The 144,179-nt window shown below is 39.6% G+C and overlaps 2 pseudogenes and 2 gene segments (V, D, J or C); 1 reads left to right on the top strand and 3 right to left on the bottom strand.

Moving 5' to 3' along the window:
• Positions 1-58,126: 58,126 nt before the first annotated feature.
• On the bottom strand, positions 58,127-83,586 carry LOC122114140. The segment is given in 3 exon segments: positions 58,127-58,462; positions 67,755-67,768; positions 83,502-83,586. Coding segments are annotated over 3 exon segments (378 nt in total).
• Positions 76,292-76,659, top strand: LOC122114141 (annotated as a pseudogene).
• Positions 83,587-110,218: 26,632 nt separating the features above from the next.
• On the bottom strand, positions 110,219-110,634 carry LOC122114150. The segment is given in 2 exon segments: positions 110,219-110,476; positions 110,567-110,634. Coding segments are annotated over 2 exon segments (264 nt in total).
• Positions 110,635-111,354: 720 nt separating this feature from the next.
• Positions 111,355-114,106, bottom strand: LOC122114165 (annotated as a pseudogene).
• Positions 114,107-144,179: the final 30,073 nt, after the last annotated feature.

Here is a 144,179-nt window from a genome sequence, read left to right as displayed (position 1 = left end):
TTTTTCCGCTTGACTCATACCTATACTAGATATTGCAAATAAGGGAAACCATGGGACCTGTGTTTCTTTGGGCCTGGCTTACTTCACTTAATATAATTTTTTCCAAGCCTTTCCATTTCCTAACAAATGGGGAAATGTCATTCTTTCTGATGGAGGCATAGAGTTCCATTGTGTATATATACCACATCTTCTTGATCCATTCATCCACTGAGGGGCATCTGGGTTGGTTCCATGTCTTAGCTATGGTAAATAATGCTGCAATAAACATAGTTGTGCTGGTAGCTTTAGTGTGGCCTTGCTTGTGATCATTTGGGTAAATGCCCAAAAGTGGGATTGCTGGGTCATTGGGGAGCTCTATGTGGAGTCTTTTGAGGAACCTCCATACTGCTTTCCAAAGTGGTTGAACAAGTTTACATTCCCACCAACAATGAGGTAAGGTTCCTTTCTGTCCACATCCCCTCCAGCATCTGTTGTTGTTAGAGTTCTTGACTTTTGCTGTTCTAACTGGAGTGAGGTGATATCTCAATGTTGTTTTGATTTGCATTTCTTTTATGGCTAGGGATGTTGAACATTTCTTCATGTGTCTATTGGCCATCCTTCTTTCTTCTTCAGAGAAGCTTCTCTTTAAGTCTTTTGCCCACTTACTTATTGGGCAGTTGTTTCTTTGAGGATTTGTTGTTGGGGGGTTTAATTTTTTGAGTTCCAAGTATATTTTAGATATGAGACCCTTGTCCGTTGTATGGCTAGTAAAGATCTTCTCCCAGTCCGTGGGCTTTCTATTGATCTTGCTAGCTATGTCATTTGCCCTGCAGAAGCTCTGCAAACTTATACAATCCCATTTGTCCAGCCTTTCTTTGATTTGTTGTGTTTCCGGGTCTCTATTCAGAAAATTTCGGCCTGTGCCAAGGAGGCCCAGGGTTTCTCCTATTCCATCCTGTAATGTTTTCAGAGTGTCTGCTTTGAGTTCAAGGTCTTTGATCCATTTGGAGTTGATTCTGGTGCAGGGTGATATATAAGGATCTAGCTTTAGTTTTCTACATGTAGTTAACCAGTTTTGCCAGCACCATTTACTGAAGAGGCTGTCTGTCTTCCATTCTATTGTTTTAGCTCCCTTATCGAAGATTAGATGGCTATAGGTCTGTAGGTTCATTTCTGGGTTTTCAATTCTATTCCATTGGTCCTGAGGTCTGTTCTTATGCCAATACCAAGCTGTTTTGATTACTATGGCTTTATAGTAGAGTTTGAAATTTGGTATTGATATTCCTCCAGCCGTGTTCTTTCCGTTGAGGAGCGTTTTTGCTATTCGGGGTCTTTTATTGTTCCATATGAATTTTTGGATTGCCTCTTCTATTTCCTTGAAGAATGAGGGTGGAATTTTGATAGGTATTGCATTGAATTTGTAGATAGCCTTGGGAAGTATTGCCATTTTCACGATGTTAATCTTTCCAATCCAGGAGCATGGGAGGTTTTGCCATTTTTTAAGTTCTGTGTTGATTTCCTTTTTCAAGATTTTAAAGTTTTCATCATAGAGGTCCTTCAATTCTTTAGTTAAGTTAATTCCTAGGTATTTTATTTTTTGTGGGGCTATTACAAATGGAGTTGCTTTCCTAACTTCAGCCACACTTTTCTCATTGTTGGCATACAGAAAAGCCATTGATTTTTGGGGGTTAATTTTATAACCTGCTACTTTGCCAAAGTTTTGAATCAGCTTGAGTAATTTGGGAGTGGAGTCTATGGGATTCTTTAAATACAAGATCATGTCATCTGCAAAGAGGGAGAGTTTTATTTCTTCTTTCCCTATTTGGATCCCCTTTATGTCAATAGCAGCATTCTTTATATTTCTCTCTCCTATAAGACAGTAGGAACAAGAACACCAGTTACATTCAGTTAGGTAGTAAGACCATTGCAACATCTATTTTTAATTTTTCTACAGAATCTGCTCCTGGAAAAGTTATTAACTCTGTATTAGACCCTCCTTGTCCTGCCTGCATTCCATGTGGGCAGCCGCAGCCAGGATTCTACAACTCATAGCAGGACCCAGCAAGAGCTGTGTTCATGTCTCAGTATAACAAACACTCAAGATTAAGTCTTCCCTTAAGGTTCATCAGAATCTACTTAGTAACTGAATGCTGGTTCAGAGTTGTACAGAGGAATTCATACTCCACTTACCCCATCGAGAGCCTGAAGAACATACATATCTGTTGCAATTGGCCACTGATTGTGACATTTTCTTATGGGTTACACAAAAAGTTTCGTCTATTAAGATTATTATAGGAATTTTTATTGCGATTAAGTGATTACATAAATTTCACAAATTTCACAGGATTGTTATAGTCACAAAGTAAGTGATACTTATAGTCACAAACCCATTCTAACCTTCATGGGGCAAATTATCTTTATTGTGGCTTATAAAGTTTGTTAATTCTATGGGCTTTGACAATACAGTTATTTCTTCCACATGGGGTGATATATACATTTCTTTCCTTTTGCTTAGTGTCAGCTGTTCCCTCTTTCCTGCTCATTCCCTCCATTGCTGCCATTGAGTTGCTTAGTTTGTTATGATCAATGTCCAGTGCAGCTGATAGGTCCCACTGTTGTATGTTGTCCCCTGTTTGCCTCTGTCCCTCTGTCCTCCTCCTGGTTTCCCGCTGATGTGCACATATACACCATATATGTGGTATACATTATTTTTTAAATAAGTTTATTGGGAAAATACCATACATTTCTTATCAAGCATTATTGCCTCCTCCTTTGTTTTCCCTTCCCATTCCTTCCCATCTTCCCCCCACGTTTTCCCATCCTCCCTACCCCCAAAATCCCCAGCACCAATGTTGTAAACTTCATTTTTCGACATAATGTTTTGTACATCTCATTATTGCAATGTGTCCACCTATATCCCTATTTAAACAATTCCTTTTTTTCCTCTCTTTTTTTATTGTGAAAATACTGTACAGAGGGATTACAATTACATGGGCAAGATAATGAGTACATTTCTTATCAAGCATTGTAGCCTCCTCCTTCATTTCCCCTTCCCATCCCTTCCCATCCTCCCCCCATCCCACCACCCCATCCTCCTCCCTCCGCTCCCCCAAAGGTGTAAAGTTTGTTTTCTACATAACGACTTGTACATCTCATTGTTGAAATGGGTCCACTTGTATCCTTATTTAAATGATTTGTTTTTTCCCTTTCCCTCCCCAAATTATACCAACATCAAATACAGTGAAACCAGGGGTTATACCATGGGGGAGGGACATACAAAGCAACAAAGATATCATCTTAAAATTATGTTATTTGTAAATTATTTCTTTTATTCTTTTGGTGCTTGCTTATGCAAAAAAAATGAGCAAACTCTTTGAGATACCATTACTGGAAGAATGTTCCAAACTGAAATTAAATGCCAGTTACATGGAAGGGGAGATGACTAACACAGGTAAATTCCCAATTGGTTGTAACTTCAATCCTGTATATGAGTTACAAATGATACAGCTCAAAAAAATACTGAAATCTTATGCTTTGATTTCCCCTTACCCCCGGCACCTAAGGATGTGCAACCATAAGAAGACTCATATATGACTAAATTTTTGTGCATTGTTATACTTTGTGTGTGTTTGTGTGTGTGTGTGTGTGTGTGTGTGAGTCTTTGGACTTTGACTCAGTGTCTGATCTATGGCCCTGAGCTTTAGTACTCAAGGTCAGCACTCTTCCACCTGAGCCACATCTCCATTTCTGCACTTTTGTTAGTTAACTGGAGGAAAGAGTCTCTTGCACTTTCCTTTCCTGGGCTGCCTTTGAACTGGGATCAGCAGATCTCAGCCTCCTGTGTAGGTAGATTTTCAGGCATGAGCCACCTGCACTGGCCACTTGTAGATACATAAGCCTTGTAGAACACCGGGATTTGAATTAATATCTCCCAAAACAGGACAAAGTGTAGCTTCAGGAACCACAGTCCCATGACACACAACGGGCATGGAAGGGTTTCATTCTCAGGATTGGAACATTGTGAAGTTGCTGATCAGTCTTGCTGGCCATTTGTCCTCAACTACATACCAGGTGATGGTCTGCTCTTCTCAGGTGTGTGCAGTTGTAGAGGCTCAGTAGTGGTCATTGCTCTTGGCAATTTGGATACAGAGAAGCACCAAAAAATATAAAAAGATAATAAGTTTAAATGTTGCCATGGATTAGAGAAAAGTGATTGTTAAAAATCTCTCAAGTGGCTATGGATAGAAAAAAATTATCTCAACCCAATAAAAGATATGTGGCAAAACTATTGTCAACATCATACTAAATGGGGAAAACTGAAATTATAAAATTATTTCCTCAAAAAAAGAATATATAAGTGTAACCAAGGACATGAAGCATCTCTACAATCAAATGCACAAATGTATACATACATATAGTTCTTTGTTTTACCTACATGGACTTCTCTTTGCTTTGTGAATCCAAAGTAATGGCAAAACCCTGACTCCCAGAATATGTAGATATGTCATTTACAAGTCAGGAGAGGCATTAAAAGTCTGTGCTGAGGGCAATGTACAGAAAAGAATGTTAGGATAAATAAGTTCTTCTCAGTGCCTTACAGAAGAAAAAAATACATGTACATCTACAAACAATACCAGTAATGCATCTCATTTAGTTGATGTTTTTCTGATTCTGATCCAAAAACTAAGCAGGCTTAAACCTTCAACTGCTAGGAAACTTTCTTGAATTCAAGCTCACTGAGAATGGAACCTGAGTCCTGCTTCCTCACCATGGTTGCAGCAGCAGGAAGAAGAGAAGCAAGTCTGCAACTACATGTCCAAACTACATGTCAATTCCTAAGACTGATCCTGCTCAGGAAGAGCTGGTTTGGTGACTTAATTTCCCTGCACTGCCATGGAGAACACAGATACCTTGAGCTGGTAGACAAATTTATGGAATAGTTTTAAAATCAAAGTTCTGGAAGCCGGGAAGTCTAGAGTGTCATCTGTTTTAGACTCTCTTCCTGACTGTTCACTTTCTTGTAATGTCCTCACAAAGACTTTGATGTCTGTGACAGAGACAGACAGAGTCATCTAGTGCCACATCTCCTCAAGACACTAGCACTACAGGACTTGCTACAGTCTCAGGGACCTCACATCACCTCACTCACTTGTTACAGACTTCTCCAAGGACACATATCTCAGGGGACATGAATCAATCCTTGAAAGGTGGCCTTTCTTGATAAATGAGGCAGGAAATAGAGGCAAAGCCAAGCTTCCAGTCTCTAAATTCCCAAGACAGAAGACTTTCCCCCACAATTCAGCCTGCTGACAGCTCCTTCTGAGTGTCCCTGGTCCTAGTCAAATACCCAAGCCTGGAGACTCTTTGTTGATGATAAAACACTAACACTAACATAGTTTACTAAGCTAGATAGGTTTTTCATATATATTATAGGATTTCGCTACCATCTAGTGGTATTATTCTAACATTACATATTTTGAAAACAGGATTCTATTTTTTTTTGTTAATTAAGTTTTTATTTTACTTCATTGCAAAGATGCTGTCCGAAGGGTTACACTTACATGAGTAAGGTAATGAGTACATTTCTTGTCAAGCATTCTTACTCCCGCCTTTGTTGTTCTCCCACTATTCCTTACTTTCCCTACCTGGTTCTCCTCCCCCTCAAAGTAGTATAGTTCATTTCCAATGTAGAATCTTGTGGGTATCATCGTTGCAATGGGTCATCCTGTGTCCTTGTTTCAGCATTTTGTTATTCCCTTTCCCCTCCCCAAATTAGAAAAATGTATATACAAGATTCTATACAAGGGCTGGGAAAGTGGCTCAATGGTAGAGCGCTTGCCTTGCATGAATGAGGCCCTGGGTTCGATTCCTCAGCACCACATAAACAAAAAGAAAAAAGCCGGAATTGGAGCTGTGGCTCAAGTGGTAGAGTGCTGGCCTTGAGCTGAAGAGCTGAGGGACAGCACCCAGGCCGAGAGTTCAGGCCCCACAACTGGACCCCTCCCCCCAAAAAAAGGGAAAAAAAAGAAAGTTCCCATACAATAATTTTTTTTTTTTTTTTGGGTCCAGTCGTGGGGCCTGAACTCTGGGACTGGGCGCTGTCCCTCAGCTCTTCAGCTCAAGGCTAGCACTCTACCACTTGAGCCACAGCACCACTTCCGGCTTTTTTCTTTTTTTTGCTTATGTGGTGCTGAGGAATCGAACCCAGGGCCTCATGCATGCAAGGCAAGCACTCTACCACTGAGCCACCTTCCCAGCCCCCATACAATAATTTTGACAAATTTTTACCGTTCTGCTATTTTGAACAGGACAGAATTATTTTAGGGTCACAAGCAGGGAATTCCCCTGTGACTTGTCTCCTCTACAGGCATGGAACCCCTATTTGCAATCTGTTGATCATACTGGAAGCAAATTTTTGCTTGTTAGGGCTATCAAATTTTTGGCCGATGTACTGAGGATGTTTTTCCAGAAAACATAAATTCACACATAGAAATTAGATAGTCACAGCTGTTTGAATTGGCATTAGTAATAATATTTTTATTCTTGATGTGAAATAGCTCTATATAAAACAGAATGAAAAACAGTTTGTAACAGAAGAGACATGAGTATATCACCTAGAATCTGGATATCATTAGTAAACTCTAGGGGATTTTCTCATAGCTTTCAGACTTTTCATAAACATAAATAATAGAAACCAAATGACATGGTTTATACCTATCATCCTAGCTACTCTGAAAATGGACATGTGGATAGTGGGAGTTCAAGGTCAAACTGGAAAACATATGAGACCTCCATATCAATCAATAAAAGCTGGGTGTGCCAATGTGTGGCTTGTCATCCTACCTGTGTTGGACATCCAACTAGGAAGTTCACTATCCAGGTACTCTAGGAATAAACAAATGCAAGACTCTATCTCAAAAACAACCAAAGCATGCTGGATGTGGCATGATTCAAGGGGTAAGGTGCCTGCCTGGCAAATGCAAGACTTTGAATTCAAACCCAAGTACCTACCAAAAAATTAAAAGTAAATAATATGAAATAATTCTCTAGATAACTACTCAGTGTAATTATCTTATGTATTCTCCAAATAATCTCGTAGTGAAGGCAGAGAATTGAATAAGCCAGATCAATATAATACTGCAAAATCATAGAGTGGCCCAGAGGTCAGCTTTAAGATCATTCAATGTCTGGATCATACTGTTCTTAGATCCACAATCTTATGGGGGGGGGGGGGGAAACGAAAGTATAAGTACAATGCATATATTTACACGCTTCATCCAGTTTCACTTGTTGAAATCCTATCTCAAATGTAATGTTATAGAACTTTTTTGTGTGTATGTGGATGGTAATTAAGTCATGGAGGCAAGCCTTCATGAATGGGATTTAAATAAACAAACCAAATAGATTTCACTCCTGATCTTTAATACAGAACATTACTCAGAAAAAAAAATCCTGACTATGCTGGCATTGCAATCTTGGACCTCCAGGCTCCAGAATGTATAAATAAATTTAGTATTTATAACAAATGCAGTGTCTGGTAAGTTGCCATCATAGGTCAAAAGGATGAACAGTAAGCCAGCTGAAAAGCACTGTTGTGGTTTCTCTATATTTTATTCTTCCATCTTTCCAGAGTCCCTGTGATGTTGAAAAATGTTAAGGCTCCATAAGGAAAAGTTTTAAAACTGCCTGCTTGTCCAACTCTGACCTCAAAAATTTTGGAATATAAGGAATGACATCAAGTAGTCAAGAGACCTAAGACAGGACAGTTGATCTTCGTCTGCTTTGCTCTTCAGCACCTGGTGCAAATTTACACCATATAAACAAGTCAACTAAAGGTAGTTATAATAAATTTTAAAATGCATAGCCAGAAAACACTTTATTAACACTCTCTCACTATAGTCTCATTGGCTCCCATGTCCAAAATAGGAAACTAAGACTTAAAGAGAGGTAGGCAATTTACCAAAGTTTGCAAAATTGGTATATTTGTACATTTAAATGCAGACTTAGGCTCACATACCACGTGCATTTACTTTCCTGCAGAAATAAAAGGCTCACGAACTTTTTTCCATATTCTACACTCATATGCACTACCGTGATATCTCTATCCTGTCTGCCTCCAAGTCATATCAGCTGAAGTTGATACATCTGTACCCACTCACATACAAATGGCTGAGACTTGGGCAACTGTACTTTTAACTCTCCCATGCAGTAATAATGTGTAATTAACAGTATGAAATCCTGGGCTAGAGAATAAAACTTCTATGAGAGTGCTAGGCCCACTTCACAAATCTTTCTTTGTCTCTTTCTTCCTTCCTTTTTAGTGCTGGGGATTGAAGCCAGGGCCTTGTGCATATTAAGCAAGTGCAACAACACTAAGCTACATAGTCATTTCCATCTCTCCCTGCTACCCTGTTCCTGATACTTTGCATTCCTTGGTCATAATATTTGGGGACTACGGAATTTCATAAGCTTTTCATTTTTTTCTCCCTTCCCATGTATCAAGACACTGTGTAAGAAGGATTTTCCTGACTTCCCAAGACAGAGTTCATGGCTCATCATCAGGTTTTATTTTACCATGCATATCACTCTATTATTACATTTATAATAACAACTCACTTAAATAATTGTTATCGTCTTCAGACTATTGTTAGACTATTGTTCAATCCTATTTTTTATATAACCAGGAATAGAATTTTTCTTGTCTTGTTTTCCTCTTTTTGACTTGGTAAAATTCTCCTGATTTTGTAGAACTGTTTATTCTCCATGATTATTGTTTCAGGACATATCTGCATAATGTCTATAACAAAATTAAGAGATTTCCAGCCAAATAAGATAACTCAGCATTCTAGAGGTTAATGACTGTACTCTGGGATCCTGTGCGCTGGGCACTGCATTTGGCATCTCGGTTTTACAACAATGGACAATCTATATTGAAAGTTGCTTTCTTTTTGGTTTCCTATTTTGAGCCATATGAAGTATTTAAGGTGTATAGCAAGTTAATTGTGGAAGTATGAGTTGGTAATCTTTTTTTAAAAAATATTATTTATTGTAAAGATACTGTATAGAGTTGTTACAGGTACATGAGTAAGGTAATGAGTACATGTCCTATTGACCATTGTTACCCCCTCCTGTGTTTTCCCCCTACATTCCCTTCACTCTCTACTTCCCCAACTCCTCCTTCCCCCTACTCCCAAAGTTGTGAAGTTCGTTTTCATCTTAGTGTCTTGTACATTGCATTGTTTCAATGGGGCATCCTGAATCCTTGTTTCAGCATTTTTTATTTCCATGCCCCTTTCCAAATTAGAAAAATGTATATACAAGATGCAGGGCACTGGAATCAGTGTTATATGAGCTGGCAATCTTTAGCCTTCAAATCTTAAAACAAAAATAAGCAATGCATGATACAATTTGTTCATGAGGGTACTCTCAACCTCCTGATTGATGCTCTGATTCTTCCATTAAAGTATAATCTTGTTAGAATCAAGTTTTGATCTAGGCTAAAATGCAAATACCCATGGAAATGATGACATTAAGTTGGTATTAGTTAATTATGCCTTCCTATTAATGAATTAACTTGGAAAAGGTTTTTACAAAAACTGGATGATAGCAAGAGGGATTTTAGAAAAAGGCATTATAGTGGGAAAGGTGTATAAAATTGTACAAAAATGGAACTGCATGCTGGGAAAAGAATAACTTCACAGGGAGGAGTAACTTACTTTTTTAGATGAGCCAAGTTAAGATGGATTATTATGTAAGAAGAAAGTTTGTATTTGGTTCTTTCTAAAAACTAGCAGATACTTATCTATTTATAAAAAACAAATACTAGAATGAAAAATTCAAAACAACTTTGATGATGCATTTAATATTTTGGAGACAACAACGATTTTCAGTGTAGACACAGTTCAATAAACTATGGTATTTATAAGCACTGGACTCCCATGTAATCATTATAAGTGATGTTCTTAGAACAGTGCAGTTTCTTAGGATGTTATTAGATGGGAAATATATGCATGATATAATGCGATGAAAAGTCAAGTTATAAAGTACACTCACACCTGTAGTCCTACCTACTCATAAGGGTGAGATTTGAGGATCATGGTTCAAAGCCAGCCCCCACAGGAAAATCCATTTAACCACCAAAATGCCAGAAGTGGAGCTGTGGCTAGCCTTGAGAAAAAAAAAAAAGCTGAGAACAATGCGCAGACCCTGAATTCAAGCTCCAATTTTGGCAATAAACAAATGAATAATCAAACAAATATATGACCCCAAAGTTGTAGGAAAATATGTATATGCATATATGCATGGCAGAAAGGTCTAACCGTGGTGGTAAAACTCTAAAACAGTTCTAACAGAAAATCTGTGATAATGGAAATATTCTATATATGTATTGTCTAACAGATTAGCCACTGGCTACGTGCAGCTACTGAATCTCAAATGTGAATAGTGTCTGAGTAATTAATTTTTCCAATTTTAGTTAAGTTAAATGAAATTTTAAATAATGAGATTCATCTACTCACTGTGAGCTGGACAACTCAGTTTCCAAATAAGGAAGCTGAAGTTCTCCAAAAATAGTGATAAAATAATATCCAATCCGGGTGCAGGTGGCTCACACCTGTAATCTTAAGTTACTCAGGAGGTTGAGATCTGAGGATCATGGTTCAAAGCCAGCCCAGGCAGGAGAAAGTCAGTGAGACTCTTATTTCCAATAAACCACTAGAAAACCATAAGCAGGGCTATGACTTAAGTGGTAGAGTGCTCACCGTGAGCTGAAGAGTGCAGTGACAGTGCCCAAGTCCAGAGTTCAAGCCCCACAATCAACCAAATATATATATATATATATATATATGTATATATACATATATATATATATATATATATATAAATAATCCAAGTGAAGAAGGTTCCATTGGATGCTAACTGCATGTCTGTGAATTATCTGAGTTTTCTGTCGTATAGAATTCAGTCATCACTTACCTAGATTGACAGTTGGGAGGAAAAGGGTGGGGATAAACACAAGCTACTTGAGACACTGAGAACTGCTTCTTGAAGGTGAGGGTTGTGCATGAATCTTTTTTATGTTTGTAGACAGCAAAGTGTCTAGAATGCTGTAGGTAGAAAAAAGTATTTCAAAGTGTAAAACAGGAGCTCTGTTTATCAAAATAGTAGAAAAATCACACAGATGAATTCTATAAATATACAAGCAATATATAGAAAATTTGCTACATTGTATTCCATGATAGGCTCTGGAATAAACTTTGGTTTTCTGTATTCTGTAAATATTCACACACTAAAAAACAGAAATGTTAAAATACATAGAGTACCTTCATAAAATATATTTGTGGACCTATTTTTTCCTTAATTTCTTCCATACCTGCATTAAAAAATGGCTCTAAAAGTTTCTAGATGTGTAAAATATGAACTCCATCTATTTCTTTTGTTGAATTTGTACTCTAGATTGGATTTAAGTCTCTATTTCATCTTAAGGCTTAGGGCTAAGAAAAGAATAATCTCAACAAATTGTCATGCCTCATTTTTAAGGAGAGCTATGTACTTATTAGGAGAAATATGTATTGGTCTAGGTAGCTAGGAACCTTCAAGAAACAAAAGAAAAGAACAATTCCACAGCTGTCTCAAGTATTAGCATATCTCCAAGTGAACACTAGCTGCTCTTTATTCTATAGTATACTTACAAAGATATTTTTACAAGCTATTTCTAAGCTATTGTCATCTTCCAGAGTAAAGTTCAGGCATATCTATTGCTCATTATATAGATCGCAGTTGCTCAAACTCAGAATATATTCTTTGTACAGGTTTCACCTTATCTTTACCTCACTCACTAGCACTGAGGGCTGGGAGATTTACTTCAAATATATAAATAGACACACACACACACACACACACACACACACACACACACACACACACACACACACACACCACTAACTTTCACTATTGCTGTAAAAATTAAGTCCCTTTTGTCTCTGACCCAAGAGTATCACAAATCATCTAGCATCCATGAAAATGTTATTAACTTGCAAGTAGGTTAAATTTCTAGCTTCATACAATTCTAAATAGTCATATGAAGAAAAATATATACCTAGAGTTTTGGTGTGCTTCTACTTTACAAAGCTCTCAATTTTCATCTTCTTTAAAATACATTTTTAATTGTAAAAATACTGTACAGAGGGGTTACAGTTATATGAGCAAGGTAATGAGTACATTTCCTATCAAGCATTGGAAGGCAGCTCAGTGGTAGAGTGCTTGCCTTGCATGCATGAGGCCCTCGGTTCAATTCCTCAGTGCCACATACACAGAAAAGGCCAGAAGTAGCGCTGTAGCTCAAATGGTAGAGCACTAGCCTTGAGCTGAAGAGCTGAGGAATAGCACCCAGGCCCAGAGTTCAGGCCCTATGACTGGCAATTAAAAAAAAAATCTGTATGAATTTTCATCTTATTTGCCCTATTTTAGACATTGGAAGTCACATATTTCCATCAGAACTAACTAAATTTAATGGCTGCAACTTTCTACAGTGTTTTTAGGACCTAATAAGTTGTAAATATGCCCCAGGGCTTTTTACTAAAAGCTGAGGGAAAGAGATCCAAAAATGGAAGCCGATAGGCAACCAGAGCATTATTATGTAGCTTTAGTTCATTGTTACAAAAACAGGAGTGCAAATCAATATGATGGTTCATAGTTACAGGACCAGAAGACATACTGGAAACTGACATCAGAGAAGGGTCAGTCACTGTAGGAAAACACAAACCAGGATGTACCAAAGGGTGCAATCATCAGTGTCCAAAGAAGCAACACAGAATGGGATAAAGCCATTGCAAGCATATATTTGATGAGTGGTTCACATCAAGAATATACAAAGAACATCATCCTAACAACAACAAACAACCTGATTTTACAATGTGCAAAGAACTCAGATGTTTCTCCAGAGAAGACAATTAAAGTGTTAATAAGCACATGAAGAAGGTGTTTAACATCACTAATCACCAGGACAGTGTAAGTCAAAACAATGAAGAATATGACCACTTCATATGAATTAGGATAACTACAAAAAACAAAGTAACAATACTGACAAAAGTGTGGTAAAATTGGAACCTTTCTATGGGAAACAGTATGGCATCTTTTCAAACAATTAAAAACAGGATTATTCATGCCCATAATCCTAACCACTCAGGACAGGAAGCTGAAATCCAAGGATGGAGGTTCAAAGCTAGCCTGGGTAGAAAACAGGAAGTGGACCTGTGGTTTAAAGTAGTAGAACACTAGCCTTGAGGAAAAGTTCAGAGACAGTGACCTGGCCCTGAGTTCCAGCCATGACATTAAAAAAAAGAAAGAAAAGAGAATTGTCATATGATACAATGACTCCACTTCTGGGCATATACTCTAAAGATCTAAAAGCAAGATCTTGAAGATAACTGTGAACACTCATATTCATTTTGTACAATACTAAAACATGGAGGCAATATAAATGGTCATCAACAAATGAATAGATAAAATAAATGTGGTTTATACACACAGTGGTATATTACTTCAACTTTAAAAAGAATTATGTTGTGACAGATGCTATATTATGGATGAATCTTAGGGACACTGCTAAATGAGATAAGCTGTAAAACCGAATGTGGGAATTCTTACCTTAAAGACCATCAGAGACCGTCACCAATGTAAAAGCAAAGGAGTCTTTATTGCAAGATCCAGCTTGGTCCTCTGCATACCAGGTAACTGGTGATGCTAAGAGACCCCAGCCCAGGGATATAGTACTTTTTATACACTTTTAGAGGGAAGGCAGGGACTTTGTATACATCATAGCATCTTACAACAAGTTATTACATGTAGGGGGAAAATCATAATAAAATTCTATAGTATGATTGGCACACTACAAAGCAGAAACATGTTGTTGGTTAGATCAGAGCTTTGAAGTACCTTAAACTGGTTGGCTTGCACCACAGGGAGTCTCAAGGAGATGCATGCTAAACTGCAGGGTTCCTTTCTTAAACACACAACAACTGTGGCCTCACTGCGGGGGGGGGGGGGGGGGGGGGGTCGGAGTCACCATGCCCTCCAACACCTGCCTGCCTGAATTTCTCAAGGATTGTTTATGTTCCTAGGGCCCATGAATTGCTTCTGTTCATTCCCAGTCTGGGCTCATGGTCAGCTACATAACTCATACTTCAGAAGATGACAGCTAGCTCAAGTTGGAGTCACTCAGGCCTCAGGCTCCTCAAAGGCAGTCATAGAAAGATCAAATATTGCATAATTCTACTTGTATCAGTTATATAGAAAGTCAAATTGATAGAGACAGGAAGCAAAAATATTCTTGATGGAGACCTTGAAGCAGAGGAGAGTGGAAAATTATTTTAATGAATATAGAATTTTAATCTTGAAGGATGAAAAGAGTGTGGACATTGAACTTGTACAATAGTGTAAATATACTTACTACTACTATGCTGTATTCTTAAAATAATTAAGATAAGAAAACCTGGGAGAGGAGAAGGAGAATAATGAAGGGGTAGATATAATCAGGGTACATTGTATTCCTATGTGGATATATCAAAATGAAATCCACCTATAACTAGGTAATGCTAATACAAAGTTTAAAAAGATGATAAATTTTGAGTTGTTTGCATTTGACCACAATTACTGAAAAAAAGAAAAAAACAACAACCACAGGTTGGAAAAACAATTTAAATTGCCAGTAAGCAATAAACCTGGGTACAAAACTATATCTTACTTAAGTGTGTGAAGCTGTTTTTTTAATGTAATGAGAGAAGGCTCAGGGAAATCACCCCTTTTGTACAAAATACATACTCAATTTGCCGTAATTTGGATGTTATTGTACACATATTAAAAATACAATAGCATATGTAGCATCTGAGATATGTTTCCTCTTTTTCTTACCCTTAAAAATAGTTTCTAGTTGTACACAAAATGCAGGATCTATTCTGCTTACACAACAGTAAAACATTACAGGTGAGATCTATAGCCCTTGATATACATAGCAAAACATCTCACGTGCCTACCATAATATCCACCCTTCCTTTCTGAATCAATAGAGACACCTGTCCTTTTAACCAAACTCAAGGCTAAGTAAAATAGTGATAACATTTCCCAATAATGATAATATTTAGATAACAATACAGAGAAAAATGTTACCTGATAGCTTCTAGAATGTTGTCTTAAAGGACAGTCCGCACATGTTCTGTATTTCTTTATTTCCTTCTTTCTGTTCCTTCACCTCACTTCCTGGAACTTGGAAGTGATGGCATTTTAGCCATCACCTTGGGCCAAGTCAGTGAGGGCTAAATCCTAACGTTGGGGTATGCCTCCATCTTCTTGGAATCTTCATACCTTTACTGTCTTCCCCTGGGGTTTTGACAGATAAGAGACTAAACCATTACTAGTTGCATTGTTATGATCCATTTGAGTCTCCTTTCCTTAAGATACCTACATTGTGGATATGCACACACAGAAAATACATAGTATTGCTTTTATATATATGTATATATATATATATGTATATACATATTATCCTTTAAGTAGTTGTACAAAGGGTCATCACTCAACAAGTCAGTTATCGGTCCTTTTATGATTTTTCTTTCATTTGTTCACCAAAATAACATTACCGGTTATATATTGAACACACTGTTCTGCTACTAAGAACTTGCCTCATTTGCAGTTTAGATTCCTAAGTATATGTTTACAGATGCACAAATACCATCTTCGGCTTGAATTCAGCTCAGAATGTACTTTCAGGAGAAATTACTTCCCACAACAAAATACAGGACTATGAAGACAATACAAGCACTCCGGAATGGTGGCTTCTACTACACCTGACTTTAGAAATACAGTCCAGTTATTTCTCTGCCCTAGATTTTACCATGCTGGCTCAAAGCAGAACTGAATCAGCCTTCTGTATGTAGAAATCAAGTGACATTCAAAGTAAGTGTGCAAGTTTAAGAAAGAGGACTTTGCTGCTTCAAAACAGAGATTTAGACATTCAATCTCTCTGTCAACATAGTATTTCATGGGAAACCAGCGCCCTGTGAGTAACAAGTGTTGATGTGCCACTCGGAGGGAGTTAAACCACTTCAGCTGGGTAGTTATGGATAACAGGTGATGGTTGGAATTGGCTCCAACATGGCGGGGATGAATGACTCAGCAAAAAATACACACCTTGTTCCCATCAGGCTTCAGGTGTTAACACATTAGCTGTTTCTGACTATGGTCTGGGGTGTGTCCCTCTATCTCCCATCCAATCAAAAGTGTTTTCCCCACTTGTGCTCTGAGATGTGGCATCCAATAAGGAAACTTCTTACTCATGCTCTGAGACTGGGAAACCAATCAGGAGATGCCATGCAGCACAAGCCCGCCTCTTGACCAATCAATCCAGGAACACGCCCTACAGGGCAGAGTCAAAGGCTCTATATATACACATCAGGGATGTGGGCTTCTTAAGATCAGCTTTTGGCTTCTCCTTTGGCTGAGGGGTCTCTTTCACTGCGCTCTTTTCACTTTGAAGAACAGCTGCTTTAGGGGGGAGTTGGAAGGGATGAAAAAAAAAATCAAGAGAACATGCTTTAAGGGGGAACTGGGAAGGGATGAAAAAAATCAAAGCAACAAAAAAAGCCCTGCTTTAGAAACTTTTTTCTAATGTGTTTATGAGGTGATTATTTTTTTTGCTTTGTCCTTCCCCCAAGGTATAACCCCCGTTTTCACTGTATTTGATGTTGGTATAATTTGGGGAGAGGAAGGGAAAAACACATTGTGTAAATAGGGATACAGTGAGATGAGATGTACAAGACTACCGTCGAAAAACAAACTTTACAACTTTGGAAGGGGGAGATGAAATGGGGTGGAGGGGAGGTGGGGGGTGAAGTGGGGAGGTGGGGGGTGAAGTGGGGGGAGGTGGGGTGGGGTGGGGGAGTGTAGTGGTGGAGATGGGAGGGCAGAGACGGTAGGGGAAAAACAAAGGAGGAGGCAACAATGCTCATGTCATTGTAACCCCTCTGTCTGGTATTTTCACAAGTAAAAACTTATTTTTTAAAAAAATTTCTGCTCTCGAATTCTTTAAAGAAAACAAACCCGAGACATAGACAATACTGCCATTCTGAAGATGTTGGGGGGAGGGAAGCCTTGGCCTTGAGGCCATGGGGAGGGCTTGGGGGGTGGCTGGCCAAGGCTGCAGGGCCAAGGGCTGCCTGGGCAATGCTGGAGGGGCAGGGGGCCCCCGCCGGCTGGGCGGGCAACAGCCGGAGGGAGGGCGGGGCAGCATCATGGGCGCCCGACCCGATGCTCCACCGGTTGTCCCTCTGGACAGCAGACGGGACACCCCTCAGTGGCGACCTGGCGCCAAGCCAGGCGCCCTGCGCGGTTGGATGCTGGGCAGCCATCGAGGTGGGACGTTGGGCTGTGGCAGGGTCCTGGCCACGCCCGCAGCCACCCCGCAGCGCAGGCTGGTGGAAGGGCAGCCAGGAGCAGCTCCAGCAATGCCCCAGCCCGCTAACCGCGGACTTGCTTCCCGGCAGACCTTTTGCATGGCGCCCACAAACGTTTGGTGTGGGAACACAAGTTTCAGCGTTGCATTGTTCCAGAACAATCGCCTCGGCCTTGGATGCATCTGAGGCGAACAGCAGGGACCCAGCGCCACTGAATGAATAGGCTGCCGGTGGACAGGCCTGAGGCAAGGCTGTGGCAGCCGGTCACAGAGCTCTAGTGACAGCAGCGGACGGCGGTCACTGGGGCAGGGTGTGGACTCAGAGCAGCCGGGCCGCAGCTCCCACCTTGTGCCCCGAGCTCTGGGCGCAGGGCCGCCCATGGGCACTTCAGGCTGACCTCGGCCCGCGGTCTCCTGGTGCGGTGTGCCGGGTCTGTGATTGGAAGTGGGCAGTTTAAAATTCACTAAATGAGGCACTGTGGTTGAAGATTAATCCTAACCAGGCTAATGTCTGCATGTTCTCAATTCTTCTCACTAGAATCTCTAAAGAATTAGGAAAAAACAACAAGCACCCAGTTCTAGGCTAGCAAAGGGCCCAGGAGTTCTCAGCTTTTATTTTCCTGTATGAATCTAACAATGAAAAAATAATGCAGCAATCCAGTATCTTTAAGGTGTTAAGTTCTGTAGAATGTTATTTATTTTCTTCCTCTTGTTCTGAGATAGAAGTTGATCTAAAGCCAGAGGATATGCTTTCTTACCAGATAGCTCAGATTCGCTGACTCTTGCTTTCTCCAAATGGTCTCATACTGAAGGAACCTCGAAGATGTTAATTTTGTGAATTACTCAGTCCAAGAATTAAGAGTTTAAACTAATAGAATCTCTCAGCAATTTGCTGAATAATTTTTATTATTTTTTTAAACCAAAGACAATCTATATAACACCTGTGTATATAAATTAAAGCTGGCTCTTAAAAAAAAAAACTGCTTTCAATACCTAGATCCACTCTGCTCTCCTTCACTGGTTGGCTACCACACACTACCTCTCCTTTGCTTTACAGGCAAGGATTAATGACAACATCTCTTGCTTTGCCCTCATTACTTTCTTTATCCTATCTTATTCATGGGGCTTGTCTGAGGCAGAATCTCCACTCATTCCTTTGGAGATTCAATGTGGGTAAAATTGCTCTATAAACTACTGGGTATTAAATTTTTCTTGAAGGTACAGTTTTTCTATATAAAATGGGGGTATAGAAGTACAATAATGAAGACCAACCTTATAGATTGATAAAAGGTGATAGTTCAAAGAAAACAAATACCCCTCGGTAGCATGTAGTAAACTATTCACAAAGTTCATCATTGCTATAATGCTCTCCATTATACAGAATAAAAATTTAGGGTCAGACAAGTTATTTTGATTAAGATTAAGCCTTGTAAGTAGCAGAGCCACAAGTGAAATGCTTCAAACAAGAATCTAGTGCTACATTGTTTCAATAAGAATGTGTTACCGTTTTTTTTTTTTTAAACCCAATAGAATGTAATGAGCACCCTATAAGACTTCTTAAAAACTGCTTACCTCCTGTAAGAGGGAATAGAAGACTGCCAGGCAGGCAGGATTGACTGAGATGTGGGAAGTGTTCTCATACTCTTCATCTAGAGGGCTAGAAAACATGTTGATCTGCTAGCTGCCTCAAGCAATTCAGAAAGTGGCTTGCATTTTCTAAAACCTAAATCCAAACTTTCACATTTTCCTTCTCACCAAGAATTCTCCTTCAGGCCTCTTCCTACCATAGTATCTTGGCAGCTTGGAAATGCTCTGCCTAAGAAATGTGGCATCAAGAGTGTGCCCTGTGGTCAGCCAAGCAGCTAGGATCTGACTGATTCATCTATAGCTCTGAAAATGCTGCAGCCCACTCTGTGCTCTTTGCTCTGTGCTCAATATGTGTGCTTAAGTCCACAGCTACGTGCCTCCTCTTTCTAGTAGCCATAGGAGCAGAAGTACAAGGCAGGTTCTTTATATGAAGCAGCCACACACAGCTGTTGGTTTCATAACCACCCGCTGAGGTGAGTTTGCCTAAGGGAACCAAGGCAATATATGAATAAGCTGTTTTCACCTCCAAGCTCATAAGCCTCCATTCCAAAGAGGGAGCTGCTGACAATAAAGTCTGTCTGGGAATGGACTCTGTAGGAGTTAGAATCTTTTTCTCTCAAAGTGATTGCTTGAAGTAAAGCAACTAAGAGAGGCCATCATCTTACAAAAAGCTATTTTAACTAAAGTATATCCTGTTTCTAGAATCGTGCTAGGGACTTGAGGCATGGATTAACTCATAGAGCACAAGATGAGTAAGCTTTGTCTAAAAATTTCTGGCCTGGTTGTCCTGGTTTAGTTGGTTGCTCTGAAACTGTTAACCCCTTTGAAAATAGCCATCTGAGCTTCAAAATAGACAATTGAGAAAGACTGTGAACACAACTTCTGATCAAGACAAGTAGTAACTCATTAAGGGTAAAACCTGGGCAGATTCCTACTCAGACTGGTTGCTTAATTGGCTTCCTGTCAGTAACATGCCCTTTGACAGAACTAAACTTTGCCAGGCAAAGTTCTTTGAAGTCGATTGTCTTTCTTCGGATATTGGGGTACACTATGGGAGTATTCCCAACAATTTGGGGACTTGTCCAGGATCCTTGTTACTCAAGGGGATCCTGGGAACCCCTCAGGAGGAGACACTTCTACTTTGGTGAGGTAGCTCAAGCTTGGGTTAAACACCATCCCTTGTGGTTAATGATGAACCGAAGATGGAAAGTATATCAGCAATGTCAGGAAAGGGCCCAAGGAAGCACCCCAATAAAAAGTAACCTCATGCATTGACCATGAGAAGAAAAATTGGACTAGAGCATATTACCTTGTTGGTTGGGAATTTTCATGGGCTGAGTGTGTCTTAGGCACAAAGACAATTTGAGATTTGACCTGCGTTTTCATTCCCTGTCACAAGAAAAAAATGTGGGAGCTGGAGGAAGACATCTTTGACAAATCCCCAGTAAGGGGAGAGTTGAATATGAAGGGGGTGCACAAGAAACTTACAATAGGGAGGATTAAGTGCACCAAAAACTGAAATCACAAGAGACCTGCTAAAATGGGGAATAAGAATTGTAGACCTAAAGGAACCCAAGAAAAATGGATCCATAGACGTGCTCCTCCTGATAATCCAGTAGGAGAATATTGAAAAAGATCTGAGAACAGTATAAATGATTTTCATTTTTGAGCTCTATAATGTGCACTAGTCCAAACAAAAATGTGTATATGTACTTGCATGTGTGTGTTAAATCCTGTATCCGGAAGGGAGAACTGAAAAGTCCTACTCACTAAACTCCTTCAGCTGACACACCTTGACTCTGAGGCCTGGATGGATCCTCTATCTGATCCACAGATGTATGGCATTGGAAACTGTTTCAGAAGCAGACTTTCAGGGTAGACTTAAAATTTAAGTTAAAAGCCCAGTGCCGATGGCTTGCATCTGTAATCCTAGCTATTCAGGATATGAAGGTTGGGTTTCAAAGCCAGCTCAGGCAGGAAAGCTCTTGAGGCCCTTGTCTCCAATTAACCACCAGAAAACTGGAAGTGGTGCTGTGGATCAAGTGGTAGAGCATTTGCATTGAGCTAAAGAGCTCAGGGACAGCACACAGGCCCAGAGTTCAAGTCCCACAACCAACAACAACAAAACCAATGCTTGGGTGAAATGGATTAAATATTCTGTCCACCATTACTATTAAGATTGTGTGGCACAGAGGCCAGAAAAACAAGTGGTCCAACTCCCACTATGATGAACATCTGGCCCCCAAGGGCATGGAGTCCATGATCTATCATCGGTCAAGCACGGCCTGGGGAAACTTGTAAGACTCTGCTGTTGCTGTTCGCGAGAGTAAGGATCTAAGACAAAAACCCCATCTTCCCAAGGTCAACTATACTCCTTGCCTCTCTCATTTGGGAGGACAATTGGCATTTCTGGGAAACTTATCAGGATGAGTGAAGGCCAATCCTGTGGAGAGATGAGCAGTAAGCACTAACCATAGCCAAGTGAAATGTCTGATGGTATTGTGGAGGACCAGTGTTGGAGACCTTCTGGCCAACTAGAGAAGAACCTGTGCTTTGGTTCAGTTGGCCATCCCTTTCACCCTAGCTTTTCACCCACCTGTACATTCTCAAACATTTTATACTAGGTAAGGAGAGACCCCTTTCCTAGAGGGTCATTCATATCTCATATTTACATTCAGGATTCCCCAAAAGTTTCCAAAAAGTTCAAAGCCAGAAACCAAATAGCAGCTTATGAATCAGTTTTATTCTGATGGTTACTATAAATAAAAATGTAGTTTGGGGACTGGAAAGTGTTTAACTATCATTCATGAAGCCCTGGGTTTTATTCCTAAGCACCACATAAACAGAAGAGCCTGGAAGTGGCACTGTGGGTCAACTGGTAGGGTGCTAGCCTTCAGCAAAAGAAGCTCAGGAACAGTGCCCAGACCCCGAGTTCAAGCGATATGACTGGCAAAAAGAAAAAAACAGGTTTGTTAAGTGTTTTTTTTTTTTTGTTTTTTTTTTTTTTTTTACCCATAAACTAAATGCTCTAGTAGGATGGCATGGGAAAATTAGTTCTGGAAACGTTATCCCAAAAGGGAAGAGTTTATGTGTTGATTGGAGGCCAAAGCTGCACAAGGCTTAGAAGAATTGAACATTGGCAAGTAAGTTAACTAAAAACTCAGATGAAGGGCTGGGAAGTTGGCCCAGTGGTAGAGTTTTGCCTTGCAGGCATGAGAACCTGGGTTCGATTCCTCAACACCATGTAAGCAGAAAAAGCCAAAAGTGGCACTGTGGTTCAAGTGGTAGAGTGCTAGCCTTGAGCTGAAGAGCTGAATGACAATGCCCAGGCCCAGAGTTCAGGCCTCACAACTGACAAAAAAGAGAAAATATTAAAAATCAGGTGTTGGTGGCTCACACCTATAATACTAGCTACTCAGGAGGCTAAGATCTGAGGTTCATGGTTCAAAGCCAAGCTGGGCAGGAAAAGTCCATGAGATTCTTATTGCCAATAAACCACTCAGAAAACCAGAAGTGGTGCTGTGGCTCTAGCCTTGAGCTGAGGGACAGCAGCCAAGCCCAGAGTTCAGCCCCAAGACTTACCAAAAAAAAAAAAAAAAAAAAAAAGCTACACCTAAAGCGTTTCCTACCAAGAGGGAAGGAGTGTTTCTTATCAAGTGCGAGGGAGTCTTGGGGGTTTCTGTTTAGCAGGAAAGCAGGTTTCCCTTCTACTTGGGAGGGGGATTGCCTTCTAGTAAGGAGGGGGCTTCTGATCAAATTGATTCAGTTTCATAATGCCCAAATAAGTGTCTAATGTTTGTCAGGTATTGACTTGTGAAAACATCCTGCATGGGGAACTCCAGTCTTACTGACCTTATGGTGACCATGCTTGGCTCCAGGGTCTCAATCCACCCTCTAGTTAATCCTACGGTATGGTTGCAACTTCAGTCTTGAAGCAGACACTCTGTGTATGACTTCCAATTTTGAGTCTACCAGGACTGAAATTGAGACTGGATAAGCAAGGTAAATACTGTGGTGATTCTGTCCACATTCTAAGTACTGCTATGACTGTGTGGCAGAGAGGCCACACAAGTAGTCCTATTTGTGCTGTCATGGATCTCAGACCCCAATGGGCATGAAATGCATGATAGGTCAGTAAGACAACTTGGAACACCCTGTTGCTATTCTCAAAAGCAAGAGTCTATTTCAAAAACCCCTGAAACTGACCAGTTCCATTCTTTCAAGGCCAACTACCTGGGGAAAATTTGACATTTCAGGGAAACTTAACTGGATGTAGTGAAGGCCAACCCTTTGAGATGAGCAATTAGCACTAATCATAGCCAGGCAAACTATGTGGTGGTATTGCAGAAGACCACTGTTGAAGATATTACTGGCCAACTGGAGTGGAATCTGAGCTTTGGTTCAATTAGCCAACCCATACCTGACCATTCTCAAACACCTTAAATTAGATAAGGAGAGACTTCATACTAAGTCATTCAAGAATCATATTTACAAATAGGCTATTTAGGAGCCCCTAAAAATTTCCCAAAGAGCTTAAAGCTAGAAACCAGAAATAGCAGTTCAAATTAGTCTTATTCTGTTGATCTCCACAAGCAATTATCCCAATATGTGCTTTTATTTATCCTCAGGTTTTGTTAATTGGAAATGATGCCAAGCGAGGAAAAAACTAGCAGCCACTGGTAGGATTGAATGGGAGAAATTAGCTCTAAGTATAATACTTGAAAGGGAATCTGTGTGGTGGTTGGAGGTCAATGCTGCAGAAAGACTTACAAGAATTGAACACTGGCAAACAAGTTACCTAAAAACTCAGATGAAGCTGAGTATAATCCTTGATGCTCAAGTGGCTGAGTTTGAGGATCTGTGCTTAAAGTCAACCGAGGCAGGTACGATGAGATTTTCCAAGTAACCTGCAAAAAGATAAACTACTGGAGTTGTGGCTAAAGTGGTAGCCTTGAGCAAAAAAGATGAGATCAAACGCAGGACCAGCTTACAGTCCGTTTAAAAAAAAAAAGGAGATGTGAAAAACTTTAAAGTCTTGAAAAAGGAAATCAACACAGAACTTAAAAAATGGCAAAACCTCCCATGCTCCTGGATTGGAAAGATTAACATCATTAAAATGGCAATACTTCCCAAGGCTATCTACAAACTCAACGCGATACCTATCAAAATTCCACCCTCATTCTTCAAGGAAATAGAAGAGGCAATACAAAAATTCATATGGAACAATAAAAGACCCCGAATAGCAAAAACGCTCCTCAATGGAAAGAACACTGCTGGAGGAATATCAATACCAAATTTCAAACTCTACTATAAAGCCATAGTAATCAAAACAGCTTGGTATTGGCATAAGAACATACCTCAGGACCAATGGAATAGAATTGAAAACCCAGAAATGAACATACAGACCTATAGCCATCTAATCTTCGATAAGGGAGCCAAAACAATACAATGGAAGAAAGACAGCTTCTTCAGTAAATGGTGCTGGCAAAATTGGTTAACTACATTTAGAAACCTAAAGCTAGATCCTTATATATCACCCTGCACTAGAATCAACTCCAAATGGATCAAAGACCTTGAACTCAAAGCAGACACTCTGAAAACATTACAGGATGGAATAGGAGAAACCCCTAGGTCTCCTTGGCTCAGGCCGAAATTTTCTGAATAGAGACCCGGAAACACAACAAATCAAAGAAAGGTTGGAGAAATGGGATTGCATAAAGTTGCAGAGCTTCTGCAGGGCAAATGACATAGCTAGCAAGATCAATAGAAAGCCCACGGATTGGGAGAAGATCTTTACTAGCCATACAACGGACAAGGGTCTCATATCTAAAATATACTTGGAACTCAAAAAATTAAACCCTCAAACAACTGCCGAATAAATAAGTGGGCGAAAGACTTAAAGAGAAACTTCTCTGAAGAAGAAAGAAGGATGGCCAATAGACACATGTAGAAATGTTCAACATCCCTAGCAATAAAAGAAATGCAAATCAAAACAACATTGAGATATCACCTCACTCCAGTTAGAACGGCAAAAATCAAGAACTCTAACAACAACAGATGCTGGAGGGGATGTGGACAGAAAGGAACCTTACTTCATTGTTGGTGGGAATGTAAACTTGTTCAACCACTTTGGAAAGCAGTATGGAGGTTCCTCAAAAGACTTCACATAGAACTCCCCTATGACCCAGCAATCCCACTTTTGGGCATTTACCCAAATGTTTACAAACAATACCACACTAAAGCTACCAGCACAACTATGTTTATTGCAGCATTATTTACCATAGCTAAGATATGGAACCAACCCAGATGCCCCTCAGTAGATGAATGGATCAAGAAAATGTGGTATATATACACAATGGAATTCTATGCCTCCATCAGAAAGAATGACATTTCCCCATTTGTTAGGAAATGGAAAGGCTTGGAAAAAATTATATTAAGTGAACTAAGCCAGGCCCAAAGAAACATAGGTCCCATGGTTTCCCTTATATGCAATATCTAGTATATGTATGAGTCAAGCGGAAAAGGTCAGATAATGTGATGTTAGGAAAACGATCCCTTAAATATGTATTTTAATGTTTTTTTTCTTTCATGCATGTGTTTCTAACGCATTTATAAGATTATTTCTTTGTTGCTTTGTATGTCCCTCCCCCACAGTGTAACCCCCGCTTTCACTATATTTGATGTCAGTATAACTTGTGGAGGAGATGGGGACAAACAAGTCGTTTAAGGATTCAGGTGGACCTGTTGCAACAATGAGAAGTACAAAATGTCATGTCAAAAAGGAGCTTTACAATGTCGGTTTGGGGGGGGAGGGGCGGAAGGATTGGGATTGGGGGGAAGGGGGGAGGCTGGGAAGGGAGGTGAAGGGTAAACAAAGGAGGAGGCTGCAATGCTTGTTAAGAAATGTATGCATTATCCTGCACATGTATTTGTAACTCCTCTGTACAGTATGTTCTCAAATAAAATAAAATAAAATTAATTTAAAAAAAATAAAATAAAGACAAAAGCCATAGGATTAGCATAAGACCCCAGGTTTCCCAGGATTGGCTCAGTTTACTACAAGGGGAAGTTTATAACACTCTTTGTAATAAAATAATTGGTGTGGATGATCAAACGGAGATAGTCACTCTGGGAGATAAGGGTTAGGGAGTTTATGGAGTTACAGACTTGTGATTAATTAACATTTGGCCTAATTTGTTGAGCTCACCAAATGGTCCTTATCTTGAGCCCTCTAAACAGAGAATTTTTACACAGGAACGCAGAGGAACATACTCTTTGTTCCTAATCTTGGGTCCCATTTGACCACCTGGGGAATTTACTTGTTAGTTCTTTATTTGCGACTACAGACATCTAGACTCCGAAACTTTTTATTTATTTCGAGGGAGGGGATGGGTCAGTGCTAGCACAAGCAAGTTTACAGAAGCAAAACCAGCAGTTAGCAATTGTAAAATGTAGCTCTAATTTTTAATCTTTCAAGGCTGAGATGAAGAAATACAGTTAAGATTGAGAGGATTGTCACTGACAACTCTGACCAAATCCCCAACTGAACTTCAGAGCCTGGCTGTAGCTGCAAAGCATCAGCAGCAGGTGAAACCACAAGGAGAAGCAGCTGGGACAGCCCAGCCTGTCACTTCTGCTTCCCTTGGAGGTTTATGTTATGGCTTGTGCCACTGTGGGAGGGTAACTATTACTCTATTGACAGTAATAAGTTGCAAAGTCTTCAGGCTGAAGGCTGCTGATTGTGAGAGTGAACTCTGTCCCAGATTGGCTCCCACTGAACCTGGATGGCACCCCAGATACCAAATTGTTTGCCCAGTAAATCAAGAGTTTAGGAGCTTTCCCTGATTTCTGCTGATACAATTGTAAATCATCACTAATACGCTGACTGGCCCTGCAGGTGATGGAGACTCTGTCTCTTACTGATGCAGACAGAGAGGATGGAGACTGGGTCATCAGAATGTCACAACTGGTACCTGATATTGGAAACAAAAGACAAATATCCACCCAATTAGTTATACTGTGAGACCTTCCATGAAGACTCAGGCTTCTAGACCTAGACTTCTCCCACAGAGTGGAAGAAGTGCTATCCTTCCTTACCTGGGAGACAGAGCAGCAGGAGCCCCAGGAGCTGGGCAGGGTTCCTCATGTCCATGGTATGTGCTGACTGGAACTGACTGATACACAGAATTTGAGCAGCCTTAAAGAAGTTCTCAAGCCAAGTGGGCTGTGCTCTGGGTGCATGCAAATCCTCAACTGCTAGGCAAAGGAACAGAGCTAGCACAGATGCAGGGTGGCTGAAAGCAATATCAAAGCCCAGAACTAAAGTTACCATGTGTTCCAATGAAACCTGCACATCACAAACTTGTCCTTGAAAAATGTTTTTCCAAAGACAGATCGACTGCCTTAGGCTTTTTAAAAAAGTATACTTTTATGGGATGGGAAGGTAGCTCAGTGGTAGAGTGCTTGCCTCACATGCATGAGGCCCTGTGTTAGATTCCTCAGCACCTCGTAAGCAGAAAAAGCTGGAAGTGGCACTGTGGCTCAAGTGGTAGAGTGCTAGCTTTGAGCTGAAGAGCTGAGGGACAGCAACTAGGCCCAGAATTCAGGTCCCATGACCAAACAAAAAAAATTAAAAACTATATTTTGATTTCAACATGAGCTATATTAGGGTATTCACGATAGCTTTTTACATGTTAGTCAGAAAAAAATTAGAATGAAAATAATTATAGAACACTGCTGCCTTGGCACCAGATATTATGAAAGTAAATTCCTGAGTTTCTTGTTTTGCTGCTCTACCCAAAGTGTAGTTAATCATAATCAGCATTACCCAGAAATTGATAAGCGATAACACTGATCATAGGTAGGTTGGTAGTTGGCTAGGAAGAAGTAGATAGGTAGGAATGTATGAAGTTAGGGAAGTAGAAAAAAATTAAAAAAGAAATTTAAGATAGATTAAAGCAAAGACGCAAGGAAACAAGGAAGGAAAATCTAGATAGCTACCTAGGTAGCAGGATGGACTTAAAAATTTTAAAAATGCCATGTTAAAACAAAGCAAGTGCAACCAAAAATCATGATCTGCAATGTAGAGACCAGCCCATAGTGTTTGCATTGCTACCCTGTGCACTCCTGATGAATGGTTGCTTTTCTTCTCTTGTGAATGTTCTATCCCAAAGTCTCCCTCCAAGACATTTCTCATAAGATTTTTTTTTTTTAGTTTTTCCCTCATATGAAGGAAAGAACTTGGTTCTATTTCTTACTTTGTAACCATTATTCTTTTCAGCACCAATCATTTTATAAGCTTTTCACTGCAGTGTGTCTCCTAACTTTATTATCTGAAAATGTGGCCCCTCAGAAGCTAAGTTTTCCAATAACCCATGGGCTCAGAATTACTTTATTCTACTACATTCCATACATGTGAACATCCCTATATCCCCCTCCAGTTTCTCTAGTGTGTAAGTGATGGTGTCTTCAATGAATGAGACACAAGCAGGCAAAAAAATGGGGTGAAATGCAACATGACCAAGATTGGGGATGAGGAACTGGAGCCACACAGTATGCAGAGGACATCTCCAGGCAGTGAGGACAAAGACCACAGGCAGTGAAGTTAGATTGATGTGAGGAGGGTTCCCACATGGAGTTTATTCATTACTATGTCCAAACAAGAACACAAACTTGATGGCCATTTGGAAAACTTTTACTTACACTTGGCTATAAACTATGGCAATGTATGAAATGGGTGAGAACTAGAAAAAGAAATATGTCTCCTAAATGTGGGGGAAGCACAGGTAATATGCCCCGTGAGGATAGATAACCACATGGCATTGCCTCCTAAGACATGTTTTCTCTGCAAGTCCAGTTATTGAGACTGAACCTAATCTATGAAATGTCATGAGAATCAACATCGTCAAAACTGAACAGCACACCAAATGATAACTGAGAATTAAGAAAGCAAAATCAATGTTTTAAAGAAGCAAGTGTCCACTTTACAATTAGGGACCAATGCTGTGAGTTAATCAGAGAAGGAAAAGGTTAGTCATAACACTAAAAGGGGTTATTGTGAATCTTGGGGATATAAGAGACTAAGGTTTCTTTTTCTTTTTTACCCTTATATGCTTCCCTTAAAATAAATGGACAGGCTACTTTTTTATTGACATGCTTGATGATTATAGTAAAAATACACACTCTGCTAAAAATAGGTCTGAGTTGGTTTATATAGATTTCATCAGACAGTAATTATCCTCACTGACCAGTGTGTACTGCTTCAAGCTGTGAACATATGATGGATTAGAAGACCTCTGCCTTTGGATAACTGGCCACTAGTGAGCACACTGTTGAGTTTAATTTCTATGTTTAACTGTTCAACTTCTTGTCTATTTCTCTGTTCACTATGATAAATTAGAAGAAGCCCAATACCATGTGCCCTGATTAAGGACATTGCTGAAGGTGGGACAATATGACTCGGGACCAGTGACTCAAACCCGTAATTCTAGCTACTCAGGAAAGTGAGCTGTGCTCACACAAAAAATCTGTGAGACACTTACCTCCAATTAACCACTAAAAACCAATAGTGAAACTGTGGATCAAGCAGTTCAGTGCTATCTTTGAGCAGAAAACCTCAGCCACAGCATCCAGGCCTTAAATTCAAAAGCCACAACAACATTGAAAATGGGGATGAGAATCCCAAAGGAGTAAGTTAGGAGCAGCCATAGAAACAGCATTATATTAAGTGAAGTAAGCCAGGCCCAAAGAAACATAGGTCCCATGGTTTCCCTTATTTGCAATAACTAGTATATGTCTGAGTCAAGCAGAAAAGGTCAGATAAGTTGATGGTAGGGAAATGAACCCCAAGATAAGTATTCAAATGTGTTTTTTTCTTTCATGTGATTATTCTAACATATTTATAAGATGATTTCTTTGTTGCTTTGTATGTCCCTCCCCCACGGTATAACCCCTGCTTTCACTGTATTTGATGTTGGTTTAATTTGTGGATGGGAAGGGCAAAAGCAAATAATTTAAATAGGGATACAGGTGGACCCATTGCAACAATGAGATGTACAAGTTGTTATGTCGAAAAATGAACTTTACAACGTTGGGTGGGGGGGAGGATCGGTTGGGCTTGTGGGGGGAAGATGGGAAGGGATGGGAAGGGGAAAAGGAGGAGGCAACAGTGCTTGATAAGAAATGTACTTATTACCTTGACCATATCATTGTAACCCCTCTGTACAGTTTTCTCACCATAAAAAAATAAAAAAGAAACAAGAAAAAAAGAAACAGTATTTGTTCATTTGATTTCTGTCAGTCTCATTAAAATGAAAATTCTGTGAGATCACTGATTTTCTTAGATGTACTCAAGACTTCACTGTTGGTGAATGTTCGTAATAACTATCAGTATATAACAGTAAATAATTCCTTTGTGTTGATGATAGGAATAAATGAACAGCTGTACAACTTGAGACCTGCTGCTGTTTCACCTTTTACCACCAGGGGGAGGAGTGGAACCTTAGACATGTCAGTAACAGGCATAGGGAGGACTTGAACTAGGACAGGATTGTCTGGCTGACCTGAGTAGCAGTGATAAAGGTGGCCCCTGAGCATGTGGTAACTTAGGTTCTGCAGTGGTGCTTGTACTGAGAGAGATATCAGGAGTCTGCTCTGATGTCTGGAACTGATATGTACTGAAGAAGAGGAACTTAAACATGACTTTAAAACTCAAACAAGGAGCTAAGACAAAGCCATAAATGCTGCACTCTGTTCTCATCCTGTCCAATGACTTAAATATTTTGCATGAGGTAACACAAGAAGTAATGCTTCCCTTATTTTTGTAATCAACTATTCTGGTACCAACCATATCATGTTTCACATGGTGTATCAGTTGGAAGAGTTAGTTAATGTTTAATGTATTTAACTACTGAAAATGTTGGTGAATATTAGTGAGAATCTTGAACTTACTATGCCAATCCTTTCCATTCACAGTCTCACAGTCACAATTCTTGGGAAAACTCCATTTTTGTCTCCCTTTCCAAGATGTACCACACTTGTACTTTTCTTCCACATCATCTCAGGATTTGCATAGTACCCTTGGGTCCAAGCCAGGATGCAGTGTTCTGTTTGCGATTAGCTTGTGGCTCACATTTTCCTGGGCTTCACTTAACAATGATAACTGCCCACAGGTGTAAGAACCTCACACCACTAATCATTTCAATAGGGAAACAATGTGATAATGCTCCACTTCTCACTAATGCATTTGAGGGTAGAATGACCACCTTCTAGAAAATATTGCTTCCCTTAGTCCACTTCAGAACAAAGCTCACACAACTGAACATAAATACTGGAACAATGGGAATCATAGATTAATACTGGGAGGCAGAGATCAGCCTTGTAGCCCTAGCTGCTTAGGAGGTTGAGATCTGAAGGATCCTGACTGAAGGCCAGTCTAAGAAAAACCTGGTCACAAGACTTATCTCTAAAATGACCTCTAAAAGATTTTTGGGTGCATGGCCTAAGTAATCAAGGAGCATTCTAGTAAATGAGAGGCCATATGTTTAACCTCAGCTCTTTAAAAGATCTACATTTTATTAGTGCTTATTTTTAAGTCATTCTTAACTGAAAAGCAACACCAACAAACAAATCTAACTCTAGGTGGCGTTCTGCAAGAAAGCTAAACTTGAAATCTCTTTTGAGAAATTTAGCTAAACATGACATTTTAACAAGCTGACAAGTGATAATTGCATCAAAACTATTTTGGCTTTGTATGTCAAAATTATTGGCAATGATGTATGTGAAAGAGAACAAATCATGATGAGGACACCAAATTACAATTACTTAAAGATAAAATAAAAAATATTAAAAAGGAGTTAATCCATAGGTAATTGGGAAAATGCTAACAAAAAAAGTATATGTGCAATTATGTTTCATAATCTGAGGTGTATAGACTATCTGCTGGTGTTTGGGTTGGTGCCTGTACATTACTAATAAATAAGTGTTTTCCTTTTCTTCTGAAGGCTCTTAATCATCACCTCCCTCTAGGTCAGGACAGCTCACATTAGACATTTCCCACTTATTCTTAGGAATATACATAGTATCCTAGCTAGCTTGGTGTGTATATGCAATTTTGTGCTAGATATTTAATAAGTTTTTAGAGGATGTTTATGTCTGTTATCTTAATGGAAATTGTCCCTCTAAGACGCTGAGGTGTTCTCTAAATCAAGGGCTCAACTACTTTAAATTCCCTGTGTTCCTTTAGCCTGAAAATCTTTCAAGTTACATTTTTTAGGTCCTAAGAAAAAGCAAATATATATATACATACATATATATATATATATATATATATATATATGTATGTATTTGTTGGTCATAGAACTCTGGGCTTGGGCGCTGTCCCTCAACTCTTCAGCTCAAGTTGAGTACTCTACCACTTGAGCCACAGTGCCACTTCCTGTTTTCTGGTGACTTATTGGAAAAAAGAGATTCATGGCCTTTCCTGCCAGGGCTGGCTTTGAACCAGGATCCTCAGATATCAGCCTCCTGAGTAGGTAGGATTACAGGCATGAGCCACCTGTGCCTGGCTACTAAAGCAATATTTTGCATGCTAGGACTGGAGATTTAACTTCAGGTCTAAGAGGTTTCCTGAACTTTTGTGCTCATGGCTGGCACATTCCCACTTGAGCCACAGCATCACTTCCAGATTTGAAGGTAACATAATTATGGACTTTTGTACCAAGGCTGGCTTCCAGCCAAGCGCGTCAGATCTCAAGTTCTTGTGTAGCTGGTGGTACGGGCATAAACTACCACCAACAGACAGTAAAGCAGTTTTTAATGATTGTTTAGGGCCATATGACCCAAGAAGAATCAGAAGGTATAAAATACACTGTTGTCAAGGGTGAGGACAATTAACTGAAGCCACACAGGATGGAGAGGACATCTTCAGCCTGGGAACAACTGATCAGAGGCAGTGAAACCCCCACCCACATGGAGATCAGCATAAGGGGCACATCACCCCATACTGCAGGATCTCTCTTCAATATCATTCACTATATAATTTGCATCTAGGTTGTTTATTGATCATCCTTAGCTTCTACAACATTGCTGCTCTCTGCAGTACATATTAACATAGCTGATCCAAGAAGTACTTTGCAATGATAATTTTATCCTACCTTAACGTTTTACCCATCCCTTTCACTCCTCTGATACTTCACTTCTGATCTTATCACATGGCTCCCCAAGTAGCTGCTATTGACTTTAGCTCTACCATGCACTTCAAGACAAAGTGCTTACTCAAAAAACAAGAAGAAGACAGCTGGCTGCTGGGTAAGAGTGAAGGCCACCTGGTAAATTATAAGGGACATATTAATAGGATGAGGAAGGGAGATCCCAAGAACATATATTTCTGTGGGCTTGAAAGAAGACAAGCTCTAAAATCTCGAGAGCCGTGTAAAATTGCTTGATAGGAAATATTCATTACCTTACTTGGGTAACTGTCACCCCTTTGTACAGTATCTTTACAATAATATATATTACATTATATAGTATATATATACATAAATATGTTTATATAAAATCTGAAGAGCGGTGCTCCAGGGCTGGTTTAGCAAGTGTGGACTTCTGGCTGGTGAATTTCAAGTCCACACAGACTTCAGGTACTGGAATACATGGAATAGTGGTCTCAAACCAGAATCGTAGTTTGGCTTACCCTGATGTTGGTTGTGAGGGAAGGAGCTCCTGGTTGAGAAGCCAGGGTAAGGATGCGGGAACAGAAGGAGACCAAGACTACTTTCTATGAGCCAAGAAGGAAGTGCTTATAGGCTGAGCCATGAACCTGAATAAGGTCTGGGACCTTGGTGAAAGTCTGAGAGTCCCAGACTTCAGAGAAGGGCTGACTCTGTAGGAAAGATGCTGGGGGGCAGGGAGGGTAGCTGGGATACAGTGGAGAGTCTTCAGTGTCTTCAGGAAGATCCAAAATCCACGGAAGCCGATAATCTTTTTTTTTTGAGTTTTTTTTTAAATGTGAAAATATCCTACAGAGGGGTTACAACTACATGAGCAAGGTGATGAGAACATTTCTTATCAAGCATTGTTGCCTCTTCCTTTGTTTCCCCTTACCATCCCTTCCTATCTCCACTGCCCCCTACCGGCCCCCGCAATGCCACAGTTGTAAAGTTAGTTTTTCGACATAGCTTTTTTTACTCTCATGGTTGCAATGGGTCCACCTGTATCCCTATTTAAACTGTTTGTTTTTTCCCTTCCCCTCCACAAATTATACCATTATCAAATACAGTGAAAGCAGGGTTTATACCGTGAGGGAGGGACATAACAAAGCAACAAAGAAATCATCTTATAAATATGCTAGAAACAATAGCAAGAAAGAAAACTATTTGAGTCTTTATCTTGGGGTTCATTTTGCCTAACATGAACTTGTCTGACCATTTTGCTTGTCTCAGACATGTACTAGTTATTGCAAATAAGGGAAACTAAGGGACCTATGTTTCTTTGGGCCTGGCTTATTCACTTAATATAACTTCTAACCGAATAGAAAGGAGGACTATTGTTTAAATAGGGATAAAGGTGGAACGATTGCAGCAATGATATGTACAAGATTCTCTATTGAAAAACTTTACAATTTCGTGGCTAGGGGATATGGGAGGGCAGGGATGGGAAGGGGAAACAAAGGAAGAGGCAATTATGCTTGATAAGAAATTTACTCATGGGTTCCGGGAAGATGGCGGAGGAGAAGCTGGAATCTGAACAAGCTCTTGCATAGAAAACAGTTTCAGAGTTCCAGTGAACAGTCCCAAGCCAGAGAATCACACCAAGTGTGCCATCACAGGACAGAGAGTTAGTCAAGAGAGGGGAAGCCAAGCAGACACATCTGAGCGCCTGCCAGCAGCTGCTGCAGCGGCAGCAGGGTCGCGGTAGCGACCACCGCCGCGGGGGCACACCTGAGACACAGTCCAGGACGAAGGTGCCAGACGCAGCGGACGAGCGGATTCTACTCAACACCAGCAAAAACCGACAAGGAGCTGACAACTTCATCCTGCAGTTTGCAGACCAGAGACGACCCGGGATCCAAGACTCGGCGTGAGTAGAAGCCCGACTTCCTCACTCCTTCTCTGGGAGCAGAGGAGGGAAGGCCACCCCTCCCCCCCCCAGCACCGGTGATCTCCATCTTGGATACCAACAAAGCTCGGAGGAGCGGCTAGCTCCAGCTCAGGCCTTGGAATAAAACGAGTCATTTAGAAGGTCACAAGAACTTAACGGCGAAGTGACCTCACAGACTCAGTTCCATCCAGGGAAAAGTCACCCAGCTCAGGCGCCAGCCATTGCAGTGGCTCTCCTCACCGGGTAACCAGAGCCAGAGGCTGCCCCTCCCTAGCAGCCACCACAATCAATTGAAAAACAGAAACCCTGAGAATGGCTCCAGGCTGGGTGCTGTGAGTTTTTTTTTCACAAAATAGCCCCAGGGAAAAGCTACTGTTTGTAGAAAGGCCTCAACTCTACCCAGAACCTAGCCTCATCACTGCATTCCCCCCTCTTTTGTGATTCTCAAAGCAGATCACCCTCCCAGTAAACTAACCTGGGAGGGGGATCTCAAAATCTTGGGTAAAGCAGAGCATTTTTCTGCCTGTTCCAACAAACTGACTTAAGAAACCAATCAAGCCACAGGACCTCAAGCTGACCAGAGACTCCAACCAGACTCTGGTTACAGACAAAAGGGAGTTATAGGACTCTTCCCACCCCTCCCAAAAAAAAAAAAAATCGAAGAACTTTTTTTTTTTCTTCTTCTTTTCTTTTTTCTTTTTTTTGTTTTGTTTTTTTTTCGTCTTATGTTACCTTATATATATAAAAAAATTTTTTTTTGCTTTTCTAAAACTTTTATTAATCTTTAATTTTTGCCTCTTCTGAAAAAATAATTGTTTTCCATTAACTTTTTTTTTTTCTTTCTCCTCTTATAATTTTTATTTTAGGAATACGTGAATGTGTGTTTTCCTTTCTTTTCTTGTCTTCTTTCTCTTTTTCTTTCATTCTTAATTATCTTTTTGTTTTTTGTCTAGCTCTACTGAATTTCTGATCTTTTCTTCTCACTCTCCTATCCTTTCCATCTTTTCCTCTTTGTTCTTCTTTATATGATTTAACTCTTGTCCTGCACATCCTCAGATAAACCCGTAGTTAACCAGTAGACCCTATCCCCCATTGTGTACACAATTAATCCACAAACTTATTACTCAATTCAAAACCTCTGAGACTTAAATTCAGTAATAGCAGTACTACCTCTTTATACCTATATAATATTTTAAGCATTTTTTTAAAGTTTTTCACCTCTCCTCTATGTCCCTCCCTTTCTCTCAACATATTCATATTCCTCTATAAATAGATGGTACTTTAATCTCTAAAATAACATTAATTTTTACGTTTCTTTTTTTTTTTTCTGGTCTCTTTTCATTCCCCTTTCCCTTTCTTCTTTTTTTCTCTCTCTCTCTCCTTGCATCCTACCCAACCTATTTCCTGCATTGTGATTAGGACATAGTTAACTCTCCCTGTGCCTCCCCACACCAATCTATTCCTATTTTTTACCCACATCTCTCCCTAACCCTAATAATTTCTGGTTTTCCAAATTCTTCTCTGCGGTTCGAAGCCCTTTAACATATAGTTGTTTGATGTCGAATAGATGTATCTGTTGAACTAGATTGTATCTCTAGACTATTGACTGTACAAATGCAAACTTTGGTTGATGGTTGCCTTAAGATAGTGTTCTAGCACAAAACTGATGCTATCTTCATCTCAAATGGGCAGAGTAAGCCGGAAAAACACAAGAAAAATGGCAAATTTGGGTATCTCAATTCCCAATCCTGATAATCAGGGGTTAGAAGAGATAATGAATAATCCAGAGGAGAGTTCCCAAACAGCTCTACAAACACTGGTGGCGAACATGATAAATGAAAAGTTTGACAACGTACAAAGGACTCTGTATGAGCGTGATAGGGAGAGAGAGGAGTCATCCCAGAAGTTTATACAGGAATATCATAAGCGTGAGGAAGCTACTCAAAAACTGATACAGGATTTGCGTGAACAACTTGAGAATACTCAAAGAGAAAGGGAGGAATGGCGTGAGCAGGCTGAGAACACTCAAAGAGATCTGCAGGAATCCCACGAGCGGGAGGAAGCTAATCAAAGAGTAATACAGGAATTGAGAGACCAGGTAGAGAACACACAAAGATCACTAAAGGCATTCATGGAATCCATTAACAAAGAGCTGAAGGAAGTCAGGGAGACCACAAAGGGAATGCTGAATGGAACCCAACAGAAGGAATGGGAGCCCAAAGAAACCATAACCAATCAACTAAGCGATTTGAGGACAAACACTGAACACCAAATTAAGGAAGTAAAGAAATTCATACAAGACCTAAAACAGAGCTTCAACAAAGAACTTGAAGCCATCAAAGCTGACCAACTAGAAGGAAAAGAGATAAAAAACAAAGTAGAAAGTCTTGACAGCAGGTTAGACCATGCAGAAGATCGAATCTCAGGGATTGAAGACAGCCTAGATATTATAGAGAAAGAACATACAACCATCCAAGACAAGTCCAAAAATATGAAAAATCTATCCAACACCTGGAAGACACCATCAGAAGGCCTAATCTAAGGATAATGGGTGTAGAGGAGCACCTAGAAACAGAAGTGAATGGTCTAGGAAATTTGTTTAACAGGATCCTAGCAGAGAACTTCCCAAACATGCATAAAGATAGGCCTGTCCAGATATAAGAAGCCTTTAGAACCCCAAATAGACCAGACCAGAATAGGACGTCCCACCGCCACATTATAATCCACACAGGATCAACTCAGAACAAGGAAAAGATCCTTAAAGCTGTCAGAGAGAAAAGGGTAATCACTTATAAAGGGAAACCAATTAGAATCACCTCAGATTTCTCAGCAGAGACAATCAAAGCAAGAAGAGCCTGGAATGATGTATGCCATGCCCTAAAAACAAACAACTATCAACCAAGAATACTGTACCCAGCTAAACTCTCCTTCATAACTGAAGGCCAAATAAAAACCTTCCATAGCAAAGAAAAATTGAAACAATACATCTCCACCAAACCAGCCCTACAAAAGATTCTTAAAGATGTCCTACACATAGAAAACCAACAAGACTGCAATAAAGGTCAAGAAACTGCACCCAAACTGAGAATCCAAGAACCATAGGAAGAACCCAGTTTTTGCAGCCCCCAAGAAGGTAGATAACATGGCAGGAACTCCCAAATACCTCTCAGTCCTATCTCTTAATGTTAACGGACTGAACTCTCCAATTAAGCGACATAGACTGTCTAGTTGGATTAAAAAACAAGACCCTTCTATCTGCTGCCTGCAGGAGTCACATCTTGCCCGTAAAAACAAACACATTTTCAATGTTAAAGGCTGGAACAAAATCTACCAAGCAAACGGACCGCATAAACAGGCGGGAGTTGCAATCCTAATATCAGATAAAATAGACTTCAAATTAAAATTTGTGAAAAGAGATAAAGAAGGTCGCTACATACTAATTAAAGGATTTCTCCTTCAGGAGGATATTACAATTCTAAATATCTATTCGCCAAACAATGGAGCACCCAAATTTATCAAAGAAACACTACTTTCCCTCAAATCCCATATAGATCCAAAGACATTAATTGTTGGGGATTTTAACACAACACTCTCCCCACGAGATAGATCAACTCGGCAAAAACTCAACAGAGAAACCGAAGATTTAACAGCTGCATAGATCAACTAGACTTAACAGACATCTACCAAACATTTCACCCAGCAGCATCAGAATACACGTTTTTCTCAGCAGCACATGGAACGTTTTCTAAAATAGACCACATTTTAGGCCACAAAGCAAACTTGTCTAAATTCAGAAACATTGAAGTTATACCTTGCATCCTCTCTGACCACAATGGAATAAATTTAGAACTCAACACCAAAAGCCACCAAAGAAAGTCGGGTATCACATGGAGGCTGAACAACACACTGCTGAATCATGAGTGGGTCCTGGAAGAGATTAGAAAGGAAATTCAAATGTTCATGCTATTCAACAAAAATGAACACACAAAATACCAGCTCCTCTGGGACACAGCAAAGGCAGTACTCAGAGGCAAGTTTATAGCTCTGAGCTACATCAACAAATTGGAGAGATCCGAAACTAACAATTTAATGACACATCTAAACCTCCTTGAAAAAGAGCAGCAAGATAAACGCCAATCCAGTAGACGGAAAGAAATAATCAAAATTAAATCAGAATTAAATGAATTAGAATGCAAAAAAACTATAGAAAGAATCAACAAAACAAAGAGTGGTTCTTTGAAAAACTTAACAAAATTGACAGACCCTTAGCAAATCTTATCAGAAAAAGAAGAGAACACACCCAAATTAATAAACTCAGAGATGAGAATGGAAACATCACCACGGAAACAACCAAGATTCAGAACATTATAAGGGAATACTTCTCAAAACTTTATGCTAATAAGTTTGAGAACTTGACAGAAATGGACCTCTTCCTAGCAAATATTGACATGCCAAAACTAAACCAAGATGAGGTAAACTATCTTAACAGGCCCATATCAAGCATTGAAATAGAAACAGCAATAAGAGACCTCCCAGCTAAGAAAAGTCCAGGACCAGATGGTTTTACAGCGGAATTTTACAAGGCCTTCAAAGCAGAGCTCACACCAATTCTCCTCCAACTCTTCAATGAAATTGAAAGAGAAAGCTCACTACCGAACACATTCTATGAAGCCATCATAACCCTCATCCCAAAACCAGGCAGGGACTCATCAAAGAAAGAGAACTATAGACCCATTTCTTTGATGAACATCGATGCAAAACTTCTCAACAAAATTTTGGCCAACCGACTTCAACAATTCATCCAAAAAATCATACACCACGATCAAACAGGATTCATTTCAGGGATGCAAAGCTGGTTCAATATACGCAAATCAATTAATATTATTCATCACATCAACAGGAGCAAGAATAAGAACCACATGGTTATCTCAATAGACGCAGAAAAAGCATTCGACAAGATCCAACACCCCTTTATGATGAAGGTTTTGGAAAAATTAGGAATCCATGGAACATTCCTCAATACAATAAAGGCTGTATATGACAAACCTACAGCCAGCATTATACTCAATGGTGAAAATCTAAAGCCATTTCCTCTTAACTCAGGAACAAGACAAGGATGCCCACTCTCTCCACTTCTCTTCAATCTAGTATTAGAATGCCTAGCTACAGCAATAAGACAAGATGCAGACATAAAGGGGATCTAAATAGGGAAAGAAGAAATAAAACTCTCCCTCTTTGCTGATGACATGATCTTGTATTTAAAGAATCCCATAGACTCCACTCCCAAATTACTCAAGCTGATTCAAAACTTTGGCAAAGTAGCAGGTTATAAAATTAACCCCCAAAAATAAATGGCTTTTCTGTATGTCAACAATCAGAAAAGTGTGGCTGAAATTACGAAAGCAACTCCATTTGTAATAGCCCCACAAAAAATAAAATACCTAGGAATTAACTAAAGAAGTGAAGGATCTCTATGATGAAAACTTTAAAATCTTGAAAAAGGAAATCAACACAGAACTTAAAAAATGGCAAAACCACCCATGCTCCTGGATTGGAAAGATTAACATCGTGAAAATGGCAATACTTCCCAAGACTATCTACAAATTCAATGCAATACCTATCAAAATTCCACCCTCATTCTTCAAGGAAATAGAAGAGGCAATACAAAAATTCATATGGAACAATAAAAGACCCCGAATAGCAAAAACGCTCCTCAACGGAAAGAACACTGCTGGAGGAATATCAATACCAAATTTCAAACTCTACTATAAAGCCATAGTAATCAAAACAGCTTGGTATTGGCATAAGAACAGACCTCAGGACCAATGGAATAGAATTGAAAACCCAGAAATGAACCTACAGACCTATAGCCATCTAATCTTCGATAAGGGAGCTAAAACAATAGAATGGAAGACAGACAGCCTCTTCAGTAAATGGTGCTGGCAAAACTGGTTAACTACATGTAGAAAACTAAAGCTAGATCCTTATATATCACCCTGCACCAGAATCAACTCCAAATGGATCAAAGACCTTGAACTCAAACAGACACTCTGAAAACATTACAGGATGGAATAGGAGAAACCCTGGGTCTCCTTGGCCCAGGCCGAAATTTTCTGAATAGAGACCCGGAAACACAACAAATCAAAGAAAGGTTGGACACATGGGATTGTATAAGTTTGCAGAGCTTCTGCAGGGCAAATGACATAGCTAGCAAGATCAATAGAAAGCCCACGGACTGGGAGAAGATCTTTACTAGCCATACAACGGACAAGGGTCTCATATCTAAAATATACTTGGAACTCAAAAAATTAAACCCCCCAACAACAAATCCTCAAAGAAACAACTGCCCAATAAGTAAGTGGGCAAAAGACTTAAAGAGAAGCTTCTCTGAAGAAGAAAGAAGGATGGCCAATAGACACATGAAGAAATGTTCAACATCCCTAGCCATAAAAGAAATGCAAATCAAAACAACATTGAGATATCACCTCACTCCAGTTAGAACAGCAAAAATCAAGAACTCTAACAACAACAGATGCTGGAGGGGATGTGGACAGAAAGGAACCTTACTTCATTGTTGGTGGGAATGTAAACTTGTTCAACCACTTTGGAAAGCAGTATGGCAGTTCCTCAAAAGACTTCACATAGAACTCCCCTATGACCCAGCAATCCCACTTTTGGGCATTTACCCAAATGTTTACAAAAAAGACCACACTAAAGCTACCAGCACAACTATGTTTATTGCAGCATTATTTACCATAGCTAAGATATGGAACCAACCCAGATGCCCCTCAGTAGATGAATGGATCAAGAAAATGTGGTATATATACACAATGGAATTCTATGCCTCTATCAGAAAGAATGACATTGCCCCATTTGTTAGGAAATGGAAAGGCTTGGAAAAAATTATATTAAGTGAAGTAAGCCAGGCCCAAAGAAACATAGGTTCCATGGTTTCCCTTATTTGCAATATCTAGTATAGGTATGAGTCAAGCGGAAAAAGTCAGAGAATGTGATGTTAGGAAAACGAACCCTCAAATATGTATTTTAATGTTTTTGTTTCTTTCATGCATGTGTTTCTAATGCATTTATAAGATTATTTCTTGGTTGCTTTGTATGTCCCTCCCCCACAGTGTAACCCCTGCTTTCACTATATTTGATGTCAGTATAACATGTGGAGGAGATGGGGACAAACAAGTCGTTTAAGGATTCAGGTGTACCTGTTGCAACAATGAGAAGTACAAAATGTTATGTCAAAACCAGCTTTACAATGTCGAAGGGGGGGGAGGGGGGTATGATTGGGTGGGGGGGACGGGGGAGGCTGGGAAGGGAGGTGAAGGGTAAACAAAGGAGGAGGCTGCAATGCTTGGTAAGAAATGTATGCATTATCCTGACCATGTAATTGTAACCCCTCTGTACAGTATGTTCTCAAATAAAATAAAATTAAATTAAAAAAAAAAAAAAGAAATTTACTCATTAACTTGCTCATGTAATTGTAATCCCTCTGTACGGTATTTTCACAATAAAAATTATTAATAATGAATAGGAAAGGAAGACTTTACTTAGAAATGAACACAGAAGCTATATGATTTTTTATATGTAATAAAGTAGTTATTAACATATTAATAATAGAATTTTTAATTGTATAACTGGTCATTTTAAATTTTGTTGTGAGAAAACCCACTAGGGAACAGTGGATAGTCACCACCACATGGCCTTTCCTCACTCTTATCCTGAACATCATGAAGATCAGGATGCAATCTGTGTCCTTGGGGACAAGCAGTGACCTGCTCACTGCAGCGGACTCTGGGAACCCACTAGGGTCAGCACTGACACTGCAGCGTCTTCTCATCTCCCACAACTGAGCATGGTGTGTGCATATGTTCTCATGAGAGCTGCATGTCTGCAAAGTCCACCCTCCTTCCCTCACCTTGCTGACCTGTATGTAATGAGTTCCATATAAGAACCATGGTGGAAGTGTCAGCCTTGTAAAGTGATTACACTTTACAAACTAAAATATGGAATAGTCAGCAACCTGTACATTAGGAAACATGACACCCGCTCCCTGTAATTATAGTCCCAGTTGCCATGATTGTTATGAAAGCATGGCAGAATGCTCCCCAGCTTCAAACTCCTTTTTACATGGGGGCAGAGTCACCCATGTTTTTCCAGGGTTTCTAAAGTCAGGGATCAGTTTTGTTTTCTCTTTGTGGGGTTTCTTTTCCCACTAGTGACATTACACCTGGCAAGATTTTCATTTGAAGTTCTGGTTTTGTTTTGTTAGGTTAAATGTTTATCTCAACAGAATTATACAAGAGTCTCAGTAATTTTATATGCAAAATTATGCCATTTTATTTATATTACATTTAGATTAAAGCAAACAGAAGTTTTTCTTGATGTCTGCTGATTCCAGCTTAAGTAACTACCAGTGACCTGACTTCCTGAAAGTGATGACTCTGTCTCCTAGAGATGCAGACAAGGATAGAGAGTGGATCAGCAGGATGTCACATCTAACACTTGGCATTGAAAACAATAAAAAACAAACCTATAATTATGCATTACTTAGAGAACTTCCTTGAAGCAGTGTTAGTTACAATGAGCTAGATGAATCTATGCATTTTCTTTCCTTACATGTGAGTCAGAGGAGCAGGAGACCCAGGACCTGAGCAGATGCCTTCCTGACCATGCTGTATGCTGATTGGGAGGATTGATTTCTGCATAAGGTGTGAGCTGCCTTACAAGAAGTGCTCCACGTAGTGGGCTGTGCTATGGGCATGTGCAAATCATGGTCTGGGAGGTAGGAGCACAGATGCAAGGCTAATTGACTTTAGTATCTCAGCACAGACCTGTATTCTTCAAGGTGCCCTAGACTTGACCAGGGTAGCACAGCTATGCTTGCAGAAGATGTTTTTCCATGGAGTCCAGAGAACCAACTGAATTCATATCCTATAAATAGAGTGAATTGTAATTTAATTGTTGTTCATGACAGACATGCTTTACATACTAACTTTTTATCTAAGCCAATCTTTTCAGGGAAAAATAGATCCAGAAACGTATAATTCATCATTTTGATTAGATTTCCTATTTAAATTATTTCTATAAACTTTTTATTTTTTTTTATTATTTTTTGGGTGGGGCCGGTCGTGGGGCCTGAACTCTGGGCCTGAGCGCTATCCCTCAGCTCTTCAGCTCAAGGCTAAAGCTCTACCACTTGAGCCACAGTGCCACTTTCGGCTTTTTTCTTTTTGTTTATGTGGTGCTGAGGAATCGAACCCAGGGCCTCAGGCAGGCAAGGCAAGCACTCTACCACTGAGCCTACTTGCCAGCCCTCTGTAATTTTTTAATTTTTAACTATGAACACAATTATACCTTTGCCCAGAGATGTAACAATGTTTAAGACTGATGATAGCTAGCAAGCTAGATAGATTAAAAGATGATGATAGAAACCTAATCAGACTAAATTGAATAACAATGTAAACTAACAATATAGTTTGTGAGCTATAGTGTCTGCAATTTACAATTTACCCAGTGTGTATCTGCTATCAACTCCATATAATTAATTGCTGTCTTCCACTCCTGAATGTGCTTTCCCACCAACAAGCTCTAGGACAGTTAACATTAGATATTTGCTATGTTAGCCCAGAAGCCTCCTCTCTCCTGGCTTGGCATGCTTTTTCCCTAGGTAACACTAGGCTCAGGTCGTAAAGGCAGTAAATGATTAGCTTCAACCCACTTTCCCTGAGAAAGCGCTCCTTTGGAATAGATATAACCACAGAAGACAGCAAGATCTCCTAGACCTCATAGGTTATATGGTCACCTGAGAACACTTTTTTGGTAGCTTTTTACCTAAGCCAATCTTCCAGGAATAGACAGCTCCAGAGATATACAAGTAATTTTTTTTTTTACCAGATTCATTGACCCATTAGCTTGTTTTTTTTTAAACAAACTTTATTGTTTAGTGCTCATGAATAGAATTACCCAATTACCCAGAGATAGAATGAGACTTAAGACTGAAGATAGATGGAGAGATAGAGAGATAATTAAAGGGAAACCTAAAATATTTCAGTGAATGATGAAGACATATGTGAAAATACACTCTGTGAAATATATTGTTACGTTCTCAAAGTACAGTCTACGTATTGGGTAGACATAAGACATTTGTTGTCCTCCACTCCTGAATGAACTTTTCAATAACCAGGATTTAGAATAGTTAACATCAGACTGTGGGTCTCTGTATTCAGAAAGGACATAGATTCATGAACAGCTTTGTGATCATACCACATGCCTGAGGTAGAAGTCTCCTACACCTTTGGATGACATTGTTCCCGTTCAGAAACTGAGATATTCTCTATCCTATAAATTGAAGTCTATTCAGATTACTCTGCTCTATAAACATGTGCATTACTATGTTACCCATCTCTTTTACTTTCAAAATGAAGAAAACTTTAGTGATTGAACTAATGTCTGGCTTGTGACCCAGACACACATAACCCAAAAACCCTTCTTGAAAAAAATGACCTAAAGCAAAAAGATCTGGATATGTTGCAGCAGTAGAAGAGTACTTGTGAAGTCTTGAGTTCAATCCTTAATATCACTGAAAAAAACGAAAAAACAAAGACCAGCATCTTAAAACTAATGCCATACATTTTCATGTGCAAAATTAACTGGTGCTGACAGGGCCTCTTTGTGGCTGCCCTGCAGTACACTAGGATTATCCCCATATTATATCTGAGCTAAGGCTGAAGAACCATGAACACTCAGATCACAATGTTATGATGTCATTTATAAATGTGAAAATTTCCCAACCCAGTGACTACTCAAGCTGTAGAAGTGAATGCATCATTATGGTACTGGCAAGTATTAAGTATATTATTCTTTCTTTGAGGACAGTAACTTCACACATTTCCAATCTAATTGTCTGTTAATACAAATGTATTAGTATATGGACAGGCACTACTAACATTTCGATGTGCCTTTTCCGCAAAGTCTGTGTAAGAAGATTTTTCTCAGTGGACCCCTGTGTGTCTATGCTAATAGCTAGAAGACCCCAAATGTCAGTGACTTGGGGAAAGTGCTTAGATCACTGAAGGTGCTGCCTTTGGGAGGGTTAAAGGAGTAAGTCAGATCTCTTAAGAGTCAATTGCTATGATATGAAGACAACCAAATAATCAGCCTCTTCAACATGTGGCTTTCTAATAGCACACCATGTCCTGATACAGACATGACAGACCTCACCTGAGAACAGACAAATAAGGACACTGCACCTAGGACATTCTAACTCTAAAAGTGTGGATTAACCAAAACTGTTCTTTCTACAGTGCATAGGTACTTTGTTTTAACAACTGAAAATGAGCTAATGAAGGCATGTGTATGTGTGTGTGCATCTGCATATATATGCAGTTGCACATCTGTGTGTGTTTAACATGTCGGTTAAATACACATGTTCTTAAATGGGGCTAATAAAGAAGTAAGGAGAATCTCTTACCCTTGATACTCATCCTGTAAACACAGCTGACTTATTTTCTGCCAGACCTCATGCTGAAATGCAGGGCCTAGGCACTTTCCTTGCACTATGTGAACTCAGGACTAGTGCTCTACCACTTGAGTTAGAGTTCTACTTCCAGATGTTTTTGGTTAATTAGAAATATGAGTCTTCCTTTCCTGTCTGGGCTGGCTTCGTATCACAATCTTCAAATCTCAGTCTCCTGAGTAGCTGTAGTTACAGTTGTGAGCCACCAGTCCCTGGCTTGCACAAGGCTTCTTAGACCTAACAAGGAATACTTATCTTGCTGAATTGAATAGTCACATTCAGTAGATCTGAGATGGTTTATAATTTTGCCTTTGTCATGTGGTCTTCATGATGTTAATGATGTTGAATTTTGTACAAAGTGTGAAGAGAAAGAAATAATACTCATCTCTATTTGAGTTTGCTTTATATATTGTTTAGAAAGAATTTGGTTTGTTTGTGAAGAGATTCTTACATATTTCATGCAAATATTTCAATTTCCATTGACCTGTGACTTAATGAAACTTTCTTGCTTTGCTTGCAATATGCTGATGATACTTAGAATCAATGTGGAAATGTTCTTGGGTAATGAAATCCTGATCAAATCCTTGAGTTTTGGGTCATATGACCACAAAAGGTAGCCAGCTCTCAACTTCTATTTCCCTGAACCCTTCTCCCTCTCTGATTTCCCATGTGCTGTCTGGGATTGACTGCACATAGTGTGAATGGCCTAGGAAGAAATACTCAGGAAAGTGTGCTTTGTTCTGGGCACATGCAGATCAACAGATGCTGGGCAGGGCTGGGTACAGCTGAAGGGATGGCTCACTTCAATATTTCCACACTGGTGTATGCTGGTGTCTCAGGCTGCACCAGGGCACACAGTGTTTTGCAGGCAGAGTTCTCTTCCCGGACACCATTTTATTACAGTAGATATTTTGAAGATTATAGTTGAAATGCATGATACATAAGCATTAGCTAGGGTAACTTAACTCTTAACATGATACCATGAAGAACATAACCTTTATTTTCAAGGAGGCACACATAATATTCTTTGGGTTTGAACTACTGACTTTTAAATTCATTCTCATGTAATTCCTTTATTTTTATTTCTTATGTTTTGTTCTGAAACTGTGGCTTTAGCTTAGGGTTGGACTCAGTCTCTAATCTTTTTCACCCAAGTGTGGTGTTCTACCATGTAAGCCAGAGCTTCTTCTCATCAGATAATTATGATTGGGAAAAATATCTATTCTTATAAAGTGTTTATGTGTTTAGATATTCTTACTATTTTTAAGTGCAGTGATCATCATTTATTAGAAGAAGTTATATGATGAGAAGAACACTGCATAATTGTTCCAATATAACTCACCGGTCTGTCATCTTCTCTTCTCTGGGATGTCTTTTCTGTCCCATGTTAAATTGCCTACATAATATTCTAAGTCAGAATTTCCTATATTGTGCAAATCTGCCATTTGTGAGATTCCAGTTATTACCCTGAAAGTCTGACTAGTAACATCAGATTTGTTCAATTTAGCAAACATTTCCATAATTGATGCACATCCTATCTATTTACCATACATGCTTCACTTATTTTTGCTCGTTTTTGTTTTTTTTTTCCCTGTAGTGTACTAGGCACATTATCTTTACCCAGACACCAGCTTTGCTGTGGGCATCTCTAGGAGAGAAGTTCTGAATCTTTTGTAAAGCCAGTGAAGGCAGAAAAGCATTTAGAAAAGTCTTGCATATGGGTAAAATTTGGACATAGCTTTATCAACTCAAATGTCATATCTATCCCTTGACTTGGATGTCCTATCCCAGGTCATCAACATGGGAACAGGGACTGTGCGTGTGTTCAGTCTCCACACCTCCACACCCTGGAGCCTGGACACTCTGTATTTCTTACTGATGTGTGGCCAGAATATTACAATGGTACCTAATTAATGCCAAACTTTCATGACAACTGAATATAAAGTATCCAGCTAGAATCTGGTTGCACGAAGGATGTAAAGTTCTACATTATTTTTTAGCTGGGTTATCAGCCAATACTGGAATCTTGATATTGTAAGCATTATGCCCATGTTAGGTTCTCAGCTCCACCCAGACCTGAAGTCCTCCAAGCTCTGGATTTCTTGCCATATGGCTGGCAAAGGAGGAGGCAACAATGCAGGATAAGAAATGTACTCATTACCTTGCTATGTAACTGTAACCAGTCTGTACAGTATTTTCACAATACAAAACTTATTTTAAAAATCCCTGTGTTTTCTTATGCATTGAAACTTTTCTTACTTTTCCTCCTTTAGTTTTCACCTTTCCTCCTCTCCTTTCCTTGCTTTATTTATTTATTTATTTATTTATTGTTGGTCATGGGACTTAAACTCTGGTCCTAGGCACTGTCCCTCAGCTCTTAAGCCCAAGGCAAGCACTCTACCACTTAAACCACAGAGCCACTTCTGGTGGTTTATTGGAGATAAGAGTCTTGAGAACTTTCCTGCCTGTGCTGGCTTTGAACCACAATCCTCAGATCACAGCCTCCAGAGTAGCTAGGATTGCAGGCTTGAGTCACTAGCGCATAGAAGGAAAAGAAATCTTAACCCAATTAATGTATTTTCCCTTTTTATGTATTGTAATATTGTTTTGTATCTCATTTGCTTTATCAAGAAATTCTTCCAATTGTTGCTTTGTAAGATCATGAACAACTTGTAATGTTTTATACAATTTCCAGCTTCTGATAGTTTCCTGTAAAAGAATTAATGAAGTCTGTTAATTAAAAAATTATATTCCCACATTTGTAGAAACAACTTAGAATCAAATTTAAGTGAGTCCTAATACCTTCACTTAGGTGGACTATTTCTGACAGTTGGGGAAAAGTGATCATCGTTGACAGTCAGCTACAATACATCATTATGATCATTATGATTGTGTGTAGAAACTCAAATCCCTATTCCTTCTCTGCTTTCCTGCAGAGTTCTTGATTAGATCATTCTTTGATGAGATTTGGTGAACTGAATAGACTTCTATAATTCTTTTTTTTATTGTGAAAATACAATGCAGAGGGGTTACAATTACACAGGCAAGATAGTGAGTACATTTCTTATCAAGCACTGTTGCATCCTCCTTTGTTTCCTCATACCATCCCTTCCCCTCTCCACTCACCAACCCCATTCCCCCCACCAACCACCCTACCAAAGTTGTAAAGTTTGTTTTTCCACATAATGTCTTGTACATCTTATTGTTGTAATGGGTCCACCTGTAAACTAATGTAAAAATTTCTTTTTTCCCTTCCCTTCCACAAATTATATCAACATCAAATACAGTGCAAGCAGTGCTTATACAATGGGGGAGGTACATACAAAGGAACAAAGAAACCATCTTAGAAATGCATTGAAAAAAATCGCAAGAAAAAAAAATTTGAATCCTTGTCTTGGGGTTCATTTCAACTAACATCAATTTGTCTGACAGTTTCTGTTTGTCTCAGATATATACTAGTTATTGCAAATAAGGGAAACCATGGGACATGTGTTTCTTTGGGCCTGGCTTACTTCATTTAATATAATTTTATCCAAGTCTTTCTATTTCCTAACAAATGGGGAAATGTCATTCTTTCTGATGGAGGCATAGAATTCCACTGTGTATATATACTACAGTTTCTTGATCCATTCATCCCCTAAGGGGTATCTGGGTTGGTTCCATATCTTAGCTATGGTAAATAATGCTGCAATAAACATAGTTGTGCTGGTAGCTTTAGTATGGTCTTGTTTGTGATCATTTGGGTAAATGCCCCAAAGTGGGATTGCTGGTTCATAGGGGAGCTCTATGTGGAGACTTTCGAGGAACCTCCATATTACTTTCCAAAGTGGTTGATCAAGTTTACATTCCAACCAACAATGCAGTAAGGTTCCCTTCTGTCCGCATCCCCTCCAGCGTCTATTGTTATTAGAGTTCTTTATTATAGCCATTCTCACTGGGGTGAGGTGGTATCTCAATGTTGTTTTGATTTTCATTTCTTTTATGGGTAGGGAGGTTGAGCATTCATTTGTCCATTGGCCAGCCTTCTTTCCTCTTCAGAGAAGTTTTTTAGCCCACTTATTTGTTGGGCAGTTGTTTCTTTGAGGATTTGTTTTTGGGGGATTTATTTTTTGAGTTCCAGGTATATTTTAGATATGAGACCCTTCTCCATTGTATGGCTAGTGGGCTTTCTATTGATCTTGCTAGCTATATCCTTTGCCATACAGATGCTCTGTAATTTCATGCAATCCCATTTGTCCAACCTCTCTTTGATTTGTTGTGTTTCAGGGTCTCTATTAAGAAAATTTGGCCTGTCCCAAGGAGACCTAGGGTTTCTCCTATTCCATCCTGTCTTTTCAGAGTGTCTTCTTTGACTCCAAGTCTGATCCATTGGGAGTTGATTCTGGTGCACCCTGACACAAAAGGGTCTAGCTTTAGTTTTCTAGAAGAGATTAACCAATTTTACCAGAAGCATTTCCTGAAGACGCAATCTTTCTTCCATTTTATTGTTTTAGCTCCTTTATTGAAGATTAGAGTGCTATAGGTCTGTGGGTACATTTCTGGGTTTTCAATTCTAATCCATTGGTCCTGACGTCTGTTCTTGTGCCAGAACCAAGCTGTTTTGATTACTGTGGCTTGTAGTAGAGTTTGAAATTTGGTATTGATATTCTTCCAGCATTGTTCTTTCTGTTAAGGATCATTTTTGTTATTCAGGGTCTTCTATTGTTCCATATGAATTTTTGGCATGCCTCTTCTATTTCCTTGAAGAATGAGGTTGGAATATTGATAGGTATAACATTGAATTTGTTGATAGCCTTTGGAAGTATTGCCATTTTCATGATGTTGATCTTTCCAGTACAGGAGCATGGGATGTTTTGCCACTTTCTAAGTTCTGTTGTGATTTCCTTTTTCAGGTTTTTAAAATTTTCATCATAGAGGTCATTCACTTCTTTGGTTAAGTTAATTCATTGGTATTTTATTTTTTGTCGGGCTCTTACAAATGGAGTTTCTTTCCTGATTTCAGCCATGCTTATCTCATTGTTGGCATACAAAAATGCCATTGATTTTTGAGGATTAATTGTATATGCTGCTGCTTTGTCAAAGTTTTGAATCAGCTTGAGTAATTTGGGAGTGGAGTCTGTGGGATTCTTTAGATGCAAAATCATGTCATCTGCAAACAGGGAGAGTTGTATTTCATCTTTCCCTATTTGGATCCTTTTTATGTTTGCATCTTGTCTTATTGCTGTAGCTAGGCATTCTAATTCTAGATTGAAGAGAATTGGAGAGAGTGGACATCCTTGTCTCATTCAGAGTTAAGAGGAAATGGCTTTCGTTTTACACCATTAAGTATAATTCTGGCTGTAGGTTTTCCATATACAGCCTTTATTGTATTGAGGAATGTTCCATGGATTCCTAATTTTTCCAGAACCTTCATCATAAAAAGTTATTGGATCATGGGCTGAGAAGGTGGCTCAGTGGTAAGAGTGCTTGCCTTGCATGCATGAGGCCCTGGGTTCGATTCCTCAGCACCACATAAGCAGAAAAAAAACAGTGGTGCTATGGCTCAAGTGGTAGCATGCTAGCCTTGAGCTGAAGAGCTAAGGGACAGCGCCCAGGCCCAGAGTTCAGGCCCCAGGACCGAACCCCCCCCCCCCAAAAAAAAAATAGAAAAAGTTATTGGATCCTGTCAAATATTTTCTGCATCTATTTAGATAACTATGTAGTTCTTATCCTTGCTCTTGTTGATGTGATGAATTATGTTAATTGATTTTTGAATATAGAACCAGCTTTGCATCCCTGAAATGAATCCTGTTTGATCGTTGTGTATGATTTTTTTGGATGAATTGTTAAAATCGATTGGCCAAAATTTTGTTGAGAAGTTTTGCATCAATGTTCATCAAAGAAATGGGTCTGTAGTCCTCTTTCCTTGATGAGTCCCTGCCTGGTTTTGGGATGAGGGCTATGATGGCTTCATAGAATGAGTTTGTAGTGAACTTTCTCTTCTAATTTCATTGAAGAGTTGGAGGAGTATTAGTGTGAGCTCTGTTTGAAGACCTTGTAGAATTCCACTGTAAATCCATCTAGTCCTGGGCTTTTTTTAGATGGGAGGGCTCTTATTGCTGTTTCTATTTCAATGCTTGATATGGGCCTGTTAAGGTGGTTTAACTCATCTTGGTTTAGTTTTGACATGTGGATATTTGCTAGGAAAAGGTCCATTTCTTCCAAGTTCTCAAACTTCTTAGCATAAAGGTTTGAGAAGTATTCCCTTTAATGTTCTGAATCATGGTTGTTTCTGTGGTGATGTTTCCATTCTCATCCATGAGATTATTTATTTGGGTGTGTTCTCTTCTTTTTCTGATAAGATTTGCTAAGGGTCTGTCAATTTTGTTAATATTTTCAAAGGACCAACTCTTTCTTTTGTTGATTCTTTCTATGGTTTTTTTTTTGGATTCTAATTTTTTAAATTCTGATTTAATTTTATTTGTTTCCGTCTACTGGTTTTGGTTTTTTTTTAATTGCTTTTTATCAAGGAGGCTCAGATATCTCATTAAATTGTTGGTTTCAGATCTCTCTAATTTGTAATGTAGGAACTCAGAGCTATAAACTTGCCTCTGAGTACTGCCTTTGCTATGTCCCAGAAGAGCTCGTAATTTGTATGTTCATTTTTGTTGAATATCATGAAGATTTGAATTTCCTTTCTAATCTCTTCCATGACCCACTGATGATTCAGCAGTATGTTGTTCAGCCTCCATGTGTTACAGGACTTTCTTTCGTGGCTTTTGATGTTGAGTTCTACTTTTATTCCCTTGTGATCTGAGAGAATGCAAGGTATAATTTCAATGTTTCTGAATTTGGACAAGTTTTCTTTGTGACCTAAAATGTGGTCTATTTTGGAAAATGTTCCATGTGCTGCTGAGAAAAACGTGTGTTCTAATGCTGCTGGATGAAATATTTGGTAGATGTCTGTTAAATCTAGTTGATCTATGCAGTTTTTTAGCTCTCCAGTTTCTCTGTTCAATTTTTGCCGAGTTGATCTATCTAGTGGGGATAGTGATGTGTTAAAATCCCCAACAATTAATGTCTTTGGACCTATGTGAGATTTGAAGGAAAGTAGTGTTTCTTGGATAAATTTGGGTACTCTGTTGTTTGGTGAATTGATATTTAGAATTGTAATATCCTCCTGAAGGACAGATCCCCTAATTTGTATGTAGCTGCCTTCTTTATCTCTTCTCACTAATTTTAATCTGAAGTCTATTTTATCTGATATTAGGATTGCAACTCCCACCTGTTTATGGGGGCCATTTACTTGGTAGATTTTGTTCTAGTGTTTCACTTTCAAGTGTGTTTGTTTTTTATGGGCAAAGTGTGATTCTTGAATGCAGCAAATAGAAGGATCTTACTTTTTATTCCAACTAGAGAGTCTATGTCACTTAATTGGAGAGTTAAGTCTGTTAATGTTGAGAGATAAGACTGAGAGGTATTTGGGAGTTCCTTCCAAGTTATCCATCTTCTTTTTTTTTTTTTTTTGTCGGTCGTGGGGCTTGAACTCTGGGCCTGGGCGCTGTCCCTCAGCTCTTCAGCTCAAGGCGAGTGCTCTACCACTTGAGCTACAGCGCCACTTCTGGTTTTCTGGTGGTTTATTGGAGATAGGAGTCTCACGGTCTCTCCTGCCCGGGCTGGCTTTGAACCGCGATCCTCAGATCTCAGCCTCCTGAGTAGCTAGGATTACAGGCGTGAGCCACCAGCGCCCGGCTGTTATCCATCTTCTTTGGGGCTTTGGCATCTGGGTCCTTCCTATGTTACTTGGATTCTGTTTGGGTGAGGTTTCTTGTCCTTTATTGTGATCTTGTTGGTTTTCTATGTGTTGGACATCTTTGAGTATCTTTTGTAGGGCTGGTTTGGTGGAGATATATTGTTTCAATTTTTCTTTAATATGGAAGGTTTTTATTTGACCTTCAGTTATGAAGGAGAGTTTAGCTGGGTACAGTATTCTTGGTTGATAATTGTTTGTCTTTAGGGAATGGCGTATATCATTTCAGGCTCTTCTTGCTTTGTCTCTGCTGCGAAATCTAAGGTGAATCTAATTGGTTTCCCTTTATAGGTGATTAATATTTTTTCCTTGACAGCTTTAAGGATCTTTTCCTTGGTCTGAATTGATCCTGTGTGGATTATAACCTGACCTAGGGATGTCTTGTTCTAGTCTGGACTATTTGGGGTTCTAAAAGCTTCTTGTATCTGAATAGGCCTATCTTTTTGCATGTTTGGGAAGTTCTCTGCTAGGATACTGTTAAACAAATTTCCTAGACCATTAACTTCTGTCTCTAGGTGCTCCTCTACACCCATTATCCTCAGATTAGGCCTTCTGATGGTGTCTTTCAAATGTTGAATAGATCTGTCATATTTCTTGGATTTGTCTTGGATAGTTGCATGTTCTTTCTCTATAATATCTAGGCTGTCTTCAATCCCTGAGATTCGATCTTCTGCATAGTCTAACCTACTGTCAAGACTTATTACTTTGTTTTTTATTTCTTATCCTTCTAATTGGTCAGCTGTAATAGCTTCAAATTCTTTCTTGGAGCTTTGTTTTAGATCTTGTATGAACTTCTTTACTTCCTTAATTTGGTGTTCAATATTTATTCTCAAATCACTTAGTTGATTGGTTATGGTTTCTTGGACTCCCCTTCCTTCTGTCGGGCTCCATTCAGCATTCCCTTTGTAGTCCCCCTGAATTCTTTCAGCTGTTTATGGATTCCATGAATGCCTCTATTGATCTTTGTCTATTCTCATCCCACTCTCCCAATTCCTGTTTTACTCTTTGATTAGAATCCTCACGTTCACACAATTCCTGTAGTTCTCTTTGAGTGTTCTCAGCCTGCTCACACAATTCCTGTGTCTCTATTTGTCTGTTCCCAGCCTGCTCATGCAATTCCTGTATCAATCTTTGAATAGCTTCCTCACTCTCATGAGATTCCTGTATTTATATTTTGTTTGCCTCCTCTCTCTCCCTATCATGCTGACACTGAGTCCTTTCCAGGTTTTCGATCTTTTCATTCAACATGTTTACCAGAAGTGTTTGTAGAGCTCATTGGGAACTCTGCTCTGGATTTTTCATTAACTGTTCTGTCACCTGATTATCATGAGAGGAAGTTGAGATACCTGGACTTGCCATTTTTTCTTGTTTTTCCAGCTTGTTCTGCCCATTTGGCATGAAAGTAACATCAATTTTGTGCAAGAACACTATTTTAAGGCAAGCATCAACCAAAGTCCTGTAGTTGCACAGTCACAAGGCTGCAGATATAATATAGTTCAACAGATACAATCTGCTCAACATCAAATAACTATGGAATAATGGGATAAGAAAAGCAAGGAAGAATTTGGAAAACCAGAAATTATTAGGTTTAGGGAGAAATATGGGAAAAATAGGATTAGAGGGGTATGGAGAGGTAAAAGGAGAGTGAATTTAACCAAGTCCTAATCTCAAAGAGGGAATGGACAGAATGATATGAGAGAGATTAAAAAAGAAAAGAAAAAAAAAACAAGAAAAAATAGAAAAACAAAAATTCTTAAAAAATTATATAGAGATAAAGAAATAATACTGCTATTAAAGAATTTAAGCATAAGAGGTTGTAAAATGAGTAATAAATTTCTGGATTAAATGTGTACACAGTGGGGGATAAGGTCTAATAATCGATGACAGATATATCTGAGGAAGAACGAACAGAAATTAAGTCACGCAAAAATGAAAGAGAAAAAATTGAAAAGAATGAAAAAAAGAAAAAAATAAAGACAGAAAAAATAAGGCACCAAAAGGTCAATAGAGATAAATAAAAATAAAGCACAGACACACATATAAACCTAAAATAAAAATTATAAGAGGAAAAAAATTTAAAAAAAATTAAAAAGGTACAAAAAGAGTTCTTTGATTTTTTTTTTTGGGGGGGGGGGGTGATGGGAAGATTCTGTATCTCCCTTGTGTCTGTAACCAGTCTCTTGGTGGTGTCTCTGGTCTGCTTGTGGTGTTAGGTTTTCCTGTGGCTTGATTGGTTTCCTAAGTCAGTTTGAGGAGGCAGAAAAATGCTCTGCTTTTCCCAAGATTCTGTGATACTCCTCTCAGGCTAGTTCAGTTTGAGGGAGATCTACTTTGAGTATCACAAAAGAGGGAGATGGCTGTTTCCTCTAGTTTGGAGATTCTGTGATGAATCTAGGTTCTGCGTAGGGCTGAGGCCTTTCAGCAAACAGTAGCTTTTCCCTGAGGATCTAGCTCCAGAGACACTCACAGAGCCCAGCTTGGAGCCATTCTCAGGGCTTATGTTTACTGAATTTCAATTGATTGTCAAGGCTGCTGTAGGGAGGGTCATCCTCTGGCTCTGTTTACCCAGTGAAGAAAGCCACTCCTCTAGGGCAGGGCCTCCTTTGCCTGGGCTGGGTGACATTCCCCTGGATAGAGTTGAGCCTGGCAGGTCTGGACAGGTTTCTGTGATAGGCTAAATGGCTTTTGTTTTCTTCCAAGGCCTGAGTGGGAGCTAGCTGCTCAGCCAGGCCCTTGTCTGTATCAAAGATGGAGATCTCTGTGGTAGGGTTGGGGAGGGGCAGCCTTCCCTCCTCTGCTCCCTGAGAAGGAGTGAGGATATCAGAGTTCTACTCAAGCCGGAGTATTGGTTCCTAGGTCGTCTCTGGTCTGCTATCAACAGGATGAAGATACCTGATCCTTGTCAGTTCTTGCTGGTGTTGAGTAGAATCTACTCACCCGCTGCATCTGGCACCTTTGTCCCAGACTCTCTGTGTTGTAGGTATGGTCACTATGGATGCTACCACAGCTGCCACAGCCTGGCTACCTGACAGTACTCAGATCTGTCTTCTTGCCTGGATTTTCCCTCTCTGGCCAAACTCTCTATACTGTGAAGGCACACTTGGTGTGATTCTCTGGCCTAGGACTGTTCACTGGAACACTAAAACTGCTTTCTATGTGAGAGCTTGTTTAGCCTCCAGCTTCTCCTCTGCCAACTTCCCAGAAAATCGAGACTTCTATAATTTTTGACATAAGCTGCCTGACATCTGGGCCTGGAGAATTCCCCTGGAGAGGCAGTTGGGTCAGGTGAGAGCATCAGCCACTCAACCTGGCTTTTTCCACAGGGCTGAGAGTCATAGGATTATGTGCTCAAAACCCTAGGACAGCCTCACTGAACCAGAGAATGCCACACTTCCCCTTCCATATTCTCTGATGACCTAGGATTAAAGAACCTAATGATTAGACTCATTTCCTGAATTAAAAGAATTCCTTCTTAGAGATTCTTGTCTGGCTTCTGTTTTACTGTGTGAATCAGAAAGAATGACTTTATATGAGAAGACACATGGCCATGTCTGTGCTTCTGCTAGAGAAGGAGAAAAGGGACAAAGATTCAGAGGAGCCTTCACATTTCAATGGAAAACTTCAAAAGTGTTCATAGCTGTGCTACATCTGAGAAGCTTTATCAGCAGATGGAAGCACCAGGAGGAGTAGCTGGGCAGCCCAGCCTCTCACTTCTGCTTCCCTGGGAGGTTTATGTTATGGCTTGTATCACTGTGTGAGGGTAACTACTACCCTGTAGATAGTAATAAGTGGCAAAATCATCAGACTGTAGGCTGCTGATTGTGATAGTGAACTTGGTCCCAGATTGACTCCCACTGAACCTTGATGGAATTCCAGAGGCTAAACTATTTGCGTTATAGATCAGAAGCTTTGGAGCATTCCCTGGTTTCTGCTGATACCAGTGTAAATAATAGTTAATGTCCTGACTGGCCCGGCAAGTGATAGAGACTCTGTCGCCTGGAGATGCAGACAGGAATGGTGGAGATTGGGTCATCTGGATGTCATATCTTAAACCTGTCATTGGAAACAAAAACACAAATGTCCTCACTTTTAGTCATGTTATAGGAGGCCTTCCCTGAAGACCCAGGCAGCACTGAACAGAGGATGGGAGGAGTGCTGTGCTTCCTCACCTGGGAGCCAGAGCAGCATGATCCCCAGGAGCTGAGCAGGGGTCCTCATGTCCATGCTGTTTGCTGACTGGGTCTGACTGCTGTACAGGGTGTGAGCAGCCTATTATGAAGTCATTGGGGGCAGTAGGGTGTGCTCTGAGCATATGCAAATCAGCAAAGGTCGGTAAAGCTGATAATAGCTATAGGACCAGCTCAACTCAGGAAATCCTCATATTTCCACGGTGCCTACGTACCTTAGTTTAGCCCAGAGACTTTGTTTCACCAATACAGCAAAACTGTGACGAGTCTACTGTCCTTTGAATAGATCTATTGGTATATTCAGGGATGATGAACATTTCTTTTGAGTTTTTCAATCCTTATGTCATGACACTTGAAAGGTAGAAGAGTAAAGTAATAATTGAGTTCTTCATATTCAGAACATGTAGAGAAGTGAAGATATGGAAAGAATAGAATTTGTGGATTTTTTTGCAGGGGGGGGGGGGGAGGGGTCCAGTTGTGGGGCCTGAATTCTGGGCCTGGGTGCTGTCCTTCATCTCTTCAGCTCAAGGCTAGCACTCTACCACTTGAGCGACAGCACCACTTCTGGCTTTTTTTTCTGCTTATGTGGTGCTGAGGAATCGAACCCAGGGCCTCAAGCATGCAAGGCGAGTGCTCTACCACTGAGCCACCTTCCCAGCCCTTGTGGATATTTTTAACTGGTTTAATATCTCTATACATTGAAACTTTCTCATTGGCCTAGCAAGACATAAATAAGCTGTTAAATTTTCAAGCAATTTATACTTCAGGCTCTTCTAAAACAAACATATACACAAAGTAAAATGTGATTCTTCCCAAGAGTAGATATAAAGACTGAGTCTAACTCTTCCTAATTGAATTTACTGCATAAACAAAAAAATTTGCTACACAGGAAAATTTTCAAAATGAGAGAAAACAACTATACCAAGGGTTTTAGTAAGCATGTTCTGTGGTTAGATGGCTAGAGGGCTGAAGCAAAAACATGTTGCTACCAGAAAAGTCCAAAATTTCGTAAGTTTTTGTGATTTGCCAGATCACCAGGTACAATTTTTACTTGGACTTACAGTTTCATATTATCCAAGAACTACAGCGCATTCATATATCCATTGTCCTCTGATCATTCCACATCAAATTTAGGGCAAAACACGTACTTTCAAACTCCCTAGTCCTCATGTATCTCTTTCTGCTTACATGTGTCCAAATTTCTGCTACTACCTGGAGAATGGAGAGGGTCATCCATACTTTTTAAAACCAGCTGGTCAGCACTGGGCAACTTCAAGGGTGAATAAAAAATAGCTGTTTTAAAGAGTTAGTAGCATTGTGTCGCATTTTAAATATCACTTTGTTTCTCAATTGATCTAGATGTGAGGGTGGGAGGCACAGATATCTGGGTGAAATTCCTAAAGTGGTTGGTATAGAAGATAGGCCTTCTGGATGACAATGAAGGCAAATTTGTAATTATTTCAATGAGACTGCTAAATTTGGCAATTTGGGAAATGAGGGCTATTAATTTAATGCTAATGACTTTCACTTATTGTAATTTGGAATCAAGTTGAAGACAGGACAAAAACCAATGCCACACTGCCTCAGTGGTACTGTGCTTTTTTTCTGGTCCTGGGGAAGAGAAAAGCATCAGATCTGAGAGGGGTTGAGATCTATGTGACCATTTAATGTATTTTCAATTGCTATTCAGCCTTACTTCCTTATTTATGGTGTTTGTAGGAACTTGTTTCCAGACCTGATGTTTCTCTGAATAACATCTTAATGGCCAAATAAATTCTCAAGGGCTTTCCAGAGAAAGCCTTGAAATCCCAATGGAGTTTGTAGACATCCATAGGCTGTATAATGCATAAACAAATGATAGTTACAGTGGTCTCAATTCTATCCAGATTTCAACTTGAATCAATTTATAATCTTTGGGGTTCAAGGTGGTGACTGACTGGTGGTCATGGAGGAAGGGGACATCTTGTACCCCTTCCCAAACTAAATTAATCCTTGATTATAAGATTCAGTGAATATTTGTAAAAAAATCCAAACATTCTTCCATATTATAATGAACAAACACAAAGTCTGAAGTTGAAAGTGCATTGCCAGACCAACTAAAATAAAAGCATGCTACCCTGTCGGAAAAACAAAAGCAGAGTGACAGTGTAATTGTGTAGCAGACAGGAAATTTTGAGTTTCAATCTCCATAACACCCAAAGTAAAATTCTGCATTTTGTAATCAATTTGGCAAGTGACCAACATCCTATCACTGCCACACTCTACATTTAATTCCAGTTTCTAGTTTGCGTTTTACATGGATTTTATGCATTTAAAATAGTCTTGTTCTTTTTTATGTAAAATGATAATTCATCAGATGAAGTAATAGAGGGGAAGCAGCACACTGCATAATTCTTCCAATGTGACTCACTCGCAGGCTCACCAGCTTTTGGAGCTATAGGTTTCTTTACTGTTCCATAATAAATGAGCTACATTTTTTTCTTAATTTGGAATTGTTTATATTGTGCCATGTCTGTCATTTGTGATGATTCTAGTTATCACCATGAAATTCTGACTACTGATACCAAATCTGTTCATGTTAGCAAACATCTCTATACCCTCTGCTTATCCTCTCCATTCACCATACATGCCTATGCTATGTCCTTGTTGTTTAGGTTTTTGGTGTGTGTTTGTTTGTTCCCATGTGTACTAGTAAGGAGATGACCCAGGACTCAGCTTTGCTGTAGGCATCTCTAGGTGTGAGTTTGTATCTCTTGTGCTTTTATAGGATCTGGCTATGAAAAATCCAGCCAGAATCTTGTTGCAGGGAGAATGTAAAGTTCTATACTATTTTCCCTGGAATATCAGGCAATGCTGGTATCTTAGTATTCAATATATTTGTGCTCACTTCTACTAGACATTTTATGTCTCACTGACATCTTTTTTTTTAATATTTTTTATTGTGAAAATACTGTACAGAGGGGTTACAATTTCATGGGCAAGATAATGAGTACATTTCTTATCAAGCATTGTAGCCTCCTCCTTTGTTTACCCTTCCCATTCCTTCCTAGCCTCCGCCTACCCCCCCCCCCCACCAAATCCTCCCCCCCCCCAGCAAAGTTGTAAAGTTCGTTTTTGACATGACAACTTGTACTTCTCATTGTTGCAACCGGTCATCCTGTATCCTTATTTAAACAATTATTTTTCCCCTTCCCCTCCACAAATTATACCAACATCAATTACAGTGAAAGCAGGGGTTATACTGTGGGGGAGGGACATACAAAGCAACAAAGAAATAATCTTATAAATGCATTAGAAACAAATGCATGAAAGAAAAAAAGACATTTAAATACATATCTTAGGGTTCATTTTCCTAACATCACCTTATCTGACCTTTTCTGCTTGACTCATACATATAGTAAATATTGCAAATAAGGGAAACCATGGGACCTATGTTTCTTTGGGCTTGGCTTACTTCACTTAATATAATTTTTTCCAAGTCTTTCCATTTCCTCACAAATGGGGCAATGTCATTGTTTCTGATGGAGGCATAGAATTCCATTTGTATATAGACCACATTTTCTTGATCCATTCATCTACTGAGGGGCATCTTGGTTGGTTCCATATCTTAGCTATAGTAAATAATGCTGCAATAAACATTGTTGTGAGCTTTAGTGTGGTCTTGTTTGTAAGCATTTGAGTACATGCCCAAAAGTGGGATTGCTGGGTCATAGAGGAGCTCTATGTGGAGTCTTTTGAGGAACCTCCATACTACTTTCCAAAGTGGTTGAACAAGTTTACACTCCCACCAACAATGAAGTAAGGTTCCCTTTGTCCACATCCCTTCCAGCATCTGTTGTTATTAGAGTTCTTGATTTTTGCCTTTCTAACTGGGGTGAGGTGATATCTCAATGTTGTTTTGATTTGCATTTCTTTTATGGCTAAGCAGGTTGAGCATTTCTTCATGTGTCTATTGGCTATCCTTCTTTCTTCTTCAGAGAAGTTTATCTTTAAGTCTTTAGCCCACATATTTATTGGGTAGTTGTTTCTTTGAAGATTTGTTGTTGGGGGATTTAATTTTTTGAGTTCCAAGTATATTTTAGATATGAGACCCTTGTCCGTTGTATGGCTAGTGAACATCTTCTCCCAATTGGTAGGCTTTCTATTGATCTTGCTAGCTATGTCCTTTGCCATGCAGATGCTCTGAAATTTCATGCAATCCCATTTGTCCAACCTTTCTTTGATTTGTTGTGTTTCAGGGTCTCTATTAAGAAAATTTTGACCTGTCCCAAGGAGACCTAGGGTTTCTTCTATTCCATCCTGTAATGTTTTCATAGTGTCTGCTTTGACTCCGAGGTCTTTGATCCATTTGGAGTTGATTCTGGTGCAGGGTGATATATAGGGATCTAGCTTTAGTTTTCTACAAGTAGTTAACCAATTTTCCAGCACCATTTACTGAAGAGGCTGTCTTTCTTCCATTCTATTTTTTTAGCTCCCTTATCAAAGATCAGTGATTTTTAAAGTCAGAAGAGTCATTGTAAGGTGTGTGCTGCTTGGGATGAGCAGGAAGACAGAGAGTTAGTGTGTGCAAATGCCTCCATGACCTCTCTCTCCAGTGACCTTAAAGTTTGGCTTCATCTGAGAAGTTGTGTAGAGTAGAGGCAGTTGTGCAGGTAGAGGTCCCAGGAGCAGCAGCTGGGACAGGCCAGCCTCTCACTTCTGCCTTGCTGGGAGGTTTTTGTAATGACTTGTGTCACTTTGGGAGGATAGGTATAACTCTGTTGACAGAAATAAGTTGCGGCATCTTCAGGCTGCAGGCTGCTGATGGGGACAGTAAACTCTGTCCCAGATCCACTGCCACTGAACCTTGGTGGAAACGCTGATTGCAAAGTAGTTGCATAACTGAGCAGGAGCTTTGGAGCTTTCCCTGCTATCTGCTGGTACCAATGTAAATTATTGCCAATGCCCTGACTCGCTCTGCAAGTGATGGTGACTCTGTCTCCCAGAGATGATGACAGGGATGGTGGCTGGGTCAACTGGATGTCACATCTGGCACCTGACATTGGAAACATAAAAGCCATTAGCACTTTAATTAATTCTGCTGCCCAAGTAATTCCATGAACAGCCACATAGCTCAGCTGAACACTGGATGAATAAACTCAGTATCATCTTTCCTTACCTGCAATCCAGAGCAGCAGGAGCCCCAGGAGCTGAGCAGGGACCCTCATGTCCATGTTGTTTGCTGACTGGAACTTCTCCTGTACAGAGTGTGAGCAGCCTGTGAAGAAGTTCCCAGTGCAGTGGGCTGTGCTCTGGGCACATGCAAATCAACATGGTTTGGGCAGTGCGAATCAGATCTGCAGGCTGGCAGATCTCAGTGACAAAGCACAGACCTGGAGAACCCAGATGTCCAATGTCCTTGTAGATAATGTGTTTCTAGAGACAAGAAAACATTATGATTCCGTTGGCCTGTGATAAGAATAGATTTTTTTCCCTGAGCTAAAGACTGAACTGAGGGCCTTGCACTTTCCAGGTAAGCACTCTTCCACTGAGCTCAATTCCCAACCCCAAATAGAATTTTTAACATTTTCAACTTATCCATGACTTGGTTCATTTTTCCTTTGCTAAAATCAGTCACTCAAAGACAAACATTTTCAAGGGAAATTAATTTTAGAATGCCCCTTACTCTGGTATCAGTGGAGTTTGTGACACAGAATTTTTAAGAGTATTCAGATTGTTTGCCTGAACCTTATTATATGGTTTAATAATGAACATTAGTACCCAGACATGTGTGTTATTAAAGTAATAATACATGTGTAGGTAGAAAGACAGATAGATGCATTGAAAGAAAGAGAGAAATGAACAGGTTTCAAAGTTTTTAAAGGAAGGTAGCTCTGAAATATGTACAATAAAGTCTCATGATCAGAGGTATATGAACAATCCGTTGGTGCATTCATTGGTGTCCTGTGAACTCATATAAAGGACTGGATTGCTTCCCTTCTGAATGTTCTTCCCTATCGCCTCCCTCTAGAACAGTTCACATCAGGTATTTCTTCTTTAGTTTTAGGAAAATACCTGGAACCACATCTAGCTTTGTGGGTATTATGCATGTATGTGCCAGATATTTCTGAACTTTTAGAGGACATTTGTTTCATCTATTAATGGAAACTTCTTTCTCAGAAGCTGAGTTGTTCTCTAGACCAAGGATTGAACTCTACTTAAACTTCATTATGCTTCTTTACCTGCATAGTCCTTCAAGTTACACGTCTTTTAGGTCCTAAGTCTAGCCGTTTTTTTGTGAGCTAGGCCTGAGGCTTGACTTAGTCCCTGAGCTTTTGTGCTCAAGGTTGGTAGTGTACCAAATGAGTCACAGCTTCACTTCCAGCCTTTTGGTGTTTAACTGATAACAGAGACTCATAGTCTTTTATGTCCAAGGTGACTTCCAACCCTAATCGTCAGATCTCAGCCTCCTCTGTAGCTAGTATTATAGGCATGACCACCAATAAAGCAGTTTTCACCAGTTGTATTTAGGAGATATGATTCATATAGGTATAGAAATGATAAATTGCAATGTGGTCAAGGGTGGAGTTGAGAAACTGGTACTACCCAGTTAGCAAAGAACATCTTCAACCTGGGGAATCACAGACAGTGAAGCCAAAGTGAAGCGAAGAAGGTCCCCACATAGAGATTAGCATGTGGACATGCTTCATCCCATTGTGTAGATTGTCATACCAGAGTTAGATGAACAGGGTGATCACATGGTATTTACTACTGGAAGTCCAAGGAGATAACACATTACATTCTCCAGATCCACACTCCAGGGCTTCCTGCAGCATGTGTGGACATGTGCCATGGGACTTGTGAATTTGAAATCTACATAGACTTCAGGTACTGAAATACATGGAAGACTTGGAATACTAGCCTCATATCAGAGCTGCTGGTAGGCTTACACTGCTCTGAGGTGTGAGGAATGTAGCTGGCTGAAAGATGAAGCTGAAATCTAAGGAAAGAGATGAATCCAAGGAAGACATAAGAAAATATTTCTGAGGATCTTCCTGGAAGAAGAAAGAGCATACAGGAAAGAAAGGTGTTAATGGTCTGGGCCATGAACCTGAGTGAGGACTGTGTCCAAGGAAAAAGTCTATTCCTCTCAGAACAGAGAGGAGCAGTTCACAAATGAATGTAGAATTTATATATCTATTGTTTATATGAAGTAAATTACCTATTAAACTAAAACATTCATTAATATAATTCTAATTGTCTAACTCAGCATTTTAAATTCTGACACTGAAAAAGAATGCTAGGAACAATGAGCAGTTATATTTCTAGTCTGACATCATGAAGCTCAGGACACCATCTGTGCCTTTAAGGACAATCAGTGGCCTGATCACTGCAGAGGACTCTTGGGAACTGCTGGGGACAGCACTGACACTGCAGCCCCCTCTCACCTCCCACAGCTGGACAGGGTGTGTGCACATGTTCCCTTCAGGGCTGCATATCTGCAGGGTCCACCTTCCTTCCCTCACCATTCTGACCTGCTCTTAATGACATCATTACAAGAAATTTTGTGTGTCATCCTTGTCAGGTTTGATTAAAGTTTACAAAGTGGATGTGGGGAGACACAATCCCCTCTGTAAACATGGTCCCACATGCCATGTGTGCCATGAAAGCCTGAGATGGAACTCCCTGGCTTCAAGCTCCTATTGACAAGGTTAGGTTTCAGGTTTTTCTTGTAACATTTGTTTTCCATCTAGTGGCCTTTTTATGACATAGCAGCTGACAAATTTTCATTTGGAGTTTACCATTCTTTGTTAATAGGTGTGCAGGTTCCCAGGAGTTTTATATGCATATTCATCGCATTTTATTATTTTGTTGTATGATAAATTGTAATTGTCATATATTAACAACAGGAGGTTAGTTTATGATAAGAATCCCTACCTGAATGCAGCTTATTTTGAAAAACTCACCACCTCATTTCTGTTGCTGTACTCTTCGTCTCCCACTCCCACCATTTTTCATTCTGTGTAAAGGAACTTCGTAACTCAAATGCACATGTGGGTATATATATATGTATATCTATTTATATACCAATTCATCTTCTACACTTAGTGTGCTTTTGTCCCTTTCTTTCACCCTCACCTGTCTCCCTTCAGATATTTTCCATTTAGCATTCATGCTATATTATTATTATTATTATTATTATCAATGCCATCATCACCATCACCACCATCATCACTACCATCATTTAAGTCTGGGTTCCACAAGTAAGTAGGACCGAACACTATTTTCTATTGCATCCTGACCTATGTCACTCAATATAAGGATCTAGTTCCTTTCATTTCCTTGCGATTTACATGATTTCATTGTTCATCTCCCTCTGTCCTTACCAGTGAGCCAGAGCATTAGCAGCCCAGGAGCTTACTAAAAGAATTCTTTTTTAAGAGTCCTGATAGGACAAGACAATGGCAAGCTGAGCCTTCATCTTAGACTCAAATGGGAAAGTCCTCCTTAGGGAGCACTATGCAAATTAGCAGGTGGGTGCAGCAGTGTAAAGGGAGCACAAGGCAGGCAAAGGCCTATTGTGTGGCAAACTGCAAATTATATCCACCTGGATACCATATTTCAGAGGTTCAGAAGGACAGATCTGTGTTTTTTAATAAGACACCAGAAGCATTATCTGGTTGGTTCTCCTGAGGCTGATAGAAGACAGACAAGATTGAGAGGGTTGTCGATGACCCCCTCTACCAAATCTCCCAGTGACTTTCAGAGCCTGGCTGTGGCTCAGATACACTGTCAGGAGGCTGAGGAATCAGGAGGAGTAGCTGGCACAGCCCAGCCTCTCACATTTTCTCCTCCATGCCCCAGAGAGGTTTATATTTGGTCTTGTATCACTGTGGGAGTTGAACTGTTTATTACTCAGTTGATAGTAGTAAGTTGCAATATCTTCAGACTGCAGGCTGCTGATAGTGAAAGTAGACTCTCTTCCCTATTCATTGCCACTAAATCTGGATGTCACCTCAGACTGTAAATTGATAGTTTAGGAGCATCACATTGTTTCTGGTGATGCCACTGTGAATCACGACTAATCCCTGATTGGATCTGGAAGTGATGGAGACTGTCTCCTACAGATGCACACAGGGAGGATGGACACTGGGAAATGGGGATGTCACATCTGGCACCTGATATTGAAAACATAAACCAAATGTCCACAGAATCAATTATGTTCTGGGAGTTTCCATGAGGAGTAAGGCATCTCTGTTAACCATGGGCTCAATAAATTCCTAGTCTTGTCCTTCTTTATCTTTCAGTCAGAGCAGCAGAATACCCTGAGCTGAACAGAGGCCCTCACTCTTCCTGTGTGCTGACTTGGACTGACTGTTGCACAGGGTGTGAGCAGACCATGAAGAAGGGCTCAGGCAGTTGGCTGTGTGGGGGCACGTGCAAATCCGCTGGAGCTGGGCTCAGCTACAGGACATGGGCACAATCCCTGAGCTTTCTTGCTTGAGGCCCATGATCTGGACATTCTAATACTCGGTTCAAGAGGAGTGGAGAGAGTGGACATCCTTGTCTCATTTATGAATTTAGAGGAAATGGATTTGGTATGACCTAAATGGCCATTTAGTATAATGCTGGCTGTAGGTTTGTCATATACAGCCTTTATTGTATTGAGTAATGTTCCATAGATTCCTAGTTTTCCCAGAGCTTTCATCATGAAGGGGTGTTGGATCTTGTCAAATTCTTTCTCTGCATCTTTTGAGATAATTGTGTGGTTCTTATCCTTGCTCTTGTTTAATTTTATTAATTGATTTGTATATATTGAAGAGGTTTTCATGTCTAAAATGAATCCTGTTTGGTCATGGTATATGATTTTTTTTGAAGAGTTGTTGAAGTCAATTGGCCAAGATTTTGTTGAGAAGTTTTGTGACCATATTCAGCAAAGAAATGGGTCTATCATTCTCTTTCTTTGATGAGCCCCTGCCTGGTTTTGGATGAGGGTTATGCTGGCTTCATAAAGAGTGTGATAGTAAATCTTGGCTTTCAATTTCATTGAAGAAAATGTTGAGATTCCACCTCACCCCAGTTAGAGTAGTTATAACCAAGAAATCTAGTAACAACAAATGCTGGAGGGGATGTGGACAGAAGGGAACCCTACTGTTGGTAGGAGTATAAACTTGTTCAACCACTTTGGAAAGTAGTATGGAGGTTCCTCAAAAGTCTCCACATAGAGCTCCCCTATGACCTAGCAATCCCACTTTTGAGTATTTACCCAAACAATCACAAACAAGGTCATACCAAAGCTACCAGCACAACCATGTTTATCACAGCATTATTTACCATAGTTAGGATATGGAACCAATCCCGATGCCCCTCAGTAGATGAATGGATCAAGAAAGTTTAGTATATGTATACAATAAAATTCTATGCCTCCATCAGAAAGAATGACACTGCCTCTTTTGTGAAGAAATTGAAAGGCTTGGAAAAATTTATAATAAGTGAAGTAATCCAGGCACAAAGAAGCACAGGTTCCATGGCATGTGGAGGGCTTAAGTGGTAAAGGAAAATCTATCACTATTCATGCATGACATGGTGCAGATGGGGAGAACCAGTGGTTCCCTCTGCGGTAGTTGTTTTTTTTTTTTTTTAATTGTGAAAATACTGTACAGAGGGGTTACAATTACATGGTCAAGGTAATGAGTACATTTCTTATCAAGCATTGTTACCTCCTGCTTTGTTTCCCTTAACATCTCTTCCCATCTCCTCCACCACTCCCATCACCACCCGTCACCCCGCTCTGTGCCAAAGTTGTAAAGTTCGTTTTTTGACATAATATCTTGTACATCTCATTGTTGCAATGGGTCCACCTGTATCCCTATTTAAACAATTTGTTTTTTCCTTCCCCTTCTCAAAATATACCAACATCAAATACAGTGAAAACAGGGCTTATACCATGGAGGAGAGACCTTACAAAACAACAAAGATATATCTCATAAATATGTTAGAAACAATAGCAAGAAAGAAAAAAAATTGAGTCCTTATCTTGGGGTTCATTTCCCTAACATCAACTTATCTGACCGATTCTGCTGGTCTCATATACTAGTTATGGCAAATAAAGGAAGCCATGGGACCTATGTTTTGGGGCCTGGCTTACTTCACTTAATATAATTTTTCCAAGTCTTCCCATTTCCTAAAAAATGGGCAATGTAATTCTTTCTGATGGAGGCATAGAATTCCATTGTGTATATATACCACATTTTCTTGATCCATTCATCTACTGAGAGGGATCTGGGTTGGTTCCATATTTTAGCTATGGTAAATAGTGCTACAATAAACATAGTCTTGTTGGTAGTTTTAGGTTGGTCTGGTTTTTGCTCATTTGGGTAAATGCCCAAAAGTGCGACTGCTGGGTCATAGGGTAGCTCTATGTGGAGTCTTTTGAGGGACCTCCATACTACTTTCCAAAGTGGTTGAACAAGTTTACACTCCCACCAACAGTGCAGTAGGGTTCCATTCTGTCCGCATCCCCTCAAGCATCTGTTGTTATCAGAGTTTTTGGTGATAGCTTTTCTAACTGCGGTGTGTTGTTTTGATTTGCATTTATTTTATGTCTATTGGTCATTGAATCCTGATGACTTATAATGTTACTAGTGTTGATTTCCCGAAGCCACTGTGCTGGGGAAGTATTATAATTAGAAGAAAATGAGCCTGTTACTCTCTGTGTGATTTCATCACTGGTCTTAGTTACAGATGTCAAGTGCACTCAGTGCCAATGGACTTATCATGGGATGTGGATTTGTTCACAAACTATTGAGAAGTTTAATGCAAAGGGTCTAGAAGCTCAGTTTTAAGAGTGGAGTTGTACATGGAGCCTGTAGGGGGAAACCTTTCTCTATAATCACTTGCCTCCTGCAGAGAAGAGCTGCTACTCTCTTCCTGCTCCAAGAATATGGCACCCAGATACCAGTGTTCTGAACTCACCTCCTGGCCTGCAGCGCTCCTGCCTTATTCACACCCACATTTCACCCTCCTGAGGCTAAATAGATGAGTTGGGTATGTTATTCTACACCCCTTGCATAGAAACTTATTTCCCAGGCTGGGAAGATGGCTCAGTGGTAGAGGGCTTGCCTTGCATGCCTGAGGCCCTGGGTTCAATTCCTCAGCACCACATAAGCAAAAAGAAAAAACGCTGGAAGTGGCGCTGTGGTTCAAGTGGTAGAGCACTAGCCTTGAGCTGAAGAGCTGAGGGACAGCACACAGGCCCAGAGTTCAGGCCCCACGACTGCCCCCCACCAAAAAAGAAAAGAAACTTATTTTCCCACACTTATACACCCTCTTAAAAATCTACCTCACCATATCATCTAACAAATTTCCATAGTTTCCAACACAAATAATAGCCAACCCTCTCAACCCAGAGAAGGTGATATCAAATGCTCTCAGTACAGCATCCATCTTACATCATTGGTCAAAGTTAGTTAGAAAATGTTATAAAGATGTGTACTTAGCTTTTAATTGCTGTGACAAGACCTTAATAAAAGCAACTTGAAGGGAAGAATTCATTATTTCAATCTTAGGTTAGAAATTTTACTCTGCCATGTGGGCAGAGTACAGTGGAGCTCACATCATGTCACCCAAGAAGCAGAGTGAATGTTCTCCTTCCTCCTCCTGGCTCTTTTATTGCACGAGAGACTGCATCCTATTGAAAGGAGCTGTGGACTATGAGGTGGGTCTTCCTCTCACAGTCAATTCTCTCTAGAGAGTTTCTCACAGACAAGTTCAGAAACACACTTTCTTAATCTGCAAGCTATCCTACCCATTTGTTAATGCAGAAGAACTACTACAAAAGGTCATCCAAAGTAATTCTGTTTTCTTGAACTTTTCATGACAATGGTAAGTGTAGAAATAAGATTATTTAGCAATATATAGGCTAGAAATATATAGGTTTCCTCAAAAGTCTCCATGCTCTGTATTCTTACATTTCTGTCTATTTAGCACAGGCTCTGGACAAACTAAGCTACATTTCATCAGATGCCTCATAATTTGTGTTAGTGTATGTGTGTTTGTGTGTGTGTATCTGCACATGATGCACCTTTCTCTTGATATCTATAAATACACACATATATATATATATGTATGTTTGCAGCAACAAACAAATCTATATGCATGTTTTAAAACATCTGGCACATAGGGACATATGCCACTCATTTTTTAACTGTGAACTTAATGATATTTGATACTTATTTATTGTACATATAAAGTCACATTTTATTGCTCCATTTATATATTACCATACATTACTATTACATTATATATTTCTGTAATATTTGTAATAGTACTAACTATTCCTTAGATGTTTCCATAAATGAACTAAAATGTATTCTATTTATTCATATATTTTGTGGATTTTTTTTATTTCTCCTGTTTCCGATTGTTTTGTAAATATCAATAGTGTAGAAATTGGTTTTTATCGAAAATAGTGTGCAATGAACCACTCGAAAACCTTTTGGCATAAAACCCAAGAACTTATATTCATCAGCAATTCATACTTTTTTTTGGTCACTCATGGAGCTTGAACTCAGGGCTAGCACTATCCACTTTGAGCCACATGTTCACTTCTGGTTTTTCCAGTGATAATTGGAGATAAGAGTCTCATGGACTTTCCTGCTGACATCCTCAGATGTCAGCCTTCTGAGTAGTTAGATTTTACAGGCATGAGCCACCCACTCAAGACTATTCACACATTTAATGACTGTTGATCCAACTGGAGCTCTTGTGTTGCAGGTCACTCAGTTTGCCTCTGACATGGATTTTGTTAGATCTTCCTCAGTGGCCAAAGAGTCACTTCTAGAGTTCATAAATAACATCTAGAGATTAAGGCACATAGAGAAATTCAGGTCACAAAATACCCAACACAGAAGCACATTTTTAGAGGGTTTATAATCCAAAGATTAGATGTCAGTGCCTTTAGCTTGCTAAGCAATTTTTCTTTATTTTATTTTTATTTCATTTTATTTTAAAGATACTGTACAGAGGGGTTACAGTTATATGAGTAAGGCGATGAGTAAATTACTTGTTGATCATTGTTACCCATTCCCTTGTTGTTGTCCCACTATCCCTTCACTCCCCAACCACCCACACTCCATGAGCCATACACCTAGCTTTTTCTGTTTTAGTTTTGTCTATCAGATAGAGGTAAGACCGTGTTCCATCTATCTATACCTCCCTTGTAGCCATAAGTATAAGATGGTAGCACAATGCCTAGATTTCATTCAGATAGCTTTGTGATAATGATTTGCCAATATAGCCTCAACTTCAATCCACTTATTTCCTTCTGTGACCTTTGGGGATTATAGGCAAAATGTTAGGAATTGTTTAGTCTTGATATATCCTCAAGTTTCTAAAACAATTATTTTGTGGTCTGAGATCATGTTATTGGTAAGTAGTTGTGCATACCTAAATTATTTTTTTCCAAGTTAAGATCTTCTTAGCCAAAATAGGCATGTGCTAAAGCCTAGTTTCAGAAACTAGGTATGGATCCTTGTTACCTGATTAAAGTACAGATTGCTAGTCAGGATATATAGGTGAGTTCCTAATATTTGTGTGTCTGAACCAAGTACCTGACAGGAACAACGTAAGGGAAGAAAGACACAGTATTCATTTTGGCTCATTGTGTCAGAGATTTCAGTTCACAATCTTTAGTTTCCTTGGCCTATGGAGAGGCAGGACATCATCATGTGGGATCATCTAGAAGAGGCTATTCAACTCATGGAAAACATGAATCCAAAATTAAATACGAAGAGGTGAGGGCAAGATTTAGGCCTAAGGACAGTCCCACCAATGTATTTCCTCCAACTAGGTACTTTTACCACCTCCCAGTAACACCACCCCATTGTTAACCCATCAATGATGAATAAACACAGAATCCAGGAGTGTGAAGCAAGCAGAGAGGACAGAGCTAACTGAGAGAGCCCATTTCTTTTCTACTTTTCCACAGAATGCTGATCAATGTGAATGAGAGAAACCATGAGTTTGGCTGAAGAAAGAAAAGCTGATTGGCTGAGGGAAAATTCCCCTGTTTGCTCCTTTGTACCATCTGACTGTACAGGTGGAATAATTACTATCCCTGTGTTCTGTTTGACTTCAGCTTTGAAGACCTGTAAAATTGTTCTTATTTGCCTCCAATGATAAGATACATTGGATAAACATTATAATTAGCAACAATAGCCTTGGAAAAAGTTGTACTAGTTAAAGCAAGCCTGACACCAATAACACAGGCTGTGCCTATAAACTTACAAGTAAACGCAATGGATAGTAAAAGACAAATAATTACATCTAGATATAATTTAACAATAGTCTAAACATTCACACAGTGAAAACAAAAGAGTATGTTCTCAAGAGCAGAACACAAGCATTCAATAGCTATGTGCATATGAGCAAATAAAATGATGCTTATCAAAGTGAGCTCCGAGACATGTGCTGTTTCCAGTTCTCTCACTCTTTTTTCTTCTCCCTTTTTTTTTATTGTGAAAATACCATACAGAGGGGTTACAATTACATGAGCAAGGTAATGAGTACATTTTTTTTTGGTGTGTGGGGGGGGGTTGGTCATGGGGCTTGAGCTATGGGCTTGGGCGCTGTCCTTGTGCTCTTCAGCTCAAGCCAAGCGCTCTACCGCTTGAGCCACAGCACCACTTCCAGTTTTCTAGTGGTTTATTGGAGATAAGAGACTCGAGAACTTTCCTGCCAGGGCTGGCTTTGAACCTCGATCCACAGATCTCAGCCTCCTGAGTAGCTAGGATTACAGGTGTAAGCCCCCAGCACCCGGCTATGAGTACATTTCTTATTGCCTCCTCCTTTGTTTCCCCTCATCATCCCTGCCCTCCTATCTCCACCCACCCCCCGCCAAACTTGTAAAGGTCATTTTTCGACATAACATCTTGTACATCTCATTGTTGCAGTGGGTCCACCTGTATCCCTATTTAAACAAATTGTTTTTTCCTTCCTCTTCACAAATTATACTAACATCAAATACAGTGAAAACGGGGGTTATACTGTGTGGGAGGGACATACAAAGCTACCCAGACAACCTTCTCTAGTGCCCCCAAGTCCAGCAATGTTTAAGGGCAGCTCACATTGCTAGAAGGGAAGTTTTAGTTCAGGGCTGTATCACTGTGGGAGGATAATGTGTATGTTGAAGGCAGCAATAAACTCCAACATCTTCTGCCTCCACCCTGTTTTCATGTGAAATCTTTGCCTAACCCCCCTCTCCGCCCCCTACCAATCTCAGAACCTCAGAAAATCGGTTAAAACCTGATAGATCAGGAGTTGTAGAGACTGGCCTGGTTTCTGCAGGAACCGATCCAAATAGGTGTTTCCATTGCTATGCAATAGGCTCTGACTAGACCTGCAGGAGATGGAGGCCGGCTCTCCCAGGGTGCCAGGCAGGGAGAGTGGAGTCTGGGTCAGCACAACATCTCCACTGGATCCTGAAATTAGAATAAGACAGAAGTGCAAGGTTATGTACAAACATAGAAAAGCATGCTTTTTATTTGAATTTTGATATATTACCTATTGTTCATATTTCATAGTTTGGCTTACAATATAAAATATTTCATATTAGAAATAAAGGTATTTTTTAAGTATAAATGAGTATCCAGGAGTCAACTACATTATTCTAACCAAGGAGAATCTTCACAAAAGCATAAGTTTTAGATCCTTCTGAAATATTTCTCTATTTCCAGAACTAAATCTCACTTGCCCCATCATAGATAACAAGAACTGAACATCTAACACTTGCATAGGTCACAACTGGCCCCTGAGAACATACTTTCCACCCACTCTTGTTCCTCATCTCCCTTTGCGCTTACCAGGGATCCAGAGCATTTACAGCCACAGGAGCTGAGAGAAGGACTTCATTTTTAGGAGTGAAATGAGGAGGACAGGTACAGGGCTGTGTGTGTGTGTGTGTGTGTGTGTGTGTGTGTGTGTGTGTGTGCATTTATCTGTATGTATAAGAGAGAGACACAGAGACAGAGACAGACAGAGACCAAGATAGAGAAACAAAGAAATTCTGAGAACTATGGTTTAAATGAAAATGCTTTTAAATGTGTTGAGGAGTAAAAATCATATCTGTAGTACTGTTATACTCATCTGAATACAAATCCCTAAGTCTGACATGGATCATTGTTAATTTGCTGGCATATATTCAGTAGATCTGAGATGATTTTGTCATTTTGAATTTGTAGCATGCTCTCAGGGATTCTGTTGCTGATTCTGATTTCTGGACAAATTCTGAGTAGAAAAGAAAATAATATTGCATCTATATTTAGTTGTGTTGCTGCCTATATGTCAAGAAGGAGTTTTGTTGAATAAGTGTTCCTTATATATGCTATAAATACTTCATTTTGCATTGACTGAGTTTGACTGAAACTCTTGCTGTGCAAAGTGCCTTCCTGTATATATTCAGTGAGTTGGACCACGACTTCACTGGGTCATCAGCTGTGAACTCCTCTCATCACAGTCTCTTCTGGAAGTACATTTCCCAACACTGATAAGATCACTTCTAATCTCATCTGAGATTAGAAGCCTTAAAAGATTCAATCTTGTTCAAATATAACCTTCAAAGAAACAGAAGGGCAGAGCGGAGAGTGAAGAAATTTAGAGCTTCAGTCTGCAAGCTGGGGAGGCTGGGCGGTCAGTGTGTAACTATGGAACCCGATGGTACTACGAGCCGGGCTCTGTAGGTACTCATTTCTGCCAGGAATGTAACAACATGCTGTACCCACAGGAAGACAAGGAGAACCGCATCCTGCTGTGTGCATGCCGGAACTGTGACTACCAGGAGGCAGCAGACAGCAGCTACATCTAACGTCAACTAAATCAAGCACGAAGTGGACGAGCTGACCCAGATCATCGCTGACGTGTCCCAGGACCCCACTTTGCCGTGGACCAAAAACCACCCATGCCAGAACTGTGGCCACAAGGAGGCAGTGTTCTTCCAGTCACACAGGGCCCGGGCTGAGGATGCCATGCGCCTGTACTACGTGTGCACTGCGGCCACCGCTGGACTGAATGAGCATCCCTAACTCCCCCTGTAATAAATGCCATGATCTGTGGCCATGAAAAGAAGAAATTTAGAACTTGATACACATTTCTTGTTTTCAGTTGTACTTTTATTATCTCTGTGTAGTTGTGCAAAAAAAACTGTTACCATTAAACATGTCAGTTTATAAATACAATTCATCTTGAATAATGTCACTCTTTTATCTTTCTACTCTGCCCTACTCTATCCAACCCCTCTCCCTCCAGAAACATTTCCATGTATAAAATACATATTAGATTATTAAATATGAATTTATGGCTCTATATATGTATGGTACATGGAAGACCCTTTTCATATTACCCTTGGAAATACGGAAGTTATATGGGTCACTATTTTATATGTACTTGTTATACAGTCTCATAAGTGTTCTAAATGTATTTTATTTATTCGCATTTTTCATACTTTTTTCTATGTGTGTATTTATTTAACTGGGCCACAAGCCAAGGGTGCTTTGACCATCTAAACTCTGAATAAACAATAGAAAAAAATGTCCAATCATTCTAAAACAAGGTACAAATTTATATTATTTCTCCTTTGTATTTCCTCAAGTTACTATAAAATCATTGTTTTATTCTTCCTTTATCATGTGAACTGCAGGATAGACAAAACTGGTACTAAATAAAACAAGGTGAAGGAAGCTGGATGCTGTGTAGGTGTGAAAGCCACTTGGTAAACTTAGGGGACACATTAATAGATTGACAAAGAGAGGTCACAAAAGCATTGACACAAGTAGGGTTGAAAGAAGCCAGATTCTAAGGATAACCCCTGAAATTTTCATGATGTATATGCTCCAGGGCTGGCTGCAGCAAATGTGGCCATGTGGCTTGTGAATTTCCAGTCCACACAGACTCAGGCACCAGAATCCATGATAGAATTTGGAATAATGATCTCAAACCAGAGCTATGGGCAGGCTTACACTTCATGGGTTGTGAGTTTCTGCCTGACAGATGAGGCTGCGGACTCATGGGAAGGAGGATACTGGAAGACTTTCCTATGGATCTTCCTGGGAGAAGGAAGTGCAGTTCAGAAGGAAAGTGTTTATGGTCTGGGCCATGAACCTGAATGAGGTCTGGCACAAGTTTCTATATCATCAGAAGAAAAGCTACATAAACTTTCGAGAGGAAATAAAATGAAAAAGGATAAAGATAACAGGAACTATGCTAAACATGGTGGGGAGCTGAATAGTCATCCATTGCTGAATGGAATTTAAAATGCTACAGCAATGTTAAAATGACCTTGAAATCGGGTAACAAGTTTGACAAAAAGTGTAATTATTACCTTGTTTATGTAACTATAACCCCTCTGTACATCATCATGACAATAAAAAATATGAAATTGGACAGTGCTTTCTAAACTTGAAAGCTCTATTAAAATACATTTCCAAAAAAAATGGTGGGGCATTTATCCCAGAGTAATGCATTTAATTTTCACATAGAAACTTTTAAAGAAATAGTCTTAGAATCCTTATCAGTAGTAAAACTAAGAATCTTCCCAACTATTAACTGATAAAAAAATAAAAGAATATGTGTTTCTTCAACCAAGGCATTCTATTCAATATAAACAGGAGCTAAACTATCATATACATTGTCTGGATGAACCATAAGAAAGCTATACTGAATAATACAGCCAATCTTAAAACAGGACTTTTTTATATTTTCTTTTTATGAAGTGTTGGCCAGGGCTGATTGGAAAAAGGGAATTCTGTGGCTAATGGACAGCCCCAGGAGTCTGTGGCATTGGTAGGGAACAGTTCCTCCATGATGATGTTGACAACAGAGAAACCCAAATATGGGGTACCTATATATTCTCAACATTCACACTTACATGTGGGCTGCTCATGTGATAAGCAAACCCAATGCACACACATCTGCACATGAACAAACACCAAAGTGTGCAAGTGACTACTGTAGTATCTATATGGATTGAACCAATGTCTATTTCCTGGTACTGGGATGTCTGTACTGGATAGTTGTACTGGGATGTTGGTACTGGGATAGTCTGGGGGATGGATGCAAAAAACCTCCTTGTAATTTTCTTCACAACTTTATGGACATTTATAATTATTTGAAAATAAATAAATAGAACATATAATAGTTTTCTTTTTCCAAAGCTTGTAATTTCTCAGTGGGGAAAAAAATCAAAAAACAATGAAACAAGGAACTTTCTTTTTTTAATTTTTATTTATTTTTTATTGTGAAAATACTGTAAAGAATGGTTACAATTAGATGGGCAAGATAAGTACATTTCTTATCAAGCATTGTAGCCTCCTCCTTTGTGGCTCAGTGGTAGAGCACTTGCCTTGCATGCCTGAGGCCCTGGGTTCGATTCCTCAGCACCACATAAGCAAAAAGAAAAAAGAAACAAGAAACTTTGTAACTCCTTCATTCTAGTGGCAGAAATGTCTGAATACTTTACATGGAAGTAGACTGCTGAATGCCCATAAGTAAGAGATATCTGACACTCTGTATTTGTGCCCATAGAACTACAGTAGGCACAACACAGTAAAGCTTATATTTAAGTATTATATTATGTATTATATATTATATGTTCTTTGTGTACACGTTGATAATAAAAAGCATGACAGGAAGTAGGTATAGTCTAGATCCATAGTATAACTAAGCCTACATGGAAGAATCCAGCAGGGGAAATCTTCATTGGATGTGTGTGTCTGTGGATTTTTGCACGTTTTTGTACCACTAAATCTCTGTCATGTTTAGAAAATTTATATATTAGATATCTAATATCTAAACATGTTGATGAATTATTAAATAAATATCACTAAATGCATGTTGTTCAGAATTGTAAACTAAAATACCAAAAGAAACATTTTAAAAATAGAATTAAAAAAAAGATAGAATCCTGTGCCTGAACTGAGCTCCAAAAAGCCAATGAAAATAATTGTTCCCATCACAGCTTTTTTCTATATAAGATCCATAGCTAAAACAGCATAACCAAGAACAGATTAATTGTGCTATATTTATATAATAGACACTACATGGCAATGACATTCAACATCTGGAAGTCGGCTCTAACCTTGTTCCATCTCTTGAATGGTGAACACATGGAGACTCATCTGCAACTCATTTGTGAAGTGCAAGAGGTGTGGGGAATTTCTGTGTCTCAAGACAACCAAATAATCATAAAATCAAAAATGTTACCAAAGGAGTAATAAAAATTGATCATAGAAAGTTGCGTCTTCGTTTCTGTTAGGAATTCTATAGCTACTAAATGATGTCACTATTTCTACATATAAACAATTCAGAATTAAGAAATAATTAGCAAGGATAATAGTATAGGATTTTGCCTTTGTCATATGCTTAGAGACTCCACATGTGGATTGAGAAATCCCTTTTAGTGCTCAGTAAAATTGTTAGAGATTTGTCTGAACTAGCATATCATTATAAAATTTAGGAAAAATTTTCCATTAAGCAATGATGCAGTGTACATAGCAGAAGTTTGAAAATCAAAGATGAAAACATTCAACTCAAATGTGACTTTTCCACTTGAAATCTGGAAATTGGAGAAACAATGTATTTTGAGGAAAATTTCTTTTCAATTCATAATTGCATACTATCAAAATATCATCTTAATGAGAAGTGAACAACAGATTTTACAATTTCAAGTGATCTCTTAACTTCCTGTTTTTACAGTATTGATCCCTCTATGAAGAGCAGCTGTGTCTAATGAAACACAATATTCAGGAACGAGTGAGGCATGGTGCTTTTTTATTGTGAAAATACTACACAGAGGGGTGTTTTTGTAGTCACAATTAGATATAAACTAGTTATGTGATTGGGTTCTATGTGACCCCAGAAGCATTTTCCCATACTCCTGTCAGGATGAAATGCACAGCAAATCTTGCTGTGTAGACTTAAATAAAATTGAATGAGACGAAGTATGTATGTTTGGTACACACATCCAGAGAGAGACTTTCCCTGATGGATTCTTCCATGTAGTTAGTTATATCATGGACCTAGATTACACCTACTTCCTGTGATTCTTTTAATTATACAACTTGTAGACAAAGAATATACACATATAATTTAATACCTAAATATAAACTTTATGTTGTGCCTACTGTAGTTCTATGGTTATCTCTTATGATGAACCTTCTACTTCCTCCAAACAAGCAACCTGGCCCTGTGAATGGAACTAGACTTAGGATAACCCTAAAACCCCACACTAGTTCAGATCTATTTCAGAACAATGACACAAATGTAAGACAAAAATCAGCATCACATGACCTGGGTTATTACCCTGAGTTCAGAGACACAGAGAGGAAGAGAGTGAGGGCAGAGATGAAAAGTGCTGCCAGGAATCTAAGAACACCAGAAAGTCAAAAGAGAACTGATGGATCAAAAAGGACTCTATGTAAAGGACAGTGTCTTGGTTCAAGTTCCCATCCTCTATTTCAATTAGGCCCACAGAGTGTAACAACAATAATCAGAGTTTCATGCCAAACAGTCCCATGTTGATAATCCAGTAAGTATAAATTGCCACTTTGATATCTTCCTTTGTTCACCAGAAATTAGATCTCTGGCATAGCTCTCCTTCAGACATTCTGAGAGAAAGGACAATTCAAGAATCAACTTTGTTTCATCATTTTGTTGTTCCCCTTCCCTTCCCTAATTCAGATAAATGTATATATAGTACACAGGGCACCAAAATAAAATACAGTGACAACAGGGGATAAACCATAAGGGAAAACCAGAAAAAAAAAGAAAAAAGAGATAATGCAAGAGCAATACTCACAAAACAATATGTTGGAAATGAACCTTACATCTTGGTGGGGCATAATGAGGAAGGGAAAGTGGGAGGAAAATGGGAAAGAGAGTAACAATGTTCGACAAGAAATGTACTTACTAATTTACATATGTAACTGTATCCCCATTGTACATTATCTTGACAATAAAATAGAATTTAAAAATATCAACTGTCCTTGGAGGGACAGGAGAGAATGATATTATTTTACTCAAATCTGACTTGTTGAATGGTAATTTCTTATCTTATTACTTAAAGATAATAAAGATATAATTAAAACAGAATCATCTTTTTCAATCTTTATTACCCTCATGACCACAAAAGTTTTAAACTAAAAATTCAAAGCTTAAATTTTATAGGCTCTGTGGCTCTCTTCCTCAAATCTATCCTCTTGACCATCATTCCATGACAGGTCATCCATTCCCCAGATCCACAGGGGTCCAACCCTGCTGCTTTGAGGAAGGTGGATGGATTCTGAATATGTGAACAGACAGTCCACACAAGAGTTGTTTTGTGATTTGTGTGGAGCAATGTGAGATGAAGGGTGGAAGTGATCTGCTGACTATCGGTTGAAGATCAGGACTTACTATTGCTAAATCAAGCAGAAGAATTGAAGGAGCCTAACTTCAAAACTGAGCTCCCACACAATTAAATTTGTGCCTAAAAAGTCTGAATATTGTTTATTTACATTCATGTCTGGATGAACTAAAACACAAGACACATGAGTAGAAAAAACATTTACATAACATTGTCTTTTAAAATGAAACAGCTGGACACCACTAACTCAGGCTTGTAATCCTAGCTACTCAGGAGGCTTAAATCTGAGGATCACAGTTCAAAGCCAGCTGGGGCAGAAAAGTCCATGAGAATCTTATCTCCAATTAACCACAAGAAAACCAGAAGTGGCACTGTGGCTCAAGTGGTGAGCGCTAGCCATGACATGAAAATGTCAGGGACAGTGTCTAGTGTCCAGAGTTCAAGCCCCATGAAATATATATATATGTATATATGTACATATATATGTATATATATGTATGAAATACATATATATGTATTTATACATATATATATATACATACAACATGCATAAAGAATCATATAGTCTGCAGCATGATGGATAGAAGTAGAGAACACCTTGTTAACAAAAATAGTAAAGACAAAGAGCATTGTCTATACTCCTTCTCACTCAAGCAAAATTTTAAAAAATAAAATGCAATAGTGATACTATGGGGCTGACAAGGGCACAGGATCAGAGCGCAGGAGGTTGAACACAGAAGAAAGATGGAAGACTATGATCAATGCACATAATACACATATACTGAGAAACCCAGAATCCCATTAATGATTACAGATATGTACATTAATAAAAAAAATAGGCTATCAGAAAATAAGGGAATAAAATCTGAAGCAAAGAATCCATTCTTTGTATTAAAGGCAATTCCTGCTTAAATACCGTTATTTATTTTATTATTGCATAAATATCAACTGATACAATTCAGACTCTCCAAGTATTAACTGGCCTTTTCTGACAACATTCTGAGCAGGTGGAGGCAGCAGGAGGAGCAGCTGGGGCAGCCCAGACTCACACTTCAGCTTCCCTGGGAGGTTTTTGTTATGGCTTGTATCACTGTGGGAGGGAAACTGCTATGCTGTTGACAGTAATAAGTGGCAACATCTTCAGGCTCCAAGCCACTGATCCTGAGAGTGAACTCTGTCCCAGATTGACTCCCACTGAACCTTGATGGAACTCTGGACTCCAAAATATCTGCACCGTAGATCAAGGGTTTAGGAGCTTTCCCTGGTTGCTGCTGGTACCAGGCTAAATAATACTCAATGTCCTCACTGGCCCTGCAAGTGATGGTGGCAGTGTCTCCTAGAGACACAGACAGTGAAGATGGAGACTGGGTCATCTGGATATCACACTTGGCACCTGGAAGCAGAAACATGAAAACAAATATCCACACTAATTATCAAGTTATAAGAAGGCATCCCTGAAGAGTAAACATCCTGGATCACACTGAGCTGTGTTAATCCCTAGCATTGTCCTACTTTACCTGCAAGCCAGAGCAGCAGGATCCCCAGGAGCTGAGCAAGGGTCCTCATGTCCATGCTGTGTGCTGACGTGGTCTAACTACTGCCTAATGTGAGCAGCCTATGAAGAAGTCCTGAGCACACTGGGCTGTGCTGTTGGTGCATGCAAATCAGCAGCAGAGTTATACACAGCTGTCCAGCTGCCTCATCTCAGCAACTCTGCATTCTGAGTCTCAAGGGAACTAGGTCGGGCAACAGAGTAAGTTTTAAACACAGAAGAGAATCTCCAAGTTGCTTTCCTGTGATGTGCACACAACAATGGTAACTTTGAGGATCAAAGCTTTTTTTCCATCTTATTTCTTTAACTGAGTCAAGACTTGTTCACTGGAGTGTTAGTGCCAGAAATTTATAAACAAATTTTGCAGAACACAAATTTGGCATTTCTTTGTTATTATGCAGGACAGAAACTTTTACAGTAGCTCTGATTCACTGATAATCTGTATGTGTCAATTTATCAGCACTGTTGTCCTGTAATGAATAAGTGTAGCTGTTGTGTTGATAAGAAAATGCCTGGATTTCTGTACTGTGCTGTTCAGCCTTATTATCTCCTTCATCTCTGAGATTTTGTCCCAGGTGATCCGTACAAGCACGTCCTTTCAGAGCCTTTCTCCCTTCATATCTGAACAGCCTTTACAATTTTTACTGACCTAGAATTTTGTATCATTTTATATGTCCATTCTGAAGGTTTTCATATTATTCCTTCTGGCTTTTAATCATCTTCACCACAACTACTATGTTCAGAAGCAGAGATAAATTCTCCTTAAAAGGGAGGATAAACTCGGTCTGGGAAGGTAGCTGAGTGGTAGAGAGCTTGCCTTGCATGCCTGAGGCCCTGGGTTCCATTCCTCAGCACCACATAAGCAAAAAGAAAAAAGCCGGAAGTGGCACTGTGGCTCAAGTAGTAGAGCGCTAGCCTTGAGCTGAAGAGCTGAGGGACAGCGCCCAGGCCAAGAGTTTAGGCCCCATGACCGGACCCAAAAAAAAAAAAAAAAAGAAGGATAAACTTAGGTTATCTTGAAGCCTATTTTGTGGCCTAAACCTACATATGTCTCCTGTTCAGTGGACTCTTCTAGATCCTAAGAGAACACTGTGCTGCACACCTGGGTAAAAGGTATTGGGCCCATGCAAAGTGAGTATGTTGAAATCTCTGAACAGAATCTTGAAATCAATAGAACATGGAAATGTCATCCATATTAGGATAAGGCAACATGGGAGAACTGATTTTCTGTGCAAGGGAGAAACATCATTTTTTACTCCATTGTAGGTGCTGAGATGGAGTGATCCAAGAGGACATCCACATGTGTTCGATATTCCTGTACAGATGTCAGGGCTCAAGAAGTCACTATTGCATGGGATACAAAGTTGGCTCATCTTATCCATGTTATCACATTCTGAGGAATATCTGAACAAATCTGGGGTTGGGGGCAGGGTGTGTATGATCTGATCATATAAGTGGCAGTAACACCAAGAGTTTCATATCACCCAGAAGAGTTGTTGATCATATGACTAAATTAATGAGGGAAAATTAGAGCCAATGTTCTTGAGGTAAAAAAAGTAAGCTAATTAAATGAAAATTTCATCTAATGTTAGTGACATATTTCAAAGATTTTTATACTGAATATTTTCTGGAAAAAAGAAAATCAGAAAATTTTTCTAAGAATTCATTTAATAATAACCTAATTTTTTGATGTGAGTGAAGTAATTACCATAAATTTACATATGTATGATGTATACATATGTATATATGAATGTGTACATGTAAATATATATATACATATTGATGAATAGATGCACAAGTGGATAATTTTTTCTAATCTAGAAGTAATGATGCTTTCATTTTAATAACAGATAGCACCTTCATTAATTGACCTCATTTATTCTCTCATAAATAAAACCAGTGACCTTTGCACAACAGTTTATTTCTTTCTCAAAAATAGAAAAAGAGGAAGATGAGTTTGGATCATTTTTTGTCACAAACTACAAATTCATATTGGATGATGTACAGGAAAGAGTGGAGAGAAATCAGCTAACAAGAATGCCCACTCGCCGATTTGAGCGTTTTTGAATATTGAATAAATACCAAAGTATTCCATGAAATAAATTGTAATTCCTTGGATTAGTAGTGATATTTTCACTAGGGATGTGATATCCATAAACCACTATATATTTCTCCACAAATCCTCACAATTTCAAAGGAAAAAGAACAACTATATAGCAGAGAAATCCAATAGCCAACACCTTAATCTAGAATTGAAATAAAGATCATCAGTAATGATGTCCTTATAGAACATAGCAACACTTCTAGACTTTGCTCACATATATCCATTACTGAAAGAACTCTGAGGGGAAAAAGGCACAAATCTCATCTGAGAGACATTCATCCACATGATTAGTATGTGTTCACCACGAGCAATAAGAACACAAAATTTAAGACTGAACTAAAACCCTGTTCCTTGGTGGCTTGATTATTGGGATGTGGTCTGACTACTTTGTTCTGACTTAACTGGAACCATATTCCTACCATTCTCTAGAGGTTGAACTATAGGTGTGAACCATTATGGCCATCATGACCATTAAAGTATTCTTTTGTTTGGAATTTTTGTGTCTTGAGATCATTCATCTACAGCCATTTCTTCACAAGTTCATAAACATGGTATGTACAGTGACTAAGACTAAAGATTGAATTCACATGTCTGGTTAAGGGAACCTCAGTGATTTCAAACTAAGATCTTTTTGAAAATATAATGACATAGTGAGCTATATATGTTAAAAAACAAAACAGTAACACATACAATTTTTGACCACTGTTTTTATACTGCTACAGAATAAGAATATATTTAATTTCTTTTTAAATTATATATATATATATATATATTTTGTAAAAATACTGTACAGAGGGGTTACAGATACATGAGTAAGGTATTGAGTACATTTCTTATCCAGCATTGGTATCTCCTCCTTTGGTTTTCCCCTTCTGTCCCTTCCCTCTCAACTTCCCCAACTACTCCCTTCCCACAACTCCCCCAATGAAGTTGTAAAGTTTGGTTTCAATATAGCATCTTGTACATCTCATTGTTATAAAGGGCAATCTGTATCCTTATTTCAGCATTTTGCTATATTACCCTCCCCAAAATAGAAAAATGTATATACAAGATGCAGGGCACCAGAATCAAGTACAGTGAAAACCGGGGTTACACCATGGGGGAAGAACATACAAAAGAAACAAAACAATCACACAGTACATTATAAATACCTTAAAAAACCAGCAAGAAAGACAAAACCATTTGTGTCCCTATCTTGGGATGCATTTTGCTTAGCATCATTTTATGTGGTCATAGGTACATAGCTTTTGAGCTTTTCTGTTTGTCCTAGACATACACTAGTCTTTGTCAGCATATATTAACTGTACAAGAAGAGTTTCATTGTGACATTTCCACACCGGCATACAATGTACTCCATTAACCTCACACCCTTGATCTCTCATCCTAATCCCCATATTTCCCTTCTTAAAGCAGTTGCATGGGTTTTGCTGGCCTTTTTCATATATTCCAGAGAAGCACTTCAATAATCTTCACCTTCATATAACTTCCTCCATTCATAGTACTCGCTCCATAAAATGCCAACATAGCCTATTTCATTCTCTTGTCATTCATTTGTTTCATATATATATTAATTGTACCAAGGGCTTTCACCATGGTATCTCACTTGTGCATAAATCATATTTCCTTTCTGTTTCTTTTTGCTGGTTCTAGAGCTTGAACTCTGGGAATGACCAATGTCCCTAAGTATTTGTGTTCAATTCTATCTCTCTACCACTTACACCACAGCTCCAGTTTCACCTTTCTTGTGGTTAATTGGAGATAAGAGTGTCACAGACTTTCCTGGCATGCTGATTTTGACCCATTATCCTTATATCTCAGCATCCTGAGTAGTTAGGATTACAGTAGTGAGCCACAGGTGCCAGGTTATATATCATCTTTTAATCAGAACAACCCTCTCTATTAATCTTGCTTTTGGAGACATCAATTGTATTTTTTAAAGGATTGACCTCTTTCCATTGTGTTCTTTTCCTTTTTAATTTTATTTTAAAATAAAATCGTTCAACTAGGGATACAGGAGGACCAATTGCAACAATGAGATGTATAAGTCAATGAGATGTACAAGTCATTATGTCGAAAAACAAACTTTACAATGTTGGTGGGGGATGGGGGGAGAATCAGATGGGGGGAAGGGGGCTAGTATTGGAAGGGATGGGAAGGGGAAACAAAGGGGAGACAACAATGCTTGATAAGAAATGTACTCATTATCTTGCCCATGTAATTGTAACTCCTCTGTATGGTATTCTCACAATTAAAAAAAATAGAATGCTTTACAGTTTAAAATAAATAAATTAATTAAATTAAATTAAATTTGAATCATAATTACATTGTGGATTTTTTTACTAACATCGTAGGATATAAGATAAACTAGTCTTCCATTACTGAATAACAGTGATTAGAACTCCATGATCATTTGGGAATATTTCTTTGATAGTTGTCAGAGATTTCAGTTTACAAAGAAGTGAACAGAAGAATACAGAAACAAAGGGAAATTCCAGAGAAGAATCACAAACAAAAGTTAATACAGAAGCTTATTTGTATACTAAGATATGATTTTTATCTACTTGTCTCTTCTACCCTTTTTGTACTACTTCTGTATTAGGAGACGGTTTGGGCTTGTTGCTACCTAATCCTAAGAATATGTATACTCTTAGCCATGTGCAGTCTTCTTTCTCATATACCATTACCATGTCATTTTTTTCTCCATGAATCTAAGACTGACAAGGCCAAATCTTGGACAAATATTGAGATGATCACAGCCAAGGGCATGGCTTCTCAGACAGGCTATTCAGCTTTCCTGCATATGTTCACTGCAATGGGTTTAGATTCAGCATCTTACAAAGCAAATTGTCTACAAACATTCATAGCTATTTGGAGTGAGAACTTCCATGTGTAATTGATGTATTGTAACAAATTGTTGCAAAAGATGAATTAATAAAGCAAACAGAAATGGCCATGGCCAATTTAAAGATTACAGGTAGAAAGTAATGCACAGTTCCAAAGAACTATCATTTTGAATCTGACTGACTTTATATAATAGGCAAGAATTACTTTCTCTCCCTTTGCTTGTGAACAACTCAGCAAAAACAAAGGGAGACTGGTGCTCTTCACTAACAGAAATGGTAAAAATAGTAAAAAACATAAACAAAAACAATGCTCTGCTACAAATGGATCCAGATTTATTTAATAGAGATTGAGGTGTAATTCATGGCTCTGATCTGTGTGTTTGGTGATTTCCAACTGCATATAAATGATGGAATGAAAAATTTATATGTGTGTTCAAAAGATAGTTTGATTATATGGCCTTCAGTGAAATTGCATCAGAGGGATTATTTTGGTTGTTTTGTTTTAAGAAAATACAAATGGTCAAATGTAACTTATCACCCTGCTCTTAACTCTAATCATGTCAGGTGGTAAGGAGACAAAATGTGGACTTAGATGTTCACAGCTCATCTTTTTCAGTAATTGTGTTACTTTTGGTGAGGGGAGAAAGGGAAGGCTGCATGTGGGGAGTATCAGAAATTAGAGAATCATGAGAAGCTTTTGTTCAATTTCTGCTCTTTGCCTTCAAATGAAAGCAGCTCTGTGAGATCAGAGGTTCTATTTGATTTGTTCAAAATATTCATGTCTAGAAGTGTTCATGGTACTATTTCTCCATTCTTTTGTAAATGTGGTTCTTTGTATTTAGAGTAAGAATAAAAAAAAGTTCTACCAGCATTGAGGAACTAAAGTAGTATTTCATATTTTGTACCCAGGGGGAGCTGTGACACCTCAAATCTCATGGTGACAGAAGAATTTCGTAGGTTGTGAGATGTCATAGGTTTAACTAACTGTCCTGAGGTGCAGTGACAAGTGATTTCTAAGTATGTGTGAACTCATTTTGGAGATAGTGTTCGCACTGATGGTAATCTAAGAAGTCTGCTTTGGATGACCGGGTGCCTATTCATTATCTAAGAAATCAAACATGTATTAAAATAGAAAAAGAGTCTGAAAAGTGCAGTCTTCTCATGCAATCTAGAAACAATTAACTGTTTCATGTGTTTCAAGGACTTGTTTCACCATGTTTTGCAATTCTATACCAAGAATTTCATTGATTAGGCTACATAAAGCAATGTTTTAAAATTGACTCTATGTTATTTTTAAAAGCATAGTACATGATATAAAATGCATGTTATATTTAGAATTGTAGGAACTAGGACTGAAAATGAAGCATTTAAGTTTGCTGACAAATACCTGGCAAACATACATTATATTTCTAGGAGTAATGGCATCTTTCCTGTCTTTCCATTATTTTTCCTAAGAACTCACTGCCCCTGTTCTAATATTTAATTCTCTGAATCTTAGCATAGGCTGCTCAGGTCCAACATTGGGTGCTCAGAGCTCTCATAGGCTTTCCTAGCAACAAGAGTCTGAGAGCATCATACGGGTGAATGGCAGGCAAGATGGCATCACAACCCCAACTCCTCAGCTCCCTCCCTGCTGCTCTATGTCTCATATGAATGTGCACACAAGTAAAGTATTTCTAATTCTGGAAGGACTTTTGTAATGTATAGATAATATTTCATGTATCTTTTAATATTTGAAATTAGATCATCTGAAAGTGTTTAAATATTTGTCAATATTTAAATAAAAAGCTATGCATATATGTATGTCTCCGCATTTAATAATGTGATAGGAAAGTAATTTATTCTTGTGATTGAAACATTGATTTTGGTAAAATAACAACAATTTATTATCTAAAATAATATTTAGGTCACTCATAATTATGAGGATTTGTGTGAGAGAAATCCTATATAATTCTTCATCTTTTCTGTTGTATGAAGTAACTTGATGTTTTCCATGCTATAATTTCTGCTGTTTATTTTCAAATAGCATGACAGAAGGCTAACTCTGATCAAGAAGCCCTAGACATTCCAATGAGCATGTTACATCATAATCTCTTGTACAACTCTTGCAATTCAGAGAAGAAAAGATTTGTGAGAATTATCCTCTTTAATCTGCAAAAAGTTGATAAGGCAGAGGAAATATGTTGGTATAAGAACCTTGTGACTACTACTATGAATGTATGAGTGCATTAAATATTTCATAAAACTTCTCCTAAGGCAAGAGTTGATAGAAGGTTTTCTATATCAAGGTTCTAAAAGGTAGAAATGACAATGTGAAGAAAAATAAATTAGTGATTATTCATGAAAAGAATGTTTGAAAAACAAACAACAAATGCTGAACATCCAAGTGGTGTAAACTATTATGGCAATCCATCTGTATCAGCTGACCACGTGTTTTACCTAATGAAGTGCAGACCAGGAGGATCAGAGACAGGGACAGACAGAGATAGACACCATGACAGAGACAGCAATTCCCAATGCCTCATCTGCTAAAGACACTAGTACTATAGGGTTTGCTTCAGCCCCAGTGCTCTCACATCACCTCACTCACTTCTTACAGGCCTCTTCCAAGTAAACATAACTCAGGGGGACATGAATCTTCCCTGAAATATTATTTTGCTGAGAAAGCAGGCATGAATAGAGACAAGACGAAGTTTCCAGCTTGTTTTCTACTGAGTTTTTCTGCCCTCTAGTGGTAATATTTTAGCTTTATATCTTATAAAGTAAGCTTTTCCCCCTAGAAATATTAATAAATATATTCCAAAATGTCTTTTTGATGTTTTCTATGGATTAAATTTGTATTGTATATTGTTGGTGGTGTGTGTGGGGTGGGGGGTTAATATTGCAGTTTCTCTGTGTGTGTGTGTGTGTGTGTGTGTGTGTGTGTGTGATTATACTGATATCAGGGCCTGTATGTTGCCATTAGCTTTTTCTGTACAAGGCTGGAGGTCTACCATTCGACAATTCAACATGCAGGTGTTTTGCTGGTTAATTGGAGAAAGTATCAAAGACATTCCTTTCCAGTTTGCTAGAAACTCTGGTCTTAGATTTCATTCACTGAACCTAGATTTCAGTAGTACTGACTCCAAGTATAAGTTTTCTCAGCAAGGCATTATAGAAAGAATATTCATTCTCAGTGCACTACTTCAGGAGTTATATAACTTCAACCTATCTTATTATTTCTGGTAGTAATAAATTCATATGGAAAAAGAAGCCCCTCTGGCAAAATTAACTCTTTAGAAGAGCACCATGACAGCTGCTTTCATAATTCTTCCCATTTGGTATTATGCACAGTTTATTAGGAATATTAGGAATATTCTATCCCAATTGGATCCTGTCTTTACTTAGGTCTTCCTCTTTTTCCTTAGGGATTCTATACTCAACTGTTATTCACCGCCTTACATTGTAGAGAGCTGTGGTTTCAAATTGATTGAATACCACTTTGTTCAACCTGAGGAGTAATTTGTGAGATAAAATTCTACCCTTTTTTATGGGATGGTGAGGAGGGTGACCAGTATTATGTTGAAAAAGAAGACCTAAGCCAGGCGCCAGTGGCTCACGCTTGTTATCTAGCTACTAAGGAGGCTGAGATCTGAGGATCTCGGTTCAAAGCCAGCCCTGGCAGGAAACTCCGTGAGACTCTTATCTCCAATAAACCACTAGAAAACTGGAAGTGGTGCTGTTGCTCAAGCGGTTGAGCGCTTGTCCTGAGCTGAAGAGCGCAGGGACAGCACCCAAGCCCAGAGTTCAAGCCCCAGGACAGAAAAAGAAGAAGAAGAAGGAGAAGGAGAAGGAGAAGGAGAAGGAGAAAAGAAGGAGGAGGAGGAGGAGGAGGAGGAGGAGGAAGAGGGGGAGGAGGGGGAGGAGGGGGAGAAGGGGGAGGGGAGGAGGAGGAGGAGGAGGAGGGGGGGGAGGGGGAGGAGGGGGAGGAGGAGGAGGGGGGAGGAGGAGGAGGAGGAGGAGGAGGGGAGGGGGAGGGGGGGGGAGGAGGGGGGAGGGGAGGAGGAGGAGGAGGAGGAGGAGGAGGAGGAGGAGGAGGAGGAGGAGGAGGAGGAGGAGGAGGAGGAGGAGGAGGAGGAGGAGGAGGAGGAGGAGGAGGAGGAGGAGGAGGAGGAGGAGGAAGTAGTAAGTCCCCACAGGGCAGGACACAGAAACAAGTGAAAAAAGCTGCACAGAGATCCCTGAATCCCTCCATATGACACCCCGCATTTTACCAAATATGAATCACTGAAAGCATGTAGAGGGCTGAACTGGTAAAGGAAATCCATCAGTATTTGGTTCATGGCATAGTGCAGGTGGAAAGAACCAGTGGCTCCCCTTCTGCTTCTCTGCCTTGAGTCCTGATGACTTACAAAGTTGCTAGTTGCTGGCTACCTGGAGCCAGTATGCTGGGTAAGGGTTATAATTAGAAGAAAACAGGCTGTTGCACTCTGTGAGGATTGGTCACTGTTCTTAGTTACAGATGTCAAATGTGCTTATAAAGGACTTAAAATATGGACGTGTTCTTAAACTATTCAGAAGTCTTAAGGCAAAGCTTCTGGAGTTGGAGATGGGGGGGGGGGGGTTGTAGTTGGTGTAGTCCTGATTGTCTGAGGCTCTATACCCAGTTGCCTCCAGCAGAGAAGTGCTGCCCCTACCATTCTGCTCCAAGTAGCACAGCACCCAGTCACCAGGTCTCAGAACCCACTGCCTGGCCTGCAGCTCTTCTGTGATGTTCACTTCCACATCTCATCTTCCTAAGCATAAATCCATGTGTTCAGGAACTTATTCTACTCCCTCTGCATTACAGCTTTCCTTCACTGATAAATGTTTTCCCACATTTAAACTCTCACTTTGAAAAAATCTTCTGCAACAAATTACCAGTTTCCACTGAAAATAAGTATCATCCTTCTCAACCCAGTGATGGGGACACCAAATGCTCTCAGTGTAGCATCCATCTTCCATCATTGATCAGAAAGTAAGCTAGAACCTAAGTTATAAAGATGTATTACTTGTCATTTCTGTGACTAAGTCCTCAGTAAAAACACCTGAAATAGCAGAATTCTTTGTTTCAGCTCATAGATTAGAAACTTTAGTGTACCATATGGGCAGAGTGCTCATATAATGGCAGCCAAGTAACACATTGATTTGCTTACTCCACCTTCCTTTTTAACTTCAAAAGAGGCCCTGGCATTTTGGAAGGGGCTGTGTACAATGGCGTAGATTTTCCTCTCTTAGTCAATTCTCTCTACAGGAACTCTCACAGATATGTCAACAAGTATAGTTTGTTCATCTTGCAGCAATCCAACTAATTTGACAATGCAGATAAACCATCACAAACCATCATCAAAAGTACTTCTATTTTCCTAAAGCTTTCAAGAGAATAGTGAGTGAAAAAAGAATATTATTGAACAGTATATACATGTTTCTTCAGAAGTCTCCAGGTTCTGGGTTCTTACAAGTTTTTCTCTAAGGCAGCCTCTGCAAAGAATAAACTGTCTTTCACTGGCTCCCTAATTTTTGTGTGCTGAGATGGAGTGACACAAGAGGACATCCTGATGTTTGGGATTGGCCTGTGCAGGTGTCAGAACCCAAGGAGTCACTACTGTGTGGGATACAAAGTTAGCTTGAGCTAAACTAATAAGAGAAAAGAAATGAGCTATCAAGTGCTATTCACTGATGAATTTGGATATCACATCCGTTAAAGAAATTGTAAATCCTTGAATTCATAATGATATTTCAATAAGGAAAGGCTATTTGTAAGATATCAAAAAGTTCTCCGTGCATTCTCACAAATTACCAAGGGGAAAGAATAACTGAGCAGAGCAATCTACTAGCTATCTCCTTAGTCTAGAACTGGAAGGAAGACTGCTAGTAATGGTAATTCAAAACATGAACGTCCTAAGAGACACCACCAAAAGAGCACAGCAGCACTTCTGGACTTTAGTCACATATATGCACCACTGAATATAAACCTGTGAGAAAACAAGTACAAATCTAATCTGAGAGACATTCAGCAACATGGTTACTTTTGGTCACCGATAGTGATAAGATCACAAAATTGGAGGCCAGACTAAAGAAACTGTTCTCTTTTTTCGACATAACATCTTGTAAATCTCATTAATGGGTCCACCTGTAACCCTATTTAAACAATTTGTTTTTTCCCTTCCCCTCCACAAATTATATCAGCATCAAATATAGTGAAAGCAGGGCTTATACCATGGGGGAGGTACATACAAACAACAAAGTAATCATCTTAGAAATATGTTGGAAACAATCGCAAGAAAGAAAAAGCCATTTGAATCCTTATCTTGTAACTGTAACCTCTCTGTACAGTATTTTCACAATAAAATACTTATTAAAAAAAAGAAACTGTTCTCTGGTGGCCTAATGAATGAGGTATGGCCTTACGAATTTTCCCTGACTGACCTAGAAGCACATTCCTAACATTCTCTGTTTCCTTAGGAGTCTGAACTTCAGGTATCAGCCATTATGCCCAATATGGCATTAATTCATCAATTTCCCTGTGTGTTTTGAAATCATTCACTTTCTACAATCATTTCTTAACAAGTTCATGACTATTGTATATATTGTGACTTAGATTAAAACTTGAATTTACCTGTCTAGGTAACGGAATTTGCATGACTTTGAGCTGAGAAATTTTGACAGCATAAAGAGAAAGTGACATTTTTCTGTAGAAAATAGCAACATATACAGTTTTTGACCACTGCTTTTGTACTGCTAGAAAATAAGAATGAATTTGTTTGTTTTTCAGCATGTAAAAGTTGTACAAAAAGTGTTTCATTGTGACTTTTTCACTCGTGCATACAATGTATATCATCAACTTCATGCCATTGATCCCTATTCATTATCCCCACCTTTCCCTTCTTAAAACATTTCAACAGGATTCACTGTTCTATTTTACATATGCCATTAAAGCACTTAAATCATATTCACCTTCATTTCCTCTCCTTCCTTCTCTGTCATTTCTTCCCAGAAACCCATAGAGCCTATTTTATCTTCTTTTCATTCATTTATTTAGTATATATTAAATACATGAAGGGCTTTCACCATGATATCTCACCTGTGCATGTCTCATATTTCTTGCCTTTTCTTTTATCTTCTCTTTTGTTCACTTTCTTTTCTTTTTGCTGGTCCTGGGCATGAACCCTGGGCCTGGTCTATAGCTCTAAATTTTTGTGTTCAAGGCTATCCATCCACTACATGAGCCACAGCTCTGCTTCCAGTTATTTTTTGTGATTAATTGGAGAAAGACACAAATTCCTTCCGAGGATAGCTTTTAAATACTACCCTCAGATTTCAGCTTCCTAAGTAGCTAGGTTTACCACCAGCACCCAGCTCTCACATCATATTCTAATCCGAATTACCCATTCGTTAGCCTTTCTTTTAGAGCCATCAAAGTTAATTTTTAAGAAAGGATTCACAAACTTCCATTGTATTTCTTTCCTTCTTAATTTTATTTAAAATCAATTTAAATTGAAATATAGTTAGATATTTATACTTGCATAGTAAGATGTAAGAAAGAAATATTCTTCCATTATTGAAAAATATCCATTAGAATTCATAGATCATTTGACAAAATTTAAAGTAGAGTTGGCAGAGATTTCTGTTTACAATGCAGTGAATAGAAGAATAGAGACACAAAAGAAAATGCTACAAAGGAAGTTCAAACAAATTGATTCAGAAGCTCATTTGTTTTTTTCTTTCTTTCTTTGTTTTTTTTATTGTCAAAATACTGTACAGAGGGGTTACAATTACATGGGCAAGATAATGAGTACATTTCTTATCAAGCATTGTAGCCTCCTCCTTTGTTTCCCCTTCCCATCCCTTCCAAGCCTCCCCCACCTCCTACCCAACCCTCCCCCCACCCACCACCAAAGTTGTAAAGTTCATTTTCGACATAAGGACTTGTACATCTCATAGTTGCAATGGGTCCACCTGTATCCCTATTTAAACGATTTGTTTTTCCCCTTCCCCTCCACAAATTATAACAACATCAAGTAGCGTGAAAGCAGGTGTTATACCATGGGGGAGGGACATACAAAGCAACAAAGAAATAATCTTATAATTGTGTTAGAAACAATAGCATGAAAGAAAAAAAATTGAATACATATCTTAGGGTTCATTTCCCTATCATCAACTTAAATGACCTTTTCTGCTTGACTCAAACATATACTAGTTATTGCAAATAAGGGAAACCATGGGACCTGTTTCTTTGGGCCTGGCTTGCTTCATAATATAATTTTTTCCAAGTCTTTCCATTTCCTAACAAATGGGGCAATTTCATTCTTTCTGGTGGAGGCATAGAATTCCATTGTGTATATATCCCACATTTTCTTGATCCATTCATCTACTGAGGGGCATCTGGGTTGGTTCCAGATCTTAGATATGGTAAATAATGCTACAATAAACATAGTCGTGCTGGTAGCTTTAGTGTGGTCTTGTTTGTAAACATTTGGTTAAATGCCCAAAAGTGGGATTGCTGGGTCATAGGGGAGGTCTATGTGAAGTCTTTTCAGGAACCTCCATACTGCTTTCCAAAGTGGTTGAACAAGTTTACACTTCCACCAACAATGCAGTAAGGTTCCCCAGAAGCTCATTTGTATACTAAGATATGATTTTTCCCTACCTCTGTGCTCTGCCTTCTTGTGTGCTATTTCTTTATTAGGAGAAGAATTTGCCTTGTTGCTAATCAATCCTATTATCCTTGGCATGTACAAGCTTCTTTCCTGACATACCACTCAATTTCTCAATATGAAGTCAAGCTAGGTAAGGCCAAGCCTTAAGTAGCCAAGGACATGGTTTCTCAGAAAGCCCAATCTTCTTTTCTGCCCATTGTCTTTGCAAAGGGTTTAGATTTATAATCCTTAAAAGCAAACACTCTACAATCAACAATAGCTATTTGGAATAAGAACCCCAATGTGTAATAGGTGTATTGTAATAGGTATAATAGATGCATTAGAAGAGAAAAAAAACATTGTCCATTCTTCCATCTGTGAACAAGGCTGTGAGTTAAATATTAGGGAAGAAAAGGGTAGTCAGAGTTCCAAGGAACTATCATTATGAATTCTATGGACATAATAGATAACATTCTCTCCTTTGCCTATGTTCAAAACACCTAAAACAAATTAAGGTTGTCTTCACTGACAGGAATGTTGAAAATGGTCAATGATACTGTACTACTTGTGTCTCCAAGTATGATTACTTAGAGTATCAGAGTCTGTTCATGACATTAAACTGTTTCTCAGGGGATTTCTAATTAGAGGGACATGATGGAATGAATAACTAACATCTTTGATCAAAAGATGATTTGGTTAATCAGTGATATTGCTTCAGAGTTCAATTGTAACTTTTTCCTATTCTTTTCCTTCTAATGCTAAGAGATGAGGAGACAGTGTGGTCCATGATACCAACAGTCCACTTCTCATTTTTGTTTAAATTTTAATTTTTTGTCAAGTTGATCTATATAGAGGTTACAGTTAATTACATAAGTTATGTAGTGAGTACAATCCTTGCCAAGCATGTTACCCTCTCCCGCATTTTTCTCCCATTTTCCCTCCAACAACAAACCACCCCAAGTTGTACAGAACATTTCCAACATATTGTCTTGTGAGTATCACTGTTGCATTCATTCCCCCTTTGTCCTTTGTCTCAGCATTTTTTGTTCCCCTTCTCTTCCCTAATTCAGACAATCATACATACAATACCCAGGGTACCAAAATCAACTACAGTGACAGCAGGGGATAAACTATATGGGGAACTAAAGACACAAAAGGAAAAAGAAATCATGTAGTACATTAAAAACTACAACAAAGAGAAACCTTTTGTGTCCATGTGTTGGAGTTCATTTCACTTGCCATCATCTTGCGATTTGGTATTTGAATACTGATGTCATTGAATTTTTTTCACTTTTTATTTCAATGTATTGTTTGAATTGTTAATGGCTGACCTCTATCTACATAGCATGAAAGTACCAGCCATGGGTCAGGTTTCTTACACGCTGAAAGTTCATCCTACTTCTCCCAGTTTTGAGACTGCATTCAAACTGCAGCCAGGTCACATCAAGTCTCTTTGCTCATGGCCTCTCTTGGGTCTCTGTCATTCACACATGGAGTGAGGGTTCAGAGAAGAGCTCAGTGATTGAATGGTTTCATCATTGACAGGAATCAGTGAACCCTGGCTGTTCCGTGTTTTGCTTCCAAATAGCCAACACTTAGCACTAGCAAAGCATCAAATATTTGCTTATAGATTTCTATAGAGTCCTTCACATTAACTTGAAAATATGAAAGGATCTCACTCCATGCCACACAGAAACTGTGAAGGTTTGTGATGTCACAAACCATGACACAATGGTCATGACATCTGGTAGTTTGATGTCACAAGGGTCATGAAGTCCTAGTGGATTCTGATATCACATTTCATATCTGAAGTATTATGAGGTCCAAAAAGAATATGAGCTCAGAAAGGGCCTAATATATTACAATGGCAGCATGTCACAAAAGTTATGAGGACTGGACAGGTTTGTGTTGTCACAGTGGATTAGTGGTATCATAATGGCAATGTGATGTCACAAAGAGATTGTGATATCACAATGACTATGAGTTCACAATGCGTTTCTGATATTAACTCACGTGCCACATTTGAAATAAAATGAAATCACAGAATAGGCATTCAAAACTGTTTATGACATCACAATGATAGTATGATGTCATAATGCTATGATGTCATTGTAGGTTGGTGTTGTCAAAATGAGTTGATAATATCTTAATGACTATATAATGTCACATTTATGATGATGTCCCTGTGATGTTACAATGGCAGGTCTGACCTCAATTTCCTTATTTTACAACGAGGATATTGGTACACAAAGTGACTGCAACGTCACAAAGACCATGTGTTTTTGAAAGGTTCTAAAAGATCATAATAGGTTTTGGATGTCACAATGTGATTGTGAAATCATGGACAATGTGATTTTACAGTGGTTTTTGAGGTCAAAGTGGTGATGAGGTCACAATAGGTTTGTGATGTCATGAGTTTGTAATATCACAACCACATGTCTAATTTTAATTGCTGCTACTTCCCAATGGGGATGCAAATTCACAGAAGATACTTAAAGTCCCAAAGGCCATGAATTTTCTTGAATGTAATGAGGTCATACTGGGTTTGTGAAAACACAATGGAACAGTAATATCACAATGGTAATGTGTGTCACAATATTATGACATAATAATGTTTTGATGTCACAATTATTAAGTGATGCTATATTGGTGATGGGGTCACAATAGGTTTGTGATGTTACAATGAATTGGAAATGTCACAATGCCATACTGGATCACAATTGTCATTCATTCAAAATGAGTATATGAGTTCACAAAGGGACTGTGATGTCTGCAAAGGTATATGTTTTCACAAATGTGATGAAGTCCTAACAGGTTTTTGATGTCCCAGTGTGACACAATGCTCATGATATCTGCCAATATGATGTCAGAATTTTCATGATGTCACAGTGAATTTTTGATATCACATGTCATACCTGAAATATTATGAGGTTGGATACAGATTATGAGCTCACAAAGAGCCTAAGATATCACAATGGCAGCACGTCACAAAAGTTATGAGGACAGGACAGGTTTGTGATGTCACAGCGAGTTAGTGATATCACCATGCAATGTGATGTCACAATGGTTAGGAGGTCACAATGTTTCTGAACATCAACATGCCTCATTTGAAATAGCATGAAATCACAGAACAGGCATTCATAATGTGTCTATGACATCCAATAACAATGTGATGTCCTAGTGGTGTGATGATATTGTAGTTTTATTATGTTAAAATGAGCTGTTTGTATCAGAACAACAATGTGATATCACACTGGTGATGTCACAAAGGGTTTGTGATCTCAAGGGTCATTAGTTCAAAAAATTGGCACACAAAGGGACTGTAATGTCACAAAGGCCATATACTTTTTCAAAAGTGCTAAGATGTCATAAAAGATTTGGAATGTCACAATATAATCATTATGTTACAATGGCAATGTGATGTCACAATGGTATGATACAATGTGATGATACAATGGCATGTCTGATATCAATTGTCATTTGTTCACAATGAGGATATGGGTTCACAAAGGGACTGTGATGTCACAAAAGCCATGTTTTCTCAAAGAAGCTAAGAGGTCAAAATATATTTGCTCTGTCACAATGTGACTGTGATTTCACAATGGGAATGTGATGTCACAAAGGATTTGATGTCACAGCTGTGATGAGGTCACAAGGGGTTTGGGATGTCACAACAAGTTTCTATTATCACAATGACATGCCCCATTTCCACTGCTACTAGTTACCAATGAGGATACAAGTTCACAGAAAGAACTTGAATTCCTAAAGGATATGAATTTTCTAAAATATTAAGAGGTCACAATAAGTTAGTGAAAACACCATGAGATGTATATCACAATGGCAATGTGATCTCACAATATCATGTCATAATAATATTTTGATATCACAATGTGTTACTTATGTCATACTTGTGATGAGGTCACTATAGGTTTGTGATGTCACAATGGGTGGGTGAAGTCAAAATTGAATGTCAGGTCTCAATTGTCATAAATTCACAATGAATATGTGAGTTCACAAAGGGATTATGATGTCTCAAAACGTAGGTGTTGGCACATATGTGACACGATGGTCATGATATCTGACAGTGAGATGTCACAATGGTCATGATGTCACAGTGGATTCCTGATATCACATATCTTACCTGAAATAGGTCAAAAACAGACTGTGAGCCCACAACAGGCCTAAGATATCACAATGTTATCATGTCAAACAGTTACGAGATTAGAACAGGTTGGTGAAGTCACAGTGCGTTAGTGATATCACAATGGCAACATGATGTCAAAAGGGATTGCAATGTTACAATGTTCATGAGGTCAAAATAGGTTTCTGATATCAACACGCATGCCACATTGGAATAAAATGAAATCAGAATAGGCATTCAAATGTGTATATGACATCACTGTGACAATGTGATATCATAATGCTATTATGTCATTTTTTGTGTGATGTCAAAATGAGTTGTAAGTGTTACAATGACACTGTGATGTCACACTCCTGATGATGCCACAAAGGGTTTGTGATGTTACAATGACATGTCTGATCTCAATTGTCATTAGTTCACAATGGGGTATGGGTACAAAAAGGGACTGTGATGTCACAAAGGCCAGGTATTTTTCAAATTTTCTGAGGTCCTAATAGTTTTGTGATTTCACACTGTTTTTGAGGTCACAATGGATTTGTAATGTACTAATGAGTTTGTAATATCACAATGGCATGTCCAATTTCAATTGTTACTAGTTCACAATTAGCATATAAGTTCAAGGTAGGAGCTAGAAGTGCCAAAGTCCAGGAATTTTCTAAAAGGTTATGAGTTCATAATAGGTTTGGGAAAAAACCTAGTCTCTTTGTATGACAATAGTGTAAACTAATAACAATTGAGATCAATCATGCCATTTTAACATCATAAACCCTTTGTGATATCATCACCACTGTGACATTACATTGTCATTATGACACTATCAGCTCATTGTGACTTCACCAAACTACAATGACATCATAGCATTATGAAATGACATCATCAACCCATCACAACATAACAAGCCTATTGTGACCTCCTCACTGGTATGGAATCACCAACTAATTATGACATCAAAACGTTATTATGACATGATATTGTAACATTACATTGTCAATGTAATATCACTGTCCCATTGTGTTTTCACAAACCCATTATGTCCTCATAATATTTTAGAAAATTCATGGCCTTTCTGACTTATAGCTCTTTCCTTGAAATGGTATTTTCATTGTGATCTTGTAGCAATTGAAATTGGACATGTGATGGTGATATTACAAATTAGTCATGACATCACTATCCAATGGAGACCTCATCACCACTGTGACAACACCAACCCTTTGTGAGTCACATTGCCATTGTGACATCCTAAACCTATTACGACCTCTTAACACCTTTGAAATAACACATGGCCTTTGGGACATCAGAGTATCTTTGGGTAACCATATCATCATTTTGAATTAAGGACAGTTGAGGTCAGACATGCCATTGTACCATAACTATCGCTTTTTGACATCATCTCCACAGTTACATCACATTGTCCTTGGGCTTGCAGTAAGCACACTGATCTCCTAGAAGTTCCCTACTGCCATTGCAAATGAATTTTACTGTTTTCACCAAGGATTTCTTAATCTATAATCCTGGTGCTGCTACCCAAACTCGAAGTTCCTTCTTAGACTATTTTCTTCCAGGGTATCTCTATTGTCAAACACCCACTGAGCAACCACTACCAATGCAGATAACTCCTTTCCTTCAAAACCTTCTAACTTTTGCAGCTTTCTTCAAATATATGGGGCTGATTGGGTAACAAAGGCCATATTTAGTGCTCTTCAATACTCCAGGGCCTCAGGATCGATAGCCGTATAGGTCCTAGGGGCTTCTAGGAGCCATTCCAGAAAAGCATTAGGGGACTCACTGGGGAGCTGTACAGTCTCACTCACATAGATAAATTAGTTGGTTTCCTAGCCACTGCCTGTATCTCTGCTAACACAGTGGTGATAATTGAAAAGTGTCTCCTTATCTCAATCAATTTTGTAGTCCCAGCTTGGGCAAGTCTGAGGAAAGATTTGCTCCAAATGGACTGGGTCATCAGTGGGGAAACCATCTGGTACCTGGACTGCCTTCAAGGCACTGTGCTGGATTCACTCTCTTTCCTCCCAGGTTAAAAGCACCTGTAAATGTTGCTGACAATCATCCCAGGTAGGCTGATGTGTGAAGAATACTGTCTCTAATAAGGATATGAGCCCCTGGGATTTTTCACAAAAGGATAAAATTTGCTGTTGCCAGTTATACAGGTAAATAGGATTTTGTTATGTGGGAGGAAAACCAGTACCATGTTGATAATAATAACTTGTGACATCTTCAGGCTGCAGGCTGCTGCTGTTCCAAGTGAACCCTGTCCAAAATTGACTGCCACAGAACTTGAATGGAACCCCAAATTGTAAACACATTGCATATTAGATCAGGAACATAGGAGCTTTCCCTGGTTTGTGCTGATAACAGGTTAAATTGGTACCATGACTCATACTGGCCCTACAAGTGATGGAGACTCTCTCTTGAGATGCAGACAGGAAGGATGAAAACTGAGTCATCTGAATGTCACATCTTGCATCTGACATTGGAAACATAACAACAAAGATAACATCATCCCAATAAAAAATTGGGCTAAAGACTTAAAGAGAAACTTCTCTGAAGAGGAAAGAAGGATGGCCAATAGAAACATGCAGAAATGCTCAACCTCTCTAGCCATAAAAGAAATGCAAATCAAAACAACATTGAGGTACCACCTCACCCCAGTTAGAATGGCTATAATCAAGAACTCTAATAACAACAGATGCTGGAGGGGATGTGGACAGAAGTGAACCTTACTGCATTGTTGGTGGGAATTTTAACTTGTTCCACCACTTTGGAAAATAGTATAGAGGTTCCTCAAAAGACCCCACATACATCTCCCCTAAGACCCAGCAATCCCACTTTTAAGCATTTACCCAAATGATCACAAACAAGACCATACTAAAACTGCCAGCACAACTATGTTTATTAAATCATTATTTACCATAGTTAAAGTATGGAACCAACCCAGATGCCCCTCAGTAGATGAATAGATCAAGAAAATGTGGTTTATATACACAATGGAATTCTATGTTTCCATCAGAAAGAATGACATCACCCTATTTGTTAGGAAATAGAAAGACTTGGAAAAATCATATTAAGTGAAGTAAGCCAAACCCAAGGAAACATAGGTCCTATTGTTTTCCTTATTTTCAATAACTAGTATATGTCTGAGACAAGCAGAAAAGGTCAGATAAGTTAATGTTAGGTGAAATGAACCCCAAAATAAGTATTCAAATATTTTTGCTTTCATGCAATTGTTTCTAACGTATTTATAAGATGATTTCTTTGTGGCTTTGTATATCCCTCCCCCACTGCATAACCCCTGCTTTCACTGTATTTGATGTTGGTATAATCTATGGAGGAGAAGGGAAAAAACAAGTAGTTTAACTAGGGATACAGGTGGACCCAGTGTAACAATGAGATGTACAAATCGGTATGTCAAAAAACGAACTTTACAACTTTGATGGAAAGGAATGGGAAGGGGAAACAAAAGAGGAGACAACAATGATTGATAAGAAATGTACTCATTATCTTGCCCATGTAATTATAACCCCTATGGTATTTTCACTATAAAAAAATTAACAACATTACTCTTATTTAAGTTCCCTGATAATGACCAGTACTGGCCACACTGGCCCAACATTTTTCTTCCTTACCTGGGAGTCAGAGGAGCAGAAGCCCCAGGAGCTAAGCAGGGGCCCTCAGGTCCATGCTGTGTGCTGATTGGGACTGACTCTTACACAGGATGTGAAATCCTATAAATACACCATGGTTCAATATTCACAATATTTGGATACACTGAGATAAAATTTTCCTGTCTTAGGTAATATATGACTTTATTTTTTGGTAACTTGCCTTGGGGACATAAAACCAACACTGACTGAGCATTCTCATGGTCTTCTCCACAGCCAAGACCTTCAAACACCAAGAAACTCCTCCTGTATTCCTGCTAATGGAGAAATTTGTTTTGCATTTTTGAGAATGAAAGGTTATCTAAATGGATCTAAGACACAGAAAACCGGATGCTCTGGAACCTCAGGATATCAAGGATCCATGTTCAGAGAAGCTATGGGTGAGGAATTTACAATGAATTTACTTCCCGTGGATTTCATATCACTCAGGGCATATACCTTGGTAGGATCTAGGTCGGCACAGAACAAAGAACCACACAGACCACTGTCAGCCTCCTCTCTGACCTGCAGCAATGAGGGTTTCTCTGCTCACCTAGGAATCTGTTCCTGAAAGGCTACAACTTCTCCATATGTAATCCTCTATCTATATATCACTTCCTTGGAAGTTTGTCAATAACCACAATTAACCAAGGAAGATTCTTAAAGTACTGTAGAGACAGTAGTAAGCCAGAGTCCAAGATCTGGAGAAAGAACTGAAGCTCAACTCAAGAACAGCTATGTGAGAAGTAGGGAAGAATTGGCTTGTGAGCATAGTGTAAGAGGCAAGTGGGGTTAGAAAACTGAGAAGTCCTCATTCAGAAATGCAGAGCAGAATCATTGGAGGTGTCCTTGTATGAGAAACAGAAGGATGTGGGAGAGGGTCTTGATGTCATTTCAGAGCTGAACCCTCATCCCTCAGCCTCCACTCCACTCCAACACCTGTTCTTAAAGAAGTTCCCAGGCTCCCAGCTGCCCCCTGCAGGGCAGCAGCTACTGTGAGATTTCCCCTTCTAGTGGTGACAGGAGGAAGTTCATGTGCCTCAAAGGCAATGAGCTGCTGATGGCTAGAGTGACCTATGTCCAGACCCCAGCCTAACTCTAGTAGACTTGATGACCAGGCAGGGAGTGAGCAGGAGTTCAGGATTCAGGCTTGGTTTCTGCTGATTTCTGTCTGGGATGCTCTTTATATTCTTGCTAGGACACAGGAAGGAGTCTTGAGACCATGTCCTTATAAGGTGTTCACTGGCATCTGAGCAGGAGAAAAAAAATGCATATGCATCTACGAACAAAACCAATGAAACTTTGCATATAGTCATTTTTTCTGATTCTGATCAGAAAACGAAGCAGGCTCACACTTTTATTTTCAAGGAAATGTTCTCGTTGAATGCAAGCATCCTCAGGATGAAGCCTCAGTCCTGCTTCCTCCCCAAGGTCAGAGCAGAGAGAAGAGAAGCAAGGCTGTGACTCCATGTCCAGAAGTCAACTCCTGAGGGAGGCTGATCCTGTTCAGAGAGAGTTGGTTTGGTGCCTTACTCTGCCTGCATTGCCATGAAGAACATAAATATCTTAGTCTGGGCAGACAAAGCAAAGTATTTTTTAAACCAAAATTCTAAAGTTGCAAAGTCAGGAGCTATCATCTTATTTGGTCTTTCTAACTGTTCAACTTCTTGGAACATTCTGAGGCCTTGATACCTTTGACAGACACAGAGACAGAGACAGAGACAGAGACAGAGACAGAGCAACCCAATGCCTCATCTCCTAATGGTATTAGTACTACGGGGTTTGCTACAGCTCCATTGACCTCACATGACCTCACACACTTCTTAAAGGCCTCTTTGCCAAGGACACATATCTCTGGATAATATGAATCAATTCTTAAAAGATGGCCTGTGCTGAGAAAGAAAGCAGGAAATAGAAGCAGGCCCAGCTTCCAGTCTCCAAATACCAAAGACAGAAGACTTTTCCCCACAATTCAGCCTGCAGGCAGCTCCTCCTGAGTGTCCCTTATCATAGTCAAGCTCAGAGCCTCTTCCTTGATGATAGAACACTAATTCTATGGCTTCCTTATGACTGCTAAACAGCATTTTTGTTTACTGTGGGGTTTCTCTTCCATCTAGTGGTATTTTCTTAATATTACATCTCACAAAACCAGAATTTTTTAAAGGAAGAATTAATTATGAATTACATTTTAAAATGTCTTTTTATCCTTTTTTATAGATTAAATTCAGATTGTTTGATTGGTGTGTGTGTGTGTGTGTGTGTGTGTGTGTGTGTGTGTGTGTGTGTGTGTGTGTGTGTTTGTGTCTTTATGGAAGTACTGGAAGTCAAGGACTAGGTACTGCCCTTAGCTCAGTTGCTCTACATCTGGATAACTCCACTTAAACCTTTTTCGCTGGTTAATCAGAGACAGGGTCTCAAAGTCTTTCCTTCCCAAGTTTCTTTGAACTCTGATCTCAGATCTTATCAGTAGTACCTGGATTAGATTGTATACTTTTTGAGAAAAGTAATGCAGAAAGAATACTGTCAGTATACCACATCAGGAGTTGCATTATAACCTATCTTATTTTTTCTGGTAGTAATAATTAGGAAAATGAATATGTTTTAGATAAGATATGTCTGCCATCATGGCAGCAGCTTTCATTATTTTTCCTATTTGATTTGTTCACAGTTTATTAAGAATATTCTATTCCTATTGGAGTCTATATCTTCTGTTTGTATTTTAGGTTGTCCTCTTCTTCCTCAGTGATTCTACACTCAAAGTTTTAGTCCCTGGTATTACATTATAGAGTTGTGGCTTCAAACTGAATGGATATTGCTTTGTTTAACATGAGAAATGTTTACTGAGATAAAATTCCTCTTTTTTCCAGTAGTATGTGTGTTTGTAAGAGAGAGAGAGAGAGACAGAGAGAGAGAGAATGGAGAGAGAGATAGAGAGAGACAGAGAGAGACAGAGAAAGAGAGTATTACCTGATTTGCCAGTAGGAAGTTGAAGAATAGAGCTAGGAAGTCCACAAAGTTGAAGACAGAAAAATGAGAGATAAAAGCTGCACAGAGATCCCAGAATCTCTTCAAGTCACCCCTGGGATTCTACAAAATATGAATCACTAACTGCATGTGGAGAGCTGAAGTGATAAAGGAAAATCTAACTCTCTTTGTTGCACAACAGGTGCATGTGTGGAGAACCAGTGGCTCCTCCTGTGCTTGTCTGACTTGAGTCATGATGTCTTACAAGGTTGCTTGTGTTGGCTTCCTGAAGTCAGTGTGCTGGAAAAGTATGATAATTCCACAAAAAAGAACCTGTTGCTCTTCATGTGGGTTGTTCACTGTTCCTAGTTATAGATGTCAAGTGTCTTCAGCACCAATGGACTTATGAGGTATATTTTTCACACAAACTACTGAATTCTTAAATCAAAGGTTCTGGAAACCACGCTAAGAGTGGAGCAGTAGGGGGAACCCCAGCTGTCACAGGCTCTATACTCACTTACTTCCTGCAGAGAAGAACTGCCCCTCTCATCCTGCTCTAGAAATACTGTACCCAGACACCAGTGTTCACAACCCATCTGCTGTCCTGCAGCTGTCCTGTGCTCTTTATATCCACATCTCACCCTCCGGAGGTTAAATCTATCAATGCAAGAAGTTTTTCTACACATTCAGCTTATTTTTTTTCACTCATAATTATTTTTGCTCATTTAAAGTCTCTTAAAAATCTATATCTACATATTGTTGCCTAACAAGCTAACAAAGTTTCCACTACAAATAAGAGCTGTCCCTTTCAACTAAGTGATAGTGAGTCTAAATGCTCTCAGATCAGCATCCATCTTCTATCATAGTCAAAGTAAACTAGAACATGTTATAAAGATAGGTTAACTTTCCATTGCTGTGACTAAGATCTTACTGAAAGCAACTTGAAGGGCAGAATTCTTTACTTCAATCTTACATTAGAAATTGTAGTCTGCCATGTGAGCACAGTGTAGTGGAGTTCACATCATGACCCCCAAAAATAAGAGTGGATATTCTACTTCCTCCTCCTTCCCCTTTTCTTGTAGAAGAGACACCAGCCTATTGGAAGGGGCTGTGGACAATGGTGTTCATCTTTCTCTCTTAGTCAATTGTCTCTAGAGAAACTTTCACAGACAGGTGCAGAAGTGTACTTAACCTACAAGTAATCCAACCAATGTGACAATGCAGAACCACCTGAGAAGTCATCAAAATTACTTCTGTTTTCTTAAACCTTTCATGAAAATAATAAGTTTAGGAAGATTACTTAGCAGTGTATATATGTTTACTCCAAAGTCTCCATGTTCTGCATTCTTACGTATCTTTCTCTAGAAAAGGCTCTGGAAAAACCTTTCATCAGATCCCTCATTGTGTGTGTGTGTGTGTGTGTGTGTGTGTGTGTGTGTGTGTATCTTCACATGATGTATTTTTCTCTGAATATTTATATATATACATATATGTGCAGTAATAAATAAATATTTGTGCATGTTTTTAAAATATATGATCCATAGAGAAACATACCCATATATGTATGAATATGCCACCTATTGACTGGGCAACACTGTGAGCCACCTGCTCCCCGCTATTCATTTAAAATCCCAGCTACTGAGGAACCTGAGATCTGAGGCTCTCAGTTCAAAACCAACTTGGGCAGGAAAGTCCATGAGACTCTATCACCAGCTATAATCACTGGAATACCAGAAGAGAAACTGTAATTCAAAGTAGTAGAGACCTAGTCTTAAACAAAATAACTCAGGGGCAGTGGCCAGGCCGTGAGTTCAATCCCTAAGACCAACAAAAATGCACGAGTAGCTGATGAATATAAGTGCTTGGGGTTGTATGCCAAAAAGGTTTAGGGTAGCTGGGTGCTGGTGGTTCACATCTGTAATTTTAGCTACTAAGGGAGATGAAATCTGAGGATCACGATTCAAAGCCAGCCAGGGCAGGAAAGTCCATGAGATTCTTAGCTCCAATAAACCACCACAAAACTGGAAGTGGCACCATGGATCAAGTGTAGAGCACTAGCCTTGAGCTGAAGATCTGAGGGACAACACCCAGATCCAGAGTTCAATCCTAAAGAACGACCGAAAAAAAGTTTTGGGGTGGTTCACTGTGCTCTATTTTTGTTAAAAACCAGTTGATTAACTATGAATCTTTATAAAAACAATCAGGCAGGAAAGAGAAAACATCTACAAGATATATTAACAAATATAATACATTTTAGTTTATTTATTGAAATATCTGAGGAACACAGCACTAATATTATCCATATTGCAGTATTATATAATATAATGTATGGTAATATATAAATAGAGCAAGAAAAAGGAGACATTTCATCCACCACCACTGAACCTGGATGTGGTCCCAGATTGCAAACTAGTGGCAAAATAAATCAGGAGCTTAGGAGCATTCCCTGGTTTCTGCTGGTACCAATGTAAATAATTGTCAATGCCCTGATTGGCCCTGCAAGTGATGGAGACTCTCTCTACAAGAGATGCAGACATGGATGGCAACTGGGTCAACTGAACATCACATTTGGCACCTAACAATGGAAACATAAAATCCATTAGCCATTTAGTAAATTATGCTTTCCAAGAAGAGCCAACTAATCCTTAGCATTGTCCATCCTTACCTGGGAGCCAGAGCATCAGAAGCCCCAGGAGTTGAGCAGGGCTCCTCATGTTCATGCTGTGTGCTGACTGGAACATTCTATTGAACAGTGTGTAAGCAGCTTATCAAGTCCTTGGACCTTGCTCTGGGGAAGACGCAAATCAGCAGGGGCAGGCCAACTGCAGGATGTCAGATCTCAGTGACCAAATAGAGACTTAAGGACACCATATGGCAAATTTGCCTCTATACAGGTTCCTCTCTGATAATGGGAAAAAAGATTGATTCTTTTTCATTTAAGTATAAATAAATGATATAACATTAAAACTGGGAGAAGTAAAACCAAAAACCAGTCCATTACTTCACATGGCACTGAGTAGCTGTTACTTAAGTTGCAAACTCTACAGCTAGCTACATGAGAGATGACTCTGATGTTTGTTCCCTTGTCAAAAGTTTAATTGTTATTAGGCTGGTCTCATTTTTTGGACACCCCCTACTTAGACCATGTGTGGCCAGCTCAAGGCTCCCCCTAGTGGCACAGCTGTTGCTTGATGACTTACCCATTCTCTCTGGAGTACCATGGGTAGTTCAAATAGCAGCATTCTCTTAGGGCAGGGGAAGCTGCAGAGGGAGCTTCTGACCAGACATAGCCACCTGTGATCCTGGGGCTCTGGGCTTAACTGAAACATCACATTATTGCTTTGTTGCAGGCTGGACACTGCCAGGTGCCTGTTGCCTGACCTCAGTTTAAATAAGGGACTTCAAGACTAGAAAGGATGGCTCTTTTCAGTTTATTGCATGAAGGAGTTATACTAGTCCAAGTTAAAAGTGGACCCCAAATGGTTACATTATGCAAGCTGTGAGGTTTTTAACTTGTGACAAGGGAAAGGAGGGAAATTCTACTCATTGCAAGGAAATCCTCACTTAAGCTTTAGTGAGCCATAAGCACTTAAAACACATGAACCTTCAACTGATCGTCCTTAGCCTGTCCAAGCTCTACCAGGAACTGACATATGTTCTTGTGCTGGTCACCCTGTAGCTGAATTACTTCTCCATATTCTGGATGCTTAATTACAGTACCATTGCAGGCAAATTTCTTCTTAAACAACTTCAGTAGTTTCTTTTTATCATAATAGTCAGTGATCCCTTGGACAGTAGTAAGGGTCTTCCTGCCATTTCTCTATTGAATTCTTTATTTTTTTAAATGTTTTTATTGTGAAAATACTGTACAGAGGGGTTACAATTACATGAGCAAGGTAATGAGTACATTTCTTATCAAGCATTGTTGCCTGCTCCTCTTTTTCCCCTTCCATCCCTTCCCTCCGATCTCCACAACTACATTCCTCCCCCCAATAGCGTCTTGTGCACCTCATTGTGAAATGTGTCCACCTGTACCCCTACTTAAACAATTTGTTTTTTTTCCCTTCTGCTTCCCAAATTATACCAACATCAAATAGAGTGAAAACAGGGGTTATACCGTGGAGGAGGGACATACAAAGCAAAAAACAGACAAAAAAATGTGGTACATTATAAATACATTAGAAACAATAGCAAGCAAGAAAGAAAAAAACACTTAGATATAATCCTTGGAGAGAGCAGGAAACAGGTCATCACCCTTACTTTCATCAGCAAAGGAATCAAAAGGGTGAAGGTTCTGAATAGCAGACAAAGGATAAGATTCCTTTTCCTAAATTATATTAAGTGAAGTAAGCCAGGCCCAAAGAAACATAGGTCCCATGGCTTCCCTTATTTGCAATATATAGTATATGTCTGAATCAAGCAAAAAAGGTCAGATAAGGTGATGTTAGGGAAATGAGCCCTAAGATATATATTCAAATGTTTTTTTTTCTTTCATGCGACTGTTTCTAACACATTTATAGCATTATTTCTTTGTTGCTTTGTATGTCCCTTCCCCACAGTATAACCCCTGCTTTCACTGTATTTGAGGTCAGTATAATTTGTGGAGGGGAAGGGAAAAAACAAATAATTTAAATAGGGATACAGGTGGACCCATTGCAACAATGAGATGTACAAGTCATTATGTCGAAAAAAGAACTATACAACTTTGGCCCGGGAATTGGGGGGTTAGGGTAGAGAAATGGGAAGGAATAGGAAGGGGAAACAGAGGAGGAGGCAACAATACTTGATAAGAAATGTACTCATTACCTTCCCCATGTAATTGTAACCCCTCTATAGGTATTTTCACAAAAAATAATAATAATAAAGAAAAGATTAATTACGTGAACATAAAAAAAATTCTAATGAGCCAGTTTGGAAAGAACTGTCCACCCAAGGGCACAGTGGGGCGTTTCAAAGAAAAGTATAAGTGAAGGTCAAAGGAAACATGAAGTTCAATAAACTTATAAAAGACAGATGATCTCACTGGTAATCAGGAAATTCAAACCCCAGAGGACTTGAAGACATACATAATGTGCCAGGACTCAGGGTTGGCAAGTCTGTGAAGTGATGGGTATTTTCCTAGAGTGCTGGTGAGAAGTGAAAATTGGCTTGAGGACCTTGGAAGAAACCAAGGCTGCGGGGTAAAGTGGGAGATGTACCATTTGTAAATGGGCTGCCACACAACACCTCCTCTCCTGGGTATACATGAAACACCTTGCTCATCATCTCTAGAAGAGGGAAACAACAGCCATCATCCAGAAACAGAAGACACTGGAAACATCTCAGGGTCTAGCCCAGGAGAAATAAACTGTCCTGAATTCACAGAAATGCAATGCTCTAAGAAACAAAAATGAACTACAGCCATATGCATTAATGCAGGTGAATCTGAGAAACATAATGTTGAGGTTCAAAAAAGCACTGAAAAATCTAGGAAGTATAATCCCATTTTTATAAACATAGAAGATGCATTATTTGTATTTCTGTCACCCTAAAGAAAAACAAAGAAGATGCTAATACTATTATTCTGAACAAGCTTTCTTAAAGGGAGAAATCCAGACTTCAATGTTACTGAGAATGTTATTTCTTAGGCCAGGTAGTCAGTAAATGATATTCATTTTATTATTTGTCAGTAAATAATACATCTATATCCAAGATTCTCATTTGACTATAGTGTATAATCAATAAATATTTAACTAGCATTCTAATTTATTATGAAATGATGTTTTGGCTATCATTTACTGGAAACGATGATCTATATTAAACACTAAACTTCTGTGTGACAACAAAGAATAAGGGTTCTGATAAATACAGAAATCCCTCAGACTTTTTGGTACATATTTAAATTAGCTTTGTGTTATGGAGCTGAAAGGTGTGCCAGAGAGTGAATCTTTTCTCTGCTGACTGCAGGAAGGTGTTCATTTTCTGTCTGGATAGAGATTGGCACCCTTTGGATGGGAAAGCATGGAGGACAGCATTCTTTCTCCATTTCCTTAATTGGTTTGTTTCCACGGCTGCTTGAATTCCTCTTATTTACCTTCTGGGTGCAATCAACTTGTCCTTGTCCATAAGCAGGTTTGAAGAATTTTTGTGTATGTAAGAAGATGGGTTCATAGTTATGGGAAGAAAAATTGAGATAGAGCATGTTAGGATTTTGTCCTTCAGACATCCTTTAGAATCTGTGAAGAGTCCTATAAACACTGAAACATTAACCTAAGGAACACACCAGGTTATGATGAATAGTAAGACCATGTTCAAACTCTGAAGACAGAGAGACCTCTAGATCTTAAATTGTTGATAATGTTGACTACATTCTTCAGCAAACATAAGAAGTCTTACAGAAAACCAAGTATGGGGCCCCATATATGTAACCTCAAGAAAATACTCCCAGGAGCAGGCAGCAATTCTTGATAAGAAATGTACTCATTACCTTGCCCATGTAACTGTAACCCCTCTGTATGTTATTTTCACAATTAAATTAAAAGAAAGAAACAAAATGAAGAATTACCCCCCAAATAAAGAAAGAAAATACTCCAGAAAAGAGACTAGAAAAGAGAGAAAGAGAGACAATGAAACAGAAGAAGTGGTTAAGTTGGAATATGATTTCTCTTTTTAGTAAGGATTTTGAACAAATAAACTATGGGGAATGATTATATTTGAAGAAATTTTCTAACAATAGAAATGTGGAGGATGGAGAATAAGTAATTTCAGAGCAAGAGAGTTAAAAATAAGATCCTAAAGCCTTCTGCTAAATGTGGTTTGAGAACATATTTCAAGTTTGGGATATAGATAGCTAAATAGATATCACACCTATACATAGATAAACGTAAATATATATAAGTATAACTGTATAAATTATATATATATATATATATATATATATATATGGACAAGACAAATGGCCACTGGCTGCAGTTGGATTGGTGCAGAAGTGATCAGCAGTTCCCTAAACAATTATCCAACCTGAGAAATGAAAACTCACATCAGGTGATGAAAGACATTGAGGAACTCTCTCCCATCTACCCAACCTACTTCCCACTAAACCAGAAGTAAGAAGCTAAGATCAGAACACACCCTAACAGCAGGGAGGGTTAGAAGATCAGTGTTGATGATCCACACCTGTGGGACAGTCTACAGGAGGCCAACTCACCGGGTTCCAAAGCTCAAGTCTTCCACTGGTCTTCCCAGTGGAACCCTGTCACTGAAACCCAGCAAGCAAATAAAATGGTTCCCACCAAGCCAGAAGTCTCACAACACTACAAAGAACCTAGAAAGAGGCAAGAAAGGCTGTACACACTGTACACACACACACACACACACACACACACACACACACATATGTATATATGCAATATATGTACATTTGTATAGGTTTCTGCATATGTGTATGTACATATATGTGCATATATGTATGCATATACACATACATACACAAGGGAAAATATACTTATATATACACTTATCTCTAGAAGACCAACAGCCACTGTCTTCAGTTAGATTACTTCAAGCGTGAGCAGCAATTCCCTAAACAAGTATCCAACCTGGGAACTGCCAATACACATCTTGTGATGGAGGAGATCAAGGCACTCCCCCGTCTACCCAACCTCCTTCCTACCATAACAGAAGCAACAAGCTCAGATCAAAACACACCCTAACCACAGGGGGTAGGAGCTCAGTGTTGATGGTCCACACCTGTGCTCAGCCTACAGGCAGCAGAATCACGAGGTTTCAAATTGCCAGTCCAATTTGGTCTTCCCAGTGTGACCCTGTCTCTGAAACAAAGCAAGCAAACAAAACAGTTCCTTAGCAAGCCAGCAGCACACAACCCCAACAGGAACAACAAAAGAGGAAGGAAACACTAGGAAAAGACACTGGCCAGTACATATTTGCATACAAATGTATATATATGTATATATATAATTATATATAACTACATATGCTTGTGAATATATATGTTTGTATATATGTTTGCACATATACATAGGTTAAAATACACACATACACACATAAATACATATTTATTTATTCATTTATATATTTATTAAACTTGACCAGGCAAATGGCCACTGCCTTTAGCTGGATTGGTGCAGGCGGGATCAGCGATTCCCTCAGCAAGTGTCCAATCCTAGAAGTGCCAACGCACATCAGGTGATGAAGGACACTGAGATCAAATCGGCAACAATAGCCCTGGAGTTTGTGGAGCAACTAAAAAAGTATGTCTAGGGTTATGGGTTATCTTTAAAGGTGGAAAATAATACAGGGCCAGATAGAGAGGATACTGTAAACAGGATGGAGACAAAGGGAGTGTTAGTGGAAGTTGCCAGTTGCACCATCCTCTGGTCCCCCAGGTCAGAGGAATAGTGGGGGATCTCTTGATGCAGGAGTTCCAGACAAGAAGGGCAGAGCCGACACTTGGCCTTGGGAGTTGTAGGGAGGGGACTTGTGGAAGGTCAGGCAAGGTGCATCATGGGAGACCCCCTGCTAGGATGTAAGGGTGTGACAGGCTTGAGACAGGGAGGGGCTTACAGGAGGAACTGTGGGAAGAGGTGGGGCAGTAAGAGTTTATATAAGGCAGGCAGCTGGTGGGCAGGATCATTCTGGACGCGGCTGCAGAGAGGACCAGGAGGAAGCCTACGTGCCTCACAGCGATCGACCAGAACAAGAGTCCCAGAGCACGGTGAGTGACCCACGGCATTCAGGAAGCCAGGTGAGTGGCCTGGGCATCTCTGTAGACATAGACAGGGTTGGCAGAAGGATGGAGGCAGCCCAGTGGGAGTGCAGAGCCGTGAGGCAGATTCAGGAGCGCCTGGCCTCCAGCACAGATGCCGACGAGCTATACAAATCCTTGAGGCTGCTCTCAGTCATGCCCATCTCGGCAGAAATCCTTGCCACCACGGGTGTCAGAGAGACAGTGAAGGGTTTTAGGAAGTACCAGCAGGTGGGCATTTTGGCCAAGGAGCTGGCCAAGCGCTGGAAGACCTTGCCTGTGCTGAGGCGCAAATCAGAGGCTCTGAGCCGGGTTCCTGAGCAGGATGGCGGTGAAGAACCCAGGAAGGATGATCTGGGAGAGGGGGAGTGGAGAAGGATGATGAGGGAGCCGGAGACGGAGGACATGTTGAAGTCCTCAAATGTGGATGCGTACTCTCGGAGAAGGGCGAGTGACCCGCAGGACCCAGGAACACAGGCGAATGGGTCCAGCATCTCTGCAGACATGGTGGAGGGTGACATCGGGATGCAGAATGCCGAGTCTGTGTGCGGAGTTGTGCGGCAGCTCCAGGAGCGCCTAGCCTCCAGCACAGACACAGACGAGATTCTTAATTCCCTGAGGCTGCTCTCAGTCATTCCCATCACGGCAGAAATCCTTGCCACCTCGGGTGTCAGAAGGGTGGTGAAGAGTTTTAGGAAGCACCCACAGGTGGCTGCTTTGGCCAAGGAACTGGACAAACACTGGAAGACCTTAGCTGTTCTGAGCCACAAATCAGAGGCTCTGAGCCAGGTCCCTGGCCAGGATGGAGGTCTAGAGCCCAGGAAGTATGATCTTGGGCAGGGGGAGGGGCAGAAGGAGGTGGAGGATGGTGAGAGGGAGCAGGAGGACCTGTTGGAGGCGTCAAATGTGGATCTGTCCTCTCAGAGCAGGGCGAGTGAACCCCTGGATGGAGGAGTCCAGATGTGTGGTTCCCGTGTCACTGTAGACATGGCCAGGAGTAGCATGGGGACGCAGACCGCAGAGTGGGTGTGGGGAGCCGTGCAGCTGCTCCAAGAGCACCTGGCCTCCAGCACACATTCGGAGGAGCTCCGCAAATCCTTGAGTCTGCTGTCGGTCTTGCCCATCACGGCAGAAATCCTTGGCGCCACGGGTGTCAGAGAGATGGTGAAGGATTTTAGGAAGCACCCGCTGGTGGGCAGTATGGCAAAGGAGCTGGACACACGCTGGGAGACCTTGGCTCTCCTGGGCTGCAACCCAGCGCTTCTTTCTGCGATTCTACAGCAAGTCTCTGAACAGGATGGCACTCAAGAGCCCAGGAAGGAGGCTCTTGGGCTGTCAGAGTCAGGGTGGGTGCAAGAGGACAAGTTGAAAGAGTCAAGTGTGGTTTGGGGCTCCGGGGGGAAAGAAACGGCAGCCAGGAGGGGAGGCCCCAACTCTGGGCCAGCGCCCCCATGGCCCCGGGAGCTGTGTGAGTTCCAGGGATCTAGCAAGCGGTCTGCCAGCCCTTGTCCCAGGAGCAGGCAGGAGGAGCGTCCCCGAGTGGACCCAGAGTCCTCTGGGGGCAGCAGCAGGTCTCATCGTTGGGCTGTGGACAGCTCTGGAGTCTCGCGGGACCCTGGGCCCACTGATATCCGGGACATGCCTGGCAACGCATGCCGTCCGGTCCCGCAGTCTCAGGATCCACCAGGGCTCCCACAAGAAGGTCTCCCTTGGGAACCCCAGGGACAGGCTGGGGTCAGACCAAAAGATGGGTGCCGATCCTCTGAAGAGGGGAAGAGAGGTTCAGGCCCCCTGCCCTCTAAGGTCAAGCAGACCTCTGGCAAGCCAGAGACGCAGGCAGCGAAGCTGCGCGGGCGCAATCACCAGAGCGAATCCCAGCAACAGCATGTATTCTGGGCACCTCCACAGTCTTTCGAGGATGCCCTCAACCAGACCCAGCTGCTGCCGAGGAGACAGAGGACCAAGGGCAGGATTCGTGCTGCTGCCTTGGCTCAAGGAGGCCTGAAAAGCAATGGCTACAGCGGTCCCAGAAGACCCTCAGATTCCATGCACAGCTCAGTCCCAAGGGCAAACGAGGTCCAGGAAATCCAGGCGGGACAGCTGGCGCCAATCTCAACCGCCAATCCAGCCAGTCCCATCAATTCCACAGAAGAAGCCCGGGTGCCAATGGTGCATCTCAGCACTGAAACCTCTAATATGCCTGGGCTACAGGCCTATTCGGGTCGGCTGCCTGACCTGAAATGGATGTCCTCCTTTTCTTCACCTAGGCCGGGAGCCTCTGTGCCCTGGGAAGTGGGAAAAGGGGAAGGGGAAGGGAAAGGAGAAAGAGGAGGTGTTGAGGAAGGGGTAAAGGGAGATGAAAGGGAAGGGGGAAGGGGAGCAGAAGGCAAAGGGGCACAGGGAGAGGGAGGGGAAGTGATGGCCTTGCCTTTTGTCAGAAAGTCCCTGAAGATGCCACTGTACTCTGGACCAAAGCGCGACTCCCTCGCTCCCTGGTGCCCCCAGGATGTCCGGGGGCTCCCACAACACAGCTCTCCAGCCACTCCCAGGCCACCCTGCATTCTCCTAGCACCCATTTCCCAGACTTCTACCCCTTCTGCACACCAGCCTCAAGGGAACACTCACCCCCCGAGGACAGTCGCGCACAGTGGTACAGACAGGCTGTGGCAAATCCGCTGTTGCAAAGCATTCAAGGATGAAAAACCAGCAGAGGGCGAGTCCTGGCGAGAGCTGTACCTGCGGCTTCGCCAAGACCAAGAGCAGCTTGTGCAAGCAGCAAGCGCCTGCCCAAGCCAAGAAGAGTCAAGGCCAACGGGCGCAAAGCTCTTAAACCAACCTCCAGAAAAGCCTCCTGGCCCTGGAAAAAGCTCCCAGGCCAGGAATGTGTTGGAAGGATGCTCAAGGGCCGTTCTCACTGCTTCTGAGGGACTTGGATAATGAGGAGAGTCAGCAGAGTCCTAAGAACAGAGTCTTTAATCCACTGGAGTCTGTTCTTATCAGAACATCGAGGAACACTTCATAAATGCATGAATGCAAAAGCTATATGTCTATTGTGTATATGTAGTAAATTAGGTATTAATTAATTGATTGGTAAACTAATATTTAATTGTATAACTTATCATTTTAAATTCTGAAATTGAGAAGGAAATCTAGGGAATAATGGACAGTCACTCGGCTGTCCTTCCCTCACTCTTAGCCTGGGCATGATGAAGCTCAGGACACAGTCTGTGCCCTTGAGCACAAGCAGTGACGTGCTCACTGCAGAGGACTCTGGTGACCTGCTGGGGACAGCACTGATCCTGCAGCCCACTCTCATCTCCCACAACTGGACATGCTGTGTGCACATGTTCCCTTTAGCGCTGGAAGTCACAATATAGCTTAAGCTAATACTGAGCTGGTAAATCCCAACACCACAGCCAAAGATGAGAATTATTTGAAAAGCACTAATTTCTAATATTAACTATCCAATTTGTAGTGTTCAAATCCAGTGGACAAATGATGGAGAAGAAAATGGAATCAGAATGAGTATTTATTAAACGATATGATGCATTATCATACCATCAGCCAAAGGAGCCATATGGCTGCCTGTGCAATTCCATGGCTTTTGCTGCAATATCCTAAAGGGTATCAGAAATGCTTGGTTCAGAGAGCACAACAGTGTCTTAGTATCCTGACTTCTCTAGCTTCTTGCTCTCATATTCACTCAGAAAAGCTGTTGTGCTGCTCCTAAAAAAGGCTACACGTGACAGTTCTGCTACACCAGGCAGGGTGGTTTTTGTTCAGGGCTGTATCAGTGTGGGAGGAACATGTGTATGTTGAAAGCAGTAATAAACGCCAACATCCTCAGCCTCCACCCTGCTGATTTTCAATGTGAAATCTGTGCCTGACCCACTGCCACTGAATCTGTGTGGGACCCCAGAATATCAGTTGGAAACCAAATAGATTAGAGCTTGTGGAGACTTGCCTGGCTTCTGTAGGAAACAGTAAAAATAGGTGTTTCCATCACTATATAAGAGACTCTGACTCGACCTACAGGAGATGGATACTGGCTCTCCCAGGGTGACAGGCAGAGAGAGTGGAGTCTGAGTCAATATAACATCTCCACTGGATCCTAAAATAATTAGAAAAGTGGACAGGGTTAATTACTAGCATCATGAGCCATTTTCACAATTATCTTATTGCAGGCTATATTTTTTTTATTTTTGTTTCATCCAACAAAATGTTCATTAAATACATGATAAACACACACACACACACACACACACACACACACATCCAGAATTTGTAAAACAGCATGGGTCTTTGTTCCTTCTGGAATCTTCCTCACTCTCAAAGATACATATGCCACATTTCCATTCAAGAGGGCAAATATGCAGGAGTGGACATAACACACATGGGGAGCAGAGCTCAGCCCCTTCCCATCTCCTTCCTTAGCTCTAGTGTGTTCTTACCTGATATCCAGAGCAAGAGCAGCCCCAGGAGCTGAACAGGGCACCTCATTTTGAGAGTAAGCAGTGCTGGTCAGTCCAAGCAAGCTTAGAGCTGAGCTTTTATGTTGTACTTACAAGGGAGTTCCTCCCTAAGGAGCAATATGCAAATGTCCTGGTGGGTGCAATGGTGAGAGACAGACTGTCAGGTGAGATGGAAACAGACACTGGGAGGGTGGGGCCTCTCCTGTGAGCAACTGACATTAACTGGGACCAAGTAAAGCAAGAGAAATCTAATGTGTGTTCCCTAGAAAGGGAATGCCTTCATGATTCCTCCTGCTCTTGTCTGCTGCCTAATTCTTCAACCCGTTCTGGTATGTTTTACAGTTTTCTTGATAAGGATGCATTTCCATAAATATTGAGTCATTCTTATTTATTTTCTAGGTATTTGTTTACAAGTTTAGGTCTGGTCATTTTATTTAGCTTAGTATAAACTACATGTAATATAGAGAGCAAAAATAAGAAATGTACAATGTTTAGCACAGATCTACAATTCAGACAAACCATGGAATTCAGTATCAAACCATGGAATTCAGTATCAAGTTACGCAAAGGCTCCTCCTCCAGATCATAACAGGCAATCCCAACATGTGGCATTATAGTTTTTTTGTTTCCTAGACTTGACCATCACATGTGTTGAAGAGAGAACTTTTATGTGGTTTTAGCTTCTTGTTTCTGAAATCCTTTTGAGGTCTTTTTCCCTCATAGGTTCTGCGCCCTTCCTATCAATTCCTTTGGTTCTGAAAGGCTTCTTTTTCTGCCAGAGTATGTCTGCACATATCAATTTCCCTTCATTTGCAGTTAGAAAAACAATGGGTGTTTTTTTGCCTTCAATTTTAAGGTATGGGGTCATAAATACAGTATTCTTTTTTGGCTCTTCTTTTCTATTGTCACATATGCCATTCTACTATATTCTAACCTCAATTGTTAATGATAAAATTAATCCAGGATTTCATTGAATTTTCCTGTGCAAATAGGCATAATGTTCTTCAAGATTCTCTTTTCCTGTATAACAGCTTTTTATCTGTGTTTACCTGATTGTGATTCAGTAGAACTCTTTAATGCAAAAATAAATCTCGTTTTAAGAGTTATTTTTCAAATATTTTTGGCTATTTTTATCTTTTCCTTTATTGGTTTTTATACACAATCTTACCATAGTAATCACTAAATTAGCCTATAATTCCCTAAGGAATTATCTGTTCATTTTTCCTTGATTTTTTATTAAAAAAATTGTTATATATTCATTGATTCTTCTGCCATAATCAAGTGATAACATATCTATTTAGTGCATTGTTCCATTGGGTTCTAGAATTCCCAAAACTGATTTTTACACCAATGAGAATTTTTGCCTTACTTCTCCTCTACCTGTCCTCTCCCTTCTCCTTATTCTTCCTAGGCAGTTTGTATTACTGGACAAATTTGTATGTTTAAAAATTCAAACTTGCATTTGTTACCCCTTTCTCTCTCACATGCCCATGATGGGGAAAACAAGTTTAACATACTTTCAACCCAAACAGACAGTCACCTCTCATCTCTCCAAACCAGGAAGTTATTAAATCTCTGTCAGACAAACACAGAACTAAAGAGATGAGACAACAGTAAACCAAGAGATAAGAACCAATTGTGCTACCATTTAGTCTTGGGATGGACATCTTTCATGTAGCCTGTAGCAGGCCCCTTGAGCAGCCTCTTAAAACTGGGACCTTTTCTCTGATTAGTAGAATAATAGAGCTTTGATTTCAAATCTTCACTATTCTTCTCATTTGACCTGCGACAAATAATAAGCCTTATTTTCTTTTTCTTCAACATACTGCTGTCATTTTTTTGTGAATTAGCTTTGTGGATTCAGGGGACTAAACTTTGGAAACACAACAACATAGAAACTCTTTTGAGAGAAAGAAATAACTTAACAAAAAGATGAGTGATAGTGTAAACCATCAAAATCATTTTGATACATAAGCAAACATTCCAAACACATGAGCAATCCTTGGGAAAATGTTTCCATTCTTGTGGTCAAGTGGGAAGAAGCAACCTGAAAACTTCCTTCCTCCTTGTAACAGCATTGGAGGGACACAATATAGATTAGAGGGATATAATTCTTCAATCATCTTCTATGGATGTCATTCTTTTCTAGACATAAAATTCTTGAATGTTTTTATTTTGAGTAATCTAGGACTATGGCTAAATGAGTTAGTGAGACGTAGTCTTCAGTTAGATGTTAGTGACTCTGAACTGGAACTCCACCAGCATTTCTGTCATTCGAAGGCCTGGAAATCCTCCGTGCCAATGCTCCCTAGGTTGCACTTCAATGTCACTGGACTTGGGGCTCCAGAGATTCAGTTAGTCTTTATTGTGCTAGACTTTCTGTTTACTCTTTGTTTCTGAGGGATAATAAAAACAATCATCCTAAATTTTGAAAGCTGGAAGAAGGAGAAGGGAGAGATAAGAGAAGTTAATCACTTAAAAGTTAAAGGCCCAAAGAATGAAAGTTTGACAAAAGCTTTCTGAAAGTTAATTGAAATGCTAAAACCTGAGTAGCCACCCACACATAAATTAGAAATCTTTAGTAACAATGAATTTATAGACTGCTAACCCCATTCAATCCCTAAACACCAAATACATTGTTTACAAACAGCCACACTTGACCTCTGTATGTACAATCTAACTTGTCTCATTTCTAGCTAGTATAGAATTATTGTAAGAACTTTTTGTGAAGGCTGACAAAAATGCTCTTGGTGTTTAGATCCAGAGAAAAATGGTCCTACTTCTATTCAATATTGTCACTGATGGGTATAGGAACTTATCCTAGGATGTGATATTTTTCTTTTGTTATGTGTCATGACTCAATAATCCATTTGATTTCACAGAGACTAAATTCCAAAAGCTTCAAAGCTTTAACAGGCAATATCTCTTTTTCTGGCTAATGTCTTCCCTGGTCATTGTTGGGACATATTGGGTAGAAAGAAATGATGATCAAAGAGGAAAGCTTGTCTTCAAATTCTCAGTTCCAGTTGGATGTCATCTTCTTCAATTGTTAATTTCCTGGGATCTGGGAAACACCTGCTTAATGGTCATAGTGGAAGGAGATGCCTGTTATCTTCCCTAAACCACTGATTTCCTAAATCATGTACTTTCATGGTCTTATTTGAATAAAAAGAAAACCCTTTCTTTTGTCATGAGATGAGCACTATGTATGAAGATGACAATGGTGCTTGACATACTATGTTGCTTCCTGGTTCCAAAAAAAAGGAAAGAATACAAAATGTTTTAGGAATTCTTCAGTGTTCTTATGATGTACTATTTAATTTCACAACTCTTCTTCCTCAATTACATTTCTGGTCACAGAGATCTGGGGTCTTGTAGATGAAAACTGTATGATTGGTGCTTCTTTAATTTATAATTTTAATTCATTACTTTGAAATAAAATTCCAACCTTCAATATATCAAATTATGTTCACCTGGATATTCAAGAATTACATTTGTATATTGTTTTTAATAAATTACCTACTGACCTGACTATATGGCTAGCTAATCATTCAGGAGAGTGGATTCTTTTTCACAGATATTCTCTCTGACTTTCACATTTTCCTTTTCCTCTTAACGAATCATAATTTCACCTTCTTTTATTTTTCTCATCATCTATTACTTTTGTATATGTGTAAGTTTGATATTGTACCCCAAGTGAGAACCAAATGAAGGAAGTCATGCTCAAAGAAAAATCACATCTCTAATCCTTCTGTCACATTGCTGGGTATCACAGCTACTGGGTGTCACACCCACTTGCTGTATGCTTGTAGTTTAGGGTTTTTTTTCCCACTTATATTAGAATACCAAATCATTTTTCTTCTACTTTATATGAAATATACTCCAAATAATTATTCAATTTATCTCTTTTATCACTTCATATCCATTCACAGAAACCATCCTTCTTTTACAGTGGAAAAAAATCCATTTTGTGTGTGTCTACATATGTGTGTATATGTACATGTGTGTGTACAGGTGTGTTTGTGTATGATCAGAGGGAGAGAGAGCAAGAGAGAGATGATTGTTCAGTCACACCTTACGTACATGCATTTTGTTTGTTGCCAATATTTTTCCTAGGGTCGAGAAGTTTATCTTCAAGACATTTTTTTGTAATATATGGGGTATATGTTAAATGATAAAATCACGCTGCTTTGTAGATTTTGTCATGTTTTATTTATCATTTTTAGAATTGTCTCTTCAGATGTTCTCTCTATTATTGTTTCCATTCTTTGCATTAACTTTTGAAAATGTTGCTGCAGGTTAAGATATCAACTAAGAGAGTCTGGAGAAGATGGCAGAGGAGAACATGGGGGCTAAATAAGCTCTCAGGTAGAAACAAGTTTTACTGTTCCAGTGGCAAATCTAAGGCTAGAGTCACACCAAGTATGCCATCATAGAACAAAGAGTTTGGCCAGAGAGAAAAACTTCAGGCAGCTTGGTTCCAGAGACAGATTCGAACACTCTAGGGTCTGTGGGAGTGGCAGCAGCAGCTGCTACCCTGGCCACCATATCTACAGCAGGAGTCCAGGACAAAGGCACCAGAGGCAGTGTAAAAGCAGATTCTACTCACCACAAGCAAGAACTGACAAAGAGTGAAAATCTTCATCCTGCTGACCATAGATAGTCACATACCATAGATGGCCCAGAAACTAAGGGAAAGATGCTAGTATCCTCAAGACATCCTCACTCCTTCTCATAGAGCAGCAGTGGAATGGTAGCTCATCCCTCATCCCTGGAGAAGAACTCCATCTTTGATATTGAGAAATACCAGGCCAGAGCAGCTAACATCTAACTCAGGCCTTAGAATAAGTCAGTAGGAGCCATTCAACAGGTCATAGGAAACTGACCTGTGGGGCTCAGCTCCACCCCTGGGGAAAGTTGTCCTTCCCAAGCAGAGGGAGCTCCACCTGGGCAGGGCAGACTGTCCTCAGTGAGTAAATAGACCCAGAGGCTAACCTACTCATGCAGCATAGTCAGCAACTCCAGCTGCTGGAGGGTAAAAGTAAAACAATTAGAAACTTGCTACATGTAAATCCTGAGAATAACTCCAGACTGGCCTGCTTGACTCTCTCAGGAGCTAGTCCATCCGGGAGAAAGCTACTGATGGCTGACTTTCCACAGTGCTGCCTACAGCCTAGCTCCTTCACAGCAACTCTAAGCTGGGGAAACCCACCACATCCCTCTTTTGTGATAGTCAAAGAAGATTACCCTCCCACTGAACCAGCCTGAGAGGATTGTCGTAAAGACTCGGGTAAGTCAGAGCTTCATTTTGTCTGCTCAAACAAGCTGATTTAAGAAACTAACCAAACCACAGGAAAACCAAAAACCACAAGCAAAGCAGAGACTCCACCAAGGACTGTTTACAGACACAGGGGAGACACAAGATTTCCCCCCCTCAAAAATAAATTGAAGAACTCTTTTTTCTGCCTAGTTTCATTTTAAAAATGTTGGTTTAAAAAACTGTTGGTTGAATATTATACTTAATGGGGAAAAACTAAAACCAATTCTCCTAAAATCAGGAACAATGCAAGGATGCCCACTGTCTACACTCCTATTCAATATAGTCCTGGAACCCTTAGCCAGCAATAAGGCAAGAAAAAGACATTAAAGGGATACGCATAGGCAAGGAAGAAGTTAAACTATCCCTTTTTTCAGATGAGATGATAATCTACTTTCATGATCCCAAAAACTCCATCCCCAAACTCTTAGAAATTATAAACTACTTCAGCAAAGTAGAAGAATACAAAAACAACCCACAAAACCAGTCGCCTTCCTGTACACCGACAATGTACAAGCAGAGAGAGAAATAAAGGAAGCAATCCTATTCACAATAACACCCCCAAAAATAAAATATTTAGGACTTAACCTAACCAAAGATGTAAAAGAACTGTTTAATGAGAACTATAAAAACGTAAAAAAATTATAGAGGACACTAAGAAATGGAAAGATCCTCCCCGCACACACTTCCTTTACAGCCATGCTTTCCACCATGCATGGCGGGGCAGCAATTCAGGAAATAAACGTCTGCCTAAATAGCTTGTGGTGTTCTCTTCATTGGCTACCTAATGAAACCTACCTATTTAATATACCTTACATATGGTGCCTTGACTCGGATGGGGTTTTTGAGTTGGAAATGTTACAATTTCCTAACCACCCCTTTTCTGCAAACCAAAGTGCCTGGAGACAACACAGGAGACTTTTGACCAACACCATGGCTGGCCTTCACATCCACATCCACACCACTTTTCTACTCTGCTCTCTCTAGCATTGGCCATGTGGTGGATGTGCCATCTTGGCATCATGGGAGAAGTTTGTTCAGTTTGTTCAGATGTGGTTAAGTGCTAGCCAATCTATCTGCAGTCCAGATCCAGTTCATCTTTTCCAGCCTGGAAGACAGGACTCACTCCTGCCTAGACCATCCTGACTACCTGCTCCATGCCCCTCTCTCCCTCATGAGATCCTGAAGACTTCTTCCAAGATATTTGCCTCCTCCAGACTTCATTTAAGGACTCACACCTACCAAATGACAGCTGCTGCCTGCTGCCTTCTCACAGAGGGGACCACATCTCATCCTAATACCCCTACTGCCGATGCCCCTTGCAAGCAGGAAGTAGCCAGAGAGAATCTTTGCCCTTTTTCATAATTATGAAAGGCTGGAATGTAAGGTCTGAACAGGGACACCTCCCTACCTCTTGACTAAGTCTCCACCCAGTATCTATTACCCAGGTAACTGGCACACATGGAAGCAGTCACCTTCCCCTCCTGCTAGGTCACATCCTGGGCCACCTCTGGTCACATGCCTCCCATCTGACCTTAGGATGGTCCCAGACCCTGAGGTCACATCCAGATCCAGTGTGGCATACATTTTCCCCCACCTGGCTACACCTCTTCCTCTCCCTGGCCCAGATAACTCATGGCCCAGAGGTGGGTTGCGCCCCCCCACCTTCTTTTTCAGCCATGCTTCTGCACCACGCATGGGGTTGGGGGTGGGGGGCAGCAGTTAGTTAAATAAACTTATTCTCCCGCCTGATAAAAAAAAAGAAATGGAAAGATCTTCCATGCTCTTAGATAGCAGAATTAACATAATGAAAATGGGCATACTGCCAAAATTGATACACAAATTCAATGCAATTCCTGTTTTCTGAAATACAGAAAACAAAACGGTCCAAAAATTCATATTTAACAACAACAGACTTAGAATATCTATAACAATTCTAGTCAAAAAAGACAACATGGGAGGGATCTTGATACCAGACTTCAAACTCTACTATAGAGCCATACTAACAAAGACAGCATGGTACTGGCACAAAAACAGACCCGAAGACCAATGGAATAGAAGAGAAGATCCAGAAATAACATCACACACCTATAGTCAGCTGATATTTGACAAAGGAGCCAAAGACATACAGTGGAAGAAACAGCTTCTTCAACTACTGGCCTATCAGCATGCACCAACATCAACTCAAAATGGATTAAAGACCTTAACACCAAACCTGAATCTCTGAAACTACTGCAGGACAGAGTAGGAGAGACTCTTGAATTTATATGCACAGGCAGGAACTTCCTGAACAGAGTCCCAGGGTCACAACAAATTTGACAGAGACTGGACAAATGGAACTACCATAAACTAAGAAGTTTCTGCACATCGAAAGCTATAGCAACCAAGCTAGAAAGACAACCAACTAACTGAGAAAAAATATTTACCAGCAATATATAAGACATGGGGTTAATATCCAGTATATACAGGGGACCCAAGAAACTAATCCCTCCCAAACCTAACAACCCAATTTCTAAATGGGCAAGGGAAGTAAAGAGAGACTTCTTAGAAGAAGAGATTAAAAATGGCAAAGAAACACATGAGGAAATGTTCACCATCCCTGGTTGTAAAGGAAATGCAAATAAAGACAACCCTGAGATACCACCTTTCCCCAATCAGAATGACCCACATTCTCAAGTCAGCCAACCACAAATGCTGGAAGGGATGCAGAGAAAGAGGAACTGCTGGTGGGAATGTACACTTATACAACCACTTTGGAAAGCAGTCTGGAGTGTCCTCAGAAAGCTAAATATTGACCTCCCCTATGGCCCAGCCATAGCACTTCTAGGCATATATCCTGAACAACAGGAACCAGTATAAAAGGACACATGCACTTCCATGTATATTGCAGCACTGTTCCCAATAGACAGGATATTGAAGCAACCCAGATGTCCCACCACAGATGAATGGATCCAAAAACTGTGGTATCTATACACAATATAACATTATGCAGCCATTAGAAAGGACAAAATAATGGTATTTGCAGGGAAATGGTTGGAGCTAGAAGAAATCATGTTGAGGGAGGTAAGCAAAGAGACAAATGGCACATGGACTCCCTGGTAAGTGGATGTTAAATCCAAAACTTAAAGGTGATATGACAAAGTTGACAAGGCTTAAGAAACAAAGGACTCACAATTTTAAAAAAATTCAAAATAAATATCATATTGAGAAGAACAAAAAAAAGGAAACAAAGGACCACTCATCTGGTCAAATCACTACTAAATAAAACTACGCTGCTGATCACATATATTGTATATATGTGCACACCAGAGGGAAACCAGGAGGAAGACACAGAATTAGAGGGAATCAGGGAAAAACATAAAACAACTGGACCCATCAGCTACACTGGTCATTGATCAAAACGAACTAAGCAACTCAATGGCAGCGATGGGAGGGAGGGAACAAGCTGGAAAGAGGGAACAGCTGACTCTATGCAAAACAAAAGAAAGGTACATATCACCCAATGTGGAAGAAATACTGTATTGTCAAAGCTCATAGAACTCATGAATGTTATTGACCACGACAGACAATTTGTCCCATGAAAGTTAGAATGTGTTTGTGACCTTAACTAGCATCACTATTCCACAGTACTGTGAAATTAGGGAAATTATAATGTCTTAAAGAATTTGAAGGGAAGATGGCGGAGGAGCTCTTGCATAGAAAGCAGTTTTAGAGTTCCAGTGAAAAATCCTAAGCCAGAGAATAACACCAAGAGTGCCTTCATGGACAGAGAGTTAGGCCAGAGAGGGAAAAATCCATGCAAGGAGACAGCTCTGAGCACTTGCCAGCAGCTGCCGCTGTGGTGACAGCGGTGGCTTCGGAGGCTGCAGTTCCCATACATGAATCACAGAGAGTCCAGGACAAAGGAGCCAGACATGGCAGGCGAGCGGATTCTACTCAACACCAGCAAGAACTGACAAGGAGCAGACATCTTCATCCTGCAGTTCGCAGACCAGAGACCACCCAGGAGCCAAGACTCGGCATGAGTAGAAGCCTGACGTCCTCACTCCTTCTCAGGGAGCAGAGGAGGGAAGGCCACCCCCACCCCCAGTACCGGAGATCTCCATCTTGGATACCGACAAAGCTCAGTGGAGCTGCTAGCTCCAACTCATGCCCTGGAATAAATCTAGAGTCATCTAGCAGGTCAAAAGAGCCTTACCTGACCTGCCAGACTCAGCTCCACCCAGGGAAAAGTCAACCAGCTGGGGCGCCAGCTCTAGGATTGGCTTTCTTCACCTGGTAATCAGAGCCAGAGGCTGCCCCTCCCTTTAGCAGCCTTGACAATCTATTGAAATTTAGTAAACAAAAACCCTGACAATGGCTCCAGGCTGGGCTCTGTGAGTCTCTCACAAACCAGCCCCCAGGAAAAGCTATTGTTTGCTGAAAGGCCTCAACTCTACCCAGAACCTAGCCTCATCATAACATCTCCAAACTTGTGGAAAAAGCCATCTCCCTCTTTTGTGATACTCAAAGCATATCTGCCTCCCATTGAACTAACCTAGGAGGAGGATTGCAAAACCCTGGGTAAAGCAGAGCATTTTTCTGCCTGTTCAAACAAACTGACTTAAGAAACAAACCAAGCCACAGGAACACAAGCAGACCAGACAGTCCAACAAGAGGCTGGTTACGGTCACAAGGGAGATACAGGATTTTTTCAACCCAAATCCTCCCAAAACAATCAAAGAACTTTTTTTTTTTGTACGTTTTATAAAAAAAAATTTTTTCTAAAATTTTTTTTAAATCCTTAACTTTTACCTTTTTTTGAAAAAACAATTGTTTTCTAGTAACTTTTTTTTCCTCTTAGAATTTTAGGAGTATATGTGTGTGTGCGTTTTCTTTCTTTCTTTTTTTTTTTTTGTTTACCTCTACTGAACTTCTGATCTTTTTTTCTTTCTTTCTTATCCTTTTCACCTTTTCTTCTCTTTCGTTCTTCTTTATGTGACTTAATTGTTGTTCTGTGCATCCTCAGATAAACCCATAGTCGATTATTAGACCTTATCCCCCATTGTGTACACACTCAATCCACAAATTTATTATTCAATTCAAAACATCTTAGACTTAAATTCCTTAATAGCAGTACTACCTCTTTATACCTATCTAATATTTTAAGTATTTTTGTTTTTAAGTTTTGCACATCTCCTTTATATCCCTCCCCTTCTCTCACTATATTCATGTTCTTCTCTGAATAGTTTGCATAATATTTTTAATTATTACTTTTCTATTTTTTCTGGTCTCTTTTTGTTCCCTTTCTCTTTCTTCTTTTTTTTCTCCCTCTACTTTTATCCTATCCAACCTAAATCCTGCTTTGAGATTAGGACTTAGTTAAGTTAACTCTCCCTGTGCCTTCCCACATCACTCTATTCCTATTTTCTACCCACATCTCTTCCTAAACCTAATAATTTCTGGTTTACCAAATTCTTCTTTGCGGTTCCTAGCATATTAATATATAGTTGTTTGATGTTGAACAGATGTATCTGTTGAACTAGATTGTATCTGCAGACTATTGACTGTGCAAATACAGACATTGGTTGATGCTTGCCCTAAGTTAGTGTTCTAGCACAAAACTTGTGTTATTTTCATCCCAAATGGGCAGAATAAGCTGGAAAAACATAAGAAAAATAGCAAGTCCGGGTATCTCAACTCCCACTCATGATAATCAGGGGACAGAACAGATAATGAATAATCCAGAGGAGAGTTCCCAAATAGCTCTACAAACACTGCTGGCAAACATGATAAATAAAGAGATTGAAAAAATACAAAGGACTCTGTACGAGCGTGATAGGGAGAGAGAGGAGGCAATCCAAAGGTTTATACAGGAATATCATGAGCGTGAGGAAGCTACTGAAAAACTGATACAAGATTTGCATGAGCAGCTTGAGAATACTCAAAGAGAAAGGCAAAAATGGCATGAGCAGGCTGAGAACATTCAAAGAGAACTACAGGAATGGCAGGAATGTGAGGAAGCTAAGCAAAGAGTAATACAGGAATTGAGAGAGCAGGGAGAGAATACAGGAAGATCATTAAAGGCATTCATGGAATCCATTAACAAAGAGCAGAAGGAAGTCAGGGAGACCACAAAGGGAATGCTGAATGGAACCAAACAGAAGGAATGGGAGTCCAAGGAAACCATGACCAATCAACTAAGTGATTTGAGAATAAACACTGAACACCAAATTAAGGAAGTAAAGAAGTTCATACAAGATCTAAAACAAAGCTTCAACAAAGAATTTGAAGCCATCAAAGCTGACCAACTAGAAGGAAAAGAAATGAAAAACAAAGTAGAAAGTCTTGACAACAGGGGCTGGGAAGGTGGCTCAGTGGTAGAGCGCTTGCCTTGCATGCATGAGGCCCTGGGTTTGATTCCTCAGCACCACAAAAGCAAAAAGAAAAAAGCCGAAAGTGGCACTGTGTCTCAAGTGATAGAGTGCTGGCCTTGAGCTGAAGACTTAGATTGCTAGCCTTGAGCTGAAGAGCTGAGGGGCAGCCCCTAGGCCCAGAGTTCAGGCCCCAAGACCAAACCACCCCAACAAAAAAGAAAGTCTTGACAGCAGGTTAGACTATGCAGAGGCTCGAATCTCGGGGATTGAAGACAAGCTAGATATTATAGAGAAAGAACTTACAACCATTCAAGACAAGTCCAAGAAATATGATAGATCTATCCAACACTTGGAAGACACCATCAGAAGGCCTAATCTAAGGATAATGGGTGTAGAGGAGCACCTAGAAAAAGAAATTAATGGTCTAGGAAATTTGTTTAACAGGATCCTAGCAGAGAACTTCCCAAACATGCAAAAAGATAGGCCTATTCAAATACAAGAAGCTTTTAGAACTACAAATAGACCACACCAGAATAGAACATCCCACCATCACATTATAGTCCACACAGGATCAATTCAGAAGAAGGAAAAGATCCTTAAAGCTGTAAAGGAGAAAAGATTAATCACCTATAAAGGGAAACCAATTAGAATTACCTCAGATTTCTCAGCAGAGACAATCAAAGCAAGAAGAGCCTGGAATGATGTATGCCATGCCCTACAAACAAACAAATATCAACCAAGAATACTGTACCCAGCTAAACTCTCCTTCATAAGTGAAGGCCAAATAAAAACCTTCCATAGCAAAAATTTAAAAATTGAAACAATACATCTCCACCAAACCTGCCCTACAAAAGATTCTTAAAGATTACCTACACATAGAAAACCAACAAGACCACAATAAAGGCCAAGAAACAGCACTCAAACTGAGAATCCAAGAACCATAGGAAGAACCCAGTTTTCTTAGCCCCCAAGAAGGTGGAAAACATGGCAGGAACTCCCAAATACCTCTCAGTCCTATCTCTTAACATTAACGGACTTAACTCTCCAATTAAGCAACATAGATTGTCTAGTTGGATTAAAAACAACATCCTTGTATCTGTTGCCTCCAGGAGTCACATCTTGCCCGTACAAACAAATACATTTTCAATGGAAAAGGCTGGAACAGAATTTACCAAGCAAACGGCCCCCATAAACAGGCAGGAGTTGCAATCCTAATATCAGATAAAATAGACTTCAAATTAAAATTTGTGAGAAGAGATAAAGAAGGTGGCCACATACTAATTAAGGGATCTCTCCTTCAGGAGGATATTACAATTCTAAATATCTATTCGCCAAACAACAGAGCACCCAAATTTATCCAAGAAACACTATATTCCCTCAAATCCCACATAGTTCCAAGGACATTAATTGTTGGGGATTTTAACGCACCACTCTCCCCACTAAATAGATCAACTCGGCAAAAACTCAACAGAGAAACCGCAGATCTAAAAAACTGCATAGATCAATTAGATTTAACAGACATCTACCGAATATTTCACCCAGCAACATCAGAATACACGTTTTTCTCAGCAGCACATGGAATATATTCTAAAATAGACCACATTTTAGGCCACAAAGCAAACTTGTCCAAATTCAGAAACATTGAAGTTATACCTTGTATTCTCTCAGACCACAAGGGAATAAAATTAGAACTCAACACCAAAAGCCACCAAAGAAAGTCCGGTAACACATGGAGGCTGAACAACACACTGTTGAATCACGAGTGGGTCAAGGAAGAGATTAGAAAGGCAATTCAAATGTTCATGCTATTCAACAAAAATCAACACACAAATTACCAGCTCCTCTGGGACACAGCAAAGGCAGTACTCAGAGGCAAGTTTATAGCTCTGGGTTCCTACATCAACAAATTGGAGAGATCAGAAACCAACAATTTAATGAGACATCTGAACCTCCTTGAAAAAGAGCAGCAAGATAAATCCCAATCCAGTAGATAGAAATAATTAAAATTAAATCAGAATTAAATGAATTAGAATCCAAAAAAACTATAGAAAGAATCAACAAAACAAAGAGTTGGTTCTTCGAAAAACTTAACAAAATTGACAGACCCTTAGCAAATCTTATCAGAAAAAGAAGAGAACACACCCAAATAATTAAACTCAGAGAGGAGAATGGAAATATCACCAAGGAAACAACCAAGATTCAGAACATTTTAAGGGAATACTTCTCAAAACTTTATGCTAATAAGTTTGAGAACTTGGCAGAAATGGACCTTTTCCTAGCAAATATTGACATGCCAAAACTAAACCAAGATGAGTTAAACCATCTTAACAGGCCCATATCAAGCATTGAAATAGAAACAGCAATAAGAGACCTCCCAGCTAAGAAAAGTCCAGGACCAGATGGTTTTACAGCGGAATTCTACAAGGCCTTCAAAGCAGAGCTCACACCAATACTCCTCCAACTCTTCAATGAAATTGAAAGAGAAAGTTCACTACCGAACACATTCTATGAAGCCATCATAACCCTCGTCCCAAAACCAGGCAGGGACTCATCAAAGAAAGAGAATTATAGACCCATCTCTTTGATGAACATTGATGCAAAGCTTCTCAACAAAATTTTGGCCAATCGACTTCAACAATTCATCCAAAAAATCATACACCATGATCAAACAGGATTCATTTCAGGGATGCAAAGCTGGTTCAATATACGCATATCAAATAATATTATTCATCGTATCAACAGGAGCAAGGATAAGAACAACATGGTTATCTCAATAGATGTAGAAAAAGCATTCAACAAGATCCAACACCACTTTATGATGAAGGTTTTGGAAAAATTAGGAATCCATGGAACATTCCTCAATACAATAAAGGTTTTATATGACACATCTACAGCCAGCATTATACTTAATGGTGAAAAACTAAAGACATTTCCTCTTAACTCAGGAACAAAACAAGGATGTCCACTCTCTCCACTTCTCCTCAACCTAGTATTAGAATGCCTATCTACAGCGATAAGACAAGATGCAGACATAAAGGGGATCCAAATCGGGAAAGAAGAAATAAAAATCTCCCTCTTTGCAGATGACATGATCTTGTATTTAAAGAATCCCATAGACTCCACTCCAAAATTACTCAAGCTGATTCAAAACTTCGGCAAAGTAGCAGGGTATAAAATTAACCCCCCAAATCAATGGCTTTTCTGTATGCCAACAATGAGAAAATTGTGGCTGAAATTAGGAAAGCAACTCCATTTGTAATAGCCCCACAAAAAATAAAATACCTAGGAATTAACTTAACAAATATGTTTATTCCAGCATTATTTACCATAGCTAAGATAGGTACCCATCCCAAATGCCCCTCAATAGATGAATGGATCAATAAAATGCAGTAATTATACACAATGGAATTCTATGCCTCCATCAGAAAGAATGACATTGCACCATTTGTTAGGAAATGGAAAGACTTGGGCAAAATTCTATTAAGTGAAGTAAGCCAGGCCCAAAGAAACATAGGTCCCATGGTTTCCCTTATTTGCAATAACTAGTGTATATCTGAGACAAGCAGAAAAGGTCAGATAAGATGATGTTAAGCGAAATGAACCCCAAGATAGGAACACAAGTGGTTTTCATTCTTTCTTGCAATTGTTTCTAATGTATTTATAAGGTACCACGTAATTTTTTGTTTCTTTATATGTCCCTCTCCCACAGTATAACACCTGTTTTCACTGTTTTTGATGTTGTTATAATTTGGGGAATGTGGTGGGGGAGGGGAGAGGGAAATGTAGTTGTGGAAATGGGGAAGGTAGGGATGGTAGGCAAAAACAAAGGAGGAGGCAAAAATGCTTGGTAAGAAATGTACTAATTACCTTGCTCATGTGATTGTAACCCTTCTGCACAGTATTTTCACAATAAGTAAAATCTTATTTAAAAAGAAAAGAACTGTTGTGTGCATAGAGTGACAAACTGATCTGCACACAGGGGTTTCAGGCTCACTCTGTCATTGATGTCTCACAGGCTAGCTTCCATGTAAACCAGAGCAAAATAATTTGTGTTCATTTGTGTTCCTAAAATGCCTTCAAAGTTCTGTTAAAAATTAGTATTCTTATTTAAGATGCAAGGTATAAGATAGATAGATGGTGACATTCTGTGAAATACAAATATAAGCTATTGAGATGAAAGGATTGTTTCTACCACAGACACTGCCTATGTGTAATCCTAATCACTCAGGGGGACACAGGAAGGAATATGGAGAGTTTCAGGTCAATCAGGACACACATGCATAAGCCCTGTCTCACCTGACATCGCCTTGCTTCATGGAGTGGTGTTGGCAGGAGCAGAGAGGGCGCATTGGCAGAAATAGCATTTGTTCGATAGTATTGTCTGCCCCTGGCACTAAAACCAACTCTCTGTGTGGTTTGTGGTTCTTTTAGATATTCAAATGCTTCCCTAGTAAAGCTCATGATATAGTCAGTGGATAATTTTATAAATGTTTTCTTTCTGTTTGGGACTCAGTAAGTATAGAACTTCTCCCAGAACAGCTGTGGCTATGAGGCTATTTCATGTTTTACCACCAGGGGAAGTTGAGATATTTTAGATCTATCAGTGACAGAGGGATTAGGAGAACTTAAATGTAATAGAGAAACTGGTAAGGATGGTCCTTTCCTAAGATGATGCCTATGCTGAGGGAAATAGCAGGGGTCTGCTTTGGATGTCTGAGTGGTCTGTGCATTTTCTGAGAGAAAATTCAATACACACTCAAGTCTCAGGGGAAGCCTTTGCTCATTGTGAGCTTGTTTGCCATCTAATGGTAGGTTTTTGGAAGGGAAGAACATATTGTTCTAAGCTGTAAGAAGAAGGTGAGAAAGAGCCAACATTAGAGGAGGACTGGAGGAAACAGCCATGGAACAAAGCATTATTCAGAGTCATACTTCAATTTCTACCTTGTTTAAAAAAAAATGGGCCTGTGCCAAGGAAGCCCCTGTTTTCACTATTAGATGTCGGTATAAATTGCGAAGGGGAAGAGAAGAAACAAATTGTTTAAATAGGGATATAGGGGGGCCCATTACAACAATGAGATGTATGAGACATTATGTCAAAAAATGAGCTTTGTAACTATGCTCTGGGGTGAAGATGGGAGGGCAGGGATGGTAAGAGGTAACAAAGAAGGTGGCAAAAATGCTTGATAAGAAGAGTACTCATTACCTTGCTCATGTAATAATAACCCCTATGTATAGTATTTTCACAATTAAAAATAATAATGGGACTTTCAAAATCATGAGTTGATTAAGCAACAAGGTTTTAACATCTGAGTCATATAATTAATTTGCTTTATATTTAACAAACATATTCTATTTATTTGGTGATATTCAGTAACATTACTATTTTAAAAAATCCGTCTCATTTTAAGTCTAGCTTTGTGACTCATTCTTCAATTCCTAGCTACTACTGCTTCTTGAGTCATTCTGCATGGGATTTGACTCTGTAATTCTCTCCAAACTATAGAAATAGCACGCTGGTGGTAGATGTTTTTGTCTATGTCTTTCACATTTGGGAATAAGTGATAAATTGACTTCTGCAGTAACATTATAAATTCTGGTTTTGAGAGTCCTTGGAAGCTGAAGTAATCCAAGATCCCACTTAGACAAGGTCCTTGGTATGACATCTTCTGTCAAGTCCTCCAAACTGAGACTACTGCTTTGGTTCAGAGAATTTGCTATGCTGCTCCCCAGACAAGCTTTGAAATAGAACAGCTGGACCAAGCCCTACAGAGATGTTTTTGTTAAGGACTGTATCACTGTGGGAGGAGTATCTATATATTGCATGCAGTAATAAACCCCAATATCTTCAGCCTCAACCCTGCTGATTTGCAGTGTGAAATCTGTGTCTGACCCACTGCCACTGAATCTTTCTGGGACCCCAGATGCTCGGTTGGAAGCCCAATAGATCAGCAGTTTTGGAGACTGGCCAGGCTTCTGCAAGTACCAAGATAGAGCACTATCTCCATCACTATCTATAAGGCTCTCACTAGACCTGCATGAGAGAGAGACCGTCTCTCCCAGGGTGACAGGCAGGGAGAGTGGAGTCTGAGTCATTACAATATCACCACTGGACACTGAAATTAAAATAAATGAAAAGTACAATGTTATATATGGTATATAATTTTTTCTGTGGTTATATATTAATTCCCAATCCTTTTCATGGGTTTTTCTTCTATCTTAAAACCATTCAATATTTCAAAATATATACAAATATTAAAAAACATAAATGAGGTTCTAGATCTCATGTATTCTACCCTCTACACACTTGTCATAGTTGTCAACAAAGCTCAGGAACTGGTTTCATCTAGAATGTTCATCACTCTCATATAATTAACTTCACCTGCCCCATTCTAGAGGACAAGTTCTGTGCATCTAACCCATGAACGGAATACAAACAAGAAGCAGTGGCCCTGAGGGCTCACCCTCAACCCCCTTTTCCATCCTCATCTCCCTCTGCCCTTACCAGTCATCCAGAGCATTAGGAGACCCAGAACACAAGAACAGAGTCTCATTTTAGCTGGGAATCCAGGAGATTTGATCAGTGAAGTCACGGTCAAGATGAGCCTTTATGTCAAACTAGGGCTGGAAAGTTCTCCTTGGGGAGCACTATGCAAATCAGCAGGTGGGTGCAGCAATGTGAGAAGAACAAAGCAGAGGGCAAGGGCATCTCTCTTGTGAAGAAAGTGACTTAAATTTCTTCTGTGTTTGGAGAAAAGACCCACAAATACCAGGCTGGCTCCAGCAGTGGGTAAAAGGACCCCTCTGCCCTGATGCCTGGATCTGCAGGGAGGATGTTTTATACTTGACCCTGTCAGCTTAAAACACTAGAGGCCCAATTCAATTGAAATGTGTGTTCAGGAGAGCTTTGCTGAAGGGTCAATTTCATTGGCCCTCTTCTGGTTATTCTAGAGAAAGATACTGTGCATAGATTTCATTTGCCATTGTTTCTCAACACTTTTATCCAATACCACTGTGGTTACAACTAGGTAAGGAAATCAAATACATACTTGAGTTAATCTGACATCACTGAAACAAAGTTAACTTATGATTAGCAAGTTATCAACAACTGTTAGAGATGTTCTTTATAAGCCAGACACTGGTAGCTCATGTCTGTTTTGACTGAGTTCTGAACACATGGTTCAAAGCAAATCCAGGCTGAAAGTTCCCTTTTGACTCTTATCTCCAATTAATCATTCAGAAATTGGAGGTGGTGTTGTGGCTGAAAGGGGTAGAGTGTTAGCCTTGGGCAAAAGAGCTCAAGATCAGCATCCAGGTCCTGAGTTCAATCCCTACAAGTGATAAAAAAAACGTCCTTCATAGAGTGCCTAATAAATTAAGTTCTTATGATTACTTGTGTCAAAACAAAATAATCCAGAGCATAAAGTCCTCCTTACAGAGGGTGAACTAATAACATTTCTAAATGAAAGCGAAAAATGACAGAGAAAACCAAATTTTACATAGTCCATTTTACAATCAGTAAATATGGAATGGCACTTCCTCAGCATAACTCTTCACCAGACTAACAACAGCATTCTTAATATTTCTCTCTCTTCTATAAGACAGAATGAACAAGAACACCAGTTACATTCAGTTAGTTAGTCAGACTATTTTGCAATATCTATCTTTTAATCTTTCTACAGAGTCTGCTCCTGGAAAAAGTATTAACTCTGTATTAGTCCCTCCTTATCCTGCCTGCATTCCATGTGGGCAGCCACAGCCAGGACTCCACACCCCATAGCAGAACCCAGCAAGAGCTGTTTTCATGTGTCAGTATAACACTCAAGATTACGTCTTTCCTTAAGTTTCATCTTAAGCTACTAAGAAACTGAATGCTGGCTCAGAGTTGTACAGAGGAATTCATATTCCACTTACACCATCTAGAGCCTGAAGAACATACATTTCTGTTGCTATTGGCCACTGTTTGTGACATTTTCTTATGGGTTACACAAAAAGTTTTTTCTATTAAACTTATTTTGTAGCAAATTTTTATTGTGATTAAGTGATTAAATAAATTTCACAAATTTCACAGGATGTTGATACTTATAGTCACAAAGTAAGTGATACTTATAGTCACAAACACAAGAATGTGTGGGACAAATTATCTTTATCATGGTTCATAAAGTTTGTTAATTCTATGAGCTCTGACAATACAATTATCTCTTCTACATTCGGTGATATATACATTTCTTTCCTTTTGCTTAGTGTCAGCTGTTCCCTCTTTGCTGCTCATTCCCTCCCTCCCATTGCTTCCATTGAGTTGTTTAGTTCGCTTTGATCAATGTCCAGTGCAGCTGATAGATCCCACTGTTGTATGTTTTCCCCTGTTTCTCTGTTTCTCTGTCGTCCTCCTAGTTTCATTCTAATGTGCACATATATACCATATATGTGGTATATATTATTTTTAAATATGTTTTATATTGTAAAAACATCATACAGAGGAGTTACAATTACATGAGCAAGGTAATGAGTACATTTCTTATCAAGCATTGTTGCCTCCTCCTTTGTTTGCTCTTCCTATCCATTCCTTTCTCCTCCACTTTCCCCCATCCTACCCACCCACCTTATTCCCCCTCAGCACCAAAGTTGTAAAGTTCATTTTTCCACGAAACGTCTTGTACATCTCATTATTGCAGTGGGGCCACATGTATCCCTATTTAAACAATTTGTTTTTTCCCTTCTCCTCCCTAAATTATACCAACACCAAATACAGTGAAAACATGGGTTACACCATAGGGGAGTGACATACAAAGCATCAAAGAAATCATCTTGTAAGTATGTTATTTGTAAATTATTTCATTTATTCCTTTGTTGCTTGCTTATGCAAAGAGAATGAGCATACTTTTTGAGATACCAGGACTGAAAGAAAGTTCCAAACAGAAATTAAATGCCAATCACATGGAAGGGGAAATGACTAACACAGGTAATTTCCCATTAGGTTGTAACTTCAATCATGTATATGAGTTATAAATGATATAGATCAAAAGAAATGATATAAATCAAAATGATATACATCAAAAGAAACCCTTTTATTTCCCCCACCCCAAGGATGAGCAACCATAAGAAGACTCATATATGACTAAATTTTTGTGCATTTTTTACTTTGTGTGTGTTTGTGTGTGTGTGTGTGTGTGTGTGTGTGTGTGTGTGTGTGTGTGTGTGTGTGTCTTGGGACTTGAACTCAGGGTCTGGGCCATGGTCCTGAGCTTTTGTACTCAAGGTCAGCAATCTTCCACCTGAGCCACATCTCCATTTCTGTAATTTTTGGTTAACTGGAGGAAAGAGTCTCTTGCACTTTCCTTCCTTGGCTGGCTTTGAACTGGAATCAGCAGGTCTCAGCCTTCTGTTTAGGTAGCTTTTCAGGCATGAGCCACCCGCACTGGCCTCTTGTAGGTACATAAGCCTTGTAGAATACCAGGATTTGAATTTATGCTTCTCAAAACAGGACAAAGTATAGCTTTCCTTGCCAAACAACCAGGCATGGAAGGGTTTCATTCTCAGGATTGGAACATTGTGAAATTGGTGATCAGTCCTGCTGGCCATTTGCTCTCAAGTGCATACCAGGTGATGGTCTGCTCTTCCCAGGTGTGGTGCACTTGTAGAGGCTCCGTAGTGGTCATTGTTTTTGGCAAGTTGGATACAGAGAAGCACCAGAAAATGTAAAAAGATAATAAGTTAAAATGTTGCCATGAATTGGAGAAGAGTGACTGATAAATTATCTCTCAATTGACAAGGGATAGAAAAAAATTACCTCAGCCCCCCCCCCCAAATATGAAGCAAAACTATTCTCAACATTATACCAAATGAGGAAAACTGAAATTATGAAAGTATTTCCTCAAAAGTAAGAATACATAAGCATAACCAAGGAGATGAAACATCTCTACAAGGAACACTATTATAATAAGAATAAAAAATGAAATGCACAAATGCATACATACATACTGCTTTTTTATTTTACCTAGATAGCCTTCTCTTTCCTATGTGAATCCAAAGTAATGGCACAACCCTGACACCCCAGATTATATAGGTATATCATGAACAAGTCAGGAGAGGCATGATAAAGTCTGAGCTAAGGGCCATGTAGAGAAAAGAGTGTTAGGATAAAAAGGATCTTCTCAGTCGCTTACAGAAGAAAAAGTGTATGTACATCTACAAACAATACCAGTAATGCATCCAATTTAGTTGATGTTTTTTTGATTCTGATCCATAAACAAAGCAGGCTTACACCTTCAACTGATAGGCAACATTCTTGAATGGAGCCTGAGTCCTGCTTCCTTACCATGGCTGGAAAAGCAGGAAGAAGAGAAGCAAGCCTGCAACTACATGTCCAAACTACATGCCAATTCCTAAGGCTGATCCTGCTCAGGGAGAGCTGGTTTGGTGACTTAGTTTCCCTGCAATGCCATGATGAACACAGATATCTTGCGCTGGTAGACAAATTTATGGAATAGTTATAAAATCAAAGTTCTGGAAGCCGGGAAGTCTAGAGTGTCATTTGTTTTAGACTCTCTTCCTGGCTGTTCACTTTCTTGTAATGACCTCACAAGGACTTTGATGTCTGTGACAGAGACACAGACAGAGCCATCCAGTGCCACATCTCCTCAAGACACTAGCACTACAGGACTTGCTACAGTCTCAGGGAACTAACATCACCTCACTCACTGTTACAGACTTTTCCAAGGACACATATCCTTGAAAGGTGGCCTTTGCTGATAAATAAGGCAGGAAAAAGAGGCAAAGCCAAGCTTCCAGTCTCTAAATTCCAAAAACAGAAGACATTCCCCCACAATTCAGCCTGCTGACAGCTCCTTCTGAGTGTCCCTGGTCTTAGTCAAATACCCAAGCCTGGAGACTCTTTGTTGATGATAAAACACTAAACTCTGTGATTTCCATAGAAAACTTAGCTAGATAGCTCTTTTAATATAAATTGTGGGATTTCGCTGCCATCTAGTGGTATTATTCTAACATTAAATGTTTTAAAACCAGGATTTTAAAAATTTTTTATTAATTAAATTTTAATTTGACTTTATTGTAAAAATGCTGTACAAAGGGGCTACATTTACATGAGTAAGGTAATGAGTACATTTCTTGTCAAGCATTGTTACTCCCTCCTTTGTTTTTCTCCTACTATCCCTTCCCTCCCTCAGACCTCCCCCCCAAAGTTCTAAAGTTCATTTCCAATATGGAGTCTTGTGGATATCATCGTTGCAATGGGTCATCCTGTGTCCTTGTTCAGCGTTTTGTTATTCCCTTTCCCCTGCCCAAATTAGACAAATGTATATACAAAATTCAGGGTAATAAAATCAGTACAGTGAAAACAGCGTATATACCATAGGGAGAAGAACATACAAAAGA

This window comes from Dipodomys spectabilis, unplaced genomic scaffold (assembly GCF_019054845.1).
Source record: "Dipodomys spectabilis isolate Male_0828 unplaced genomic scaffold, ASM1905484v1 ptg000106l, whole genome shotgun sequence".
Lineage (NCBI taxonomy): Eukaryota > Metazoa > Chordata > Mammalia > Rodentia > Heteromyidae > Dipodomys > Dipodomys spectabilis.
The sequence above is the reverse complement of the archived record's forward strand: the minus strand, read 5'-3'. Positions and strand labels throughout refer to the sequence as shown.